A 144,179-nucleotide genomic window follows, 5' to 3' on the forward strand; every position below is an offset into this window, starting at 1 on the left:
CCACATTAAAAGTGATCAGTAACTGTTTCCCAGTAGGTCTGGAGGTGGATGAGGCAAAAAGAGGCAGTTTTGCGTCGGCTCCCAAAACGGCCATTTCCTTGACCCCGGGGTCAGCGTTTTTGGCCAATCCCCCCTCCTCCACTGTTTTGGCTGCCACTTGTTTTCTGGCCGACTTACCACATTAAAAGTGATCAGTAACTGTTTCCCAGCAGGTCTGGAGGTGGATGAGGCAAAAAAGAGGCAGTTTTGCGTCGGCTCCCAAAACGGCCATTTCCTTGCATTTTTGGCCAATCCCCCCTCCTCCACTGTTTTGGCTGCCACTTGTTTTCTGGCCGACTTACCACATTAAAAGTGATCAGTAACTGTTTCCCAGCAGGTCTGGAGGTGGATGAGGCAAAAAAGAGGCAGTTTTGCGTCGGCTCCCAAACGGCCATTTCCTTGACCCCGGGGTCAGCGTTTTTGGCCAATCCCCCCTCCTCCACTGTTTTGGCTGCCACTTGTTTTCTGGCCGACTTACCACATTAAAAGTGATCAGTAACTGTTTCCCCAGCAGGTCTGGAGGTGGATGAGGCAAAAAAGAGGCAGTTTTGCGTCGGCTCCCAAAACGGCCATTTCCTTGACCCCGGGGTCAGCGTTTTTGGCCAATCCCCCCTCCTCCACTGTTTTGGCTGCCACTTGTTTTCTGGCCGAATTACCACATTAAAAGTGATCAGTAACTGTTTCCCAGCAGGTCTGGAGGTGGATGAGGCAAAAAAGAGGCAGTTTTGCGTCGGCTCCCAAAACGGCCATTTCCCTTGCTTTTTTGGCCAATCCCCCCTCCTCCACTGTTTTGGCTGCCACTTGTTTTCTGGCCGACTTACCACATTAAAAGTGATCAGTAACTGTTTCCCAGCAGGTCTGGAGGTGGATGAGGCAAAAAAGAGGCAGTTTTGCGTCGGCTCCCAAACGGCCATTTCCTTGACCGGGGTCAGCGTTTTTGGCCAATCCCCCCTCCTCCACTGTTTTGGCTGCCACTTGTTTTGTGGCCGACTTACCACATTAAAAGTGATCAGTAACTGTTTCCCAGCAGGTCTGGAGGTGGATGAGGCAAAAAAGAGGCAGTTTTGCGTCGGCTCCCAAAACGGCCATTTCCTTGACCCCGGGGTCAGCGTTTTTGGCCAATCCCCCCTCCTCCACTGTTTTGGCTGCCACTTGTTTTCTGGCCGACTTACCACATTAAAAGTGATCAGTAACTGTTTCCCAGCAGGTCTGGAGGTGGATGAGGCAAAAAAGAGGCAGTTTTGCGTCGGCTCCCAAAACGGCCATTTCCTTGACCCCGGGGTCAGCGTTTTTGGCCAATCCCCCCTCCTCCACTGTTTTGGCTGCCACTTGTTTTCTGGCCGACTTACCACATTAAAAGTGATCAGTAACTGTTTCCCAGCAGGTCTGGAGGTGGATGAGGCAAAAAAGAGGCAGTTTTGCGTCGGCTCCCAAAACGGCCATTTCCTTGACCCCGGGGTCAGCGTTTTTGGCCAATCCCCCCTCCTCCACTGTTTTGGCTGCCACTTGTTTTGTGGCCGACTTACCACATTAAAAGTGATCAGTAACTGTTTCCCAGCAGGTCTGGAGGTGGATGAGGCAAAAAAGAGGCAGTTTTGCGTCGACTCCCAAAACGGCCATTTCCTTGACCCCGGGGTCAGCGTTTTTGGCCAATCCCCCCTCCTCCACTGTTTTGGCTGCCACTTGTTTTCTGGCCGACTTACCACATTAAAAGTGATCAGTAACTGTTTCCCAGCAGGTCTGGAAGTGGATGAGGCAAAAAAGAGGCAGTTTTGCGTCGGCTCCCAAAACGGCCATTTCCTTGACCCCGGGGTCAGCGTTTTTGGCCAATCCCCCCTCCTCCACTGTTTTGGCTGCCACTTGTTTTCTGGCCGACTTACCACATTAAAAGTGATCAGTAACTGTTTCCCAGCAGGTCTGGAGGTGGATGAGGCAAAAAAGAGGCAGTTTTGCGTCGGCTCCCAAAACGGCCATTTCCTTGACCCCGGGGTCAGCGTTTTTGGCCAATCCCCCCTCCTCCACTGTTTTGGCTGCCACTTGTTTTCTGGCCGACTTACCACATTAAAAGTGATCAGTAACTGTTTCCCAGCAGGTCTGGAGGTGGATGAGGCAAAAAAGAGGCAGTTTTGCGTCGGCTCCCAAAACGGCCATTTCCTTGACCCCGGGGTCAGCGTTTTTGGCCAATCCCCCCTCCTCCACTGTTTTGGCTGCCACTTGTTTTCTGGCCGACTTACCACATTAAAAGTGATCAGTAACTGTTTCCCAGCAGGTCTGGAGGTGGATGAGGCAAAAAAGAGGCAGTTTTGCGTCGGCTCCCAAAACGGCCATTTCCTTGACCCCGGGGTCAGCGTTTTTGGCCAATCCCCCCTCCTCCACTGTTTTGGCTGCCACTTGTTTTCTGGCCGACTTACCACATTAAAAGTGATCAGTAACTGTTTCCCAGCAGGTCTGGAGGTGGATGAGGCAAAAAAGAGGCAGTTTTGCGTCGGCTCCAAAAACGGCCATTTCCTTGACCCCGGGGTCAGCGTTTTTGGCCAATCCCCCCTCCTCCACTGTTTTGTCTGCCACTTGTTTTGTGGCCGACTTACCACATTAAAAGTGATCAGTAACTGTTTCCCAGCAGGTCTGGAGGTGGATGAGGCAAAAAAGAGGCAGTTTTGCGTCGGCTCCCAAAACGGCCATTTCCTTGACCCCGGGATCAGCGTTTTTGGCCAATCCCCCCTCCTCCACTGTTTTGGCTGCCACTTGTTTTCTGGCCGACTTACCACATTAAAAGTGATCAGTAACTGTTTCCCAGCAGGTCTGGAGGTGGATGAGGCAAAAAAGAGGCAGTTTTGCGTCGGCTCCCAAAACGGCCATTTCCTTGACCCCGGGGTCAGCGTTTTTGGCCAATCCCCCCTCCTCCACTGTTTTGGCTGCCACTTGTTTTGTGGCCGACTTACCACATTAAAAGTGATCAGTAACTGTTTCCCAGCAGGTCTGGAGGTGGATGAGGCAAAAAAGAGGCAGTTTTGCGTCGGCTCCCAAAACGGCCATTTCCTTGACCCCGGGGTCAGCGTTTTTGGCCAATCCCCCCTCCTCCACTGTTTTGGCTGCCACTTGTTTTCTGGCCGACTTACCACATTAAAAGTGATCAGTAACTGTTTCCCAGCAGGTCTGGAAGTGGATGAGGCAAAAAAGAGGCAGTTTTGCGTCGGCTCCCAAAACGGCCATTTCCTTGACCCCGGGGTCAGCGTTTTTGGCCAATCCCCCCTCCTCCACTGTTTTGGCTGCCACTTGTTTTGTGGCCGACTTACCACATTAAAAGTGATCAGTAACTGTTTCCCAGCAGGTCTGGAGGTGGATGAGGCAAAAAAGAGGCAGTTTTGCGTCGGCTCCCAAAACGGCCATTTCCTTGCATTTTTGGCCAATCCCCCCTCCTCCACTGTTTTGGCTGCCACTTGTTTTCTGGCCGACTTACCACATTAAAAGTGATCAGTAACTGTTTCCCAGCAGGTCTGGAGGTGGATGAGGCAAAAAAGAGGCAGTTTTGCGTCGGCTCCCAAAACGGCCATTTCCTTGACCGGGGTCAGCGTTTTTGGCCAATCCCCCCTCCTCCACTGTTTTGGCTGCCACTTGTTTTGTGGCCGACTTACCACATTAAAAGTGATCAGTAACTGTTTCCCAGCAGGTCTGGAGGTGGATGAGGCAAAAAAGAGGCAGTTTTGCGTCGGCTCCCAAAACGGCCATTTCCTTGACCCCGGGGTCAGCGTTTTTGGCCAATCCCCCCTCCTCCACTGTTTTGGCTGCCACTTGTTTTGTGGCCGACTTACCACATTAAAAGTGATCAGTAACTGTTTCCCAGCAGGTCTGGAGGTGGATGAGGCAAAAAAGAGGCAGTTTTGCGTCGGCTCCCAAAACGGCCATTTCCTTGACCCCGGGGTCAGCGTTTTTGGCCAATCCCCCCTCCTCCACTGTTTTGGCTGCCACTTGTTTTCTGGCCGACTTACCACATTAAAAGTGATCAGTAACTGTTTCCCAGCAGGTCTGGAGGTGGATGAGGCAAAAAAGAGGCAGTTTTGCGTCGGCTCCCAAAACGGCCATTTCCTTGCATTTTTGGCCAATCCCCCCTCCTCCACTGTTTTGGCTGCCACTTGTTTTGTGGCCGACTTACCACATTAAAAGTGATCAGTAACTGTTTCCCAGCAGGTTTGGAGGTGGATGAGGCAAAAAAGAGGCAGTTTTGCGTCGGCTCCCAAAACGGCCATTTCCTTGCATTTTTGGCCAATCCCCCCTCCTCCACTGTTTTGGCTGCCACTTGTTTTCTGGCCGACTTACCACATTAAAAGTGATCAGTAACTGTTTCCCAGTAGGTCTGGAGGTGGATGAGGCAAAAAAGAGGCAGTTTTGCGTCGGCTCCCAAAACGGCCATTTCCTTGACCCCGGGGTCAGCGTTTTTGGCCAATCCCCCCTCCTCCACTGTTTTGGCTGCCACTTGTTTTCTGGCCGACTTACCACATTAAAAGTGATCAGTAACTGTTTCCCAGCAGGTCTGGAGGTGGATGAGGCAAAAAAGTGGCAGTTTTGCGTCGGCTCCCAAAACGGCCATTTCCTTGCATTTTTGGCCAATCCCCCCTCCTCCACTGTTTTGGCTGCCACTTGTTTTCTGGCCGACTTACCACATTAAAAGTGATCAGTAACTGTTTCCCAGCAGGTCTGGAGGTGGATGAGGCAAAAAAGAGGCAGTTTTGCGTCGGCTCCCAAAACGGCCATTTCCTTGACCCCGGGGTCAGCGTTTTTGGCCAATCCCCCCTCCTCCACTGTTTTGGCTGCCACTTGTTTTCTGGCCGACTTACCACATTAAAAGTGATCAGTAACTGTTTCCCAGCAGGTCTGGAGGTGGATGAGGCAAAAAAGAGGCAGTTTTGCGTCGGCTCCCAAAACGGCCATTTCCTTGACCCCGGGGTCAGCGTTTTTGGCCAATCCCCCCTCCTCCACTGTTTTGGCTGCCACTTGTTTTCTGGCCGACTTACCACATTAAAAGTGATCAGTAACTGTTTCCCAGCAGGTCTGGAGGTGGATGAGGCAAAAAAGAGGCAGTTTTGCGTCGGCTCCCAAAACGGCCATTTCCTTGCATTTTTGGCCAATCCCCCCTCCTCCACTGTTTTGGCTGCCACTTGTTTTCTGGCCGACTTACCACATTAAAAGTGATCAGTAACTGTTTCCCAGCAGGTCTGGAGGTGGATGAGGCAAAAAAGAGGCAGTTTTGCGTCGGCTCCCAAAACGGCCATTTCCTTGACCCCGGGGTCAGCGTTTTTGGCCAATCCCCCCTCCTCCACTGTTTTGGCTGCCACTTGTTTTGTGGCCGACTTACCACATTAAAAGTGATCAGTAACTGTTTCCCAGCAGGTCTGGAGGTGGATGAGGCAAAAAAGAGGCAGTTTTGCGTCGACTCCCAAAACGGCCATTTCCTTGACCCCCGGGGTCAGCGTTTTTGGCCAATCCCCCCTCCTCCACTGTTTTGGCTGCCACTTGTTTTCTGGCCGACTTACCACATTAAAAGTGATCAGTAACTGTTTCCCAGCAGGTCTGGAAGTGGATGAGGCAAAAAAGAGGCAGTTTTGCGTCGGCTCCCCAAAACGGCCCATTTCCTTGACCCCGGGGTCAGCGTTTTTGGCCAATCCCCCCTCCTCCACTGTTTTGGCTGCCACTTGTTTTCTGGCCGACTTACCACATTAAAAGTGATCAGTAACTGTTTCCCAGCAGGTCTGGAGGTGGATGAGGCAAAAAGAGGCAGTTTTGCGTCGGCTCCCAAAACGGCCATTTCCTTGACCCCGGGGTCAGCGTTTTTTGGCCAATCCCCCCTCCTCCACTGTTTTGGCTGCCACTTGTTTTCTGGCCGACTTACCACATTAAAAGTGATCAGTAACTGTTTCCCAGCAGGTCTGGAGGTGGATGAGGCAAAAAAGAGGCAGTTTTGCGTCGGCTCTCCAAAACGGCCATTTCCTTGACCCCGGGGTCAGCGTTTTTGGCCAATCCCCCCTCCTCCACTGTTTTGGCTGCACTTGTTTTCTGGCCGACTTACCACATTAAAAGTGATCAGTAACTGTTTCCCAGCAGGTCTGGAGGTGGATGAGGCAAAAAAGAGGCAGTTTTGCGTCGGCTCCCAAAACGGCCATTTCCTTGACCCCGGGGTCAGCGTTTTTGGCCAATCCCCCCTCCTCCACTGTTTTGGCTGCCACTTGTTTTCGTGGCCGACTTACCACATTAAAAGTGATCAGTAACTGTTTCCCAGCAGGTCTGGAGGTGGATGAGGCAAAAAAGAGGCAGTTTTGCGTCGACTCCCAAAACGGCCATTTCCTTGACCCCGGGGTCAGCGTTTTTGGCCAATCCCCCCTCCTCCACTGTTTTGGCTGCCACTTGTTTTCTGGCCGACTTACCACATTAAAAGTGATCAGTAACTGTTTCCCAGCAGGTCTGGAAGTGGATGAGGCAAAAAAGAGGCAGTTTTGCGTCGGCTCCCAAAACGGCCATTTCCTTGACCCCGGGGTCAGCGTTTTTGGCCAATCCCCCCTCCTCCACTGTTTTGGCTGCCACTTGTTTTCTGGCCGACTTACCACATTAAAAGTGATCAGTAACTGTTTCCCAGCAGGTCTGGAGGTGGATGAGGCAAAAAAGAGGCAGTTTTGCGTCGGCTCCCAAAACGGCCATTTCCTTGACCCCGGGGTCAGCGTTTTTGGCCAATCCCCCCTCCTCCACTGTTTTGGCTGCCACTTGTTTTCTGGCCGACTTACCACATTAAAAGTGATCAGTAACTGTTTCCCAGCAGGTCTGGAGGTGGATGAGGCAAAAAAGAGGCAGTTTTGCGTCGGCTCCCAAAACGGCCATTTCCTTGACCCCGGGGTCAGCGTTTTTGGCCAATCCCCCCTCCTCCACTGTTTTGGCTGCCACTTGTTTCTGGCCGACTTACCACATTAAAAGTGATCAGTAACTGTTTCCCAGCAGGTCTGGAGGTGGATGAGGCAAAAAAGAGGCAGTTTTGCGTCGGCTCCCAAAACGGCCATTTCCTTGACCCCCGGGTCGTCAGCGTTTTTGGCCAATCCCCCCTCCTCCACTGTTTTGGCTGCCACTTGTTTTCTGGCCGACTTACCACATTAAAAGTGATCAGTAACTGTTTCCCAGCAGGTCTGGAGGTGGATGAGGCAAAAAAGAGGCAGTTTTGCGTCGGCTCCAAAAACGGCCATTTCCTTGACCCCGGGGTCAGCGTTTTTGGCCAATCCCCCCTCCTCCACTGTTTTGTCTGCCACTTGTTTTGTGGCCGACTTACCACATTAAAAGTGATCAGTAACTGTTTCCCAGCAGGTCTGGAGGTGGATGAGGCAAAAAAGAGGCAGTTTTGCGTCGGCTCCCAAAACGGCCATTTCCTTGACCCCGGGATCAGCGTTTTTTGGCCAATCCCCCCTCCTCCACTGTTTTGGCTGCCACTTGTTTCTGGCCGACTTACCACATTAAAAGTGATCAGTAACTGTTTCCCAGCAGGTCTGGAGGTGGATGAGGCAAAAAAGAGGCAGTTTTGCGTCGGCTCCCAAAACGGCCATTTCCTTGACCCCGGGGTCAGCGTTTTTGGCCAATCCCCCCTCCTCCACTGTTTTGGGCTGCCACTTGTTTTGTGGCCGACTTACCACATTAAAAGTGATCAGTAACTGTTTCCCAGCAGGGTCTGGAGGTGGATGAGGCAAAAAAGAGGCAGTTTTGCGTCGGCTCCCAAAACGGCCATTTCCTTGACCCCGGGGGTCAGCGTTTTTGGCCAATCCCCCCTCCTCCACTGTTTTGGCTGCCACTTGTTTTCTGGCCGACTTACCACATTAAAAGTGATCAGTAACTGTTTCCCAGCAGGTCTGGAAGTGGATGAGGCAAAAAAGAGGCAGTTTTGCGTCGGCTCCCAAAACGGCCATTTCCTTGACCCCGGGGTCAGCGTTTTTGGCCAATCCCCCCTCCTCCACTGTTTTGGCTGCCACTTGTTTTGTGGCCGACTTACCACATTAAAAGTGATCAGTAACTGTTTCCCAGCAGGTCTGGAGGTGGATGAGGCAAAAAAGAGGCAGTTTTGCGTCGGCTCCCAAAACGGCCATTTCCTTGCATTTTTGGCCAATCCCCCCTCCTCCACTGTTTTGGCTGCCACTTGTTTTCTGGCCGACTTACCACATTAAAAGTGATCAGTAACTGTTTCCCAGCAGGTCTGGAGGTGGATGAGGCAAAAAAGAGGCAGTTTTGCGTCGGCTCCCAAAACGGCCATTTCCTTGACCGGGGTCAGCGTTTTTGGCCAATCCCCCCTCCTCCACTGTTTTGGCTGCCACTTGTTTTGTGGCCGACTTACCACATTAAAAGTGATCAGTAACTGTTTCCCAGCAGGTCTGGAGGTGGATGAGGCAAAAAAGAGGCAGTTTTGCGTCGGCTCCCAAAACGGCCATTTCCTTGACCCCGGGGTCAGCGTTTTTGGCCAATCCCCCCTCCTCCACTGTTTTGGCTGCCACTTGTTTTGTGGCCGACTTACCACATTAAAAGTGATCAGTAACTGTTTCCCAGCAGGTCTGGAGGTGGATGAGGCAAAAAAGAGGCAGTTTTGCGTCGGCTCCCAAAACGGCCATTTCCTTGACCCCGGGGTCAGCGTTTTTGGCCAATCCCCCCTCCTCCACTGTTTTGGCTGCCACTTGTTTTCTGGCCGACTTACCACATTAAAAGTGATCAGTAACTGTTTCCCAGCAGGTCTGGAGGTGGATGAGGCAAAAAAGAGGCAGTTTTGCGTCGGCTCCCAAAACGGCCATTTCCTTGCATTTTTGGCCAATCCCCCCTCCTCCACTGTTTTGGCTGCCACTTGTTTTGTGGCCGACTTACCACATTAAAAGTGATCAGTAACTGTTTCCCAGCAGGTCTGGAGGTGGATGAGGCAAAAAAGAGGGCAGTTTTGCGTCGGCTCCCAAAACGGCCATTTCCTTGCATTTTTGGCCAATCCCCCCTCCTCCACTGTTTTGGCTGCCACTTGTTTTCTGGCCGACTTACCACATTAAAAGTGATCAGTAACTGTTTCCCAGTAGGTCTGGAGGTGGATGAGGCAAAAAAGAGGCAGTTTTGCGTCGGCTCCCAAAACGGCCATTTCCTTGACCCCGGGGTCAGCGTTTTTGGCCAATCCCCCCTCCTCCACTGTTTTGGCTGCCACTTGTTTTCTGGCCGACTTACCACATTAAAAGTGATCAGTAACTGTTTCCCAGCAGGTCTGGAGGTGGATGAGGCAAAAAAGTGGCAGTTTTGCGTCGGCTCCCAAAACGGCCATTTCCTTGCATTTTTGGCCAATCCCCCCTCCTCCACTGTTTTGGCTGCCACTTGTTTTCTGGCCGACTTACCACATTAAAAGTGATCAGTAACTGTTTCCCAGCAGGTCTGGAGGTGGATGAGGCAAAAAAGAGGCAGTTTTGCGTCGGCTCCCAAAACGGCCATTTCCTTGACCCCGGGGTCAGCGTTTTTGGCCAATCCCCCCTCCTCCACTGTTTTGGCTGCCACTTGTTTTCTGGCCGACTTACCACATTAAAAGTGATCAGTAACTGTTTCCCAGCAGGTCTGGAGGTGGATGAGGCAAAAAAGAGGCAGTTTTGCGTCGGCTCCCAAAACGGCCATTTCCTTGACCCCGGGGTCAGCGTTTTTGGCCAATCCCCCCTCCTCCACTGTTTTGGCTGCCACTTGTTTTCTGGCCGACTTACCACATTAAAAGTGATCAGTAACTGTTTCCCAGCAGGTCTGGAGGTGGATGAGGCAAAAAAGAGGCAGTTTTGCGTCGGCTCCCAAAACGGCCATTTCCTTGCATTTTTGGCCAATCCCCCCTCCTCCACTGTTTTGGCTGCCACTTGTTTTCTGGCCGACTTACCACATTAAAAGTGATCAGTAACTGTTTCCCAGCAGGTCTGGAGGTGGATGAGGCAAAAAAGAGGCAGTTTTGCGTCGGCTCCCAAAACGGCCATTTCCTTGCATTTTTGGCCAATCCCCCCTCCTCCACTGTTTTGGCTGCCACTTGTTTTCTGGCCGACTTACCACATTAAAAGTGATCAGTAACTGTTTCCCAGCAGGTCTGGAGGTGGATGAGGCAAAAAAGAGGCAGTTTTGCGTCGGCTCCCAAAACGGCCATTTCCTTGACCCCGGGGTCAGCGTTTTTGGCCAATCCCCCCTCCTCCACTGTTTTGGCTGCCACTTGTTTTCTGGCCGACTTACCACATTAAAAGTGATCAGTAACTGTTTCCCAGCAGGTCTGGAGGTGGATGAGGCAAAAAAGAGGCAGTTTTGCGTCGGCTCCCAAAACGGCCATTTCCTTGCATTTTTGGCCAATCCCCCCTCCTCCACTGTTTTGGCTGCCACTTGTTTTCTGGCCGACTTACCACATTAAAAGTGATCAGTAACTGTTTCCCAGTAGGTCTGGAGGTGGATGAGGCAAAAAAGAGGCAGTTTTGCGTCGGCTCCCAAAACGGCCATTTCCTTGACCCCGGGGTCAGCGTTTTTGGCCAATCCCCCCTCCTCCACTGTTTTGGCTGCCACTTGTTTTCTGGCCGACTTACCACATTAAAAGTGATCAGTAACTGTTTCCCAGCAGGTCTGGAGGTGGATGAGGCAAAAAAGTGGCAGTTTTGCGTCGGCTCCCAAAACGGCCATTTCCTTGCATTTTTGGCCAATCCCCCCTCCTCCACTGTTTTGGCTGCCACTTGTTTTCTGGCCGACTTACCACATTAAAAGTGATCAGTAACTGTTTCCCAGCAGGTCTGGAGGTGGATGAGGCAAAAAAGAGGCAGTTTTGCGTCGGCTCCCAAAACGGCCATTTCCTTGACCCCGGGGTCAGCGTTTTTGGCCAATCCCCCCTCCTCCACTGTTTTGGCTGCCACTTGTTTTCTGGCCGACTTACCACATTAAAAGTGATCAGTAACTGTTTCCCAGCAGGTCTGGAGGTGGATGAGGCAAAAAAGAGGCAGTTTTGCGTCGGCTCCCAAAACGGCCATTTCCTTGACCCCGGGGTCAGCGTTTTTGGCCAATCCCCCCTCCTCCACTGTTTTGGCTGCCACTTGTTTTCTGGCCGACTTACCACATTAAAAGTGATCAGTAACTGTTTCCCAGCAGGTCTGGAGGTGGATGAGGCAAAAAAGAGGCAGTTTTGCGTCGGCTCCCAAAACGGCCATTTCCTTGCATTTTTGGCCAATCCCCCCTCCTCCACTGTTTTGGCTGCCACTTGTTTTCTGGCCGACTTACCACATTAAAAGTGATCAGTAACTGTTTCCCAGCAGGTCTGGAGGTGGATGAGGCAAAAAAGAGGCAGTTTTGCGTCGGCTCCCAAAACGGCCATTTCCTTGCATTTTTGGCCAATCCCCCCTCCTCCACTGTTTTGGCTGCCACTTGTTTTCTGGCCGACTTACCACATTAAAAGTGATCAGTAACTGTTTCCCAGCAGGTCTGGAGGTGGATGAGGCAAAAAAGAGGCAGTTTTGCGTCGGCTCCCAAAACGGCCATTTCCTTGACCCCGGGGTCAGCGTTTTTGGCCAATCCCCCCTCCTCCACTGTTTTGGCTGCCACTTGTTTTCTGGCCGACTTACCACATTAAAAGTGATCAGTAACTGTTTCCCAGCAGGTCTGGAGGTGGATGAGGCAAAAAAGAGGCAGTTTTGCGTCGGCTCCCAAAACGGCCATTTCCTTGACCCCGGGGTCAGCGTTTTTGGCCAATCCCCCCTCCTCCACTGTTTTGGCTGCCACTTGTTTTCTGGCCGACTTACCACATTAAAAGTGATCAGTAACTGTTTCCCAGCAGGTCTGGAGGTGGATGAGGCAAAAAAGAGGCAGTTTTGCGTCGGCTCCCAAAACGGCCATTTCCTTGACCCCGGGGTCAGCGTTTTTGGCCAATCCCCCCTCCTCCACTGTTTTGGCTGCCACTTGTTTTCTGGCCGACTTACCACATTAAAAGTGATCAGTAACTGTTTCCCAGCAGGTCTGGAGGTGGATGAGGCAAAAAAGAGGCAGTTTTGCGTCGGCTCCCAAAACGGCCATTTCCTTGACCCCGGGGTCAGCGTTTTTGGCCAATCCCCCCTCCTCCACTGTTTTGGCTGCCACTTGTTTTGTGGCCGACTTACCACATTAAAAGTGATCAGTAACTGTTTCCCAGCAGGTCTGGAGGTGGATGAGGCAAAAAAGAGGCAGTTTTGCGTCGGCTCCCAAAACGGCCATTTCCTTGCATTTTTGGCCAATCCCCCCTCCTCCACTGTTTTGGCTGCCACTTGTTTTCTGGCCGACTTACCACATTAAAAGTGATCAGTAACTGTTTCCCAGCAGGTCTGGAGGTGGATGAGGCAAAAAAGAGGCAGTTTTGCGTCGGCTCCCAAAACGGCCATTTCCTTGCATTTTTGGCCAATCCCCCCTCCTCCACTGTTTTGGCTGCCACTTGTTTTCTGGCCGACTTACCACATTAAAAGTGATCAGTAACTGTTTCCCAGCAGGTCTGGAGGTGGATGAGGCAAAAAAGAGGCAGTTTTGCGTCGGCTCCCAAAACGGCCATTTCCTTGACCCCGGGGTCAGCGTTTTTGGCCAATCCCCCCTCCTCCACTGTTTTGTCTGCCACTTGTTTTGTGGCCGACTTACCACATTAAAAGTGATCAGTAACTGTTTCCCAGCAGGTCTGGAGGTGGATGAGGCAAAAAAGAGGCAGTTTTGCGTCGGCTCCCAAAACGGCCATTTCCTTGACCCCGGGGTCAGCGTTTTTGGCCAATCCCCCCTCTTCCACTGTTTTGGCTGCCACTTGTTTTCTGGCCGACTTACCACATTAAAAGTGATCAGTAACTGTTTCCCAGCAGGTCTGGAGGTGGATGAGGCAAAAAAGAGGCAGTTTTGCGTCGGCTCCCAAAACGGCCATTTCCTTGACCCCGGGGTCAGCGTTTTTGGCCAATCCCCCCTCCTCCACTGTTTTGGCTGCCACTTGTTTTCTGGCCGACTTACCACATTAAAAGTGATCAGTAACTGTTTCCCAGCAGGTCTGGAGGTGGATGAGGCAAAAAAGAGGCAGTTTTGCGTCGGCTCCCAAAACGGCCATTTCCTTGCATTTTTGGCCAATCCCCCCTCCTCCACTGTTTTGGCTGCCACTTGTTTTCTGGCCGACTTACCACATTAAAAGTGATCAGTAACTGTTTCCCAGCAGGTCTGGAGGTGGATGAGGCAAAAAAGAGGCAGTTTTGCGTCGGCTCCCAAAACGGCCATTTCCTTGCATTTTTGGCCAATCCCCCCTCCTCCACTGTTTTGGCTGCCACTTGTTTTGTGGCCGACTTACCACATTAAAAGTGATCAGTAACTGTTTCCCAGCAGGTCTGGAGGTGGATGAGGCAAAAAAGAGGCAGTTTTGCGTCGGCTCCCAAAACGGCCATTTCCTTGACCCCGGGGTCAGCGTTTTTGGCCAATCCCCCCTCCTCCACTGTTTTGGCTGCCACTTGTTTTCTGGCCGACTTACCACATTAAAAGTGATCAGTAACTGTTTCCCAGCAGGTCTGGAGGTGGATGAGGCAAAAAAGAGGCAGTTTTGCGTCGGCTCCCAAAACGGCCATTTCCTTGACCCCGGGGTCAGCGTTTTTGGCCAATCCCCCCTCCTCCACTGTTTTGTCTGCCACTTGTTTTGTGGCCGACTTACCACATTAAAAGTGATCAGTAACTGTTTCCCAGCAGGTCTGGAGGTGGATGAGGCAAAAAAGAGGCAGTTTTGCGTCGGCTCCCAAAACGGCCATTTCCTTGACCCCGGGGTCAGCGTTTTTGGCCAATCCCCCCTCCTCCACTGTTTTGGCTGCCACTTGTTTTGTGGCCGACTTACCACATTAAAAGTGATCAGTAACTGTTTCCCAGCAGGTCTGGAGGTGGATGAGGCAAAAAAGAGGCAGTTTTGCGTCGGCTCCCAAAACGGCCATTTCCTTGACCCCGGGGTCAGCGTTTTTGGCCAATCCCCCCTCCTCCACTGTTTTGGCTGCCACTTGTTTTCTGGCCGACTTACCACATTAAAAGTGATCAGTAACTGTTTCCCAGCAGGTCTGGAGGTGGATGAGGCAAAAAAGAGGCAGTTTTGCGTCGGCTCCCAAAACGGCCATTTCCTTGACCCCGGGGTCAGCGTTTTTGGCCAATCCCCCCTCCTCCACTGTTTTGGCTGCCACTTGTTTTCTGGCCGACTTACCACATTAAAAGTGATCAGTAACTGTTTCCCAGCAGGTCTGGAGGTGGATGAGGCAAAAAAGAGGCAGTTTTGCGTCGGCTCCCAAAACGGCCATTTCCTTGCATTTTTGGCCAATCCCCCCTCCTCCACTGTTTTGGCTGCCACTTGTTTTCTGGCCGACTTACCACATTAAAAGTGATCAGTAACTGTTTCCCAGTAGGTCTGGAGGTGGATGAGGCAAAAAAGAGGCAGTTTTGCGTCGGCTCCCAAAACGGCCATTTCCTTGACCCCGGGGTCAGCGTTTTTGGCCAATCCCCCCTCCTCCACTGTTTTGGCTGCCACTTGTTTTCTGGCCGACTTACCACATTAAAAGTGATCAGTAACTGTTTCCCAGCAGGTCTGGAGGTGGATGAGGCAAAAAAGAGGCAGTTTTGCGTCGGCTCCCAAAACGGCCATTTCCTTGCATTTTTGGCCAATCCCCCCTCCTCCACTGTTTTGGCTGCCACTTGTTTTCTGGCCGACTTACCACATTAAAAGTGATCAGTAACTGTTTCCCAGCAGGTCTGGAGGTGGATGAGGCAAAAAAGAGGCAGTTTTGCGTCGGCTCCCAAAACGGCCATTTCCTTGACCCCGGGGTCAGCGTTTTTGGCCAATCCCCCCTCCTCCACTGTTTTGGCTGCCACTTGTTTTCTGGCCGACTTACCACATTAAAAGTGATCAGTAACTGTTTCCCAGCAGGTCTGGAGGTGGATGAGGCAAAAAAGAGGCAGTTTTGCGTCGGCTCCCAAAACGGCCATTTCCTTGACCCCGGGGTCAGCGTTTTTGGCCAATCCCCCCTCCTCCACTGTTTTGGCTGCCACTTGTTTTCTGGCCGAATTACCACATTAAAAGTGATCAGTAACTGTTTCCCAGCAGGTCTGGAGGTGGATGAGGCAAAAAAGAGGCAGTTTTGCGTCGGTTCCCAAAACGGCCATTTCCTTGCATTTTTGGCCAATCCCCCCTCCTCCACTGTTTTGGCTGCCACTTGTTTTCTGGCCGACTTACCACATTAAAAGTGATCAGTAACTGTTTCCCAGCAGGTCTGGAGGTGGATGAGGCAAAAAAGAGGCAGTTTTGCGTCGGCTCCCAAAACGGCCATTTCCTTGACCCCGGGGTCAGCGTTTTTGGCCAATCCCCCCTCCTCCACTGTTTTGGCTGCCACTTGTTTTCTGGCCGACTTACCACATTAAAAGTGATCAGTAACTGTTTCCCAGCAGGTCTGGAGGTGGATGAGGCAAAAAAGAGGCAGTTTTGCGTCGGCTCCCAAAACGGCCATTTCCTTGACCCCGGGGTCAGCGTTTTTGGCCAATCCCCCCTCCTCCACTGTTTTGGCTGCCACTTGTTTTGTGGCCGACTTACCACATTAAAAGTGATCAGTAACTGTTTCCCAGCAGGTCTGGAGGTGGATGAGGCAAAAAAGAGGCAGTTTTGCGTCGACTCCCAAAACGGCCATTTCCTTGACCCCGGGGTCAGCGTTTTTGGCCAATCCCCCCTCCTCCACTGTTTTGGCTGCCACTTGTTTTCTGGCCGACTTACCACATTAAAAGTGATCAGTAACTGTTTCCCAGCAGGTCTGGAAGTGGATGAGGCAAAAAAGAGGCAGTTTTGCGTCGGCTCCCAAAACGGCCATTTCCTTGACCCCGGGGTCAGCGTTTTTGGCCAATCCCCCCTCCTCCACTGTTTTGGCTGCCACTTGTTTTGTGGCCGACTTACCACATTAAAAGTGATCAGTAACTGTTTCCCAGCAGGTCTGGAGGTGGATGAGGCAAAAAAGAGGCAGTTTTGCGTCGGCTCCCAAAACGGCCATTTCCTTGACCCCGGGGTCAGCGTTTTTGGCCAATCCCCCCTCCTCCACTGATTTGGCTGCCACTTGTTTTCTGGCCGACTTACCACATTAAAAGTGATCAGTAACTGTTTCCCAGCAGGTCTGGAGGTGGATGAGGCAAAAAAGAGGCAGTTTTGCGTCGGCTCCCAAAACGGCCATTTCCTTGACCCCGGGGTCAGCGTTTTTGGCCAATCCCCCCTCCTCCACTGTTTTGGCTGCCACTTGTTTTCTGGCCGACTTACCACATTAAAAGTGATCAGTAACTGTTTCCCAGCAGGTCTGGAGGTGGATGAGGCAAAAAAGAGGCAGTTTTGCGTCGGCTCCCAAAACGGCCATTTCCTTGACCCCGGGGTCAGCGTTTTTGGCCAATCCCCCCTCCTCCACTGTTTTGGCTGCCACTTGTTTTGTGGCCGACTTACCACATTAAAAGTGATCAGTAACTGTTTCCCAGCAGGTCTGGAGGTGGATGAGGCAAAAAAGAGGCAGTTTTGCGTCGGCTCCCAAAACGGCCATTTCCTTGACCCCGGGGTCAGCGTTTTTGGCCAATCCCCCCTCCTCCACTGTTTTGGCTGCCACTTGTTTTGTGGCCGACTTACCACATTAAAAGTGATCAGTAACTGTTTCCCAGCAGGTCTGGAGGTGGATGAGGCAAAAAAGAGGCAGTTTTGCGTCGGCTCCCAAAACGGCCATTTCCTTGACCCCGGGGTCAGCGTTTTTGGCCAATCCCCCCTCCTCCACTGTTTTGTCTGCCACTTGTTTTGTGGCCGACTTACCACATTAAAAGTGATCAGTAACTGTTTCCCAGCAGGTCTGGAGGTGGATGAGGCAAAAAAGAGGCAGTTTTGCGTCGGCTCCCAAAACGGCCATTTCCTTGACCCCGGGATCAGCGTTTTTGGCCAATCCCCCCTCCTCCACTGTTTTGGCTGCCACTTGTTTTCTGGCCGACTTACCACATTAAAAGTGATCAGTAACTGTTTCCCAGCAGGTCTGGAGGTGGATGAGGCAAAAAAGAGGCAGTTTTGCGTCGGCTCCCAAAACGGCCATTTCCTTGACCCCGGGGTCAGCGTTTTTGGCCAATCCCCCCTCCTCCACTGTTTTGGCTGCCACTTGTTTTGTGGCCGACTTACCACATTAAAAGTGATCAGTAACTGTTTCCCAGCAGGTCTGGAGGTGGATGAGGCAAAAAAGAGGCAGTTTTGCGTCGGCTCCCAAAACGGCCATTTCCTTGACCCCGGGGTCAGCGTTTTTGGCCAATCCCCCCTCCTCCACTGTTTTGGCTGCCACTTGTTTTCTGGCCGACTTACCACATTAAAAGTGATCAGTAACTGTTTCCCAGCAGGTCTGGAAGTGGATGAGGCAAAAAAGAGGCAGTTTTGCGTCGGCTCCCAAAACGGCCATTTCCTTGACCCCGGGGTCAGCGTTTTTGGCCAATCCCCCCTCCTCCACTGTTTTGGCTGCCACTTGTTTTGTGGCCGACTTACCACATTAAAAGTGATCAGTAACTGTTTCCCAGCAGGTCTGGAGGTGGATGAGGCAAAAAAGAGGCAGTTTTGCGTCGGCTCCCAAAACGGCCATTTCCTTGCATTTTTGGCCAATCCCCCCTCCTCCACTGTTTTGGCTGCCACTTGTTTTCTGGCCGACTTACCACATTAAAAGTGATCAGTAACTGTTTCCCAGCAGGTCTGGAGGTGGATGAGGCAAAAAAGAGGCAGTTTTGCGTCGGCTCCCAAAACGGCCATTTCCTTGCATTTTTGGCCAATCCCCCCTCCTCCACTGTTTTGGCTGCCACTTGTTTTGTGGCCGACTTACCACATTAAAAGTGATCAGTAACTGTTTCCCAGCAGGTCTGGAGGTGGATGAGGCAAAAAAGAGGCAGTTTTGCGTCGGCTCCCAAAACGGCCATTTCCTTGACCCCGGGGTCAGCGTTTTTGGCCAATCCCCCCTCCTCCACTGTTTTGGCTGCCACTTGTTTTCTGGCCGACTTACCACATTAAAAGTGATCAGTAACTGTTTCCCAGCAGGTCTGGAGGTGGATGAGGCAAAAAAGAGGCAGTTTTGCGTCGGCTCCCAAAACGGCCATTTCCTTGCATTTTTGGCCAATCCCCCCTCCTCCACTGTTTTGGCTGCCACTTGTTTTCTGGCCGACTTACCACATTAAAAGTGATCAGTAACTGTTTCCCAGCAGGTCTGGAGGTGGATGAGGCAAAAAAGAGGCAGTTTTGCGTCGGCTCCCAAAACGGCCATTTCCTTGCATTTTTGGCCAATCCCCCCTCCTCCACTGTTTTGGCTGCCACTTGTTTTCTGGCCGACTTACCACATTAAAAGTGATCAGTAACTGTTTCCCAGCAGGTCTGGAGGTGGATGAGGCAAAAAAGAGGCAGTTTTGCGTCGGCTCCCAAAACGGCCATTTCCTTGACCCCGGGGTCAGCGTTTTTGGCCAATCCCCCCTCCTCCACTGTTTTGGCTGCCACTTGTTTTCTGGCCGACTTACCACATTAAAAGTGATCAGTAACTGTTTCCCAGCAGGTCTGGAGGTGGATGAGGCAAAAAAGAGGCAGTTTTGCGTCGGCTCCCAAAACGGCCATTTCCTTGCATTTTTGGCCAATCCCCCCTCCTCCACTGTTTTGGCTGCCACTTGTTTTCTGGCCGACTTACCACATTAAAAGTGATCAGTAACTGTTTCCCAGCAGGTCTGGAGGTGGATGAGGCAAAAAAGAGGCAGTTTTGCGTCGGCTCCCAAAACGGCCATTTCCTTGACCCCGGGGTCAGCGTTTTTGGCCAATCCCCCCTCCTCCACTGTTTTGGCTGCCACTTGTTTTCTGGCCGACTTACCACATTAAAAGTGATCAGTAACTGTTTCCCAGCAGGTCTGGAGGTGGATGAGGCAAAAAAGAGGCAGTTTTGCGTCGGCTCCCAAAACGGCCATTTCCTTGACCCCGGGGTCAGCGTTTTTGGCCAATCCCCCCTCCTCCACTGTTTTGTCTGCCACTTGTTTTGTGGCCGACTTACCACATTAAAAGTGATCAGTAACTGTTTCCCAGCAGGTCTGGAGGTGGATGAGGCAAAAAAGAGGCAGTTTTGCGTCTGCTCCCAAAACGGCCATTTCCTTGACCCCGGGGTCAGCGTTTTTGGCCAATCCCCCCTCCTCCACTGTTTTGGCTGCCACTTGTTTTCTGGCCGACTTACCACATTAAAAGTGATCAGTAACTGTTTCCCAGCAGGTCTGGAGGTGGATGAGGCAAAAAAGAGGCAGTTTTGCGTCGGCTCCCAAAACGGCCATTTCCTTGACCCCGGGGTCAGCGTTTTTGGCCAATCCCCCCTCCTCCACTGTTTTGGCTGCCACTTGTTTTGTGGCCGACTTACCACATTAAAAGTGATCAGTAACTGTTTCCCAGCAGGTCTGGAGGTGGATGAGGCAAAAAAGAGGCAGTTTTGCGTCGGCTCCCAAAACGGCCATTTCCTTGACCCCGGGATCAGCGTTTTTGGCCAATCCCCCCTCCTCCACTGTTTTGGCTGCCACTTGTTTTCTGGCCGACTTACCACATTAAAAGTGATCAGTAACTGTTTCCCAGCAGGTCTGGAGGTGGATGAGGCAAAAAAGAGGCAGTTTTGCGTCGGCTCCCAAAACGGCCATTTCCTTGACCCCGGGGTCAGCGTTTTTGGCCAATCCCCCCTCCTCCACTGTTTTGGCTGCCACTTGTTTTGTGGCCGACTTACCACATTAAAAGTGATCAGTAACTGTTTCCCAGCAGGTCTGGAGGTGGATGAGGCAAAAAAGAGGCAGTTTTGCGTCGGCTCCCAAAACGGCCATTTCCTTGACCCCGGGGTCAGCGTTTTTGGCCAATCCCCCCTCCTCCACTGTTTTGGCTGCCACTTGTTTTCTGGCCGACTTACCACATTAAAAGTGATCAGTAACTGTTTCCCAGCAGGTCTGGAAGTGGATGAGGCAAAAAAGAGGCAGTTTTGCGTCGGCTCCCAAAACGGCCATTTCCTTGACCCCGGGGTCAGCGTTTTTGGCCAATCCCCCCTCCTCCACTGTTTTGGCTGCCACTTGTTTTGTGGCCGACTTACCACATTAAAAGTGATCAGTAACTGTTTCCCAGCAGGTCTGGAGGTGGATGAGGCAAAAAAGAGGCAGTTTTGCGTCGGCTCCCAAAACGGCCATTTCCTTGCATTTTTGGCCAATCCCCCCTCCTCCACTGTTTTGGCTGCCACTTGTTTTCTGGCCGACTTACCACATTAAAAGTGATCAGTAACTGTTTCCCAGCAGGTCTGGAGGTGGATGAGGCAAAAAAGAGGCAGTTTTGCGTCGGCTCCCAAAACGGCCATTTCCTTGACCGGGGTCAGCGTTTTTGGCCAATCCCCCCTCCTCCACTGTTTTGGCTGCCACTTGTTTTGTGGCCGACTTACCACATTAAAAGTGATCAGTAACTGTTTCCCAGCAGGTCTGGAGGTGGATGAGGCAAAAAAGAGGCAGTTTTGCGTCGGCTCCCAAAACGGCCATTTCCTTGACCCCGGGGTCAGCGTTTTTGGCCAATCCCCCCTCCTCCACTGTTTTGGCTGCCACTTGTTTTCTGGCCGACTTACCACATTAAAAGTGATCAGTAACTGTTTCCCAGCAGGTCTGGAGGTGGATGAGGCAAAAAAGAGGCAGTTTTGCGTCGGCTCCCAAAACGGCCATTTCCTTGACCCCGGGGTCAGCGTTTTTGGCCAATCCCCCCTCCTCCACTGTTTTGGCTGCCACTTGTTTTCTGGCCGACTTACCACATTAAAAGTGATCAGTAACTGTTTCCCAGCAGGTCTGGAGGTGGATGAGGCAAAAAAGAGGCAGTTTTGCGTCGGCTCCCAAAACGGCCATTTCCTTGACCCCGGGGTCAGCGTTTTTGGCCAATCCCCCCTCCTCCACTGTTTTGGCTGCCACTTGTTTTGTGGCCGACTTACCACATTAAAAGTGATCAGTAACTGTTTCCCAGCAGGTCTGGAGGTGGATGAGGCAAAAAAGAGGCAGTTTTGCGTCGGCTCCCAAAACGGCCATTTCCTTGACCCCGGGGTCAGCGTTTTTGGCCAATCCCCCCTCCTCCACTGTTTTGGCTGCCACTTGTTTTCTGGCCGACTTACCACATTAAAAGTGATCAGTAACTGTTTCCCAGCAGGTCTGGAGGTGGATGAGGCAAAAAAGAGGCAGTTTTGCGTCGGCTCCCAAAACGGCCATTTCCTTGACCCCGGGGTCAGCGTTTTTGGCCAATCCCCCCTCCTCCACTGTTTTGGCTGCCACTTGTTTTCTGGCCGACTTACCACATTAAAAGTGATCAGTAACTGTTTCCCAGCAGGTCTGGAGGTGGATGAGGCAAAAAAGAGGCAGTTTTGCGTCGGCTCCCAAAACGGCCATTTCCTTGACCCCGGGGTCAGCGTTTTTGGCCAATCCCCCCTCCTCCACTGTTTTGGCTGCCACTTGTTTTCTGGCCGACTTACCACATTAAAAGTGATCAGTAACTGTTTCCCAGCAGGTCTGGAGGTGGATGAGGCAAAAAAGAGGCAGTTTTGCGTCGGCTCCCAAAACGGCCATTTCCTTGCATTTTTGGCCAATCCCCCCTCCTCCACTGTTTTGGCTGCCACTTGTTTTCTGGCCGACTTACCACATTAAAAGTGATCAGTAACTGTTTCCCAGCAGGTCTGGAGGTGGATGAGGCAAAAAAGAGGCAGTTTTGCGTCGGCTCCCAAAACGGCCATTTCCTTGACCCCGGGGTCAGCGTTTTTGGCCAATCCCCCCTCCTCCACTGTTTTGGCTGCCACTTGTTTTCTGGCCGACTTACCACATTAAAAGTGATCAGTAACTGTTTCCCAGCAGGTCTGGAGGTGGATGAGGCAAAAAAGAGGCAGTTTTGCGTCGGCTCCCAAAACGGCCATTTCCTTGCATTTTTGGCCAATCCCCCCTCCTCCACTGTTTTGGCTGCCACTTGTTTTGTGGCCGACTTACCACATTAAAAGTGATCAGTAACTGTTTCCCAGCAGGTCTGGAGGTGGATGAGGCAAAAAAGAGGCAGTTTTGCGTCGGCTCCCAAAACGGCCATTTCCTTGACCCCGGGGTCAGCGTTTTTGGCCAATCCCCCCTCCTCCACTGTTTTGGCTGCCACTTGTTTTCTGGCCGACTTACCACATTAAAAGTGATCAGTAACTGTTTCCCAGCAGGTCTGGAGGTGGATGAGGCAAAAAAGAGGCAGTTTTGCGTCGGCTCCCAAAACGGCCATTTCCTTGACCCCGGGGTCAGCGTTTTTGGCCAATCCCCCCTCCTCCACTGTTTTGGCTGCCACTTGTTTTCTGGCCGACTTACCACATTAAAAGTGATCAGTAACTGTTTCCCAGCAGGTCTGGAGGTGGATGAGGCAAAAAAGAGGCAGTTTTGCGTCGGCTCCCAAAACGGCCATTTCCTTGACCCCGGGGTCAGCGTTTTTGGCCAATCCCCCCTCCTCCACTGTTTTGTCTGCCACTTGTTTTGTGGCCGACTTACCACATTAAAAGTGATCAGTAACTGTTTCCCAGCAGGTCTGGAGGTGGATGAGGCAAAAAAGAGGCAGTTTTGCGTCGGCTCCCAAAACGGCCATTTCCTTGCATTTTTGGCCAATCCCCCCTCCTCCACTGTTTTGGCTGCCACTTGTTTTGTGGCCGACTTACCACATTAAAAGTGATCAGTAACTGTTTCCCAGCAGGTCTGGAGGTGGATGAGGCAAAAAAGAGGCAGTTTTGCGTCGGCTCCCAAAACGGCCATTTCCTTGACCCCGGGGTCAGCGTTTTTGGCCAATCCCCCCTCCTCCACTGTTTTGGCTGCCACTTGTTTTCTGGCCGACTTACCACATTAAAAGTGATAAGTAACAGTATCAGTAAATCAGTAGCAAACAGCTGTAAGCCAAAACAGTGGAGGAGGGGGGATTTGAAAAAAAGCTTTACCGCGGGGTCAAGGAAATTTCCGTTTTTGGAGCCGACACCAAACTGCCTCCTTTTGGTCTGATCCGCCTCCAAACCCGTTGGAAAACAGGTATTGATCACTTTTAATGTGGTAAATCGGCCAGCAAACAGCTGTCAGCCAAAACAGCGGAGGAGGGGGGATTTGAAAAAAAGCTTGACCGCGGGGTCAAGGAAATTTCCGTTTTTGGAGCTGACACCAAACTGCCTCTCTTTGGTCTGATTCGCTTCCAAACCCATTGGAAAACAGGTATTGATCACTTTTAATGTGGTAAATCGGCCAGCAAACAGCTGTCAGCCAAAACAGTGGAGGAGGGGGGATTTGAAAAAAACTTTGACCGCGGGGTCAAGGAAATTTCCGTTTTTGGAGCCGACACCAAACTGCCTCTTTTTGGTCTGATCCGCCTCCAAACCCGTTGGAAAACAGGTATTGATCACTTTTAATCATCTAGGCTGAGAATATGTTACTGATTGTACTATTTTCATATTGTATTAAAATGAATGGCTTAAATTTGTTACAATCCAATACAATCATATTTCTGTCACAGGTCATATTTAATTTCTGCATATATCTACAACACAACAATCCTTTATGGTGTCTGCATGTTTGGTTGTGCAAAACAATGTCATCCACTATTATTGATGTTACAGTAGTCAAATGATTAGCCAGTGAAGGGCTCCTTTGTCACTGTGCTGTGTCATTATAGGAAAGGTCACAGCCTGCATGTGCTTTTTGGAGGGTTTGTGTGCTAAGGGCCTGTGTCCCATTACCATCGCCCCTTTTTGTATTTGTATCTATGTGTCTGGTGGATGCTTGCTGTCATATTTTGTATGTATAGATGTAAGCTAGGTAGCTGACTTAAGACTTCGTTAACCCTTTAGGCGCCTGAGTTTTTTCAAGAAAATATACAATTTTGATATCAAGATTTCAAAAGGCTATAACTTGAAAGTAGTTTGAGATAAAGGTATACTGTCAATGAGAAAATTGTTCAGTATGACTCAAAGTCTGTGATAGGAGTGAAATTATTCATCTAATTTGCATATTATGACATCACAAGGTGGCCGACATATTGGAAAATGTTCAATTTTGATATCAAGGTTTCAAAAGGCTATAACTTTAAAGTGGTTTGAGATAAAGGCATACTGTAAATGTGAAATATCTTTAGTATGAAACGAAATTTGGGATAGGCTCCAGAATTCATCATTCAGAGAAAGAGAGATGAAATCAATGGGCTCAGAATTTGTCAGATCGTCTCCACAATAACCAACAGGCTCATCAAAATTTCGGATCCACTTTTGATACTCTTCCTCTTCTCTCAAGAACTGCCAGCCATCATCATCATTATCATCGCCGCCGTGATTTACGGTGCGGCAAAGAACGCCACCTCTGCCGCTATTAGCGGTGTTTTTTCCCGCGGCTTCTCCCGCGTCTGCCACGACAACCGCGGTTGTTTTCATCCCCGCTACATTCACCCATATTTGCAGTGTTATGAGCCCCCCTGCCACCTCGACCACGTCCCCTGCTTGACGATCGCAGAATGCTTCTACCCCGGCCACGCCGAGGTGAAGCATCCGCTATACCATGTGCTGATTGTGGACTATGGCGCGCGGACTCGCCGTCACTACTAATGTCAGTTTCTGCTTCACTAGACAACTGCATGTCTTCCTCCTCGGAATCGGAGTCAGCCAGTACCTGACGAAGTACTTAGTTGATGGTAAACCGACCTCTCGCCATCGTGAGTGAAAAAACACTCTTTCTCTCTGCTCTGCTCTCGCTACGCTCTGCACTACTACTTCTGCTTCACCGCCGCGTCTCTGCGCCGGAGGGTGTTTTACAAACTCTTTTTACTGTAAAACTTTGAATAGAACCACGCCCACAAATGCTGCTCAGATTACAGGCACACATGTCTGCCATGTCCTGGTGAAAAGTAGTAACAACATTCGGCACCACATTTATAGATACAGCCTGTTTTATTCAGCAATGTTGCTTGTCGCAATTTTGCGACTTTGGCGCTTAGAGGGTTAACACAGTTGACTACATTGCTGACAACATGATTACAGTGTGTAAGGTGACAAAAACACAACACTGTTGTGCTTTGACAAGTTGTAATGTTCAATTTGGCTATCAGAAATAATAATTATCAAAGATAATTAATAATTATTAAAATAAATGAACTTTGAATAAAGTCCACCTCGATTGGGGCACCACCTCGAAAAACGAGGAAAAGACAGCCGTTTTAACTGATTTAGTCTCATAAAAATACTAAACTATCAATTTGGAATTATGTTTTATAATTAATTTAATAATTACTACCAAAATTACCACATTGATAGCTAGCTGAAGGATTTTGGAGTTCTTGACAGTGTAGAGGTTGGCAGTGTTCACCCTTGTACAACATTAAAGGAGACAGCAGGTATTAAAACATTTATTAAAACAGAGCAGAGAACAGACATCTGCTGTTACAGAAACAAAATCAATCAAACAATCTAACTAAGTCTCTATGACTAACTAACTAACTATGTGTGTGTGTGTGTGTGTGTGTGTGTGTGTGTGTGTGTGTGTGTGTGTGTGTGTGTGTGTGTGTGTGTGTGTGTGTGTGTGTGTGTGTGTGTGTGATAAGGCTGAGGAATGTGAGATGGCTCCCACAAAGGTGGGGGAGAGAGACCAAATGGTGATGGCCAGACCCCCTGGGGTGTGGGGCAAAGGAGACAAAGGAAGCTAAGTGCTGTTAGCTTAGCTTTGTCCCTCAGTGGCCTGTTGCAGACTGTGTGTGTGAGGGTATAGATAAAGGCACCAGGTTAAGAAAGGATGGTTAGTAGACTTTGTGTCTGTGTGAACAAACTAACATCAACTAAACTTAATGGCTGCACAGTAATCTACAACACATCACAATAATCAAACTCAATGAACATTAAAGCAAGTCAATACATTAACAGGGGTAAACCATGTATGCAGTAATGCTATGCTAATTATGCCCAGTTAGAGTTTGTTACCAGTCCTTAAAGGGGAGAAGGAGTGTCCTTGAAGGTGCTGCTTTCTCAGCCTGTTGCTGGAGGAAAGGTGTGGTTCTTGTCCGTTGCTGTGTGGTTGCAGGCTGGAGGAATCCGGTCGCTCCTTTGTTCCTGTTAGTTAGCAGCTCTGTGCTAACTTGCTGGTGTGCTCTTGTTGTTGGTTATCAGCTGGCAGACTCTGGGTCGTGCCTGCTGGCGCTGATCTGCTTACTTCAGGCAGGACCTTGTGTCGCTACCATGAAGGAGGTGGCTGTTCTGGTACAGACCACACTGAGGCAGAGCTTCTCTCCTCTTCAGGAGAGGTGAGGAGAGCTGGTCTCTCCTCTGCAGGAGGAGAGGGAGCAGGAAAGAGAGTGGTCTCTCCACTTCAGGAGAGACATCAGAAAGAGAGAGTTCAGTGGGGTTGAACTGGTTTTCTTGGGCTGAGGTCGTAAAATCATGTGTCCCCTCCGGCCAATGGCGACTGTGGAGCTGGGTGCGGGGTGATTTCACACCTATCTGTGAAACTGGGGGCATTGGGGAAAGGAGCCCAATAGTTCCACACAGAAAAGAAACATGCGGTCTTCACCATGTGCTGTTCACCGTATAGTGAAGCCCAACAACACTCACCAGCAACATTCAGTGTCTTGCTGACCCATTCCTATAACGGACTTTTCTGTCTCTGTTGTGATAGTTTGTCTGAAATATGGTAAAGCTCTGGATAGATGGGTACCGGCAAGAAAGCTTTTGCTCCATTTTCTTGGTGACGAGTCATGCAGCTCTCGCTGCATCTGATATATGATTGGCTGCCTGACAAGGAGTAACCGTGACCTGCGCCTACCTGAGAATTTAAGAGACTTTCAACTAGAAGCGCTCAGCCACACAAATCAGTCAAAGCAATCTGAAAAAAGACACTTTTGTTGCATACTGTTGTCCACCCAAACTATTTTGTGTCCTCTTTTTTGCCGTAATTTTTGTTGACAATATTGTGACCATTTATGTTGTCACTACAATTTTGTCATAAATTAAAAGTTCTTCAAAGAAACTAAAAAAAAAAAAAAGGCCAAAAAGTTCTTCGGAGCTGAGAGGAACTGCAGAGCTGGGAGATAATGATCGATGGGTTTGTCACTGTGGGTGACTCCTTTCCAATTGGCATTTGATTTATTGTTAAAAACTATTGATTATATTAGCTGTTAAGTCTTACACAGCTGAATTTTCCTTGTTTAATCATATGAATAAAACATGTGAAATTACAGCTGTATTTGTTACATTTGTGTGCAAGTGAATAATTCAGTCGTCATAAAATCCCCACCAGCAATGTCATGATTAAATAAAGTATTAATTCTAACTGAGCTAGTCTTTTCATAATGCAGTGGTGTGTATTTGTCAAAGACTGGAGTCACTATGGGGATTTTCAGTAGCCAATAAAATCGAGTTTGTGACAAAGTAAGAAGAAATACAATAAATGTCAACAGCCTTGATGTCAGTTTTGCGCCGAAACAATCTGTGTCAAGTTACTGATGACACAAAACTTGTGTCTGCTTTGACAAGAAGCTTAGTTTTTAAGCAAAATGACATATAGCTTTTTCTGCGGATTATTCAATCTTTTTTTTTTTCGAATTCTTTTATCCATGGCTTAAGTAGTAATTCTGCATTTCCATTTGTTTTTTTTCTGGTCCACAAAATGAGTTTCTTCATTTTGAAAATTACAGAACGACAAGCTGATCAGGACCAGGCCAACCACAACACAGCTATTTGTCTTCCATCTTTTGTGTACATCAGCAACAGGTGTTGCGTGCATGCATCCAATTCAATAAAAGAGACTGATTAAAAAAATCTCTAAATGTCAGTCAGAACATGGGCATCTTTTCTTTGTTGCTTATGATTAGTACTGTACAAGCTTGTAATGGGTCTGAAGCCTTAGTCTGAACACACTGTGATAATCAAAGAAATCAAGAAAGAGTTTAAACGAAGAAGAAACAGAAAAAGAGCTGCAGGCAAGCTCAAACTTCCACCTTGGGAAAGTTTAAATGATTAAAAACCTCACAGTATAACCGGCTCCACCATCCTGCTGCTCATTATACTTCGTGTCCTACTATTGGACCTCATCATTTTCTGTAATTGCCCCCATTGGCCGTACTCCTATCTGGCCTATTTTGTCCCATTCTGCTGAGAAATTAAAGCATTCCTCTAGCGACCCTGACCTGTCCCAGGCCTTGTCGTTTGACTGACAGCCCATTAGCGGACCATTGATTGGTTGAATCTTGGAATGTGTGAGCCAACCTAATTAGGGCTGAGTCCCTCCTCTCTGAATGTCAATTGAGACCCTTGGAGGTAACAAAACTGCAGGCAAACGAGGCATTTCTAATCATCCAGAAGGAAACTTGTTTTTGCTCAAGAAGATCAGTTTACAGTACAGAGCCTAAAAAACAACAAGTTATGTGTGTATGGACACAGATGCTCTACACACAATCTCGGAGAATGTTAAGTACAGTACAATATAATATGTACATATTAATCATAATCATTAATCAGTCATCTCCAAACATGCAACTACAAAGATACATACTCACTTGGGTACTGAGTGTATGTTCCTTTTAAGTACATATATTCAACAAAAAATTGCCAGAGGCCCTGATTAACACCTCACCTCATCACCTGCACAAGCCAATAATGTCTCTTAGGGAGGTGATTGAGCGGACACACACACACACACTACCACACACTTGAGCATGCATTTGTATGGATATACTCAAACGTTTTACATAAAAAAACCACAATTTTTCTGTCTCCTTTCTCATACAAACACAGATGCCCGTTTGGATGTGTGTAAGTGTGCTTTACTGTGCTTAAACACACACTTTCATGCTAAGACACTCACTGGTTTACTGAGATTGAATACAAGCGTGCTTGTTTTTCTAGGAACTGGTTTTGCCTACAGCACGTCTGAAGACTATTTGGGCTAATCAATGCAGCTCTCCTCCGCACACGGTCCTTGACGGACTCTACTACTATCCAGCCATTAGTCATCTTGCCTTCTCTTTTCCATTTATGCAACAACAACAACATATTCCTCTCAAATTTTACCTTGACAGTTTGAGTTTTAATGGGTTTGTGAATTCAATCATGAAATCGAAGCCACTTGTGTGGTCACACGAGTGCCCAAGAAGGTTGTTTTTTTTTACTGCAGACAAGATGCTAATGAGATGTGTTGTTGATGATGCTTTTGTTATGAAAAATTGGGGCCAGTGTAGATGACAGGATTTCAGGGTGGCCTCACTTTAGAGTGATATTTATATGGTTGTAATAAAAAATCCTTTAAGGATAAAAAAAAATTATCAACCTACCGTACATTTCCACTTTATATTTCTAGTATTGAGTCTTCATTTCTGCTGTGGAACTCCTTTGTGCTGCAGCTCTTTGTATTGTTTTGTTCCTGTGGTTCCAAGGTCTTTTTAAGGACGCCAACTTAACTTGATTTTCTGATCCACCGGCAACACAGGAAAAGAACAGAGAACTGATCAGGAAGCACCCTGGTCAGTGCACACATACAAGTGTTATACAATTCTAAATGTTCATTAAATGTTGACACCCTATTTAGAAAATACATCAATACTAAAATGCACATTCTCACATTCAGTGTTCAGAGCTTTCTGTGTGAAATAATTTAATACTTAAGAGCGTTTCTTTGTTAATAGAAAAGAGTTTTAGTGTCCCATGGTCCAAGAATGTCTTTCAAAAGCCTGTCTATCCTGCCAGTGTAACAAAAACAACAAATTAAGCAAATTCAATTGAACAGGAGACATTAAAGCTATTTGGTATCTATCTTAATCACACTGCCACCTGGCGCCCCACTTTATCTGTATCATCCAAGTTAGATATGATTATACCATGTTTCACTCAAATTGTTCTTTATTGCGACCCTCGATTTGGTGCAAAGCCCTACTTGAACTAAAATTGCACAAGCAAGTGATAACTTGTCATGTTGTGGGGGCAAATGTTTGTGTACGCAGTCACATTATGGGGACCCAACATCCATGTAAGGACAAAAACCTGTTACGTTCTATGGAAAAAGACTTGGTAAGAGTTCAAGTAAATCTCACAGGAACTAATGTAATTACTAACAAAACCAGAAAAAAAGATGAAAAAGTAAAAAGACTGAAAGGGTTGGCGTCTTGTTAGCGTCTCAGTGATCGCTAAAGTTATTGCTATTCTTCCTGAGGGGAACATTAATATCTACATTAAAGCAACAACCTCTATACCAACATGTCACTAGAGGGAAAAGGCAGCAAAATCATTAGGAAACATCATCTTGGAACAATGAATGCTTGTACAAGTTTTTGTGCTGATCCATGTAGAAGATGTTAAGATATTTTACTCGACAGCTGAAAACTTTGACTTGCTGGTGGCGCTAGAGGTACACTCAAAAAATAACAAATTTAGAAAAATCAACATAAATATGTGTAAGTGTGTTTAAATATTTCTGTGTTTTTACCAGAAATCCACAACCTGTTGTCACCTGAGTGCTGCATGAGTGACTGTTGGCACAAAATGGAACATACACACATACACACATACACACACATACACACACACACACACACACACACACACACACACACACACACACACACACACACACACACACACACACACACACACACAAGGTGTGACACACACATGTATTTTATCATGTATAGTGCACATGTACACTAACTGACTCACACATACAGTACACACACACACACACACAAGGTGTGACACGTATTTTATCATGTATAGTGCACATGTACACTAACTGACACACACGTACAAACCCACTTGTAAAACACACTCACACACTCACACATAAAGACACACATACACATGCTTGGTGCTGCTGTTGCCTCCAGATAAGTCTCTCTCCAAAGACCAGTGTCTTTGTACATTAGGGAGAGCAGAGGGTGAAAGGAACTGAGAGGAATGAAGTCGTGTTGTTAATTTGTTTCGACTCTAAAGGCTCAGCGCATGCCAACACCAAATCTTCCCTAAACATTCCTACTTCCTCTCACCTGTGTACCTTCTCCTGCTTCCTACAACCCTTTCCAGCTTTGCTCCAGTTAATCATTTGTCTTTATTCTTTTCTTTCCTTCCATCCCCTCTGTTTTTCCTCTTCTTTCTCCATTTTGCTCCTTGTTAGTGAGCATTGTGCTAAAAGGTGATATTAGTGCTTTTAGCATTGTGCCAGGAATACTAACTCACAGCTCCCTGGCATTTCAACAGCCTCTGTGCTACCTGGGTTTGTACTGCCAGATTACTTAGGATTAGATTTACATGCACACACACACACAGGCACACATGAAAGAACACAGACTATTCGCCCTCACAGAGGAGCACTCACCCTTACTCAAATTGGCAGTTGTTGTTGGCTCACCCCTCAGCTGAACCACAATGTTCTCCAGCAGTCTTTAACCAGTGTAATTACAGTTTTGGTTCAGGAATGAATCATTGATGTGCCTTAATGGTGCGGGTTGTATGTTTGGGGGCAAATAGCAAATTTGCTGTCTGCCTCAAAGAGACACAAAATATGAAAGGAGAGGTGATGGAGAGAAAGGAAAAGATCAGAGGAAAATGGGATGAAGGCAGGATGAAATGGGTGGAGCTGGGTAGGATACAGGAAGGAAGCGGATGAAAAGAGGATGTTTGCACATTCGAAATGCAAAGACAGAGGGCAGGCAGAAGGAGGTGGGGAAAAAAAAAACAGAGGGCAGGAGGTGACGCGTGGATAGGAGGAGGGATCTCACACTGTGAAAGAGAGACACGGCCCCCGCTAAGCAAAGATGAAGGGCTACTTTAATTGGGTTTCTGATGCCTGCCTAATCCTATTCTAAATATTAATCCCTTACAATGTACATAATCAGAACAAATACACCCATGGGCACAAAGCTGTTAAGAGGAAACAGTAATACAGATAAAGTGTGCGTGTGGGATACCTGTACACAACCTTTGGGGACAAACTAAGGACATGTCCCAGACAACGCTCTCCCTGTGCAATGATTAGGTGCCAAGGGGTGTTTGCGATCTCACTTGAGACCCTTAATAAGCGTCCTCCTCCTGGAATGCATTCGTACAATCATTCTGTTCTTGCATGCAGTTTGATATCCATGCAAGACAGCAACAAGTGGAAACAAGTCACCTTGGCCAAAAATCAAATCAAATTTGGGTGTACCTTTCTTCCAGCTCTGTTTATTGCCATTTAATATCTATTCCCAGTGCTCCCAATGCTTCAATTCGTCACGCTACCACTTACCACCCTCTAGAGTTGTGTCTATACTTAACAATGCATATAATTTATTTCACAGTTAATTCTTTTTACCCTCATAGTGGATTTGATTTGGTCTGCTTTCTCTACACTGTAAGCTATGTTCTATGTCTCCTTCGGGTGATTTTTATTAATATTTTTAGAGGGTTATGCACATTTTAGTGTCAGTGCCGGAGATACCTCCCCCTCCCTCCCTGAGGAACATTATCTATTTACTGAGGGAAAATACAAGATGTTTGAGTGCAGTTTCAGTGTATAGTGTTTAAAGTACATAAATCAGACCAGCTACGGGGGTAATGTTTTGGTATAGTATTATCATTTTTTTTATTAACTGTGTTATACTGACACTGCTTACTACTTACTCTAACCAGCTGGTCGGGACGACAAGTGATCAACAACTGCACCAGTTTAAAATCAGTTGATTTAAATAGGCTACATTAATGATACTAAGTGTTAAAATAACAAATAATATTTCAATTCCTCCACTAATCATATATTTTAAAGTCAGATCTGTGACTAAATTATGGATCTTTTCTCACTAATCTTGTTTTTTATCGCATTCAAATTTGTAGTAAGCAGTTAGGTTTTCCACTTAGCAAAGAAGCCAGCAGCCTAATCAGAGCATGAGTTGATTTCTTGCTCTTCAATGGAAACATGATATAATGATTAGAAGGACCGGCCTGTTTGTCGCTTTTATTCATGCTACACATCAGCAATAATCAGACGACAGAGAAAAACGGAGGTGTGAAATGTCCCGCAGGGCATTTTGCTCTGAAACACTGGGAGGTCTCCTTCTTACAGTATGTGTCTGCCTGTCAAAACAAGCAAATCCTTTGGAACCGGGAAAAATCATTCAGATTGGTTACAAATGGCACCTCAGCATGTAGGCAACACGTTACCTTCTTAGGATTTGTTGGGCACAGGCTCCATTAGCCTACATGTGGGTGGGTATCTTCCTTCATCTTAAGCTATGGGTTTGTTGTTAGTATTTTACTAAATGTGTTCTATTAGCCAGACAGTACTCAGGATAATGTACAATCATCCTTTGTCAGTGTTAGTGGCATTCAGTCAAAATAATAATATCTACAAATCTGAGCCCCCTTATTTTCTGGATGTGACATCAAATAATTTAATAGGTTTATATAATAATATAATGTGACCCAAAATATGTCTTCAAGGCAAGAAGAAAATCTGTTCTGTTAGCACTGGATTATGGGTATTTTCTGGTCTTTGTGGATAAAATTGGGCTTCTTTGTTACAGAAAACTGCATCTGCAGCCTGGACACTTTTTGCACATTTTCCATAAGGCACCTTTTGTTGAACTTGTCATAACCCAAACATCTTGACATTCTGCAACGTGAACAGAGAGAGATGCATTTGGAAATGCTTAGTTTGTACTCGGTCCTACCCATCCTCAACAGGTACCCGAGGGAGAGTGTGTGAGGAACCATGCAAGTTTAATGCTGCTGGTTTCTGCAGCAGAACAAAACCGACAGTGTTGGTTTTCATCTCTCTCTTTGTGGAGCAAGTGGAGCATGAGGAGAAGGAGGACAGGTAAGAAAACACATTTTGGCCAACTTTATCAGATTTGTCTGTAAACCGCGTCAGTATCACACCAGGTCACCCAGCAGGCTGTGAAATGACTTGTTGATCCCGGGAAATGTGTGTGTGCAGGCGACGGAGAGAGGCAGTGATACCTCTATCTGCAAGCACGTCAGAGAAACCTTTTCATGTCAGACCTCGCACTGAAATGGCCCTGCGGCGTCACCCCATGTCAAAGCCGCAGAGAGTCAGACTGAAAGAAAAGCAGGGGAAGAGAAACAGAAGGAGATAGACATTTGTAGCATCAGAGGTGTCTGACAAACAAGGAATTATCAGGAAAAAGCAGACTCACACACCACTGCTCAGATTTCACTTGGGTGACAAAGAGATTTACTGAATGTTCTGCTCTAACGATGGCAAATTAGATCAGGGGAAAGAGGAGTGGGTGCAGAATGAATGGAGGGGGGGACTGAGTGCTGTCCCTTGCATGAAGCCAAATTAACATGCACAGTAGATCTCTTTTATGGCGTTGGCGCTGTCCGTGGTGCTGAAAAGATGTGGTTACACAACGGATAATGTTCTACTTGGACGGCAAGAACGGAAGAAGGAATAAATCTAAGAGGAAAATTGAGATTTCAGCAAGCTATTAGCTTTGTGTTGGCCAACCTGGCAGGGACATCGCGGTCAGAACTGCAAAGGTGCTTAAAAGTGGCCTATTACGTCACAAAACAAATGGGCACCATTTATAACACGATTCAATTTCAGAAAAGCATCCAATTATCTCTCTCGAAAAAGATCGATCATTTTGAAACTCGGCAGTTCAATACTTCATATGCCCCCCCCCCCCCCCCCCCTCTCTTTCTGTGTGTGTGTTTTAAGAAAGATTTTTTTAAAGTTTTTTTTCGGAAAAGTATTGAGGAAAGTGTGTTTATCCTCCACTAAAATGCAAAAATGCCACGTCATGAAACCGTAAACTCTGATCCAGAAAGAGCAAAGTAATTTGATTGTCTTACTATGAGACGCGTAAAATAATTACAAGGAAACGTCTTCTATTGCTTGTAGTTTCAATTCTGAATGAAAACATTAAGTGCAAATTCTCTCTGGGACCCGAAGAAGCGGAAGGAAATGTTACCCGACGAATTCCCATTAAAATTCAACAAGAGGCAGGCTCCGTGAGAGGTTAGATTATTGGCCGGCAGGCGCATGGACACACACACACACACACACACACTCTCTCTCTCTCTCTCTCACTCGCACACACACACACACACACACACACACACTTCACAGCTGGTGTGCCTTCCTCCAGCAGAGACTGACAGAAGCGGGGCGACCGCTTTAAGCTGCGAGCGCTCATCTCTCCTTTCCTCCACCAGCGCGTCTTTTTACTGTTGACATAAAAACTTTGAAGAGGTGAGAGGCGAGACGTCAAAACGCCGACAAATCACCGTCGACAGCCGCGCATCAACAAAGAAAAAAAAAAAAAAAAAAGGAGGGAAAGAAAAGAGTCATCAAGTCCGAGAAAAGCGGTGGAGCCGGGAGAAAGAGGGAGCTATGCCATCTCCCGCTAAGCAGAGCCCAGTCCTCCTCTGTTGTGTGTCGGAGCTGCAGCATGGTGTCTCTCTCTGGACTCTGGACCTACTGCCTCGCCCCCGGGAGACCTCATCTCCTCTTCCTCTCTGCCAGACCGCTCCTGCTGCTTCTTTTACTAACCGTCTTCACCTCCCCGGAGCCCTGCTTCCCGCACCCACAGCCTTGCCACATCCTCGCCCGGATAGGACACACCGTGCGCCTCGGCGCGCTCTTGCCGACCCGCCAGCCGGCACGGATACAAAACGCGCTCAACCGCGCCCTGGCTAGCCTCCGGCATCAGAGCGGTGGGACAGACTCCTCCACGACAACCCCCCAAACCCCCCCTCTGCTGCCCTACAACCTGAGCCTGGAGATGGTGGCTCGATCGCCCGCGGGTGGGGACCCGGAGTCGTTGTCCCGTAGCGCCTGCCAGGACCTGGTGGTCAGGGGGGTGTCCGCGGCGCTTGCCTTCCCACGCTCCAGGGAGGAGCTGATCCAGGTGGAGTTCCTCTCGTCTTTCCTGGAAATCCCCTTCATCTCCATCCTGGAGGACACAGAACCTCTTGTGACTAAGGTAATGGTTGCATAGTGTGTGTGTGTGTGTGTGTGTGTGTGTGTGTGTGTGTGTGTGTGTGTCTCTGCTTCAGTGTGCTGTTCACCTGTGGCAGTCATCTTAAAAGGATCCGAATAACACCAAACACGGAAGGCTTGTTTGGGTGTATTTCATTGTTTTTATGCTTTCCACACATTTCACTCCAGCCTGTGGGGAGGATTTTGATGTCTGAGCAGGTACAAAACTCTTCTCACATGCAGATTTTAAGCCTGGCTAAAGGCAATGGAATAGCGTAAGGAAAGGTAGTTGTAACCGGGATAGTAAGGGCAATTATTCTTCATCTGAATAATCTGAATCTTAAGAATGACAAGAATGATAGCATTAGAAAAACAAATATAATATGCATAATTGGAATTGTAGATTTAAAGACCATTTAGTGTGTCATTCTTAAATTGCACCATTAAATGTCTTCTTCCAGCAAAGTCTGAGGTTCAGATTGATCTTAGCTGAGCTTTGCTTTTGCACCTGCAGGCCCTTCACATGCATGTTTAATATCTGGTAGCTCTGCTTTGGTATTGGACTGAACCCTCAAGCCCTCCAGCAGCAAGGGTTTAAAATGAAATGCTTTTTTTCTTTAAGCTGTCTTCTTTTTCTGTGTGTGTGTGTGTGTGTGTGTGTGCTATCAGAGTCTGACTCCTTAAGAGAGAGCGTGTGTGTGTAGATGTGTGTGTCTGACTGAATTGGTGTGTGTGGGCATGTATGATGGAAGACTGCTGTGTTTTGGCACCTTTCAGAATGAATCATTCAAACACTTGAGATGGATGCTGTGGAGAGGTGTGGTTCTACAGCTCATGTTATTTGTGTGTGATCACATCTTTGTTTATGTGTGTGTAGTTTGATGTGTACAGATTTGCAGGTAGGCAGTACACGTGTGTGTGTGTACGTTTGTGTGTCATGTTAGTATTCCCAGCAGCAGTCGAGCTGCTTGCCAGTCAGTCAATCCAGCTCCACTCATATCCGCCGCTATCCAACTGAGCAGCCAACTGCATCTCTCTGTCACACACACATTTGAGTACACACACTCTTGCATGGGGGCAACCAGGACACCATGCACGTAGCATAAAGAGGACTTTAAACTTTCACACAGGTTCAGCTGAGACAGACACGCACACACACACACACATGCTGAACTAAGAGGCGACATTTAGGAGAGACAGGAGGGAGAGAAACAGGGAGGAGTGGAGGGAAATATCTATAGTTTAAGTCTGAAATCAGTGTCCTGTCACGTCTCTTTGTCAACAACGAATTGCTTATTTGATTCCAATAAAGCCCGCATGAATGAGAAGTCACACCACTTGACGAATGTGTTGGCAATACGAGGAGATAAGCAGGGAGGAAGAGAGGGAGAGGGGAGAAATGAGAGGAGGAAGAGAAGACAGGGTGGGCCGCGAAGGAGGAGAGAGGTTTTTTTTTTTTTTTTTTTTTTAGCTGTGGGAGGCCTTTCAGTTCTACAGAACTGTGCCAAGCAGTCAGTGGGCAAAAGAGAAGCAACCGTCACTCTGTTTCTCTGTGTCTCTGTGTCTCTCAATCTCAGCCTTTCAGTATTTTTAGCAACAATGTCAAGAAGCATTCTGTATAGACGGACGCTTGTTTCGGTTAGCTTTTATGTTTATGCTGCGCGAAAGTGCTTCAGCAATATTAAATTCATGAAATTGTTTTTCTCTGTGTCAGGCTGGTCTTTCTTGTTGCATATGAGGTGTTGTGTTCCAGGGATCTGGCAGCTGCAACGTCTGTTTGTTGGTGAGCACTCAAAGGCAAAATAGGGTAGCTATGATGTGGAGTAATAGCTAAGAGATAAGTAAAGGGTTAGGGACAGAATTAATAGACAGATATTCACAGTTGTCCCAGTAGTGAGCAGAGAGCGTGTCCAAGGAGGAGTGACCTTTAGGAGAATAATGTGCAAAATCAGCGATTTAGAACCAAAATGTAATAAAATATAATAGGAATAAGAAACTTATATAGAATCTGGCGTAACACGAATGGTCCCTTTCTGTTTGTTTAACAGTTTATGATGTTACGTGGTTAAGCTGCATGGTGGTGTAACAAGAACTCAATTAGTGAACTAATTGATCGACTTAAAATTACTGGGGAAAAAAACTTGGAAACTAAAATGGCAAACTGCCATTTTTGAAGCGTTTTGAACACAACTTTTTGTGAGAGGCATTTTTGTGACACACAGTTAACAATCGATCAGCTAAAAAACACCCAATTGCTTTATCGTTAGCTGCAGCCCTAAAACAGTATTGTTTTCGGTACATGGCCAGTGAAGGATTGTAATGCATTCTCTCTCTGTAACACCCCAGGGTGCACCTTCATGGACACAGAGAAATAAAATCAAAGGAGGCTGGTAGGAGGAGGGACGGGTTCTTAAACACACACAGAGAGGGCAGTGACGAGTGGGCTGGGTCAACAGGGAGGCAAATTGTTACCCTGCACAAACAGGGAATCATACACTGGTTTCTCTGCTGATAGCAAAATACACAAACAGAAAATGTAATTCTAATTAAAAATGCTATTTACATTTTAGCATCGGGGGAAGGAGTACTCCTGAGAGGGGGAAGGAGGGCTGAAGAAATGCAGAGACAAAACAAATGCCTCTGCCAAAAAAAATTGCCGGATCCGTCACAGATTGATCCAAAAAGAGGAGGATTTTTTGTTTGTTTTTGGAAGAAGAGCCTTCTCCCTTGAGTTTTTGAAATTGTGGAGATGTTGCTGCAGGGTATTGGGAATAGAGCCCACGTTTTTCTGGTGAACAGATTCCTTCTCTGGACATCAGAGAGAGGTAGATAGACACACACACACACACACATGGAAAGAAAGAGACACTCTTGTACATGCAGGAGGACACACTTGCTGTGCTTCCTACCAAATGTCAAGCAAATTTTACACAAACTCTTTAAGTACCACAAAAAAATAAAAGGTTGCTTTCTGAGTGCGTTTTCATCACAAGGTAAACAGCCTTCTTCAAGGTCAAAGAACAAGTCCATGAGAAAAATTTCTTTCAACACTTTACATTTACATTTGGCATGGTGTGATTTTTCTTCGCTGTCGCCTCATTTAATATTTAAGGTTTTGTGCAGCATTTGTGCAGCATGTGACATTTCTTGGAGGTTGAGATGATAGACATCTTCCAGGCTACCTTTCGGTTCACCCAACACCGGCCCTGAAAGGTTGTCATCATTATGTACTTGACGAGTGCATTTCTTTTAATCATCGCAAGTTCTGTATTGTCAAAGTATTCCTGTGTTGCAATCCTGGGAAAATTTCAGCACCAGCGAAGACACAAAAGGACACAGACAGACAGACAGACAGAGAGAGAGAGAGAGAGGCAGACAGAGACGGAGGTCGGCTGTCCGTCTGTGTTCCCCTCTCTCTGCTTAGTCAGACAGAGCTGTGGGAGTTGGTGATGCGTCTCAGCAAGGAAGTGCTTATTCCTCCCAACCTACTTAAGCTAATTAGAACCACTGTGTGACCCCTAACTGTAAATCTCTGCCGTCCATCTATGGCAGAGAGGATGCGAGGAGAGGGGAGAAGAAAGGCAGAGGGAACAGAGGGAGGGAAGGCAAAGGAAATGGGCTTCTAATTCCCATCTGGGCCGTAATGGGCATTTGGGCAGGTGATTTGTTCATCAGTAGCTTTTCGTGGAATGAGGATATTTGATGGTTTAAGTGAGAAAAATCCCAAAATAACCTTAATTAACCCAAGACAAATGAAAGGTGTTGGTGTATGGTCGGTATGTTGGGCTGTGTTGGTAATAGCAGCATAGTAATTATAGAATAAAACAATTTCATTGCACAACTGGCAACAGATTTAATTGAAAAAGAACATCTTTGAGATCTCAGTCCATTTTTAATGCGGCCGGCCTTTTTAAAGCGCGGCCTTACCAAACAATTCCAGATTCGCTGATAATATCACAGAAATTATTTTGTGGATCATGATTTCTATTCCGGAAATGTATTAGCAGGGAGAGCTGAAGGAAATGGTTTTGCTGATTCCTGAATGTGATTAGGTAAGAGGGGTGGTATGGTGTGAATTCATTATTTGTCATTCTTCACAGTTGAGGCTGTGTTCCTGCAGCTCAGTTACTGTCACTTTACCCCCAGCTGTACTTAATATTACTAAAATACACCCTGAAATTCCTCCATAAAGCACCATGTACATGACTATATTTCTCAGTCTACTTCTGATTACTATTCATATTTTTTTTCTCTTTGTAGTTCAGCTAGCCTGTTATAATATTCCCTTCAAAAGAAAAGCGCATTTTGTTCATATTTCAGAGAGTCTAGCTTCTACCTGCCATGTTTTTTTAAACCACATCTTGATCATATAAATGCACAAGCAGAAAAACAAAGAAATATTTGCTTGGATACTGTTGCTCCAATCCCTTGCACTGAATCACAGCATTAGTTGAATGTCTGAACTGCAAATGTTTATGTGATTGTCATTATCCCTTCCCCTCAAATATAATCACCACAAAACACACTCAAATACAGTCATGTGGTGTATTATTCGTGAAGTTTTTATTGTTTATGATTCGGAAAAACCTTTATTGTTCTGGTGGGGAACGTCTTTTCCCTCTGCAATCTATCCATCCTGCACTCTTTCATTAAGTCACTCCTTTTTTTAATGACATACCTCATTCTGCTTAGTAAAATGAAGATTAGTACAGTAAAAAACCCAATTTGCGACTTTGAATGAAATTACATTTTAATCCAGGGACCCTGCTGAATAAGACGCATTGTGGCTCTGAGCTAGCCCTGCTCTCAGAGGACACACACGCTGCACACGCGCACGCACATCCATGCCCACACGTATGCAGAAAGGCACATGCACACACCCCACACAAATGCATACCTGCATATATGTGATTCACACACACACATGCATAGACACATGCATACACACATACAGTGTCTGTTCTGTGCTCACTAAAGGTTATTAAGCCTAATGAGGCTTTACAAGGCCATGCTGCCTTTACTGTTTTCTTTGAGATGATGGGGGGGATTTGTGCCCCGACCACAGTGGAATAAAGGAGTGGAAAGAGAAGGGACAACACTTGTGTCGAGCCAGAGCCGCAGGCAAACTGACAGTTTGAGACAAGCAGGCCACTTAATGCAAACAGCTCAAAGCTTTTTCTTTATTACTGTTATGATGACAGTTCAGCGCTGTCTTGACTGAGCCAGATTAATTGAGCGGAGCAGAAATAGCAGAGTATGTATTACCAAAAGGACTGTGGGACTGTTGGAGCTGGCATTTGAGTTAGTGTACTAATGTTTGGTTTGTGTTTGGCTGGTGTTGTTGCCTCTGGTGAAACAAATGTCTCCAGTAACTCCACACCAGTACTATATTTCTCTATAGAGCCAAAAAAAGCAGTGATGGATGGAGGCAGAATCGAAAGGAAGGACTGCATGAATGGGGGAGAGAGGGACTTGTGTTTGTCATTATAGAGAGTTAATAGAGGGATTGAGGGAGGTATGTAGGGATCAATGACTGAGGGATCAAGGAAGAAAGAAGGAATGAGTTGGTAGGGAATGCTGAAAGCAGGGATAAAGGAGGAAAAGGGGAATAGGATGTTATGGAAGGAGATATAGAAAAAAGGGAGGAATCTTATAGTCGGGAATAAGGTATCAACGGAGGACTGAGAGATATTATCTGCAGAATGGGGGAAGGAGGGATAGAGAAAGGAAGGGTGAATTACAGACAGAAGTAAAGCATGATGGAAGAAGTGGATGAGGAAGGAAAAGAGAACTGAGAAAAATTGGGAGGGAGGGAGAGAGATAAACCGAGGAAACCAGTGGTGTGACAGAGAAGAGGGAAATGGCATCCAAGACACAACAGAGGAATTGAGTGGTAGATAACAAGGAAACAAGGAATTAATTAATAGAAAACAAGGGAAGGAGGGAGAAAGGGAGAAGTAAGACAGGAGTGAAGGAAACCAGGGATCAAGGCAGGAAAGGAAAAAGTTGGACAAAGTGGGGAATGAGCGAAGTGGGTTCAGATACTAAGGACACAGAGTGAGGGAAGGATGGATCTGGGGAACGAGGGAAGACGGTTTAGGAATAAGTGAATGATTTAGGTAAAAATTAGGAAAATCAGGTGGGAAAGGACCTAAGAAGAAAAAAGGAAATCGGGTAGTAGGGACTAAGAGGAAGACAAATCAAGAATGAAACAGAGGAATTCAGCAGGACAAAATAAGAACGGAGTAATCAAGGAAGAAAGGGAGGAAGGTGAAAAAGGTTAAGAATGTGAAAGAGAAACGGGGGATCCGATAATAGAATCATATAGAGGGGAAGGAGGGCACTAGGAAGAAATAAATGGAGCAGCCACTGAGCATAGGAAGGAAGAAACCGCAGGACGAATTAGATAGAGAATGAGTGAAGTGATGATGAAATAAGAAAGGAGAAATCAGGTGGAGAACAAGGGAGGGGAGGGTCAAGGAAGGAAGAAAGTTACAAATTGGGTGTGGAATAGGTAAAGAAGGGATCAACAGAAGAAGGGATGGACTTAAAGTTGCAGGAATGGAGGAGGAGATGATGGAGGGGTGGGAGGGGGGTGAGGGTATTGAAGGAGTGCAGGGAAGGATGACAGGAGACTTGGGCCTTGTGCTTTCTCTTCCGTTGCACAGTTTGTGGAGGCAGTTTTATCTAAACTGTGCCGGTTCATTAGAGGATTAGTGAGTGATAACTTCGAGCTATCTGTGATTGAAAAACACCCTCACACCTACATGTGCACACCCAGACAGATAAGTGAGTGCGCAGACACACACACACACACACACACAAACACATTCTGTCTCTTTGAACACACTGTGCACATATAGATTATACTCATGCAAACCTATTCAAAACGCACACAGATAAAGACAAAAAAAAAAGACATGTTGACACATACTTTCAAACTTTCACATCCTTCTAAAGGTACTTCCATCTTTCCCTTCCACAGAACTACTGGTGTTGGCTGTGCAACGGTTGTTTGTGCATGTGTGCACACACATGGGAATTTGTGTTATTGTGTTACAGTAGGTGGGAACTGAGGCAGAACACCAGAAATCTAGGCCAGGTGGCCTTCAGTGATAAGACTTGGACTTGGAGAAAACACACACATAGGGCCCTATAGAAGCTCCCATAGGTCACAGGTGAAAGACGAGCAGACGGGAGAGGCAGACATGAGGCAAGACAGGTGAGAGAAGGTGAGAGAGACATGTGCTGATGTGAGATTAAACAGATGCTGACAGATGGCTGCGGGACGCGGTTGAGCAAGTGCCAAAGTGACAGGTGAGCCAAACACCCGCGGGTGAACGTGAAAAAGTAGGGTAAATGTCCAGAGAAGGGGAAGACAAAATTAAAGTAGCAAATGATGAAGAGTAGGCAAGAGAAAGAAACACAGAGCAAAACGGGCTTAGACAAACACAGTGAGTGACTCAGACCGGTTGAGGGGGGAAAACAAAAGATTAAAAAGCTGGGGAATAGACAGCAAAATAAGAGAGCACGCTAGTAAGAGATAAAAGAAAGAAAAAGGGGACCAGGAGGTGACAGAGAAAATGTGACGGAGCAAAAAGCTGTCAGAGATGAAGTTATTTGAGAGGCGGGTGAGGTGCAGACAGTGGATTGAAAGATGGTAGACCCCAAGGTAACTTCTGTGTTCCTTCAGGGATATTTATGTTGGGAGTTGGCAAGAAAACAGGGATGATTTAAAACCCATCTGGATGGGCTTCAACACCACCTGCCTACTGAGGAAAAAGCTGTCTGTAAGGAGACACAACAGTGCACCGGTGACAATCACGTACACACACATCGTTACATCGTTTACATCAGTTACATGTGTAGAAACGCAGCCATTTCGCCCATTTGGTTCTACTCCAGCTCGTTTAAATTATCATCTTTCTGCTGCATTGCTGGCTTTTAGGATAATTCAAGGGCCACCATACCTACAGACCAGAACCACAAGTTCCGTTCAAAATCTTCAATTCAGTCCAACTTAGCATGTGTTTTGAGTGAAAATGGCTGTAGCACAATCCTGGTAAAGCTTCACCAAGGAAGAAACCAGGTGTCTACTGATGTCTGTGGATCACAGACGTCAAATACTAAATATGATCATTTTGTTTGAAGTCAAGTCTTCACTTTTTGTGCAAGGGAGCATCAACTGTAATTATAGGCCTGACACGGCTATTGTGCTGTTCTTTCCTTTTTGAAAAGGGATGAAGCCATTTTTTGATATTTCTGCGGCAACAATGTCTTAGCCTTGAGCTTCTAGGTGGGCGTTTCAAATGGCTTCAGTGGAGAGCCGGCTATGTTAGGAGACACACTGTCAACTTCCAAAGAGTGCTGCTGACTGATGACTTATTGTGTTGCCTCCGATCATTAGGCAAGGCTTTTTGTATCCTGAACAACAACATATTGTTTAATCTGTCTGTCTCTTTGCAGCAGGAGTTCCACACTGTTGAAATTTGAGACAACCGAGCTCCTCCAAAACTGCCTGTCTACTGAAATATTGATAAAGATGAATATTGATAGTGCAACTTGAAAAAAGTTAATATTGATGAATTATTTCTATTAACTATTATGAACTATTATTATTCTTCATCTTGCTTTAATTTGGGAGATAATGATGCTCTAGTTTTTGGAACTACAGTTCTAGTGGTGCTTTGGGAGATCTAAACAGGAAGTGTCATGTTGGCATGGAGTAAGTTAGTTTGCTGTGGGCTACAAATGAAGCCCTGTTTCTTAAATCTATATTTGTTTACAATTTAGCAAACTGGCGCCATTGAAAGTATGTTGAACATGCTATTTGTAGTTCTGGTTTACAATATACCCACAGTATAGAAGTACAGACAACTATCACTGGATTACTTTGATCCTTTTTGACTTTTAAGTAATGATAATTTTAATCATTCAGTAAGTCATGAGCTTTGTTTATTTTTACACAAGTAAAAACAAAGAGCTTAAATATACTTTTTTTTAATAGCAAAAATTACATTTTATTTCAACTCCACTGTGTTAACTTGTCTGAGTACTTTCTGTCCCCTAAAACTGGGGATTAAATGTACAAAGACGCTACAATACCCACTGTGTTTATCTGATGTAGTTGGATACACTCGAAAATTAAAGCTGAAAGCGAGCACTTTAATTTCACTGTTCCATTTCAAAACCAATGCGCTGCAGTACGGAGCCAACACCACAAAAATATTACCGCCTGCTCTCTGACTTTACTGAAACCCTTCACGCGCTTCCCCACACTGCACAATGCAGGAACACATTTCTCCTGTAAGCACATCTATAATCTCCTGTAACCGTCATATTCTACATAGATATATTGCTTTAGATCCAATCATACACACACACTCTCTCGTACCGCTACACAAAAACACAGTTAAATACACACTTACACACACTCAGACATGACAGTCACAGCTCTACCCCATACACGCATGGATACGCACGCTCAGTCAGATCGTATCCAGAAGTATCCATCATACATACTAGCAGTTGTCATTTGGTGGGAAATCTTGTTTGAGTTCTCCCTCTCTCTCTCTTTCTCTATTGACCTCTGTGTTCGAGCCGCCTCCATAAAGCAGAGCAGAGCAGAACGACAGATAAATCCGGACTGATATCCCAGGCTGGCTGCCGGTGCAGGGGAAACATCAAGACTATCTCATATTCATATGCACAACATCTAACACATAAACACTGTTTATGGGCCAGAAGGAGACGTGCAGACATAGCACAACAGATAGAGAGGAGCTGCGAGATACATGGTTTGCACGGAAAAAGAGATTTGAAAAGGAGAGTATTGGAGGCGATGGATGGGCGAATGAGCCAAGAAGACAATGAATGACAGTTTAAGGGTGGGGTGACACAAAAAGAAAAGAAGAGAGAAATAAAGGGTAAAAAAAAAAGTGTGATAGGGAGAAGAGAAACAGGATGTGATCAATTTTCCTTCCTCATTGTCCTTCAAACTGAGGACAGACCGTCCTCCAGATAGCGCTAAAGCAGCGTCCCTGTCGCACTTATCTCATGCCAAGTCACGCAACAGAGCGGAGCAATATTTCACTCTAATTCAGGTCAGTAGCATGCGTATATCTTGCATCTATTCCCCATTCATTGTGCCTTTTTTAAAAGGAGAACTGAAGAACATCGTAAAATTACAACTATTTATAACACTTTTGGAGATTTATTCTACAACTAAGATCTAGACCATTGGAAAGAAGACACATCCATTCAGATAAAATGACAAACGGTGTGGTACTTTCCTGGCTGAATGCCAACCGGCCTGGGCTGTGTCCTCATTGAACTACCAAACTTAAATTCTTAGTTGGGTTCTTGTGTTGTTGATACAAGACTGGATGCGAAACATGAATGTTGTGTTTATGGTGTGAAAATGCTGTTCCAGCAGGAAACCGTGCACAGCTGAGCAGAATCAATAAGTGCAGAAGTACCTGCGACGAGGAAAACAGAGTGAAGATATTTTTAATTGAGGAAAAGGGAATGGACAAGCATGCTTATGAGCAGCAGAGCGGACAAACATGAGGGCACGTTAGCTTGAGTTTTTGCTGAAGGTAGGCTGTTTATTTTTTTCCCAGTCATGACACACCGTCAGAGTGAACTGGATCTGAGGCATTCGGGTGGAATGGTTTGGTAGAAAGATCCTTTTCAGGCAGGACAGCTGGGCAAAATGGTTGGATGGAGATATCTTTTTCCGGCCACTCGCTGGTAAAGACTGCTGAGAGAGAGGTTTGTCAGTTGTAAAATTGTACTCGACCAGAGATATCTCAATTTCGGTTGAGGCTCCACAGAGGAGTGGATTAAAATCTACTTCAAAGATGGAGTTCCTTATTTAGAATGGTTTCCATACAGCAAGTGATGATGTACCAGACATTAGTACCGCAGAAAGAAACTGCTGCACTCACGTCTAACCCATGCTGCTTAGGGAGAAACACTTTATGTTGCCTTTTTTTCACCCAGCTGTCTATATCAAGAAAATGCATTTTCTGCAACGCAGTGTCTAAAAATATTTTTACCAGCCTTTTACATGCTGAGCTATGTTAGGAAAGTATAAAACCAAAGTTTTTCAGCCTTCAACTAAAGCCTTTTTGCACTTCTTGGATGTAGAGAAATGTCCTTTTGAAGAGAATAGACACCCCTGTCTATGCCCTAAAGGAAATATCATTAGCAAATGATGAATATAAATCAATCAATAGCTTAAATTTGCCAAAATACTTAAATCATTATGAAACAGCGTTGTTGTGCCAAGGTTATGTAATTCATTATAAGTGTATTACTTTGGGACAAGCTAGCTTCAATGATGAGTACTCATCCCACAGTTCTTCTGCTGGCAACGAAAACAAAAAAATAGGATACATTTTCCATGAAAGATTATGCATGAAAATTGTAATTACATGTTTTGAGTGTTTGTCGCACTTTTGCTCCAACTAAATAAGTAGTTGGGTTTTATATATAAGTCAACTGGGAGACACAGGCTTCCTCTCATCATACCACTGGTATTATATTTAGGCAGAAACACAACAAAGCTAATGAATCAGCAAAATAATTATGGTTTTGGGCATTCCAGCTGCAGTCACTCTTAGACTTTCTTTTTAACAGTGCTAATCCTCTCTAACTGTGTTACAGTTAGAGAGGATTCATTGGCAGTGTTGTCAGCTCTGGTTCAATGGTGTGCCCTAATAGACCAAGACATGCCCAGTCTGTCCATTCCAGCTCTCTGTCCACTGTGTGTCAGTCTCAATCAGACCGTCATGACTACAGCAGTGCTGCGCTACAGGTCGACTGCCAAGGCTTTCCCAGCAGTGCCAGTGCTCTGCCAGTGTTACTGTTCGGGTGTCTTTTGTCATAATGTTGGACATGAAAAATGTTTTGTGTGTTTTAGAAGTGTGTGTATATGTGGTAAATGCTCTTGTGTGCCTTGGTCCTGTGTTCCATTTTTTTGTACGAGATTGGGTTGGATCCGGTTCCAAGTTGGTGAAAAACTTTGATGAAGCGCCGAGTGGAATGAACTTTATACCACATCTGGCAAAACTTGCATTGCATACAACATTTTGTCAATTTTTAGTTTTAATGGCTGCATGAATTTTTGCACATGGGGTGGCACAACAAAGCTGCCTATTTTCAAGCTGCCAACCAGCAAACACTGAGCAGCATTAGCATTCATCTGCAGTCATGTTTCTGGTCACCTGATGAATAAAATTCTAATATTCAGTCAGTTAGGTCAGTTTTGAACTCCTGAGAGAAATATGTGTCTCTTTAGCTGCTCTAGTAGAGTCTTCCTATGTTCACCAGCCAGTTAATGGTGTTGAGGGACATTGAAGGCTTAAGTGATATTTCTTTGTGGGATTTTCACTGAGTGACACCTTTCACAGTAAACTGACCTATTGTTGATAAAAATGGAGTGCAGCTATGTTATTTCTGACCAGAGGTGTCAAAAGTGCACACATTCCTCTTTCAAGTAGAAGTCCACACACTTGTGTAAAGAAAGACTCCAGTAAAAGGAGAAGTACTGGTTCAGCTTCTTTACTCAAGTGAAAAAGAAAAAGTACACACAAAGGAAAATCTTGGATAAAGTATAAAAGTAAAGCACACATTTCTTACGTGTCTCTTAAATAAGACCACAGACGGGAAATGTCTTGCTGGTTTAAATCTGCTCCGCTGGCAATGTTGGCTGGTACACTTTCATCCATGTCGCTACTAGTTCTCTCTCCATGGACGTCACATTCACTAGAGGTTTTTTCTCAGCAACTGAGTCTCCCTGTCTTGTCTGTTTTGTCTTGTTAGGTCTGTCATGCGTGATATGCATCACTGGATACACCAGGGGATTGTATTTTTTATGTGTTACTTTCTCATCCATTTAGGTTGAAATTGGTTTTGATGTTGGGAAGGTGTGCAATGATTGAAAACAATATTTTCCCTCAAATGCATTAAAACTAAAGTAACAAGCCGTTTAACTTTAAACTTAGTTGAGATTGTTGAAAACTAAACCTAAATGAATTTTGTAAGGGATTCATAGGCATTCACATTTAATACTCCAGTTCAGTTCTGGATTCAGATATGATGAAATGCTGTTGGACCTTGTCGCTCTGTGTGTTAACAAACAGGATGGCTTTATGTGTGAGTGTATATAGGCCATACAGTATAAGGAGTGCTGGTCCGTTGTAACTCCTGGGTGCCACTTAAAGGATGAGATATTGATTGCCGCACAAACAGCTTATTTTCCTGCTTTGCGTAAATCAGTTTGTGATCGACGGGTCCCGGACATGGAACTGTCCATGCCATTCAGGCAGCTTGCAGGTTAACCTTGCTTTCAAATCAGCATCAGCTGTTTCTGCGGGAGCATTTATTAGCAGTGGATATTTTCCAAACCTAATAATATTGCTGGTTGTCTCTGTATAGCATGCCTGAGATTGCACAAGCCCAAATGATTAGTTTTGCAGCGGCACAAATCGCTTGGAGGTAGATTGTCAGAGAAGAGAGCAGGAGGTCCTCGGGAGGAAAGCATTCAGTCCTCCGGCTATTTAATTATGAGGGCGGCAGACCCCTGGGTGCATGGCTTCATTCTCCCACAACAGTGGCTCACTAACAAACTCTGTTGAGTGCCTTTGATTGATCTGAAGCCATTTGATGTGGCCGTGAAAAGACAAAGGCAGTGACAGAAGGAGGGAGGAGGGGAGAGACGAGGGCAGGTAGGAGGGGAGGGGAGGAATGGAGAAGCAGGAGGAATGGAGGGAAGAAAGATGGAGGGAGAAAGAAGAGGACGGGCAGTGGGATGTCAGCAGGGAGAGAAGCGTGGAGACAGGGAGAGGGAATGAGGGATGAGGGAGAGCAAGGCGTAGATGGATGGCTGGAGGGATGGGCAGTGAGAGGGGTGGGGATGCTGGTGTCTGTCCTGGCACAGCATTTTTCTGCACACACAACATCCACACAACTATAAACAGACCCTGGAGGTGCATTGGGCTGAGCACGCGCACGCATAGAAACATTTACACACGAGCCCACAGTGAAACACACGTTTTATAGTGTTATTAGAGCTTCCACAGTATCAGGGGAGCAGAGATGTGGATGTATTTGCATAAGTGGGTATTATGCTCTGAGCCAGTGGACAGTATCGATGGCTAAAGTAGATAAGATGAAGCTTTCAATCTCTCTCTACTCTGTTACCACACACAAACTCTCCATTTATGGCTTTACTCTCTTTACACTCTTTTTTCCCCCCCTCCTCTCTTTCACTCTAGACAGATTCCCCTTCTCCTCCTGCTTCCTACTCCGTCTCCCTACAAACACTCTCACCAGCCAAACACATTCATCCTGTAAATTTGTTGTGCAGCTAACATTTTCCGCTCCCTCCAACTTCTCCCCTTATCTGCTTTACTTAACTCCCAGTGTGAGAACTTTTTCAATTATCCCTTCCTCTACCTCTGAGGGTTAGGGGCGAAGGCACTGTTTTGGCAGGATAAAGAGTCCGCAGAGGAGAGGGGGAGAGTGGAAAAAGAGGAGGATGGAGGGGAGGGAGGGAGGGATGGGAAGTTGAGGGAGAGATTCCGCAGTGACTCCGTTCCAACAAGTCATCTTTCATTTTTATGACTTCAATCAAGTGTCCTTGAAGCCTACATATACTCAGATCATGCACTCTTATTCAGATTGGAAGGCTGGAATACCTCTAAGTATAATACCTGCGCAGCCCATTGTGGGCACAGATTTTAATGACTGTCGCTCTAATACTGTCATTTTTTTAGCAAACAATGTTCTATCCCTGCTCTGCTTTGGCACAAATACAAAAATGAACATCTCTCTCTCTCTCTCTCTCTCTCTCTCTCTCTCTCTCTCTCTCTCTCTCTGTCACCCTTTATTCTCCACCTCTCTCTTTCTTCCACTCTCACACACATACAGTCTCTTTCTTTTTCTTGGCAGGACACCACTGCAGTTTGTCACACACTGTGCAATATGGTAGAGATTGGAATCACTAAAAGAGTATTTCTATTTCTCTCTGTTTCTCTCTCTGTCTCTCTCTCTCACTCTCTCTCTTTCTGTGTGTGTGAGGGCCAGAGAGAGAGAGAGAGAGAGAGTGTGTGTAAACTTGCTGAGGAAGTAACCTTGCCCAGAGAACTCTCGCTTCAGAAAGTCAACTGTCACCTTTATATGTGTTCCAGGACAGTTACAGAGTTATAGGAGTGTGTAATTCCATCTGTCGGAGTCTACCTCACTGGGATGCACTCTGTGTGTGTGTGGTGTGTGTGTGTGTGTGAGCTCATCCAAGAGCGCACACAGCAGGGCTGCCTCCTGTTCCCTCAGCCATTCCGATTCCTTGTCCCATTTCCATCCTTCTTTTTCCTATTAAGATTTCTCTTCTCCCATCTCTGTTTCTCCATCTCTCTCGCTTGTTCCTCTCCATTTCCTTATAACTTTCTCTTCTTCTCCTCTCTCCACCACCACATCTTGGTCTATGCATACACCATTTTCATTTTCCATATTTGTTTATACAGTACCACCTCTCTCCCTCTTATCGCTTTCCTTCCCTACTCATTTCCCACCTGCATGGGATTGCTGTTCAGAGCCATCGAGCCCAGAGCTTGTAATACCCTGACCAGAGTTATTTAGCCGCGCTATGACAGGTAGGGAAATGAAATCACCACTTGGCTGTGTGCGTGTTTTTCTTTTCGTTCCCCTTTACTGTTTCTCCTTCCCATTTATGAGACCTGCTGCAGGGCTATTTTTAGTCGGCTGCCACCTTCTCGCTGGCTTGTAAAACCCGACCACCAGACGTCCACTTAGGCAGAAATTCTCTATCATGATTGCGGGATTGATGAATGATATTGTTAGCTGCAGTTTTTGCATGGAAAAAAAACACTCTCCCTCACTTTCTCTCTCTCTCTCTCTCTCTCTCTCTCTCTCTCTCTCTCTCTCTCTCCCTCCCCTGTATGGTTGATCAATTTTTATAACTACTTTGGAGAGGGACTCAATCAAAGCAGACTCTCCGCTTTGAGCTGATAACTGACAGATGATAAATTGATCAGTTCACTCACATGCATGTTACATTGCTGTGCATGTTTTTAATCATGCTCGCAGCTTGGCTCCAAGGATTGCAATATCCATCTGTCTGCTCATGGCTACTTTGGTCCAGACCAAAATATCTCAACAAATATTGGATGGATTGCCATGCCAATTTTGTATTTTTGACTGAAATATCTTCAAAATTATTGCATGCATTGCAGTTATATTTGATACAAGCATTCGTGTCACCTTCAGGATGTGATTCCCTGAATTTTCTTCTAGTGACAGCATCATGTCAACATTTTAATTTGTCTAGACGTTTGGTATTTAGCCATATAAAACTAATTACATTCCCATCAGCCACAGCTGTACTCTGTATTTAGTCCTAATTAGCAAATGTTAACATATTTGCATGCTAAATGGAGATGGAAAACATGGTAAACTTTGTCCGTGTGAAACATCACCATGCTAGCAGTGTCATTTTTAGCATGTTAGCGTGCCGATGTTACCTCTGGGCTCAATGTGGCTGTACACTCTTATACTGTTGATTAGAAAAGAGAATCCATCGTTTGTTCATAACGCTAAGTGAAACAAGTAAAACTACATACAGGTGGACATAGGACATACTAAAGAACATTTTCAATTATGAGATGTTAAGATTTATATCAACCACAAAGTTAACATACAATCAGAAATTTGCAACATTTTTTTAAAATATCATCTGTGGTCATGCAGGTCTGGAGAAACTCCGGAGAGGTGCTTTTGTGGGTGCAGCCAAAGGACTGTTATGCTTTTGCTTCCTTTGCCGATCCTTCATTCTCATGTCATGCACACAGTTTGTATCCATAAGTGGGAAGTTGGTCACCCTACCACTCTAACAGAAAATGGTGGATTATGCTCCCTGTACCTCTCCTTTAACTCCATGTTTTGTGCCCAAACAGAAAATGGACCAGTGGTTCCGATTCCTGAGTTCTCACATTTCATTCAAAACATTTCACACTCTCTGAAAGGATCCCCTACCAGTCCAAGTCCCACAAAACTCCTGTGTGTGGATCGATTATTGCATGCTTTCGTAAAGAAGCGGGTGTCGTAGCCTAGAGATCAGAGAAGCAGGTTCGGATGTGATGGTTGCTGCTGAGAAAATGTGGGACAAGTACAGTATAAGGTGATTTTTAAGCAAATTGGTGGAGACTGGTAGGGTGCTGCTGTGGAAGTGCCTAACTCTGAATGTGAAGTAGGGTAGATATGACAAAGCTCATGCATGGTTCTTGATTCCTTGGAAAAGAAAATTACATGAGAAAAAGACACTCTCCAAAATTGCTTTTTTTTGTGAACAAAAATATTCCTGCTTTTCTGTAAGTCAGAAAAGCTGGTACCCTGTAGAACCCTTTTTTTCTTGTGAGCACATCATTTCCATCTGCAAATTTTTTTTCCAAGCTCAGGGGCCCAGCTGAGGTGACAGATTGGTCCCAAGGAAAGGACAGGCTGCCTGATGTTCAAGAATGGAAGACGTGTGAAGTTCTGATCCGTAAATGTCATTTTATCTCTTGGCTATCTTTCAAAAAATTCATTCTTTCTTCATCTCTCTTAAGAGAGCACACACACTGTCTCATATTCTCTCTCTCTCCCTCATCTGTCAGATGCTTAATCTGATATTAAATGTACTCCCAAATGCTACACTACCCTTCAGAGCCCCCCTCTACCTCTGGGACACATGCATACCTGCCAATGACACCCGCCCCCCTCTCTCTTTTCCTGCTACCGCTTTCATCCTTTCTTAAATACAGGGACACACCTGCCAAAGACATTGATTTTTTTCCCCACCTTCTCTTTCGCTAACTCTCTCTCTCTCTCACACACACACACACACACACACACACACATACATATACCCTAGACCTGCCAATGCCACTAAGAGCCTTTTCCCTTTGAGCAGCCTCCCTACAAATGTCAGGTGAGGTACTGGGGGGTGAAGGAAGAGGAAGGAAGTATGCTGGGGGTGGATGGGGATTGAGAGAGAGATGCATACATCAGACACGAGGAGGATTTCACTTTTGCGTGAAATCACGTTATCAGACGGGCACAGGGTATGCCAGCCAGGAGAAGGAAGCAGGAGGAGGGGGGATTGAGAGACAGCAGGGGAAAAAAAATTCTAGACACTGTAGGCTTTCATATCCTGGCCACGGAATATAATACATATTGAAAAGCGTAGATTTTACATTGATGAATTATTACTAGGAAGGCTCACATTCTGTGCCCAGGACTGTTTAAGTTGTTCATTTGGATGTGGATGTGGTCCGGCCAACAGGATTGGGTGTCAATTTCATGGTTACTTTGTCTTGTACACCAACCTAAGCTTCAAAGAAATGTCTTAGATAGAAAGAGGAGCGTATAATCGTTAACATAATATGCGCTCACACATGCTCATGCATATTATATACAGTGTTGGCATAATCTCCCCTTCTGTGACGTGGATGCATGCTCGAAAGTGCTCACACTTTTATTGTATGGCCATCATATTAGACACAGCATTTCATGTGTGCTTGAATCACACACATGTACAATATGGGTAGCACAGACAGAATATGTATTTAAAAAGAAATATGTACATGTGGCTTTCACACACAATGTCAAACACTCATATTCTGCTATGTGCTATTTATTATTTTGTGATTTATCATTTTGTATGGGTAATGTTAATTATTCATTGCATCTGGCAGCCCACAAATATCATCCCAGGAGATTAATATAAAATGTATCTGTCCCACTTCCTTGCCCACATGCACATGTGCCCATAGTGTACCTGACGCAGAGCAAGAAGCCTATTTACTATGCAGGAGAACCTCTGACAAGACCGAAGACCTAAAGTTGAGTTAATTAAACATTAAGCATTAATCAAAATGAGATCGTTAATCTCGACACGATTATCTGTGATATTTTGTAAATTATGTGTTCCTCCGCAGGCATACTGAGTAGAAGGGGACACACACTCGAGCATTCACACAGGCTGACAGACATATACACACAGTGAAGAGAATTTGTATAGCCCAGTGTGTGTGTGTGTCTGTCTGTCTGTGTGTGTGTGTGTGTGTGTGTGGGCCGATAAGCCAGCGCTCATTGCTCTTTGATGCCCTTTACATGTTTCAATCAACATCAATCAACACTTAGAATGCGGCTCTTCATATTAATTGAGACTGAAAAATGCAGCTGCAGAAGGAGGGAGAGGGAGGGAGCACATTCACAGATCAGTGGATATTGCTTTCCATTCAGTAACATAATAGGGTCAAATGTCATTGTAGACCACAGTAACTTTGCTGACCTACGCACACCACACACACATACACACACAAATCCTACAGACCCACAGCTGCTCCCTCTAATTGAAAGATCACACATTACGGAGGTGTTTGCCAACTAAGGAAATTAAGTTTGGCTCCTAAAAGTCCTAGTACTTAGGAAGATCTGACTCATGCAATCTTTTTTATGAATCTAAATTGGAGGTGACTTTGTAGAGTTTTAAACCCTGAGCTGGCATTTATAGAAAGATTATTGCGGTTTCTTTTCCCTTTTTCTTTTTCTGCTCTTCAGCTTTGAGAAGCAGAGCCGTAGTTATCACCGGGTTTTGTCAAGAGAGTGACTAGGTCTGTGGCTCAGAGGCGAGTCTGGGCCTTATCACTGGCTGACTTTGTTTCTGGATATGTCTGTTGCCTCTTAGCCTATGCACTCGAACAGAAACACACACACCCTTCCACATAGTGTTGACACCCTCTCATACACCCAAGCAAACATCGAAGACCTGTGTTTTGTCATACATGCATGGACACCCTGGCACGTTGTCTCACACACAGTCATGCATGCCTACATTTAATGCAGAAGTTACAATCTAATCCCTTTATTTTTCTCTGAGCTGACAATAGTTGCTTCGCTCTAAATGGGCCACCCTTGCGCCTTTGTTGATGATAACACCAAGTTATTTTCCACCACTATGAGCTGCTCCAATTACACCCCCTGGCTACAGCAATAATGGCAGATAAGTGATTAGGACCTAGTGCAGAGATTTACCCCATTTATTTGATGCAGCAATTAATACTGAAACTGAGGTAACAGAGCCAGATTAGTGACTTATTTTTTGTGTAGCTCAGAGGGAAAAGACCAAATGGCCAACAATGGTATAGTGATTGCATTTGTACATAAATGGGGGGGTCTTAAAGTCCTCTTGGCTTAGAATCATGTGGATTCTGCCAAACATTCTCTTCTGTGTTTTCTACGACTCTGCATCCAACACAACTCAGCCAAAAGCCAAAATAGCGTCTTATTAAGGAGGAACTGCAGTCATGTCACCGAGATCCACTTCAGTTCGAAACTATACTTGTTTGCTACATTACATTATATCTACATTATACATTTACTACATGACAGCAGTCATAAAGTAGCTTGAGGCCTTTTTTTTTCCTTGAGGTGCTCCATGTGCCTCTGTTTTTAAAGCCTTATTAAGTTGATACTATGCACACATGGTGCATATTTCTAAACAAATGTGTGCATATATAAATTACCAAAACTGACAAACAGCAAATCAACCAGGTGCTGGGTAGTGTTCTCAGTGTTTATTTTCTCAGGCTTAAGGCAAAATATAATGAAGCTGGTTGAATAATCTGCCAGACATTTGCCTTAAAAAAATTTTTTACAAATCACTGTTTTAAAAAGCGTACACCACCATGCTTAAGGTTTGGTTAGGGAAAGATCACAGTTTGGTTAAAATGACTAGTTGGTTAGAGTTCATGAAACTTTCTGTACTTTTATGAATGGTGCTTTGTGGACTTCTATTTGACCTCTATTAGCACTGTGAGACAGTCTTGAGTGGGTCCCCATATTGTTTCATGCACACGCAAGAGGGCGCTCATGGGGACATGGGTGACGTTATACACAGTCCTATCAATGGTTTCACACTATGTCACTGATCGACAGGTGGCAGTGATGCACCAAAATGTTTTGCAGTGCACCAACCAAAGGGAAGAAGAAGACTGTAAGCAAGGAAACAGATATAAACTGAGCAGTTTTTAAAATGTTAATTCAACATGTTTGTTTGTCACAATGCAATTTGGTTTGTAACACTGAATGTAAGGTAATGACGTTTATTTGTTCACATGAAAACTCTACTTGGATCAGAGGTCTTGTCACTTTAATGTAAACATCTTTGTTTTTGGGAATTCGCTGAAATAACACATGCTGTTGTTTTTGTTGGGAGGACAGTCTGTGTGCCATGTGCTGTGTACCTGTGGATGTAAACAGGCCCAGAGCTAATTTTTACCCAAAGGCCCCCTAGTGGGTTAATTAGGTCTGTCTATCATATGTGCATTTGTTACCAGGTGCCAATGAACAGGGTTTGATATAATAACAGGTCAAAATTAAACAGGGAATATTGAAGTATTCCTTTGTGCTTCCGCCTACCGTGAGCTTTGTGTCTTTGATGCTGGCGTTATGAATAGCAATGAAACAATAGTACATTATCGTCTTGTATTTAAATCTACCCATGCGCCTTTTCAAGGTTGCATAAAGGTGGCATCTGAAGAGAGAGGCTGGTGCGAACAATTAGTCCTCTGTATGGAGGATGTGTCATCAAAATGGCTAATGGCATATTTACAAGGAAAACGGGGCTCAGGGGCTATGTTAAGTGCAAAGTTCTTGTAATATTACTTGCAATTTTTTTAATCTGTATCATCCCCCCAGAGTATGTTAAGTACACCACTTGAGCCCTGAAAAAAATCCTTGTTTATTTAATGGATTCCTTAAGTGAGCAGGGCAACAGTGTATTATCCTGTTGAATACATCAGTTACTTTCACCATTTATGCATTTAGATGGTGCACAAATCTGGTGTGGCTTACTGTAAAATCTGAAAATGAGCAGGTAGGGATTTACTGTTTGCTCCTGACAGGAAGGAGAGTAAAACTGTGCCCATATAACAGTGGTTGCAAAAACATGAATTTATAAACTCTGGTTATCTGATAATATCTGTAACCATTGGGGCATTCTCCCTACTTTTTTACTACAGCAACAGGAAGCATAATGCTTGTTTCCTAACAAAATCTCAAGGTTTACAATAGCATTCTGAATGCAGGTGAGCCTTACTCTACGGAGGCTTGACCCTGAGATCGACATAAGCAGTGAGTGAACTCTACTCCTCCCTCTGTTCGGATGAATAATCAAGCAACCTGCAAAAATACGACTGTTTATGATTACCCAAGGAAAAGAAACAGAAAAAAAACCATCCTGAGAGATATTTACTGCATTTTGAAATCTGCATTTGACAGCTGCACTGCTGCTGGTGTTTATGTTTTGTTGTTTAGGCTCTGATGAAAAACATAGTGTGAGGGTTGCATAATCATAGTGCAGCAGCTCGTGGGGAAAACAGCTGGCAGTCAAGGTCACTTGTCTGAATCCCACAATATGTTGGTGTGAATGTATGTAAATGATTGAACACTTTCCTGACCCTTATAAATGTCCATTCTACTGTCCTTGAGCAAGGCACCTACTCCTGTCAAGGTTAGAGGGATGTGCTTGTGCTGTGCAGCTCTCTGAATATAGCTGTGTGTAAATGTGTACGTGTCAAAGAACATGCTCAGCAAAACATCTCAGGATAGATAAAGGTTTAAATATAGATATTACCGTGGTAGCTGCTAAAGAAAAATGTCTACATTTATCTTGAATTAGTGCTACAGCAGCCAATGTGGTAAGTAATACTTGCTTGAAAGTTATTCATTTGAGAAACATTAGCCCAGTTTATTCGCAGTTTACTGGCAGACTGAGCTAATGACAAGCCAGATGCACAAAATTTATGTGCGCCTGTGCCTTATGTTTGCCCATGTGTCTGGTTGGGAAAGCCAGTAAAGGAGAGCCTAGTCTTAAAGGGAAACCTGAGCCTTTTCACAGTTTTGGCAGTTGCTGCTAGTGGTAATCATAGAATTATTAGTTAATTGCAGAGATTTAAGAACATTGAAAGAAATTTGAGGGGGAGTTAAACATAGTCAGTTAGACGTTCATACAGGTTTAAACAAAGTAGCAGGTTAGCCCAAACGTGTTTGGGAGAGAATACAAAGGTAAATTCTTACCAAAAGTGACCACACTATCCTCAAACAGTTTGCAACTTCAAGGGTTTACTTTGACCCAATACACTTGATATTGCTATGTAGTCACATAGTTTACCATTGCATTGACGGATTATTACAGACATCATGTTCCCAGATAACGGCAATGTCTCTTGCAAGCACAATTATTTCTTAACTAGTCCAAAATGATGAAACTGAACTGGCATTTTCCAGTCGCAGGGCATTCATTGCAGTCACACTGCTTGCATCCGTTTCTATCTGCATCTGTATCCATGTCCATGTCCCCAGTTTTCTAATACAGAGCTCATGTCCTTTGAAATTACTTTCCCTGAGCCATTTTCTCGAGCCTTTCTCTGAAAACTAAAGTTGACGCAGAGAACAAATCAAAAATCTCAAAGCGGTTCCCCTGAGGGTGGGCGGAGTATTGGGGTACCGTTCGGGTACAGCAGCACACCGCAAGGACATTTTCTGATGGATTTCATTTCCTTATAAATTCTATACATTCATCAAACAAGCTACACTGTTTACTTTGAAAAAATGTATTCAGAATGACTCATGTTTATGATAATACTAATCTAAAATGTGCCTCATGTTGATGCGTAGTAGGCGTCTTTTTTTTTTTTTTTTTCAAAATGGTTGATATGGGATGGAATGAAACTCATCATTTCCACATATTCTGCAGCAGCTACTTCTGTAGGTTCAGCATTGCATATTTGATCATCTAGCTCCAGAAGCAGGCTGAGACCAAACAACATGGCATCTGTGCCCCAAATCAGCTCACCCCAAATGGCCCCTCAATCGACTGGAACTCATAGTCACATTGGAGAGATACTTCCTGCTGCTTGTCATACATATTACCCCAGATTCCGATTGGAGTCTAATAGTCTTTTTGTTCACTTCTTCTGTCTGTCGCGTCTGCTCCCAAATTTTTCCCTCTTCTCTAATTAGCCCCTTTATGCTCACTCTTGTACTTGAAATCGTTCGCTCTCTTCCGTGCATATTCATCTCCTTAGCCTCTCTCCCTCCGTCTCTCCGTCATCTCTCTCTTATAGAGATGGATGAAAGGGGATATCAGGGAGTCTGGGTGGAGAGCTAAGCTGATAGGCTGAATCAAGGCAGGTCATTTACTCACCGCAAGCCCATCCATCCTGGAACCCACACATACCCCCTCTGTCACACACATACACACACACACCTTTGACTCAACACACACTCTTGCACAAACACACTGGCACTAAATGACTTCCATCTCTCTAGGTGTATTATTTCACTCCTGGGAAGTCTGGTCTGAGTTTCAGTATTCAACACGACCAGAACAAAGGGATCTTTTCCATTAGGAAGTTGTTTGGTCACACATCTGGCACACACACTCGGCAAGTTAAGCACTCACAGAAATGCACACACACCCAAAGACTAAGAAATATCACACATATTCAGACACGCACTTGGCGCCTAAAGCTCTAGACACCTCATTACTGGCATGGCGTGCTTTCACCGCTGGGGTGTTGTGAATAAATGTGTTCCCCCTGAAGTCTAGCTGTTTGTGGCTATGCTCCCCATGGGCAGACTTTTAATGACATCATGCCACTCTGCATTTATACTTGGGGAATTGTTGGTATCATTCTCCCAGTAACTAAATAATGTTGCCGTCTCATTGGTCCAGCTGCCTGCTGGTCGAATTACAACCCAGCAAGAAGCTATTTTTTACCCTGACAGCCTTTGCGGCAGGCCCAGAATACCCAAAACAGCTTATTTTACCCCCAACATGATGGCATGATTATTCCAAATGCTTGACGCCATCTCCAGCAGGTTAGCAAGTCAGCGAGAGAGGAAGATAAAACTGGGCTGCGAGAAGGGAGAGAGAGTTATGATCTAGAAAATTGTGGTGATGGAAAACCAGTAGAAGGTGATCACGAAAGAACAGGCACAAGTTGCCGCTCCATCGTTCAGTATGCGTTATTGACAGGTGTGCAACGTAATCAGAATACGGCATGTATGTGCTACTGTAGCACGGATGGATGAGTCAGGGGAGAAAATGCGATTACACTAGCAATCATAACTCAGATTAGCCTTCCGCTGTACCTCTCTCCACTGTTCAACACAGGAATCAATCACCATCACATTCAGTACGCCGCCTCATATCACACACAGGGCCGCACCAAAAGGACAAATATTATTCTCTCCGGCAGAGAAAACAACATTGTCTATAGAGCAAGGACAACAATCGCTCTCTTTAATAAATAACGGCAGCTATTATGATCATAAATAGTGAGGGGGCCAGAGGCTGTTTGTAGGGGGGAGGATGATACATGAATCCATTCAGCATATTTCTGCTATGGGCTTGTATCTCTGCAACTGAGGGGATCAAAAGAGCTACTGACAAAAGAGGAGCCGATGCAGCGTGCTGAGATGACAGCCTTCACCAATGCTAGCAGTGCACTCAGCACTAACGCTGGCTGACTAGAGACCTGACTAACCAGTCCAGAACAGCACATTCAGTACCCCTGCTGTTTCCTCTATCTGATTATTATTGATGACATCAGGACATCCGCAGGCCCGCAGAGTCTCATTAAATCAGAAGTCATCTGATAATGAAAGTGAACACTCTGCACTGGATTACTTCATTTACCAAACACTACAGACTAGAAGGGAGGAATTTGCATACTTTGATATGCACTTGCATTTTATTAATTCCCTTTGGATTGCCATTTGATTGAACTGTGTGACTTGAAATCATGTTGCAAAAACTTCTTCTTGGGTAATGTACAAAGCCCAAAGCACTTGTGATCAGTCTGTCTGAATATGTGTGTCGTAATATGTGAGTGCGTGTGTTTGTGTGTGCAGGAGTAACAATCATTTTGGTTTTCTCACTTCTCCAGTAGCCTGCAATGCTCCAGGGGGAAAATGCTGGTGTGCTCTGTGTCTTGATCATTCAAATTAATTTGATGCCATGCTGAGAACAATATTCCATTAAATGGTTTGTAAATCACAGACATTCACACACATATACACAGACACAATCACGCACATAGCACACAAATTCTCTTGCAGACAGCCGTGGACAGAAGTACACTGTATACGTGTACACATGTGCATATTTTTACACAAACACATCCACCCTCCCGCGGTTTGCTTGACGCCGATGTACAAAACGAGTGAATCCCATTTTCTCTCAGCCTTTTTTTTTGCCATTCAGAATGATCCCCATAAACTCAAAGCCTGGAGGAAAAGAGGAGACATGGCCCGTCAAGACTTTTATAGCTTTTCCCACAATCGCTCAGGACTACAATGGTGTTTTTATGATGTTACTGTATAACCTCCCTCTCCCAACCCGCCACACCACCACGGAAACTAACAAGGTCCTTATGTTTAATGGACTCAGCACAGTCATACCTCCAGCAGTCACCAAATTGTCACTGCTACAAGCAGCCTAAGCAATGAGTAACTATTTTCCTCTAATCAAACCTAATGCGAAGTGTGCTTTACACTTTTTGCCTGCTGTTTCATCTCGCTCCCCCATGGGCAACAATCTCCTGCGTGCTTTTCCGCTTCATCACTGTATGGGAGATGGTGGGCGGAATTGGATCTAGTCAAGGTATTTGCATATGTAATTTAGCAGTGACAATCAGAGAGACATGGCTCCATCTCCATCAACTGTTAGCTGTGAAACAAGATTTAGCCCCTCTTTCAATCTGCGGCCAGTCCTGTGGTGGCGCCTAATAGTGTGTATCTTACTGCTTATCACTCTGTTTCTCTCAGCCAACAGGCTGTTATGCTTAGATAACCATAGTCATTTGCTGTGTTAAGTGGCTGATTGCTTCATAGTTGTGCTTTTTGCGCATGTGTGAGTGTGTGGCATACTTTCATGCATGTGCAAGCACGTAAATGTAATTTGCCACCCCAGCCTGTGTGTCTATTGCAGTTTGGAGCTTGTGTGCTCATTTGCGCGTGCACCCGTGCCGCACGTGTGTGTAACAGCACCAGCCTCTTTCCCCCACCAAGCTCAGCTTCACTACCCAGCAGCACGACTGAGTAAGATTAAAGTCACCCATATTACACTTAGTGCCAGGAGACGTGAGGAAATTAGTAGAAAATTAAACAATGCTATTTGCATACAATTACACAACAGTACAGCAAACAGCTCGCTTAGCCAGCGTCTGGTCACCTAAAGAGCGCTGCTCAGCGTTGCTTCATTAACTATGTAAACAACTTTGCTGGCCTTATTCAATCTCAGCTGTTTATTTGGATTGTGAGACAAAGTCAGAAAAAATTACACACATTCAACAATTTCTTTATTTATTATGTATGAGCTAATACAAGCATATAATGCTAGGAGCTCCAGTTTTACTCCATTAATAGGAAACCAGTTCTGCACTGCAGGCTGGATCCAATTGCTTAGGTTGGATTTAGATTATTTCACATTCGGATGTGATCCCGCATCTGCTGTGACATTTCAGTCTGACATTCAGGTTACGAAACGCTCAGGTTTCATCTCAGGTGTTTGAAATGTAAGACTTGCACCCTGCTGAGAAAATCTTTCTCTGTCTTGCTCAAGACACAAGCACACAACCATCTCTGTCTCTCTTGCTCCTTTCCAGCTACACACACAAATTCAGATGCAAACCATCACCTTTTACCTCTTTTCACAAATACGGATATTAAACCACCTATCAATTTCTCTTCCATCTCTCATCTCAAACATATATTCACATTCGCGCACCGATCTCACCAATCTCCCTATATTTGTCTCTTCGCTCCCTTCATCCTCCCTACATACAGCCAGCTCACCTGGTGACAGTGCTGGTGAAATATGAATGTGTTCACTGAAGTGTTGTTGTTTGGAGTGCAGCCCTGACCATGAGCTTTGTTTCTGGGCTGAATAGGAAGCTAAGCAGCCATTCAGAGGCTCAGGCAGGGGACCACGCTGTTGGATGTAACAGCGAGGACAATTCAAAGCAGGCCCTCGCTCTCTCCACCGGCGCTTTGCTCGATGCAAATGATTCATGAGTGCAATGTTAAGCCTGACCGGGGCTATAGTGTGCTTTCACAATATGTCAAGCTGCAGTAAGTTAAAGAGATCCCTAGCCCGAAGCTGTGGAGGGAAGGACAAGAGGAGATACCAGTTTTTCAGAGCTTCGGCTTACATCTTTGGCCTCCTTAACCTCCCTCAACCACCAAAATCCTCCAAGACACACATGCTCCCAGGTCCCACCTCCTTGCTTTTGACTCCAACTTGCTTTTAACAAGCTCTGAAACTGCAGGTGTTACTGTTCCTTCTGAGCCCTCCTTTTTTTCCCCCCGTTTTGGCACCTTGCATTCAGTTGCACGCCTTCGAAGTGTTGATACTTTTCTTATGGAGGCCTAAATAAGGAATGAGCTTAGTAACTGGGAGCTGCTCCCTCCTGTTCTGATTCAACGCACTCCTGTCGGTTTGCTTACTCCACATTGCCCAAAGATCTCTCCGGGTTTATGCTCAAGTATTCACACCACGGTGTGTTTGTACTGTATCTGTGTGTTCTTGCACGGGTGCCTGTGTGTGCTTGTTTGTTTGTGCTATTGCATGTGTGCTTGTCCTCGGTCTGTGTGTGGGGGTTTCGGTGCATGTATTTGTGCAGTTGCAATGTATTTGAAGACCTGAAAATCTTGAGGCCAGTGCGTCACACAGCACAATTTGTTTAGTAGAGGCAGTTCAGTTCAAGGCCCCTAATTTGCAGATGTGTAGAAAGGGGTATGGATTTTGCATTTTATACCGGAATAATGCTGACATTCCTTTTAGCTGGGCTTATCTTGGATCCCTAGTTCAGAGTCTTTGTAACCTTGTGCTTGCGGATGGAGCTTTTACCTGAGAATAGAAAAAAGATAAGAGTATACAGTATGAACAAAAATACACGTGCACACACACGCATTGGAGGTCTTTACAGGTTGAAAATGTGTAGCTGCTTAGAGAAGACATCAATTACATTCCTAACCAAGCCTGAAAAAGACCTGTGTACTTTAGAAAAACATCAACCTGGGTCTGGATTGACCTGAGCAGTAGAGCTGGACTCACACAGCACCATGGCTGACAGGATCAAGCCTGTTTGTGTTAAGCTGTTCCCTGAACACTGCACACATAGACATGCTTCTGTGAAACTGCCAATACTCTGCAAACTTTCCAGTTCCAGACCATGCAGCCACCTTTTATCTTGTCTAGACTGTGACATCATAAAAAAAAAAAAAAAAACGCCTGCATTCCTCTAGAGATCAAAAGTCTACTCAGGTTCCCTAAGGTTTGCTGAAAAAAAAAAAAAAGACATTTTAAATTCAAATGTCCGATAACTGCAACAACAGAGTTGGCCCCGACCCAAGGCAAAAGCAATGGACGGCCAAAACAAACACAAATTCATGCAGACAGCCCCAGTGGACTTGAGGATCTGTCGTAAGCATTCACGCAGTTATCCAGACATACACGCATACATTACACACATACGTTGTATCTGGTGTGTCACAGGGATAAACACTGATTCTGCCAGCTTGTTTTTAAGACGTGCCGGATTAAGCTGAAGCGATGACTGGCAGGGATTTCATTGTTCTTGATACACTGAAATACTATAAGATGCTACATGTGGGATTTTGTCATTGTTTGATCGAAGATCATTTCAGTCTGTTTTGAGGATGAGTGGCAAACAGCTTTTTATTAGTGCTCATAAACAATGGGCACTAATAAAGAATTAATAACACATGAAGTGTGTGCATGCGCATAAAAGGAAAAGGTATTGGGGCTTACCATGAGCTTTCCATCAGCGGCCAGCTTAAGAAGTGACCCGCTGAACGTCCAGCGCAAAAGGCGTTCAGTCAGTTTTGTTGGTCAATGGGCCACAAGAAACAATCTAAAAATAATCAGCTTAAAGAGGCATTTGGATAAAAAACAACCCTGCAATTGGCTTCATTAATGGGAGCGTGTTTCTGAAGGTGAGACAATGAAATAAGATCTGGAAGTCCAGTTTGAGTAACAGATGAATGTGTTTGAAGTCTAAATGCCCAAACATGGGACAGCAGTTTATAATATTATGTGGCAGAATTTTACCACATTGGTTTATCTTTCAGTGTGAGGTAAATAGTATAATTACTCTGTTCAGTCGCCCAAAGTAATCTACTAGCCATGTATGCTGTCCAACAGAAGTTGAGTTGAGTTAAACTTTTTTTGACTGAAAACACTGCCTTTTGTGTTAGCACCCATACTGCAACGTGTCCTGAGGCGGATAGATTTCTACATTCAGTGTTGTTGTCTGTCTTAACATGGCCAAGCAGTTCTCAAAAATACACAAGTAAGCAAACAAGTGTGAAGTGTGGGCTCTCAAGCAGCAGCTCACCAAAGCTCCATGCTGTAACACTATGCAACCCTCAGAGTTTCCATAGAGACGAAAAACTATATAGCAAGGTGAGGTTTAATTACATTAAGATACAATTAATGGCCACGTTTTGTTTTTTTGTGCGCTGCCCAGGGCAATCCGAAAAGGCTTTGCACACAGTGTGCAGGATGCTTTTGCGATAGCTGCGGCTGAGGACTGACTGTATTTCGAGGATGTTTTGTGCTGATTTTCTTTATATACACTTATCTCGTGTGCATGAAATCATTAAAACATGCATGAAATAACATTTTGTGCACAGTGTAGTAACACATGGCCTCAATATATATATTTTTTCTCTCTATGGCCGCTCCAGGGTTAATATGAGCCTAATGCTAAACCTAATACAGCCAACTGATCTTTTGGTTGAATCCACACCAAGCTGTAGGTTTATGTTGACCACTTCTTAGTGATCTTTCTTATTTGATGCTGCTTTGTGCTATTGTTGGTGAAAAATGACTTTGAACAAAACTTTTGTAGAAGGTAGTGAACATCACATCTCGACCTATAAGCACAGCAGAAAATGCTCTCTTTGGAGTTATTGCTCTAATATATCACTGAAATTAATTGTGCCAAAACGCTCAAATGCAGGCATGAAGCGACCGCAGTTGTAATAGGCAATAACTCCAGTGATGGGCTTTTTTTAAGTTTCACTGGGTCCACTTTGGTGCTTGCCACGTTTGATTGCCCACAGAATTTTTGAATAAGTCCTTCCTCCTCTAAGCACGACAGCACAGCGCTTCCCAATGTTATGGCCTGGAACTCTCCATGAAAAGTTTCATATCACCATATCTCTTCGGAATCACATCACGCATCCCACATCTGCCTCCTCCATTCACTCTAATTTGCCTTCTCTCCTAACAGCAGCAACTACAAATACAACCTCTACAATGCTCTGGTTGGCTCTTATTATGATTCTCACGTACTCGCTCTTGAAGTAATTCTACTGTTGTGCTCACTGTGAGTCACTCTGGATAAGAGCACTGGCTAAATGCCTCAAACGTAAATGAAATTGTCAAAGAATCTCTCAAAAAGTCAAGCAAATTAGAAGTCAGCCATAATTGTCAAGCCAAGAGAAATGATAAAATGATGTTGGTACAAAACAGCTGACGTGGCTGTGGGATGTACCACAGATGAGCATTATTACAATTAATTTGACACTTAGTGAATGCAGCTTGAACACCAGTGAGAGAATCTTACTTAATATATCAGAGCGTAATTTACAGCTTTTTGTCCATGCTGCACACTCATCTGCTGTTTAGTCTTGTCACAATGTCCCATTTTTGCAGCTTTTGCAGTTTTATATGTACTTTATTAGCATCATTATTTATTAGCATCATAACCTGACCATATATTAACATTTAGCCGTACATTAATATTTAAAGGCACAGATTAATCTTACGCGGACAAAGTCCTATGAGAGCAGATATAGATTTCCATACAAGTATCAAAAGCTGCCTTGAGGCTCTGTTTTGATATTCTGTCATCATATTTTTGGGCCTTTGACAAAATATGCATCTTGTTAGTTTCATTCCTGGCAGTAACATGTTGAGTAATTCTCACACCTGTAGTACACACCACATTCCTATCTCTGTTCCTTTGTGCCACCCGCTGGCGTCTTGCCAGCGGCCCCCTCCCACCCATCGCCGCCACCTCCGCCATCTTCCTGGCCCCCTGTTGAGTTCAAACGAAGAGACCTACCTTCAGATGTCCCCTCACACACACTCCTAGCCTCTCTCAGGGGAATAAATACATAGACTGCATTAATTCATCCATTTATTTGCAGACTTCTGTCATTTTTTTTTTTATTTAGTCTCTCATGGGACTTAAGGACTTTCAGCAGAGGGTCGCTCTGTTTACTTTGTACTCCCGGGTGGGATATTTCCATTTGAATGAATGCATGCGTTTCTCAGTTGGGTTAGATATTTCATCTTAAGACACACTTGTGGGTGAGTGTATTCCACACAGTATGCACCTGCATGGATTTACAATATATCTACAAATTTAATTAAGTACTGTGTGCGTGTATTTTTTGGTGTTTGTGTGTGTGTGTGCATATGCACCTCTGCATATGTTATAAAGATGGTGAAAATGTATATGAATTTATGCCAGAGGGTGTTTATGAGCATAGTGTGCATACCTATCATCTCAGCTCAGGGAGGTGGTGCACATCTTAAGTCATGTTAGGCTAAGCTTTGGGCTCTCTATACAAAAGCAGTCTCCCCCCTCAACCTTGCCTGGAGCACTGATAGGATGAAAAATGGAGAGAAGCCCCGAAGGAAGGAGGGGGAAGGTCCATCTGTGAGATGCATTCAAGGACAACAGTGTTATCCATTTTGGAACAGTATGAAACAAGCCAGTGTTTTCAGTGGGGTTTGGAAATGCAGGCTTCGGGATGAACTGTGGATGCTACTGTTGTCTTGCCAAGCCAACTGTGATGTTGCAGATTAGATGCGAATCATTGACTCCTTGTTTGTATCAGCGCAACTCTTCTCAGTCAGAGTGAGAGATAATGAACAAATGTGACTGATTGTTTCTGATCAGTGTTGTCGTGAATTACTGCAGCAACAGGGATTGTTTTGCAGTACTGGTGCTCGTAAAAGCTGCGATTAATGTGAGTTATTCAGCCCTGAGGTGTTTGGGGTTGACTTTATCTATTAATCTCTGTTTTGATCTTGTTTTTCTCTCATTTCTTCTCCCCCTTGCTCCTCTGTCGTTTTACTTTTATATTTTCTCCCTAACCATCTCACTTCTCTTGTGTGTCTTTCTTTTTGCTTTTCGTTCAACCAATCCAACTTCTCCTTCCTGTCCTCTCTGATAGAACCGATTCCACCTGCAGATGTCAGCCCGTGTGCCTCCGTCGACCCTGGGCAGCCTGCTGCTGGCGGTCTTGCAGGGGAAAGACGGGGACAGGGACAGAGGAAGCCGTGGGGAAGGCAGCTGGGGAGGAGCAGCTGTGATCTGCCCAGGATGGGAGGAAGGGGGTGATGGGTTGCTATCTCACCTGCAGACGCACAGCGGCTCTACCTGGCATTTGTGGGACATCATCAACCTGACCCGAATCTCCGGGACCGGGGAGAAAAGAGGAGAGGCCAGTGAGGAGAGGAAGGAGGATCAGAGGGAAGAGGAGGCTTTGAAGATTCTCTCCACCCGTTTCCTTCGCTCCCCCTCTCCAATCTCCTCTGTTCTCCTCCTGGGCTCTGACCCCGAGTGTCTCTCCTCAGTCCTGCGGGCCGCTCAGCGTCTCGCTCCATCACTACCCGCACTGCAGTGGATCATGGGATATCCCTTGTCTCCAGATTCGCTCCACACTCTAGGAGGTCCTCTGGGGCTGTTGGCCTACGGGGAGGTCGGCCGCAAGCCAATCAGCTTCTACATCCGGGATGCTTTGCAGCTGATCGGCCGTGCGGTCACTGCGGCGACCATGGTGAGACCGGACTTGGCGCTGATTCAGAACATGGTGAATTGTTACGACAAACCAAACCGACATGAGCTGCCCTCTTCAGGACAATATCTGGCCAGGTAGATGCACACATGTACTGTATATGCACTCTAATTAAAAGGGACAGCTCACCCAAATTACAAAGACACAGGTTTGCATTTACCTCTAGCAGTGTGTAGCTATACAGATACTTTTAGCTCAAAGTGATATATAGTTTGAGGTGATATATCCTTGGTGTTTGGTTTATTTGTGTAATTATTTGGGGAAAGTGTTCTACAGGGGACGTGAAATTTGGTCCCATTTGACAATATTAGCAATTGCTTAGCCTAATCTCACATTGGGTGACTTTGTTTATTTCTCCATGTCATAATTTGTAACACAGAGTGAAGTACAGGGTGCTGGTGATGAGGACAAGACTTCAAACTTACTGTATAATTTTTTTGACAGTCTGGTCACTCGCCTCATCTGGACCAGTGAAAGAGAGAAGAGAGAAAAGAAAGAGAGAAAGTGAACATTAGCTAAACCCCTCTTGTTGGTATATTGTAGTATATTGAACACAACACTAGACAAGTGTAGTGCAGATTTTAATCAAAATATCAAAAGATTAGCAAGAGATAACGTGAGTGTATATGTGTTTTCATTCACTACCGCAAATAGGATTTGGTACATCAAGATAAGCAGTCCAATGTAGTATGCAGTAAGATGAAGTTGGTCAAATCTCAATTGATGGAAAACAAAATGCAGAAAACATGATGGAAATGTAGCATTTATGTTTGGATCATGTATTTTTGAGAAGGGCAAGGGTCTCCTTGTTGCTCCACACAGATCTGACGTTTTCATCTGACAGTATTTTTGCATCTCTCCGGTGGAGCGGAAGCTTTAGTTGTCACATGCTTTAGGCACATCATGATTTGTTTGCTTCATCTGTTTCCATTGCACTGGTAAAGATTTGGTCAAGAAAACTTCAGCTGAGTGCACGATAGAGAAACTTGAAAACATTTAATGTGTTGCTTTAAGTGACCTAGGATTTGTAGTGGTCTGGTCATGACTGGACGTCAAAATAGTCTACATAACCCCTATAGCCAGTTTTTTTTGTGTGTGGTAGTTTCTTGTAACGACTGCCGTTCATATAAGACAAGGTCCTAAAAGTGTACACGTTTACATCACCAAATGATATATGGAAGACACTGACAAGCTGCAATTAAATTGCTCTGGTGACACCACTAAATGTCTGTAAGCTCGTTAGGTTTCTGACTGACACTTTGGCATTTTTGTGAGGAGTTGCTGGCTCCACTTGTTGTACTATACGCTCCGGTTGCTGCCCTTGTCTGTCCTCTGCACCGTGGGGGTGGTGCCTTCTGAATTGTGCTGTCATTCTGGTGGTGGGGAGGAGGTCTTTATGGCATACAGATTCAAAGACTGACATGAGAGGGTTTTTCTTTTTCTCTTCGCTGTTGCTCCTGCTACAGTCCCTGCAGCTTTAAAAGGGTCTCTGACAGCTTTCACGGGCTCTGTCAAGGTGCGCCCTGTGATAACGCACACACACACACAGACGCAGAAAAAGAGCATTTTGAAATACATATTTAAGTGTAAACGATTTCACTTAAAGCAGAAAAAACTAAATCCTCAGGTTTGTACAACAGGACTCGCATACATTACAATACCTCTTAAGCCATATGTGGCTGATGCTGAGTGAGGCACCGAGGCCCCTTGCCATAAACTCACTCCAGAGTCCGCTCTGCCGGTTGACATGGATATTTTTGAAATGGTGCAATGGATAAAACAGCATGTATCCAACTTCTGTGGTCATGTGGTACTTGTGAGGAGAGGATTTGTAGTTTGAGCTTGGCCCACAGCAAATATTGAACGCACATGGTGCCTGCCAGCTGAGAGCGATCATCAACGACACCCACATAATCACAGGCAGGATTCTCACAGTGTTCCCTTCTTTTCAGCAGTTTAGTTGAGCACTGGGATGTACATAGCCAGAGGCTTAAACAAGCGGAGTGGGAAGAGGGTTACAAAGCAATAATATTGGACATTCATTATTGCAGTTAAAACAAGTTTGTTTATTTAATGTGATTGAACTGCTAACTTTTAGCCATGCTAGCAGTGCAGCTTTAGGGATAGCGTGTCTGTCTGTTTGATGGTCCATCACTTTGTTTCAGACTGAAATATTTCAAGGACTTTTGGACAGATTGATTTTAAATTTTATAAAGATATGTCCCCAGAGGATGAAGTCTATTATTTAGTAACTATTTAGTAGTCGCTTTAGTTCTACCATGGAGGCATTTTTTTTTCTTTTAATTTTTCCTTTTTTCAAGTGAAATATCGCGACAACTACATTCTGGATTTACCAAATACCTGCAAATGAATGGCATTCCCATTGGCCTTAATTGTACTTTATGCTTTATGCTAATTAGTGAATCTTAGAATGCTAATATGAGAATGAGAATGGTAGCTACTAAGCATCAGCATTGTTGGCTTATTAGAGTGCTGATGTTAGCAGAACACCACAATGCCCAAGCACAGTACAGCCGTATAGATCTGAGACTGTGGCTGCACACTCTTGGTCATGCTATACTTTGAACAATAAAGAAAACTTTAAGTACTGATTTTAAACTGACTGAAACTTGGGACACCAGGGAAAGTCACAATCTATGGAGGGCCAATTTAGCCATAATCTAGTCTATCACAATAGACTATTCATGATAGAGTCCTCTACAATATAGTGTCAGTGACCTTTGTTCCTGTGAGAGACTGATAATAGAGGTTGTTCTATCACACTATTCAAACCGGTCCAGTCCCATGCCCTCCAGTGTACTCCCTGATTCTTATCCCTCCACTGCAACACCCAGACATGCCATTGCTCTGGAGAGCCCTGAGAAAGCTGGAGGAAGTGAGAGACTTCCACATGGAAAAGGCAATTAACAGCTCAATGCCCAAGGGACAGAGCAAGTAAGGCAAGGAGGGAGAGAGGATGTCTGGAGATATAAGCAACAGAGGAAGGTATGAGTACAAGAGCAAAAACTTCACAATATTGCTGTTTCTGATTCGAAGCAGGAGAGCAATGAGCATAGCAGAAAGAGAGGAGAAATGTGAGAAACTAGCCACTTTTGATGTAGTTCTCCCGAATGTCCAGAGTCAAAAACTCCCTGGATGCTTATTCACAAAAATACATTATAGAAGAAGGAAAAAGTAGTCAAAGACAAACGGATAGATGAAAGACAGTGGAAGTAGGAAATGGCTAAAGGAAAATAGGAATGGAAGAAGAAACTGGTGTGGGAAAAGGATGTGAGGGAGGAGGAAAAGGGACGGAAATTGATAGAGGGTTGTTGTTATCAGAGTGAGATCTGCCAGTCAGAGCCATCTCACTCGACACAGCTGCCACACTGATTTCATCTCCCCTGGAGAGATTAAAAACACTGAAACAAGCAAGCCTCATATCATCTGAGACAGCCAAAGACAGAGGGAGTAAACTTTCCTCCAAACTAAAGGAGATGGAATGATAACAGAGTGAGACGCATGCCTGGAACTCTCTTATAGAGTCATCATTTACCGGCTACTCTGCTGACATTTATTTTTTGAGTGTGTAAACCGGGTCAGGTGTTAGTGAGAGGAAGCCATCCCTCTCTGACACTACTGGCTGACTTATCAACCTGCTTTGACAACCACAGTCATTCTTTAAATGCAACCTCTGGCCCGGAGCAACACAACAAACCGCAGAACCCATAACTAAAAGGTGACACTGCTTGAAAGTGTGCCGTACCTTTCACACCCCGGCTCTTATCTCTGTATTATCTCGCACTCCGGTTTCACGTTTTTATCTCTGGGCATGAATCCAAAAATGTCACAAACTGCGGAAAAGCAGGCTTCACACTTCTGTGCTCAGACGAGCAATGTAAAGTGAAGCCTATGTTTAATTTTTTTTGTGGCCAGCCGCAGCCACTTCAGTATAGTATATGAGTCTAGAGTGGGTTGGCTTGATGAATCTGCTGTCTATGGGATATGATGATTCAGCCGGGCTATTACCATGAGTGATTTCAGCTCAAGGCAAGGCTAGCACTTCCGCTTTATGGTCACAGAGACAGAGGGAGCTGCTGATGAGGAAACATAAGTTAACGTGGAATGGGGTGGGTATGACTTTCAAATCAGAGACATTTTCAATCAGATTCTTGAGAATTATGGCACACGAAATGGATTTATAAATTGATATTGTGCTGCTGAAGTAAATCACAGTGTGAAGAAAGAAAGCTACGAACAAAAGCACAAGCAGAATACACAAAGCCTTACACTGATGCCCGTTGTATCAGTCTCTGTGCGCTTTTATTCCAGGTTAGGCTTGGAGGTGAGGTTAATGACCCTCATGATCATTGTAGTCTCTTCATTTTACTTCACAGGTCTCGTATTTAAAAGAGAGTGTTCTCTAGCAGTGGACATATTCTCTCGCTCATCTATTCAACACATAACTTTGAGATACGAGATGGAGAAAAAGAAAAGAGATCATAAAGCAAAGAACAAGAGGGAGAAGCTATTTTTCTGTTCTGAGAAAGGGCTACAGCTTTACCAACCTTTTCCATTAACAGGAAGGAAAACTTGCCATTTCCAGTCTTGACCCAGACATAATCAGCAGTTCCTGCACGGTTCAACACCCATACCGAATGCAGTGATCCCTGCATACTTTAACATTTATACAACCACCCCTACGATTTTCAATGACCTCATGACAGTCTCAGACTAATCAAGACATGATCTAACAGTGCTTGTGTGATTTCACATTGAGATATCTCCTGACGATGTTCACATGATCAAATGCTAAGACTTGAGCTAACAATCCCTGCGTGGTTCAAGAGGCCAGGGCAGGTTTATGTGCGAATGGGGATTGCTCTTTCTAATGTATTCCTCCGTAAAGACCAATGTGGGGCCACCAGGCGAGTGAGACGAATAGCAATGACTGTCTGTATGGACTGGCAGATAGGAGGAGACCCTCACTGCACTGCATTAACTTTTAATTATGACTTTCTGGGAGATGCAATTACCCATCTGAGACTAGACTTGCAAAAGCTCTGCAACTGGACCGTGCCCAGCTGCACCGTCATTTGTAACTTTGTAGCTTTTTCAGTTTTTCTGTTTTTTCAATTCTTCTTTTTTTTAATCTGGCTGCTATAGAAATGATTGCAAGCTACATTTCGAAACTGCAATAACCCAGCATTGATCATGTATTTTGTCCTCTCTTTTTTTTTTTGTTTCTCTCACTTATTGTCTGCTTGTGTCTCTCTGTCCCTTGAGGTTTCTCTCCAATACTTCCTTCACCGGGGCTACAGGCCTGATCCAGGTGGATCCTGGCCTCTCTCGGGTCCTCTCCTCCCAGCTGTTTCACGTGTGGAGCCTGAAGAGGGGTGCTCTTGGCCAGCCGGCTTGGGTGACTGTAGGCCAGTGGACTCGAGGCAAGCTGGAGTTAGAAGGGGGGATCCTGGGATTGGTGGGAGGCTTCAGGAGCAATCAGGGCCAAGGTCTTGGAGCTGGGGTGAGGGGAGGGGATGGACAGGGGGACAGCAACATTGGAGGACGCTGGAGGCCGGGACTTTCCGTTGAGGGACACCGCCTGACGGTGGTGACATTAGTGGAGCACCCATTTGTCTTCACACGGGAGGTGGATGAGGATGGACTGTGTCCAGCTGGGCAGCTCTGTCTGGACCCCAAAACCAACAGATCCGACATAATCCAGGGCCTCTTCAACCAGCTACACAACCCAAATACTACAGCTCCAGAATGGGAGGGCATTGGTGAGTTCTGCTTTGGTATTTGTTTTATGAATGCTGTAGTGATTAGATATTTGTATGCTGTTGAACTCCTTTAGTACACTTTTACTCCGGCTTAAACTTTAACTCTAAGCATGTCTTAAGTAAACACTTACATCTCTTGGTTTAAATCTCATTGCTGTGTTACTGGCCACATCGCTGCTGGTCCTCAGCAGTGAAGTTGATGTTAAAAGTAAAATCAATAAGAGATCATGGCTGGTCAGTCCAGTTCAAAAATATACCTGGTGCAGTGTCAAGGGCTGAGCTCTGCAGCTACATCTCTGTTTCATGAGTGAAGACGATTGAAGGCGCTTAAATCAATAACATTAAGACTACTGATCCATAAAATGCCAGGTACAATATTTCTGACTGCGGAGACTATTGACCAACTATAAAAACAGCTTAGTGTATAGCAGTTAAATATAAGTCATCTGACCTTCCTTTGACTCAAATCTGCACATGACAAATGGAAGACATCTAATAGAAAGTGGCATTTGTATTGCAGTTGATGCAGGAATTGAGGAAAGTGATTTCCCTTTAATATACGGTAATTATTAAATGTCTAATAAAATTACATATTGTACTTGGGAAGAACCAGTGCAGAGACTTGTGCCAAGTTTCAAGAGCAATTGGCATACTGCTGAGTTTTGATGTGATTGAGTTTGCAAAAAAGGTGCAAAAATGTAAATGGCAGAAAGTAAAAATTTATGTTACAGTGTGTCCTCCTTGCCAACTCTTCTTTTTTTGCTATAGATAGTTCAAGGGTTGTTACATTTTTCCTCCTCAGGTTTAATATGACTAAATGTATTCCTAGCTTGGGCGCAGGGGCCTTTAAAAACACTCAAGCACAAGTGTCCTGTGGACAAAGTCCCAGAAGTGCGTCCCCTGCGCTTCCAAAGCATGCATATGAATATCTGAATGGTTACATTTTACATCATGATCACTTCTTTCCTATCAGACCTACCGGAGGACCTGAGGAAGTGCTGCTACGGGTACTGCATTGACTTGTTGGAGAAACTGGCAGAGGACATGGGTTTCACCTTCGACCTTTATATTGTCGGAGACGGGAAATATGGAGCAATGAGCGGGACAGGACGCTGGACGGGGCTGGTCGGTGACCTGCTGAGTGGAACCGCTGACATGGCTGTCACTTCTTTCTCCATCAACTCTGCCAGGAGTAGAGTCATCGATTTCACCTCACCCTTCTACTCCACCAGCCTTGGCATTCTGGTACAATTGCTTGAAGTTATTATTAGTTTGTTGGAGTTTTGAGTTTGTATTATAATGATCGTAGGAGACACGGGGGCATATCCTAAAAATATGCTGCATTTTGAGTCATTGGCAGCATTGCAAATCTTCACTGATAACTGTGATTTGCCAAGCTCCTTCCCTCTCTCCCTCTCTCTCTGGCTGACACGATATCAGTATGATATGGTCTGCAAATACTTAATTTCACCCTCATGCTCCACTCACCCGTTTTTCTGGTGAGGAACAGGACATCATTAGTTGTGAATAATTAGTTTACTGAGTTTTCAGTGGACATATAATTATGAAAGTTCAAAATGAACAGCAGTTTAAAATGTGTATAATGAGTCTGAGAGGCATTTTGAGAAGTAGTCTTAGCAGAGTCATCAAACATGCTGCAGTTATTCTTTGATTTGTTAACATCTCCCTCTGTGGCTGACAAACTGCAGTGCATACTATAATCTGACAATACTGTTCCATTTGAAAATGCAAACTCCATTTTTTGGAAAAGCGATTTCTTGCTGTTACAGAATGATGAATAGCACAAAATAAAAACACTGTGTGCTTAAAGAAATTATAATCATAATTATGCCTAGGAGTGTTTAAGAGAAGTTCACAGACAAGATCCTACAAACTGGAGGTTGAACTATAATAAAAATTTTGCACAAAATGCAGTACATGTAACTAACTGCAGAAAAAAATCAACCACATCATGTATTGCCTTTATTCAATAGAGACACTGAGAGGCAGACAGGAAATGGGGGAGGAAGAGGGGTACAACATGTGCTGTGACCACAAGGCTACCAAGACGCCCCTAATTTTAAAAAAAAATTTTTTACCTAACAGGTTCGTAGCCGGGACACTGCAGCCCCCATTGGAGCCTTCATGTGGCCTCTCCACTGGTCCATGTGGGTGGGTATTTTTGTCACGCTGCATCTCACCGCCCTCTTCCTCACCTTGTACGAGTGGAACAGCCCTTTCGGCATGACACCTCATGGCAGGAACAGGCTTCGTGTGTTCTCCTACTCGTCCGCCCTCAATCTCTGCTACGCCATACTGTTTGGACGGACTGTCGCCACCAAGGTAAAGTCGCTCTCCGCTGTGTGATAAATAGGCATCATGCAGGGTGGGGCAGGGAATAGAAATGGCAGAGAAAGGGATGAGGGGGGGTATGCGTTTAAACGGTGAGCGCAAGTCAAAAGAAGAAGTTAGAGGGGGAAGAGGTATGGAGAAAGATGATAGAGATGGCAAGAGAGGGAAAAAGATGGATAGTGGAGAGGTTAAGAAGGTAGGCAGTGATGAAGTGGAGAGGTACAGGGAGGATAATGCGCATACAGGGAGGGAGAGGGGAAAGGGTAAGTGGACCGACAGAGATTGAAGGAGTTATGGAGAGGATGATGGGGATGGATGAAGGTGGAAAAAGAGGAGGGGGGGGCAGATGTTAACTCCCCAAAGTGGTCAGACATTAAGTTGAGATCAAGAAAGCAGGAGGAAGAGGGCTGAGAGGGGGTGGAAAGGTGAGAGAGCAAATCTGGAAATGGACTTCAAAAAGACAGTAGAAGGCAGGTTGACAGACAGATGGTGAGACAGGGTTGAAAGGTTAAGTGGGTAGGCAGAGATGAGAAAAGCAACACAATGAGGGTGACATGGAGGTGAGCAGACAGAGGATGATGTTAAGGGGAGGGGGCCAGCGGGTGGGCAAAGTTGGGATGCCAAATGACGAAGTTTAGTACAAGAGAGAACTGCGTGAGACAAGTGATCGCCAAAGACAAATGGGAATCAAATCCTCAGACTTAGGCAAATCTGTCCATTAAAGGTACGAAGCAAGATGAAAAACAATCTCTTTTCCTTCGAAGAGAAAAAAAAAACAACGTATTTTTCTGGTATAAATGCATAAATAAATTAAATGTACCTTTGCAGTAACAGCATTCTCCAGAAACCTGCCAGATTTGACTGATTGTGTCACACCCACAGTCACACTGCCGCACATACCAATGTCAATGAAAAACTGTCCTCTGTGTTCTTTGTTTTTTTTTTTAAACAGCAACATAGTGCGCCAAAATCCATCATTGTGATAAGTTATGCTTTCTTTTCAAATTTCTATGCAGCACATTGAAATGAATATCTGTAAAATAATTTGCTTAAATTATTCCTGTCTATCCTATTGCTCTTAGTAAGTATGCACCCCATTGTAATAGTTCTTTAAATGCACAATCTTACTCTGAGCCTAAAGGAAGCAATGCAAATGACTTGGTTGGAATGGGCGCAAGTGATTAGAGAGACCTTCCCATAATTGAAAGGTCGCAGGTTTGATCCTTGCAACTGGCAATGTGTCAATTAACAGGTTGTGTCATTAGCAGCATTGTGTCCTGTTAAAATGTCTTTGAGCAACACTCTGAACCTCTGTGTGCTGGGTCAGAGCAAAGAGTCATGTTTATTTAGGCTATGGGGAAGACAGTGGGCACTAAATTGATTTCTAAACTAGTAATGATCACTTATTTCCCTGGAGTCACCTTTATTTTGAAGTTCAGGTTTTTCTTGCACAATTTTAAAAGTCTTAAAAACTAGTAAGTTAGTTCTTTACATAACCATAAACATAAGAGCAAAAATGTGGAGTGTTTCTCTAAAAATGGTCAAACAAAGGGCCTAGCATTCTCGACTCAAATGTTTAGAGTATACTGGCTGCCAACTCAAAAATCAAAAATTAGCAAATGAAGTCGCCAGCACTTGTAAATAAGGATTTCAAACGCCTACGTTTCAGCCCTAGGCTTTCCGCAGTGTTCTTTATGCTGCAGTGCATCATTATAAGTGTTACATACTTATTTGCAAGTGGTAACAACTTGATTTGATAATTCTCTAAAAATGCTGCAATCGTTATCATGTCTGGTTACTTGTTTGGTGCCTATTGTGCAGTTGTAACCAGGCATTACTTCCGAGACCAAGGAACACATCATTAATGGTCCCTAAAATTGTGTCACATTCGCCAAGTGCATTAGTTAGTCCTCAAAAGCCTTTTCTATTGTAACATTGAGTGAAAATGATAACTGTACGTTTTAAATGTAAGTCAAACAGCGTCATCTTACATTTTTTGTAAAAACATGAACAGTGCTGGATGCTGACTTTTTGCCTGCGACATGCAGCTTGAGTGTAACTATTAAACCATGATATCATGCACAGAATGAAGCCACCAAGTGCACAATTAAGACCTATTTGCCCCTGTTCAAATGGACAGCTTGTCAGCACAATGTGAAATGAAACACCAAAACACATACATGGCAGCACTAAAGGCACCTTTATCATTATACGTTCAACTAAGCACCATAATGCAAAAAGGAATATTTTAGTTGACATTTCATTCCCAAAGCACAATAGGGTTTGTGCTTACAGTGTGCATTTCTTCCTCCCTTTCTCCAATTTTAATTCACCCACTAATTATGCTAAGAGTTCAAAACATTCCAAACACCGTCTTAATAATGGGTTACAACCCTGTTTGTATAATTAAGATCTCATTAATCTCAAGCTTTTAAAACACTTGAAATTCATCTCTTTTCTTCTGTTAAGTGGATTTTAATTGGTGAAATAAATAAATCATCAGTGTTCAGGTGAATTCATTCCCCTAGGCAGGCAATTTCATGGAAGGATATTTCTCACAAACAGTCACACTTTGTCAGATTTTCTCTTCTTCATTAGCTATTCTTCTGGTCTGTTTTGATTACTTTGATTACCTTCAGTCGTGGGTGAGATCGTGATTTTTTCAGGAGGAGGAGAATGAGAGAGAGAGGATGAGGTTGAGAGCCTCAGGGATGCTCTGCGTGGCAACACCTGAAAGTACCTTTCATCACGTATTTTGCATCTTTAATCGTTTTGACCCTTGCCCTTATTTTTCAGGTATACATTTTTTACCACCTCACTTCCCTCCATGTTAGTTATCAGTCGGCTTCATTTTTGTCTTCAAAGTCTGACATTTTTCAGTTTTGAGCTTAGATATTTTTAGATTCACTCATCATCAAGATCTGCTATTTTTTCTCTTTTTTGATCTGTTTAATTATTTTCATGTACTAATAAGCAGACAAAAACAAAAGCAAACCCATGCAAAACAAAATATCTCCTGGGATACATCTCCACTCTGCAGACTCCTAAATGCTGGACCGGGCGCTTCCTGATGAACCTTTGGGCCATCTTTTGCTTACTGGTGCTGTCCAGCTACACTGCCAACCTAGCTGCAGTCATGGTCGGGGAGAAGACCTTCGAGCAGGTCTCAGGAATTCATGACGACAAGGTTAGACTGCATACAAGGACGCAAACTTGCAAGTGCATGTCGGCAACCCCCACACACACACGTGCAGCTACATGTACACACAAGCTAATCTTACACAAGGACAGGCTAATGAGTAAAGAGAGGAATTATTTGTGAAGGATTATCACTTTCCATATCGCTAAACCCTGTTGGGAGTTCAGGGCTAGAATGAATTTGGTATGAACCCTGTCATGATACACCCCCTCCCCCCACTTTATCACTTCTACCATCATCACCACCCATGTCTTCCTGTGTCACTTCCTCAGCTGCACCATCCCTCGCTGGGCTTCCGTTTTGGGACAGTGAGGGAGAGCAGCGCTGAGGATTACATGAAGAAGAGCTTCCCAGAGATGCACGACTACATGAGACGCTTCAACCAGCCCACCACCCCGGAAGGCGTGCACATGTTGAAGTAAGACACAAACACATTCACGCAGTATATGCAGTATGTATATTTGTAAAAAAAAACCAAAAATACACCTAATTTACACCCAAATGCAATCCAGATCTAAACAATCCAGTCACGTTCACATCTGTTATCTATGGTTGTCAGTTCTGTGCACTTATTGTCCGTGCACACTGTGCATAACAATTCTATACACTGACAACAAGAGCAAACATGGCAGATTTACAACCATCACAGGTTATTCTGATACAGAACTTTCTATAAATTCAGCAAAATTATCCCTTAAAACAGAATTCACATGAGCTGTTTCTCTAACGTCCTACATACACATTTGGAATCGAAATAAAACGTGTCGTGCAATCAATTCAAATTTTAGATGCTCTGATTTCCAGCTTAGAAAGGCTCTTTTTAAGCTGTGTACTTACTGACTTTTCTATCTGAAAATCAATGCAATATCTCAAGGTAGCTCTGTCTAAGTAGTGTGTTTGGGTTGATTTACTCTTTGATTTTTTTTCTCCACCTGCTGTGATGTTGTGTCTAACCCATCGGTGGATGTTTTCTTGTTATAGTGTACATGTTGTTTGCTTTTGCATTTGATAGAGATGTGATCAAATACTCCTCACTTTGTGAGCTGCATATATTTACACCCTGCTTTAGCAGGAGCTTTGACTTATCCAGAGACGCTACATTTAAGCGCAAGGTGTAAGTGTAGTGAAAGCCTATGAATTACATAAATTTATCAGCAAATTCCTCCTCATTTGAGGCAAAATACTTTTGTTCATTAGCAGTGTTGAATGTAGAGATGACTGAGGGTCAGGGACAAATTAATGAATTGATGAATAGAAGCATCGGGTGTCAGATGGGGATTATGAGCAGATGAAAGCAGGAAGGCTAGTTTATTTATGTAACATATTCTATTCACAAAGGCAGTTTAAAGTATTTTAGACAATGCATTAAAGCACTGAATAAAAGATACACAAGACATTAGAACAAACCTAAGGTAGAGGAACAGTTTTAATAGAAATTAAAAATATAAAGACAGAGAAATGTAGTTCAAAATGACCGTGAAGAAACTAAAGTTTTCTCACCTGGTTTTTGAAGGTATTTCAAGTTGAGGCAAGTCTCATATTGTGAGAATGATTAACAGACTGCTGGCAGACGATCTGAAAGAAAAGTGTTGTGTTTAGGAACCCAGGGCATAGAGATTTGGGGTGGTTAATTTTAGTATGTTTGCATGCGCACAACTATTCCTGTTGTGTTTTATGTCAGCATTATCCCAGTTTTGATCATATTCAGGATATGATGTGTACTTAGAACCTGTAACCTGATTTCTCAGCTACCCATATTCTTGATTATAACATTAGTCAGGTTGCTGATTGCATGCATTGGTGAATACATGTTCTTAACCCCACATCTGAGTTACCTCAGCTGTTGAGGATGAACCCACTTTGGTTTCTGGCTGCCTGAACCCTGCTGCCTTTAATGGTTTGCTGGATTTATGACAAGAGCAGCAATATATTTATCCTTCACATTACTGGTGTCAGACTACATATCTCAAGTTGAGGAGGAGTGATCAGAAACGTTGATAAGGTGTTTACATGCCACGCTGTCCTGGTTTCTATCTTCATCAGCTAGCATATCTGGTAGTGTGGTAGTGGAAGTACACACAAGTAGCTTAATTATGTGGTTAAGTACAGTACCTGAGGAACTTTAAGTTACACTCTGCCACTAAAATATAGATATGTCAGTATGACAAAAATCTGTTTATCTTGGCTTAACCAAGCACAGATGTGCAGACATACTGTAAGCAAACACACTCACAGCTATAACTACATGCACTTCTGAGACACAATGCCTGCTCCATAGAACACCAGCAGAGATGCTGAGATAGTGCATGTGCTGACTTTGTGATAATAGTGGTAAGATACAAAGCGCTTGTTCAGAGAAAGAGGATGAGAACGGGGGAAGATGAAGGTGCAGTTTGTTTGCACGCGAGGCAAAGCAGAAGTGGAAGTCACAGCAGTGCAGGGAACCAGAGTGAGGCAATAAAATACTGTGTTGGCAGAACTACTGACCCCAATACTGCAATCAAATCTTAGAGGAAAAAAAGCCCTCTCCTGGAGAGACAGAGCACCGGGAGCTACACATGCAGCTGCACATGAACACAAATGTATAGGCTTGGAGGAAATAATGCAAGCACATGGCTACACACAGGCTTACAACCTAGTATAGTCGTACCTGCACACTTTCATGCCTACACACACGCACGTTCATGCACACACCACTCTCAATCTGAGGCCAGACACTGGTTAACTTCCGACCCTCTTTTGTCCCAGAAGAAGACTCTATCCTCTCTCTTCTCCCTGTGTCTTCTATTTGACAAGTCTAGGCAGAGAAAAACAGAGTTTTCTGCTTTGCCAGCACTGCAAAGACTTTGTAAAGTCAACCTTTTGTTTCGCGGTAAACACCCTGAATAACAAGAAGTTTCAGGTAATTTGATCAGCCTGGTCTATTTTTTCCATTAGACTGTATGCGCGTGCACGCGTGTGCTTTCCAATACATGAATTTACGCTTGTTTATCTGTCTGACATTCAAATTAGGTGTACATGTGTAAGTGTGTGTGCGCAAATATGTTTGTGTAATTGCGAGCTAGTGCATTCATTTGGATGTGTGAGTGTGTGTCAAAAAATGTGCACCTTTTCTTCTTTATTAATGTGTTTGTGTGTAGGTATATTATTCAAATCCAGCGTGTTGCGCTTCGTATCCTGAAACTTATCTCCTGCCAGCTCTGGTCAGCGGCTGAGGCTGCACACATAGGAACACTATAATTAGGGGTCAATTAGGGTCAATTGGATCGATATTGCCAGAGTAGGAGAGTCTTTGGCAGTGCGTTTAATGCCTTATCAGTCTGCCACAGAGGCTGTTGGTTTAGGTAATGATGTATGTGTTTACACAGTATATTAGAATGCAGTTAATCTCATCCTCTGTATAAATGACAAAGTGGGATGAAGCCCCTAAATAAGGGGCTCTTGCACAGGTCTGGGTAATGTGAGAAAGTTTGGGAAGTGGATCAGATTTTCAAAGTGTTTGAGGTTAGCTGTCTTCAATCAATGCTTCAATGCTTCTCTCTTCTCTCTCTTGTGTGTGTGTGCGTGTGTGTGTGTGTGTGTGTGTTGGTGGTGAAGGACAGATCCTCCTGCCCTGGATGCGTTCATCATGGACAAAGCCCTGTTGGACTTTGAGGTCTCTATCGACGCAGAGTGCAAACTGCTCACTGTGGGGAAGCCTTTCGCCATTGAAGGTGCACACTCATACTCACACACACACAGAGACACACTTTTATCACTTGTGAGGACATTTTATTGCCTCAGTCTTTCTCTGGTGGTATTTTTAAAAAGCATCTTGAAACTGATTTGGTTTCTTTGGTGCTTTATTGATTTTGTAATATTATTGTTTGCAGTTGTTACAGTTTGCGTCCTTGTTTTTATATACTGACAAGAGACTGACAAGAGCCTGTCTCTTTATGTCCTCTGTAAAATATTTCGTAACAGCCTTTTGAAATGTGCTATATGAATCAAAAGAATGTTGCAAAATGCTTAACAGAGGGGACACTCTTTTGAAACACTCTTTCTCTTTAAGTATCTTGAAATAAATTGACCTTGTGGGGACCTGCTTTTTGTCCCCTGACGGCAGCAGCAATGGGACTTTATGAAAAGAGTCCCCTTAATGTGATTAACTATTCACACATACACACAAGAGAACAGTGTCTCACGTGCATATACAATCACAGGACAAATACTTGTAGAAATACTTGTACATGTATGACATATACTGCATAAGACAACAAGGTCCCTCTTATTGCAACACAGATGAACATGCACACACAGGTGTGATATACACCTTAAAGCATGCACACATGAACCCACACACACACACAAACCCATACACACTTATATAAAGCATATAATGTGCACATGCTTTCAGGAAGGGATAAAATACTGTAGTTGACTACATGACTGACAGAATAGCACAGTGATCCACTGGATGAACTTATAATGCTGCAGGCTAAAAGTACTCAGCCATCTATTATTAACAACAATGCTCAGTCAGAACACTTTGGACTTAACGCTTACAGGTTGAACTCGCTGCAACACAGTCATGAGGCATATAGTCAAATCCACTCCCAGTCAAAAAACCAACTAATGATCCACACAGGGGGTTGTTATATTCAAGTTCTTGAATGTTGCTGCTGCTGCACATGTACTGTATGTGTGTGACAGCAGTGATGGTTGAGTGCATCATAGTGCGTTTAATGTGTGTGTGTTCTGGTGAAGGAAATTGCTTTCCTTTCAGACTTACAGAGGGAGGACATTTCTCGAAATACTGCCTTTTTTTTTTTAACCTGAAAACCACCATATGAACTATTGCAAACAAGGAAAAAAGAAAAGCCACAAAATAGATCCAAGAAGCCTGTGAAAAACATTTTACACTGCTGTCATGTTTAACAAAGTTGAATTTTCCACTGTTGCCTTCGTCTATACCTATAACTTATATATATATAAAGTACATTATCAAAAGTCTGTCCTGTTGAAGAAGTTTTTAAATAATCCTAAAATATTTATGCCAGCTATAGTGGAACATGCCAACCTAAATGTACTGGGTAAATTTACAATGTCTGGCAAGCACTGACATGAAATCCTAAACTTACAAGGCAAACATAACTGTAACTCACATCATTACTTTGTTTGTCAATATGTCAGCAAGTCAATAAGGTCTAATTTCATGTTTTGAGGTATGGATACTTTCACTTCAAGACTAATTCTCAATGTATCAAATTGTTAATGAGAACAAGGAACAAATCATATTTTTGATAGTGTAAGTAATTGGTTTGTACAACTACTAAAGCTAGATGTGCATTTTCATGATGAATTATTGCAACGATAACAGTAGTTATAGTACTAGAATACTATAGAATCATTCCACTTCATCTGAGCAGTGGGACTTTTTTGCCGTACAAGAGTAAAACATAGCACTTTTAGAAATAAAGGCTCCTGACGACCTGTCAAAAGAAATCATGTCCTAGCTCTAATAAAAGTCCGGTGCTCCCTCTCATAAAGGTAAATAAAGGCTCCCGCCAATAGCCAAGTTTTACTATATTCTAATCCCATGTCATCTGCACATATACGCCTCCTGAAGGTGACTTTCAAATTAAATTTGCAGGCAGAACACATTTATTGGATATATAAAGCATTTAACCTCTAACCCAAGTATAGCTCATTCCCGAGAAGATTTTTACAGGTATAGAATTAGTGTGCGCGCTCATGTCTGCCACTGACATACATTTACAGTATTTGAATGCACATTACGCGTGTGGGTGAATTTGTTTCAGGCTTTTCTTCTTTGCTCTCATCTCTTAGACAGGCACACACAGATACAGAGACAGTAAATAGATACTAGTAAGGGTGCCGCATGGGACCAAACACTTACTTTGATACCATTTCTCCGTCAATCAAAGTATAGCCTCAGAAAGACCCCACTCCCACATTCCCTGCTCACTCTACAACTCATGTTCACTGGAGATTATTACACTGCTTTCTTCACTGCATAAGACAAAATGAGCCAAGAGACATTGCTGTACCATTACTCATGACTGTGAGGATGAGAAAAGCAGGTCTCATCAGTATGTGGAGGGGGTCAGTTTGACTACTGCTTGGTTCTTTGTCTACATGAAAAGGCGGGCGAAGTATCCACACTGCCTTTGGTAGCTACTCACCCCCACAGCCTGCGTGAGGAAGAATGGGACTGGAGTGAATAACTCAATAAGTCTGAACGGTAGAGGAAGAAAGAGCAGGAAATGGACCAGACAGGCAGTGTGAGAGAGAAAAAACACTGGGAGGGAAGAGAAGAGATGTGGGAGAAGACAGGGAAGACGGCATATGAGATGAGAAAAATAGTGGCGGAAAGAACAACAAAGGTAAAGAAAGGGAGGACCAGTTGGGGGGGGGGAGTTGAGAGAGGTGGGAGTTGAGCACAAGAAGGAGATAGAGGGCTTTCATTTGCCCACTGCCAGTTTGCGCCTTTCTGCACAGCGAGTGATAAAAGAGCCAGCCAACAGAGTCCCCTAATCAAGACAAACCTTCACCCCAAGCAGATGGAATGAGGGAGGGGGAGAAAAGACCGAGAGAGAAAAGATGGAGAGAAAAAAAGAGAGGAATTGTTATTTGGTCCATATGAGGATGCAGGCAGGATTTATAGAGCGGTTTGTGGTCAGGAGATACAGAGAGGCAGAGGAATTGGGACTGTGGAGTCGCTGCAGGCAAGGTGCTCTGCTGAAATCTTCAGGCTACTTAAGTGGAGAGAGAGATGCGGGGGTGTCGCTGTGCGTCTGTTTTCACTGAGTGCTGTTGGGAGATGTTTACGACAGCCTAGACACACCCCATTAATAATATTGCCACTGAACATGCAGCCACGCGCTGCTTGTTTGTATGTGTGTGTGTACGTGTGTATCCCTGTGTGCGTAAGCGGTCTACACAAGCTCAGTCAAGCAGGACGGAGCGCATCTGAAGATCAAAATGAGGCTGGCAGAAGATTTTGTTGCCAGGGTGAGACTGTTGTTGGTCGAGCAGCTCACGTCTGGCACGAGTGACACACAGACGCCTTTGTCTGCTCGTGCTCTGAGTGTGTGTGTGGAAATGAGGACGGAAGTGTTTAATTCCAAAGTAAGATAGCCTCCATTTTAGAAATAATGCTTTTCAAAATACGCTTTTTTTGTTAAGCAACTAATCATTAAAGCAAAAATGTGAAACATTGCATTGTTTCTAGCTCCAGTTTACCAACTGTGGGGATTTGGTGCATTTTTCTGCCTTGGGAGTAGTAAACTATATATCTTTTTGTTTTGGATCATTGTATATGAACATGTCACTTTAGGCTTTAGGAAATTATGATTAGTATTTTCACTATTTTCTTGCATTTTAGACCACGTGATTAATTGAGAAAATAATCAGGAGATGAAATGAAAACATAATTGTTAGTAGCAGCCCTAAACTTGTGGCTGTTCCTCATCCATAACACTGTATAAACAGTAAGCTACTGATAACTACAACAACCAATTACGTCTGAGCAGAAGTCCAGCCGACCAAACAGCCAACAGCTCAGTAACTCGTAACTGTTCTTACTGTAATTAAACAGAGAAAGAAATGCACGGACTTGAACTGATGCATAAAGTTTGAAGTACATGTAGTTTGAAGTACATCTGCTTCAAAGAAGTTTAAACATTTGCACATTTGAACTGAACATTCAATCTCAACTCAACCTCCGGCACACAGGAAATTACATCTTTTACATTTCCAGCAGCAATTAATGGAGGGCCAAAGCAATGCTGCATAAAGAAATTCAAACTTTAGTCCAAGAAATCTAATAAAAATACATTATAATACTTGCCACACTGTTTTAATATGAAATTATCTTTTTTTCTATAGCTCAAAAAGACAAAAGAAAGCAATGCTCATGAGCAAGGATGTCATAAAGCAAAGCAAAGTAGAATTACAAAGATTAGAACTTAACTCACTTGCTTACATTCTTGATCTCTGTTTTCATAATAAGGTAGTAGATTTTTTACAAGCCTTTTTTAAGTGTCTTAGAATAAAACTTGACGTGCTCGGGTGTGTCGGAGAGTGAGTAGGTGTGTGGGGGATTTGAGTGACAGCTTTGGGACTTGAGGCTTGTGATGGAATATGCGGATGTCTGGGGGAAAAAAATCAAAACAAATGACAAGTGGCTGCCCACTTATATTCCGCTATTTGACTGAGCGGCGTTGTAAAGAAATGTGGATGGAGATAGGCTGATGACAGAAAAATGCTGTCTGTCTGTTAGAAAAAAAAGAAAGAGTAGGAAGACGCACGGAGACAAAGCAATGGACTCGGGAGAGGAGCCGAAAGATAACAGCAAGAATGGAGTGAAGCAGAAATTGAACAAAACTGAAGGGATGACAGCGATAAGGAGCGGACTTACAGAGGAAAAGACTTGCAGCAACGGTGGGAGAGAAATGACCTCGGACAGGCAACGAGAGGGGATGAAAGGGAGAGGTGAGGGGAGAGGAGAGAAGGAAGACGGGAAGAAAATGAAGAGGGAAGGGGAGGTAAAGGAGAGTGGGAGCAAAGGGAGGAAAGCTTAGACAGTCTTTGTCATGTAGGAAGCAGAGTGTGACAGTTACGTGAACCTTAGCTATTGTCTGTTTCTGCCCGCAACCCCCATCAGGCTCACACACCACGACAGCCGGCACACACTCATAAACACACAAACAGCTGCCAGGCCTGAGTCAGTCACACAAACTCAAAAAACGCTGTTGGCATAACTGTGTCTTTGACTGCGGTACAGATGAAATGAAACAAACATCCCCAGGAGGTCTTGTGTAGCAATAAATCTCCAAGAGGGTCTTTTGATTCTAAGCTGAGGGACAGATTTCTCTCATTTCGTACCTGCAGAAATGTGGGCTGTAATGCAAAACAGATGCAAAGTCTGGGCAGAGCAGCGTTTCTCTCTAGCTTTCAAGTTGTGTAATCATACGCGGATGTGCCGCTTTTGAAATTAAAGCAATGAACAGTAGTAAGAAAAGTACTTAAATCTGTTACTTAATTAAATTACTTAATTATAGTCATGTAATTGTATTGCTGTAACTACTGTATGTTTTATTGGTGTGTCTGGTCTCATTACTCTGCGTACTGCTGGTGTTTTACTTTTAACAAGAGGGAAATAACAAGGCAGCCTATCAAGTGATTATGAAACAATTTCTTCAAATCAAGCACAAATTAATATTTAATGCACAATGGTTTGGGTTTGCTTTACTTACTGCATAACTAAGATCTCTTTGAAGCCAGGGATGGAGCCCTATCAGACCTGCCACTGTTCATATGTGTGACAGTGGCAGGTTTGAACAGTGCTGAACTGTTTTGCATGTAACCCTTCGCTCTGCAAAATAATCCACAAGCTGCCAGCTACCTGCGTAAATGGTGCAATGTTTCCCTCTGATATGTGAATGAAAGTCTCACAACACTTTGCATTCACATATAGCGCTTAATAACATCAACTCAAAGCCAGTTGTGGAATATAAATGTAACCAAGTACAGTATTTCAGTGGGAAATGTTTTAGTTTTTACTTTACATAGTCAACATATATATATTCAACAAAAATCAACAGTTCAACAAAGGAACAACATCAACAGAAGTACACATGAAGAACAACAAAAAACATCTACAAAAGAGCTCTACTATCAAGCTCCCATTCAAACGGACTGAAACTGGCTCTTGTTTGGCCTTTGTTTAAAAAATGGGTCTCATATCTGTAACTGGAGGGGATAAGTGTGAAGTGAGCATGAAGTGGATGGTGTGCGTCATAGACTACGATAAGGGTCTGGTGATGAGGTCAAGATGAGAAGGAGGGGATCCAATTATTTTTGATGCTGTGTGGGAGATTTTTCTGCAATCTGGAAGTGTGGTGGCACAACAGATCCCATAGCTGGAGAGGGATGGATAGGTAAATAGTTTATTTGTCCTCAAGGAGGAAATTCTTTTCCAAAGTAGGTGCATACATAGCACAAACAAGAAACAGAATTAGATAGAATTATACAAGATACAGGATTTACAGGAACATTTAATTACAGGGGTCACACAAGAGTGACACAGACATGGATTGATACCCTTGATTTTAATTTATCTGCACATGTTTAGTCTATACCTGCATCCAGAGGCAGAGTGGGTAAAATGCTGGTAGAGTGGATGGTCTGGGTCATGTGTGATTGTGAGTGCTTTGCAGATCAGGGATGAGGTGAAACAGATGAGTTGGGGGTGAGAATATCAATGAGTTTTCTGGCTAAATAAGTTATCTTTAAGAGTTTGTTCTTATCTGTGACTGTAAAGATATGGGGAAAAACAACTAAGCCAGTAATGCTACGGTACGGAAGAAGAAGAAGATGATGGGGTTGGACAGCTTATATATAGCCGTGAGCCTCTGTTTACAAAACTTTCAGGGTCCCCTGAAACTTGCTTGAAGAATGGAAATGTAGTAGCCTAACATGATAAAAGATAGCCACAAATAACATTCATCGAGGGTGACTAATGTCTAATGGTGAGTAATTTAAGGAAACGGTCTTCAAAAAATATTGTATGAATTAAAAATATACATGACGGAGTATCCCCTAAGTTTTGAGTAATCTCTCATAACACATGGTGATGCTGGACCGACTCCGCCCACAGGGTTTTCATTTTCACAGAGGTAATTCATCGCCACAGGGCAACCACAGCCACATGAGTGCATAACCCAGGGGAACCTAACTGCCTGTAAGTAGCACAGTCAGGTAAAACATGAACATATTTGCACCCTATCTACTGAAGGGAGTTGAGGGGGTTGAGTCAGGCTTGATGCCACTCCAACCCCGGATCAGACTTCTTGTTGTCAGCCTAAAACTGGTCCGACCTGACAGATGTGGGGTGCTGGGAATGGGAATGAGCGTCAGGCACGACAATTTGTCATTTTATCTTGTGAGATGTTTCACAGTGGAAGACAAGTATAGAACAACTCTAAGTCTAGGACACCTCATGAGGCTCTGACAGAAAGACTACTGGCTTGACAGCGTCTACGGTACGCTCTGACGCATCAGATGCTTTAGATGTTGACACTGATCCAAAGTCTGTCTCTGGCCTTGGGATGCATTAAACCATTTTTTTTCTCTACCGAGACCGATTCTAATACCTCAACTCAAGGTACGGATCAGATACCAGTGCTCTCTTTTTTTTCTCCAAGCTTTAAAAATGTGTAAACTTCACTGCATGGGACTGTTTTGAATATCCTTTTACGAGAGGTAACACAAGGCCAGGGATTGTTGCAGCACTAAAAACTGAGGTGACAGCCTGCTGTGACTAAGTAGCTGTAACTGATTGTGAAAACACTGAATTCTTATAATGACATTGACAAATAAACAGTTGAGTGGGACTGTATTTAATTGAATCCACTCTGACAAGTCACCATCTGGAAATTGTAAATGTCCTCTAGTCAAATCCTGGCATTAGATTTGCCTAGTATTTTGTAGTAAGAATGGATAGCAAGGAAAGTGATAAAGGGAGGAACAGAACAACCCAATAATAAAATCTGATCCACTACAGGATGTGTTCTGTCACACAAGCGTCATCTCCTCCAGCTTTTGTGATTTTGTCATTTGTTTCTATCCACAAATGCCAGAAAATGTATTTGCACTGTATATGCACGACCTGTTAGAAAAGGGTATTGATTCTGATTCCAGCTGGAATCTGTAAACCCATAAATAATTTTTCCAGAGGGTATCTACCCTTTGGCTAACTGCAACCGGCAAACCATGGTTACCTAACAGCAAGTTAGACACCAGTCTCCATTCCCCACCTCAGGCATGGCTGTAGCTCTCAGATTCCGAACACATGTATTTACATCTGCGTGTGTCTCCTCTTTCAGGCTACGGCATAGGCCTGCCCCAGGGCTCTCCCCTAACCCGTAACGTGTCAGAGTTCGTGAGTCGGTACAAGTCTGACGGCTTCATGGACATGCTACATGACAAATGGTATAAGGTTGTGCCCTGCGGGAAGCGAGTCTTTGCAGTCACTGAGGTAAGTCATTGGCGGGAGAGTGTGTTCATGTATTGTGTACGTGCATGGTGTGTAAAGCGAAGCCCTCTGTAGCTGTACTCCTATAAATGAGTCTCCCTTTGGGACATGGACTGGATTGCCTGCCAGCAAAGCACACACACACTGACAGTCACACTCACATACACACAGAGCGACACAGAGACAAACACACACACACAATCAGATAAACTCAGGACTACTTACCGACCTTAACCAGAGTTACAGACACGTACTGTCTGAGTGTCTGTACTTATTTGTGTCTTGCGTTTGCTACAGTACTCTCGGTTCTTGCCCTCCCTTTTCTTTCCTTGCTCTTTTTTTAAAGAACTCGGAATCTCTAGACAGAGCGCACTGTCTGCATCTCTATCTCTTGTTTGTGAATAGAGAGGCAATTCTACTCCCTTTGGCCATCCGTTTCAAATCCCACTTCATAGCTGAATCATATTATAGCAACAAACGCAATTACACAGTCATAGGTTTCTCCAGTGAAATGAAAACCTTAACTTCACCCTGCATCAGGAAGTTATTACTGTTCATCCCGCTTGAAGCCTTGAGAGTGGCCTACGCTCAAACAATGAGGGCGTTAGTGCGATCTTGCCCTCTGGATGGGGAGCAAAAGGAGGTCAGTGCTGTCGCTGATGAATTTGTCGAGTCAGCATGGGGCTAATTGCCATCAGAAGCAGTGCAGAAATGAGCTGGGTGAAGGAAACATGATTAGAGAGCAATGGAAAACCTCGCCACTGTCTCTTCCGCTTCCTCCAGGCCCATGAAAGCCTCATAAGAGATAGGCATTATGTCAGGGGGAGTGTGGGCGAACTAAATGGGAACAAACTGCACTTCAATTAACCATCGTCTCTCTTTACCATATCCTTGCTAACTGCTATTTCTTTCTTTTACTCTCAGTTGTGCTTCCCCTTCAGCTCTTTATGGTTGTTCTGTCACCGTCTTGCCTCTCCACATCCTTTTCTTTCCAAAAATGTCTTTTACGCTGTTGCCCTCTCCTCTTTATTTCTATTCTTATGGGCTTACACAGCCAAACTAGATATACAACAGCAGAATATCAATTACTTATTCACAAAAACTGGCCTAAATACTAATTATGTAAACAGAAAATCATCCATCTCTGTATTTTCCTCTCTGTCAGCTTAAGTCTTGACTAATCTGTGTCACTCCCCCAACTTCTTTCTCTCTTCCTGTCATCGCCCCCTCAGACTCTGCAGATGGGGATCCAGCATTTTTCAGGCCTGTTCGTGCTGCTGTGCATGGGGGTGGGTGGAGCCTTGCTGACCTTGGCAGGTGAACACACCTTTTATCACCTGGTCATTCCTCGCCTCCGGCGCACCCACACACTGCAGTACTGGCTGCACACCAGCCAGGTGAGTAAAGACATGCTGTATGTGTCGTGGCATGCATGCATGGATGGATGCACGCTCTCTCACACACACACACACACGCAAAGTCCCTCGTGCAATCAAACACACACACAGAAAAGATGCACAACGACCAGCTGTAACCTTCACTTCACTTATATGTGCGTGTGCACATGCAAAGACACACACACGTGAGAACATTTACACACTCACATGCTGCTGTTGGTGAGATGTCCTGACCCCCTGGAGTTAACTCTTGTTTTGCAGGTAACTTACGCCCTCTACTGTTGAAAACTCACAATGGCAATCAAACATAAGACTAATATCTTCCTTAAAACTGAATCATATCATATTTTATAAAACAGCTTTCATTTAATTACTTTTAGGCTAAATGTGTTAATTAATGCTAATTAAGTACTTTGTGAATTCACTAATGAATGCTTTAATTGCACGCTATGAATTGACCTGAATATTTCAAATGAATTAGATAATTAAGTAAAAAGTTATTAAAGAGTTCCCATTAATTGGTTCATGACCACACAATATACATTTGTGCCTTTGTTTGTTTAGCTTTTTCTAGCGTGAGGCACAATTAATACATGTCTTGTACAAATCAGATACAGTACCATTCTGATTCCTGTCATTTTTACATTATGTAAAATCATTTTGAAATGTTTTATTTAAGATGCAATTCAAATCAGCTATTTTGTAAAGAAAAGGATACAAAGAAAAGGAGTAAATGGGATCTGTAGAAGTTCTTCTGCCATTGGGCTGTTAGAGAATTAATGTGTTTACAGCAACTTACACCAAAGGAACCGCAAATTGGGGATTTAAAGGTCGTATTTTGTTTTTTTATGAAACTCTAGCCATTACCAAATGAGCTGCCTGTGGCGATATTGTTGAGTGAATAATGCAACTAGCAGTGTGAATATCAAGACTGCTCACATTTGTTTGCCGCATCCTTCTAAAAGGGCAACCACTCCCAGGCAGCCTCTAGCGTTCATCACAAAACCAGCTCAGCTATCTGAGAGGAGACATCTGAGTTAGTCCTTCAAGAAAATGTATATCTGGAGTGAAAGTCTCCCTTTCCCACAGACGTATATATATATGTAGAGCAGGAAACATGAAAGCCTAGTCACAACGTATAACTTAAAAGGCTGGTTTGGAGATATGTTTTCAGCATAACCAAAGCACTTGAATACCTAAATCAAAAAGGGCTTAAGCAACTGATACCTTAACCCCTCTCAAAATTTTTAAGTAGAAGAACTTTTTCTCACTGAATTACAATCATTTGATTAAATTATTCAAGCATAATTTGTGAAGAATAGTTGTGATACTTTGTACAGTTGTTAAGAATAATGGCACTTAGAAATTCAGATGTATTCTCTCCCAATATATTTCTCTGCTGATGAATCGATAAAACAACTTGAATTGCTAATCGGTAGTTCTCATACGTTTCTTTCTTTTCTTCTTTACTTGCAGAAAATTCACCGGGCCCTTCACACCACTTATGAGGACGTTGGAAAGGAGCTGACCGGCGCCGACGAAAAGTAATGAAGTCACTAACTGACTTGTGCATCCATGCACTTAACTTTCACCTCAGCCTCCATTAGAAACAGCTAGAATTTCAAGTGTACCTTTGTTCAGAACTATTACATTTAGACAAGTTTCACTGCTTGTTGCTAGAGTTTTCTAGAGTCAGCAGTCATCTTATTATTGGCAGTGCAAAAATCCTAATTCTATTTTCAAGAAATGACCTCAAATTTATCAAAATTTTGACATTTTGGAAAACACTTATTTGCTTTCTGTCTGTAATTCAGATGAGAAACTACTCTCATGTCTGTACGGTAAATATGAAGCTACAGCCTCATCAACTATGGGAGATCTTAAAAAGACAGCAACTGACATGCACATGATTTAAGGCAGACAGTATTGCTTACTCTGCATTTAATCTATTCATAATCTTTTTATATTCTAAACAAGACCAAGACCAACCTATATATACAGTATATATTTTGTGTATGTATACTGCTGTACAGCATATCTCACTGGATATATGCCCTTTGCTGTGATCTTCCTCTCTTTCACTAGCCCCTCCTCTTGTATCTCAGAGAACTGCACTCTACACAGGAAGCAGCATCATCCACCTCCCCCATCTCCTCCCACATCCCTCAATGCTTCCATTACAGCTGGAGACACCAGCAACTCCTCACCATCCCATGAGCCCAAGGAGAAACGTGTGCACTTTGACCTGGAAACCCTTCACAGCTATCGCCTGCGCACACACACCGCCTCGGTGCGCGGCAGGCCCGGGATGGTTGGCCGTCCCGGGCTCGGCCTAGGAGGGCTGGGGCTGGGCAGCCTGGGGGGCTTTGCCACCCCTCAGCAGATTAGCCTCCATGCCAATGGGGGCCCCGTTTCTACACTGGCCTCCACAGGCTTGGTGCTCTCTCCCCTGGGAAGCAGGGCCGGGCAGACCAGCATGTGGGAGGGGGAGCTCCAAGATCTGCAGGGGAAGATCGAAACGTTCCGTACCCAGCTGAGAGAGGCTCTAGCCAGGAGAGCAGAGATCCAGAGCAGCCTGGAGAGAGAGAGGAGCGGACTTGTGCGCAGGGATACCAGTCTGGAAAGGGAAAGGGACAGACAGAGGATACAAACTATTAACACAGACAGAAGTAGCTCCACGCAGTCCAAACCCCCTGAGAGAGACAGGACCAGCCAACTCCAAACCCTGAATAATCAGCAAACAGGGAGGGCTAACCAACTGGGCGGTCCTGGGACTCTGGAGCACGGGAGAAGCAGTCAATTAAACACAGTTAACAGTTTGGACAGAGGGAGAGCCAACCAATTACGTTCTGTTAATGCTTTGACGGGACAAAGGACTGTCCATTCACGCACTTCCACCAGTTTGGAGCGAAGTCGCGTCAACCAACCAGGTGCTGGAAGCATAACTGTCCAATCACGGAACACTTCTAGCCTGGATAGACAGAAGGCTAACCAATCAATCGTTCTGAACACTTTGGAGAGGACAAAAGCCAACCAATCAAGTGTAAGCAGTGGGACTTGAATGTCTTTATGAAGCTCCTGATGTGTAGGATTGCAAAGGGAATGGTGTAGTTGGTGCTTGCATAGCCGTGGGAAGACTGACTTTGTTGGAATGGGTTAAGTTAATGCTGAAAAATTACAGTATATGTTAACTCACATCATTACTTACTGCAACCTAATATTTTTCACTCTCAGAATTATTTCCACACTCGCTTAAAATTACAACTAAACACCTTTAACCTTTAAGAGCTAGTAAAATGTCTTCATTATTCATGAAATCATAAATAAGCAATGTAATCTCGTGGAATGAAAGCCAATATCATTTCAGTTAAATCTCTGCTTTCACAAGAAGCAGATCAGGCAACGCGGCAACGCTCAAATCACAGTGCTTATTGAGGAGACATCAACCACAGCAGTCTGACAAACACAAGCCTATCAGCTAAATGAAAGTACGGCCTGTTAAACTAGCTGAAGAGGCCGACAAGCACATAGAGACATCGGCAACAAGAGCACAGAAAAGAAGTCTAACTTAGCCCAATGTGAAAAAAGCTATTTGAAAATGCACATGCAACATCCGTGTTAACCAAGTGCCAACGGCAGGAGATAGAGATGCAAAAAATTCTATATTTTAAGCAATTGAAGTAATAATTTCCCAAAAATGTGAATGATAAAGAAAGGGAGAAAAAGTGGTACAGCCCTTAATCAATGTACCAACAGATGTTATGAAATTACCAAAAGCGTTTTGTGTGTTGATACCTTGTACCCTTGTGTGTGTTGTCCCACCCTCGTTACGACACTAAACCGCTGTTTCAAAAACCCATTTTTGGATATTTTTATAGCAAACCCCCGCCCTCGTAAAATGTGTGAAAACTAAATGGTGTCTTGCAAACTGAGCCATCTACAAACAGACGCTTTGAGGTGTTATTTTCCTCTGTGATTTGATGGCTTCATTTAAAAAAAAAGGCAGGAACATTTTTACATGAATGGAAAAAGGTTTGTTATACTGCCTGTGGTGATGATGGATTCAGTCCAGCTGGACCCAAATACACACCACCAGCCCATTTTATACCTGCTAGGTTCAGTTTAGTCAAGGCACAATGTCACTGAAATTGTTTTGTCCACATTGTTACCTTGTGTCACTGTTGTTATGGGCAAAACATAGGTCAGGAAATGCCTTTTCATTTAAAGGGCAACACCAGCGGTGCACCTAATGCTAACAAGCCGTGAGGAGTATTTCTCATCCTGTGAAAACAGTCGTAAAAGGTCTTCTGTGGCTGGCTGAGAAAATAACACCTTATAACAAAAAATAATTTGGCGACTACAGAACCCTTTTCTTTAACATAAAAGGCAGATAAGTAAAGTTGGGTCAATCCTAGTCCATATCAATTTGAACAAGTATGATATGAAGATGCTCTCGGGTAATATAGAGCTGCATGGATGTTTAGGGTTCGAACCCACAGCGGCCTTCCTGTGTGGGGTTTGCATGTTCTGTCCGGCTTCCTATCACAGTCCAAAGACGTGCAGATTAATTGGTGACTCTAAATTGCCCGTAGGTGTGAATGTGAGCATGAATGGTCAATCCCTCTCTGTCAGACTGTGATTGACTGGAGACTGACACTCTTGCCCAATGTCAGCTGTGACTGGCTCCAGCCTCCTTGTGGCTGATGTATAGAATATTGATGGATAACAACAGACACTGGATAATGTAGAATCTACAATTTTGGGAGTTTAATCCATATTACAAACGTAAAGTCAGGTTATGTCCGTTCTTTTATTTATCTCTTCTGAATCCCCAACCTTTCTGGAAATTCAATACTAAGTCACTGGGGGTGGGGGGGTGGGGGTGACCTTTCACATTACTTGCAGGACTACCTTAATATTTAACGTGTCCGTCACTAGCTTGGGTCAGAGGTGTGTATTTGTGCCGCCTCGTTTCCGTTTTCCAAAGTGCTCTAGTTGATGTCTAGTGGCATCATTTCAGGTTACATCATCTTCAGACTGTTATTAATTAAGTCCAACACCGTGTTTATATGGAGCCATTCAAAACAACAGAGCAAAATAACAATCTCAAAGCAATTTCACAGTGCAGTTAATTATCTGATCAAACAAATCCCCAAACAGCCCAAAACAGTTGCATGCCTGCTTGGTTTGTGGCACAACAGCCAATTTGGAATTAATTTGTTCACCATATTCATTACTGGGGGAACTTGTCATGACTCTGTATTGTGACTGTATTTCACACGATTTCACACAGCAAGGACGACTACAGTTAACTCGCTCCCTACAGATCTGAGGGTGCTCCCTGAAGTGAGACCTCATGTTGCTTTGTTTTTGCCGTTGTTTTCGATGTACATTTTTATGCTTTTTGCTAAAGCAAAGTGGAGAAAGTTCATGCCTCATGCTAATAATCTGGTATGATGAGAGAGAGGGCTCTTAGGAGGCTGGCTATATATAAATATATATATATTCAGTTATTCAGTCAACCACTAGAGGGAGCTGCACCCCTGCTTCCTGCGGCTATGGACAATGGAGAGTTTATGGATTGAGGTTTTATTCCAGCAAAAACCACTGAAATGAATACATTTATGTAACTGACTTATGAAGAGACATGGAAGCTGCATTTTGTTCTGTTGTTCTCATGCAGCGAAAGAGGACCTGGGGAAGAAGGCCTTTATGAAATCACTCCTGCACTATACAATGAATTGTCACCAAACACTATTGTGATAGTCAATCTTGAGTGAGTTTTGCATCACTTTAAACAGGTGTTGTGAGTTTCACTGGCCCACAGGTGTAAGAATCACCCACTGATATTACTGAAACAGAACTTTAGGCTTTTATGATGGTACTGATGTACATTTAAACATTTCGAACTTTGCTGTGGTGTGAAGTGGTTGTGTTCACATGCCATGGTGTCTATGAGGAAAAAATATATATTTTAGATCTATAATGAGAAAGAGCTTGTGGTACTGGATATTTAAACAAATACTTTTAAATTTACCCCTTATAAAAATTGTATCAGCATATTATTGAATTTTATCATTATGACCATTCTCATGTTTTGAAATAAACATTTCTATACTTATTCACTTGCATAATATCATATTTGGAGAATAAACTTATTTTTCAAGAGGACAGTCGAAAGAAATGACATCACTGACCGCCTTTCATAATTCAAGTTTAATAAACTGTAAGTGAACACAATGAATTTAGCACTGTGTGTATATCGTAAATTAAATGTTGTTTCAAAGATGACGCATATATTTTTAGATATAATTTGTAATTGAACAGCTAAAAAAGCATGAAAATATGGTAACATGAGACAAATAGACCACAATACATTAATATAGTTAGTTTACAGCTCAGTACACACTGTTCACAGTAAAACTGAAATTATTTAGGTCCATATTCTTAGGGAATAGCATGAGAAAGTGTGACAATTTTTTCAATATTGTCATATATTTTATTTTATTTGGTGTTGCTTTCTTGTTCATGTTTATGTCAAACTTATATTTTAAGATGGATTTTCCTTTGGTCGTGCCTCCTTACAGCTATTTTACCTGTTAAGTTATCGCTGATCAAGTATAAAACTGTGACAATGTGCTCCTTCTGTGTTTAGCACCAATAAGGAAAGAGCTGCATTTTAAGATTGTTTGGGGCACAACCATTGTAGCATGTCTGGTATCAGGAGAGTATTGCAAGAATGCTGGTTGTGTCACACCACTTGACACTCCAGAAAAACCCGTACTGAATAACTAGCGTATGAGCAGTTTGTTGTTTACAAGCTCAAGAGCCTGTTTAACGCAGCTTTAGAAGGGAAAAGTCTGCTCCACAGATTTGCATTCGTGTGCATCATGTTGTACGATAAAGGTGTAGCATTACCTCTAATGAGGTAAATGAGAAGCTGTAGCAGTTCTAACGCTAAGTCAGCTTTAAAGATATGTGACTTTCTCTTGAAATTTTAAGTAAAAAGAAATACAGATGTGAACAAATTAGGATTATACAGTCACATTCTACTGCACAGTGAAATGTAAGATACAGTACAGACTACAACACAGAATACATCAGCTGTATTAGGCTGGTCTGTCTTAAATGAATAAATCTACACCCACTATATCAAAGTGTTAGAGATCAACTGCTTAAGTGCTTCACACTTAAGCAGTTGATCTCTGTGGGACTTGTGAATGAGTATGATGTTTATCTAGTCAGAAAACTGTCCACTTTACAAAAGTAATCCCTACTATCATCTACTATAGACACAAGTCCAGCCAAAGTAAAGTGAGGAGGGAATCAGATGTGCCGCTGCTCCATTTTGGCACAAAGCCAAAAGCTTCTCTAAGAAATGTGTGGTTCCCAAGGCTGCATAGAAGGCTTACACACTGCTCCTTCTGGGGGTGTAATGGTATTGTTTAACTTGTCGTGTAATGACAGCTCTCAGCCACGCAGAGGCACTTAAACCTGTCCCTGGGCACATGAATGTGGAGTGGAGATACCTGCAGAGAATGTGAGAGTCAGTGTGACGGAGACATGCACTCATTTCCAATCATTTTATCTGAAAGAGGCAATTTTGGATGCGATGTATTACCTGAGTGTGTGTGTCTGCCCCGCTCGTGTATGTTTGCTCGTCAGTCACACTTCAGTCACCCCGGGAAGCGATGGCCTAGATAACATGGCAGAGCACATTTCATATGTATTGATTTATAGTCTTGTATATCATATTACAGGGGGAATGTTTTCTTAACCACATAATCACAGTAACATTAATACTCTTTTAGAATACACTTCACTATCCAACCCTGAAAACTGAGCGTTTATGTGAAACCCGATACATGCAAGTGAAGGGAGAATTGAAATTGATAAGACAAAATATTCTTCACTACAGATGAGTGCTAACAGTGTGTGGGATGTTTGAAGAGGATGAGAGAGAGAGAGAGACACAGAGAAATGGGAATAGCATGCTGATGATTTAGTGCTGGTGCATCGACCAGACTGTATAAAGTGAAGATAATCGCATGGTGATAAAGCCAATCAATCACATGTTCTCTGCACTCGCACATGGTTGGATTCTCCTTGTAATAAAAAAAAACAATGGGCTCTCTGTCAGGTGTCGGGGTGCACTGAATGGGTTGTAAAAAAAGAAAATCAATCAAAATCCAATTGCCGAATTGTGTGGCTTTTCGTAGATCGTAGATCTTTTCGTAGAACGTGTCCACGTGCAGAGATCAACGTAACCTTTCACCTAACACACATGTGAAGTGTGTGCTTGCTACAGTGCCTCAGCCTGGAAATGTGCATTCAGAATATCAGTATGTAGTATTTGTGTCCCTGCATGAATGCAAGCCCCTTACATTAGCCATGCAAACATGCACATGGGTATCTGCATGGAGATGGCTGGCCTTTTGCTCAGACAAAGTAATTGGGTCACATGTGTGAATAGCAGTCAAGAAGAATTTTAATCAAACTTAAGAATCCCCAATGTACATCCCCCCCCAGGCAATCAATTATCATCCATGTGGGGTTAATAGTAAAAAGTGCTCAAATTCTGTATTACAGAAAATACAATTGAGGTGAATTCTGTATCTCAGATGTGCTGTAATTGTGATCAGATTCACCATGCTGAGGTGTACGAGTAGCCTGTGGGAAGCAGAAATGATTGTTCATCCACCTCCACCTCACATGTCTCTCTGTCTCCCTCTCTATAGTGCTTTGTCTAGTAGGTAAATAGGAGCCAGGCACTGTGAGTGATGAGTTTATTAGCCCCTGCCAGCTGTGACCAACCCTTGGGTATTATTGGCGGGGTGGAGGTCTGTGTGTGTGTGTGTGTGTGTATGTGTGTGTGTGTGTGATATAGTTGGGATGGGGGCTCTGGGCAGGGATTCAGGAGGGGTGCTGCGGGGGGCACAGGGGAGGGAGTAAGAGACGAGGGACTACCCCATGAGAACCAGAGAAACCCCCTGGCAACCGGAGATGGGATCAACACTAAAAGGGGCGCCCCATTCATCTAGCTGAGAAGCAGAGCCAAATGATGGAGACTGAGGGAGAGGAGAGGGAGGGTGGTGCTCCTGTGTGCAAATATCTGAATGAGTGTAAAAGCACTGGAGGCTGGTCAGCAGGTGACTTCCTCCTGCTCCAAACCCTCTCAAGTTGGTCCACTCACATATTTACATACAGGATGCAAGTGTCCTTGAATGTGTCACAACACTCACTTATGGCAATGATTGGCCTGAGTGTGACAGAATGCAGAGAGGAGATATAGTGTGGGAGCTGAATGGATGTTTAAGGTCAGCTTTAAGCCCCATTAAGAATTAATAACAGTGGGAGGAAAAGACATAGATCTGTTCCACAGAACATCTTCTGCAACCAGAAAAGTGCTCGTGTACAAACACGCCACGAGCACCACGCACGCACGCACGCGTGCGCGTAAAACCGACTCTGGGATGTTAATTGCCGCAATGTCATTCATGATGAGTTAGTGAAACGCAGACGTGTCTGTGAATGTAATTCTCACTGTGAATGTGGGGCTATTAAACGGTGCGTGCGCGCGTGTCCTCGAGCTCCGCACCGGATCCTCCAGGGGAATCCAAATGCACCACAGTGGTCAGACGTCTGCCACACCCTTCTGGGGTAAACAAAGGCAGAGACATCTGAGCCATCAGCCCTGGAAAGATGGAGGAATTAAGGGTCAAACAAACGAATCTAATGGTGTTTACAGAAGCGAGAGGCGTATCTGATGGAGAGTTTAATATTATAATTACAGTGAAATTGTCTTTTTCTTATAGATGAGAGGTTATCTCCAAATCCGCCCCCTCGTTTTTACGCACACATGCGCAGGCCGCCCTTAGTCCACACATACACACACACACACACACTCCAAAATCTCCCCCTTTGTCTCGGTCGCCTTACGGTGGTAGCCCCGAAACAGGAATTCAGCAAGGAAAGGGAGAGAAGTGTGTATGTGTGGACCAGACTGTCTCCTCCCCCCATCGTAAGCGCACACACACTACACTCTCTCTCCTCCCCCGTACCCCCCCCCCCCCCCCCCCCCTCCCTCCCCACCAACTCCTCCTCCTCCCCTCCTCAGCATGCTCGGCCCCCATGCCTTTGTGTGTATGTGTGTGTGCGCGCTGTGAAGCTGACTGCGTACCCGAAAACCGTGTGACGAATGCCTTGCATTAAAAATAACCCCCTTTTTTTTTTGGGATTTTTCAAATTTCTCCGTGATATGTATTCTGTGGGAAATAGGAAAACCTGCAGGTGCAAGTAAAAGGGTGGAACCGGGTGGACGCACGTGAATCTCTCACTTGTCCAAAGCCAGGAAATAAGAAAGGAGAGGAACGCGTTACCAGCAAGTGCCGCAAATTGGACTTTCCACCATCAGCAACCCTCCTCTCTCCTCTCTCCCTCTCTCTCTCTCTCTCGCCATCCCTGCTCCTCCTCTGTAGGTCTCCCCACTTTACTCCCATCCAGCCTCATTCTCACAGTCTCCTTCAGTGAGCCCAGAATAGCCTCACACCGGAGCGCTCTCTTAAAAATTACAGTGGGGGGATTTTGGATTCGGGGGTGACTCGTGAGACGCCGGAGATGGATTAAAGGGACTGTGCACCGCAAAACTGGAGCAGCACGCACGACCACGCCGAGGGGGAAGGGGGCGACGAGACTCGGTGAATTCACGGAGCCCCCGGGACAGAGGTGAGTGCTCGGGCTGTCCGGTGGTATTGTGGCTCTCTCCTCTGCATGCATCCTCCAGCAAACCGCCGCTCCTCAGCACATGGTTTTCACGTTTCCATAATTGATGATCTCACGCAATCTGCTGATTTTCTGCATGTGGTAGAGTAACAGCTATGTTATCAATAGCCTATACAGCAGTATGCTGCTTTATTGCGGCTCTTTTTGGTGTACTGGCTGCCAATAGGTGTAACCTCCAATAAGTGATTGCACTGAGAAAACTGCAATTAAAGCAGGATGCTCAGAAAACATGCTTTTCTTCCAGGAAAGATGCAGCCATCATTACCAATTTTCATCCATCTTATTTAAACGATATTGTTAGGGATAATGCAGCCCAAATAGTGGTTGAATTGTTTTTTCTCCATTATAGATGTATGTGAGCTAAGTTGTGTAAAGCCTCCTCCACATTAAGTGGAGCATATGGCCCTTTATGCCTCTCTGGCTCTTTCTGGGCCCTGCAGTGGACATGGCTTTGCAGCATCACTATAACTTTCTTGATGGATGGATGAGTGCATGCTGAATGGAAAATTGATAAACTGTACTGTTACATTTTGTGTGCACCTCCTTAATTCATTTTCAAGTTCATGTTTGTGAGCCATGGGTCGTAAACACAGCAGCAGCTTCAGACTGTGCATTCTGATTTTAATGCTTAGTCAATGGCCTTCTGGGAGACACCATGGATCCATGGCAGTACTATACTATGCTGCACTAAATGCAATGCAGACATTTCTGCTTAGACTGAAGCAGGCAGATGTGGAATATTTTCTCACTGCAAATAATTGTGTGTTTTTTGTTCTAATCGGACAAATTCAAATTCATGGTAATGTTATGAAAATAGGGCTCTCATTTTTCCTTGGGCATGATTAGATAAAAACTATGGCCACAGAGAGAATACATTCTTAAGAATGTACTAACAAAAATGGCACCATGACAAACAAATTTTGTGAACAGCTAAACCGAAGATTGTTTTCAATCTAAAGACACACACAAGATAAATGTATGTTTGATTTTTTTCCCTCCTCTCCTTTAAATAATTTCATAGCCCCTAAAGTTCAAACATTTTACTACATTGTACCATTCTACAGCTGCAGCTAAAAATAATTTTCAAAACTGATTAATATGCCAGTGGCTTTCTCAATTAATCACTCATTTGGTTGTTGTTTCAATGTCATAAATATTGAAAAACATAGATTACAATTTGACCAGCAGTCCAAAACCCAAAGATATAAAGTTCATTATCATTTAATAGAAAGAAACACAGCGAACCCACACATTTGAGAACCTGAAACTTGGTACTTTAGCTCACGTAAGACACGTAATATTGTGTTTTCCTCAGATGAGTCACCCATTTGTATATTGTAGATTAGATTCAACTTTGCTGTCACTGCACAGAGTGCAAGTACAGAGGCAATGAAATGCAGTTTAGCATCTAAAGTGGAAAAGTGCAGAGAAATGTATGGAAGAAACAGTAAGGGGTAGGTATGAATGTGCTAAGACGTAGATGTAGATGTACAGTATGAACAAAAATATGTACAGTGCAGGTGTAAGTATGCATATGCACAATATAGACAGTGGTGTAAATTTACGTCAGTGTGTGAAAGAATATATACTGCAGCTAAGCGTATGTATAGTAGTGTGTCAGCAGTAAGTAGGTAGGAACCAGAATTGAGGCTGCACTTATATATAGCCCACATCTATGCTGTAAATATATATGTGTATAATTCTATATCATACCAGCATAATCTCTAGTCAGTGATGCTACTCAACAACACTTTACAAAAAACGCATTGGACTACACTGCTCTGTGCATACCATACTACACTACTAGTCTGTACTGGTGTGTGTGCCTAACACTCGGCCACCCCCCCCCCACTCATGTGTTGGTGGTCACTGAATCTTGTATCTTCTTGGCTGTCTGACAGACTGAGTGTGTCGACCGCAAGCTGTATAACTCACCTCACTCACACGCACACATACAGACAGACAGGCGAGATGTGCACATAGGGGTTAGTCCATACACCCATGCAAACACGACAAAGACGTTTGAGAGGACAAACATACAGCGGCTCTACACACATTTTGCAGACACATACACACACACACACATGACATGCCCCGGAGGACAAATGCTGGTGCGACAGATAAACGAGACGCTTTCTTCAGTAAAGAGGCTCATTCTGCGTGTGTGTGATGTGTGTTGGGGTGAGGTTTAAGTGCTGACTGGAGTAGGTCACTGAGACCAAGCGGCTGGGAGAGTGAGACCCAGGACCCAGCATCTTCCTAAGCTGCTTTCAGCTACACTGGAATCCGTCCATCCCAATATCCACCCTGTTTCTGATCCTCACCCGCCACCAACCCCCTCTCCCACCGCCAGCATTACCAGACATACACATCTACCAGACGTACGCAAACTTGAGCTACACTTCGTTTTTTTTTTTTTTTTATCATTCTTCTCCTCTATGTCTTTGATCTCCACTTATCTTGTTCCCAGTTCTCTCCCATTCTCCTCTCGTCTCGTCTCCTCTCTCGTCTTTTCCTCTCTCCTCCTCTCCTTTCCTCTGCTCTTCATTTCTAGCGGTCATGGAAATTAGACTGTGGAAGTCTTTGATTCACAGTGCCTTACACTGCCTCAGGGTCAGACCCTCTTATCTTGGAGAGAAAGAGAGAAACAGACAGAAACGGAGGAAGACGGATGGAGGTAAAAAGAAGGGGGAGAGGTAGAAAGAGTGAGGTGTGAAGACTGAAGGACAGAAGGGAAGGTGTAGGAAGCAGAGATGGGGATTTGAAGACAGATACGCTGCAAAAAGGGTTATGGCAAGAAACAGAGAGGGAGTGCCAGTGAAGGAGAAACAAGCAAAGCTAAACAAAATCAGAGCGAAAGACAATAAAATGGAGAGGCAGAAGATGACAGAGGCAGAAAGAGGTAAAGATGCTTAGATAGCATTCAGCCAATATGTGTTTCTTGAAGGAAATTATTTTTAGATTGAAGCCTCAGATCAGCTGATTTTGTGCTTTATTCAGTCTGCCTTGAATTGGCCACTTTGTGTGCCAAAAAGGGAAACCACAAGTAGAAAATGGGATTTGCACCGATATGAGTTCAAACTCTCCACTGAAAGCCATTTCAGATAGTGTAATTCACTTAAGTTGGGTCAGCAGGTTTGTGGCACAAGGTGCAGCGGGTTTCATTGCATGTTTTATAGAGTGACACACCCGAGGCTTTTTAGCTAAACCAGATCCTCACAGTCATTGTATTGGCAAGTGTGCAATTTATATTAAAAGTCAATACAGACCATGGAAACGGAGATATCAGCATAGCCGTGAATGTCAGTAGAAAAAGAGTAAAATATAAGGAACTGGGGGTAATAGAGTGGAAGCAAATGTTAGAAAAGTTGGTAAAATTGATGCGTGTTGGTACGAAGGGACTGGGATTGATGAAGGCGATTGAGAACATGATAAGTGAAATGGGACACGAAGAGATGGGAGAGGTAAAGAGGGCAAGACTGAGTGAACAAGAAGGAGGGGAATAGGTACAGGACAGAGATGCAGAGATAGAAAGACAGGCAGAAATGGGGAGAAGTAGTGAGCTGTAGGGAGCGCTGTGAATATTTAACTCTGTTTAGTTTTCCATATGGGCCCTTGGCTCTCATTTCTCTCTGAGGCCTTCTGATCGCCCGCAGGTCACTGGTCTGCATGTGTGTGTGTGTCAGTTGGTGAGGAAGATGAATTTAGTGTTTAACAACCATTTGGAAATTAATAGCTTCCTTTTGAATTTGATTTTTTTTTTCTTTCTCTGTTTGTAGATTTCACCATGAATTTTCAACATACAGCATCTTAATAACCTCCGGCTCACTGCATGTACATTTACATACAGTGTAGTTATCAAATTCGCATGTGCAGATTTATTGGCCTAATCGCTGAATGTGTATGGATGTGCAAAGACTAATAATACCCTCATTACCAAACACTTTTGCTCAAATTTGCTCAGAATATATTTTAATACTAATACAAGGTCTCATTCTTCAAACTCATGCATTTAAATTCGTGTGAAATAACACCTTTAAGCCTTAACCAGCCTTTGAAATCTTTTTGAATCTATGTTTGATTCATCAGATAAGTCCAGGCCTGGCAGACGTTTGAACATCTTTTTGATGCATTCAGGAAATATTGATGGTGGAAATCCATGAAAGTGCTCTGAAACCCCACTCTGACAACTCTTCACAATCTGTTATCCCAACAGGCTGTGACTGGTCCCACCCCAAGATGACGTCCCCTAAAAACAAAGCCAAGAAGAAACCGCCCAAAGACAGCATGACGCTGCTGCCATGCTTTTATTTTGTCGAGGTATGTGTAGATAGGTTGGGTTTATTGATGAATCATCTTTTTTATATACCAATGCTTGGTCAATATGACTCACCAATCAATCACTAGCTGAGTCATTCTTTCTGCTGTATACAGTGAGCTTTTTATGTTGATTGCATCTGGAAGTATTGGACCTCTACTGAGGGCAATAGTTTGATGTTCACAAGCAAATGTTATGGTGTCATCACTTGTTTCCTTTCCCTTGTGTCTATGTGAAGGTGTGTATTAGTTGTTGTGATAAAACTTTGGATGAATCTCCTCTCTCCAGAGGAATATTAAAGGCTAGTCACTCTTGACTTTCTCCTTGTCCTTGTGCATGTGGCGGGCATTTCTCTGTGTCTGTGTGTGTGTGTGTGTGTGTGTGTGTGTGTGTGTGTGCACATGCCTGCCTAGCTCCCCATCGTCCTGTCCTCCTTGGTGTCCCTGTACTTCCTGGAGCTGACAGATGTGTTGTCCCCGGCAATGGTGGGCTTCCGCTGCCATGACCGTGACCTCTCCATGCCTTACGTGGAGACGGGCGATGAACTCATCCCTCTGTTGATGCTGCTGAGTTTGGCCTTTGCTGGTCCTGCAGCATCTGTAAGTCCATCACACACACGCACACACACACACACACACACACACACACACACACACACACACGCACACACTTTGCTGGTAGGGATAAAAGGGTGTTACCTGCATGAAGGTGAGTTTGAGGAATACTTACAGTTTTAGGGAATGTTATAAATGGCAGCTCCATTTTTTCTTTGCATGCAGCTTTAAGGTGTGTGAATGGTGATGTTCAACTTGTTCAATTCATGGGTTGAGGAAGCAAGTGCTAAATTCTCTCAAAAGTAGATGAATATGTGCAAAGATGAATCGTTGATCCAGTGGATTTTTACAGGGTTATTTATTATACTCAGATTTTCCTGTGAACAAAGATTACATCAATGTCCTGTTTAAATGTGCGCACGGCAACAGCATAGCCATTTAGTATCTGCGTAAACACAGTAATTCCAGCATGTGTGCTGTTCATGGTCTTGTGTGTAATTGTGAAAAGATTAGTCCAGACATATATCACTAAGGTAATGGATACAAAATTTTGAAAAATCAGCAATTGTTATGATCAACTTAACATGTTAGGAATAACTTGCAAATGACAAATGGTGTAGTAGAAAAATTTTGTTTTTTCAGAAATTTTGAGTAATTTTGGTCGGATGATGAATTTAAGTTTCAGTATTACTCCTTTTAGCTCTGTTTTGGTCTCCACCAACCATCAAGAAAATAACTTGATCTTGGCGTTCAACTTTTTCCACTAGCTCCAGCTGGTGCTGGGCAGGTAGCATACAATTGGTTTCCCCTGAAAACAGATGCCGCTGCAGGAAACAGGGCTGATCAGAGCAGAATTTGCAGTCAGTACCACTTTGTTCAGCAATAAGCTGAACAAAGCTAGTTGAGTTGTTGAGTAGGGTAATAATTCCCTCTGGGTTTGTCACTGATCAACATTTGATCCGTTGTTCATGTAAAAATGTTGACTAGCGAAGCTTTACAATAACTAAATCTTCCCACAGTGGAGTCACAACGATAAAATCTTATCACAGAGGATCAGTGATCTAATATGTGTCTTGGAGTTTGGGGGGTTTGTGAGATCTGCACACATACATCACACAGAAACGCTTGTGTAAACGCATGGCTCACGCAAATATGCAAGCGTTCAGCTTCTTGAACACTCACAAAGGACGTTCAATCTCTGCTCAGAAATGCATAATCAATGGACGCATTGATAAATACACACCTGACATTCCAATACACACCATCAGACACGCCATCGGCCCCCGAATCAATACACACACACTCTCACACAGACACACGCACTGCTAATCCATCAGCAGCATGGGAAAGAGCACACTTCTCCAACACTCATCTATCACTCTGATTGGAAGTGATCACTATTCAATAGCATCCTGCCTCCATTCTCGATCCGTAGTTCTCTCTCACTGTAGTTCACCATCACAGAAATGGATATTTGACACTAATAGCGCTTTTACCCTTTTTTTCTTCTCTTTTTTGTCTCTTTCTTTTGGTTCTTTTTTGTGTGTTTTCTATGTTGTTTATGAAATTCGTAGAATACCTTTTACCTACTTTTCTCTCTCTGTCTCTAGATTATGATGGGGGAGGGCCTCATGTACTGTATGCAGTCCAAACTGAAGACGTGTCCCAAGTCGGAGAGCAGCATCAATGCTGGAGGCTGCAGCTTCAACTCCTTCCTACGCAGAACCGTGCGCTTCGTCGGTACATCCCACTACCAATCCTTTTGGGGTTTTTTTGGGGGAGTTTTTTGGAATTAAGGTCACATTCTAATCCGCAGCATCTAATGATTAATGAATAGGTTTCAGGGTATGCTCAAGAAAACTTTGGCTGGATACGTGGCTGTTGCTATGGATGTGTCAATAGTTGTGGTGTAGGTTTCCTCAGGGGCCATCTTTTAGAGGGTATCATTAACCACATGGTTTGTCAAACAGGATGTTGGTGATGCAGACGCCTTTAATCACATGATCCAAAACAAACCCCACAATGAAGTGAATTCTGATGTATTTATTTAAGTAAATTGGTAACTGCATAAGTGGGACAGTGTTAACTGTTAATTATGCTTATGGCCTTTGAACAGAGGACTAATCCTGCAAAGTCAGGTTATGGAAGATTATCATGTCCCCAGATCTATTTTACATTTGGTCATAGGTTACCAACAGCGTTAACATTGTAAAAAAAACTGTCTGCAGTCAGTAGTTAGGAACAAAATGTTGTTGTTTTTAAGATAGAAATCAGTCAGTTTTGGCTCAGACACTTATTGGCTGAGCCCCCAACTCGATTCGACTTTTTAGAGTACGGAAACAAGCTAATTACATGCATTAAATGAAGAGTGACTTAAAATGAAACAGGCATGATATAATGCTCCACGGGAAATATCTTGAGGCAGACTTTGAGCTTTGAAGTGAAAAAGAGGAATTAATTCACCTTGCCAAACTTACTGTCTGCGGAAAAGCTTCATAACGTAACAAACTGAAAGCTTGTGGTGTTACTTCAGGTTGCTGGAGCAAATTCAGCGTTGTTTCCCGACTGCAGGTGTTCATAAATGAACTGCTCAGTGTGATGAAATCACCTTGGGCTTTTAGTTCATTTACCAAGGCTGCCTCACCGGCTCTCTCTGTCCTGCCTATCTGTCCCTCAGGTGTTCATGTGTTCGGTCTCCTGGCAACAGCCCTGGTGACAGATGTCATCCAGTTAGCTACTGGTTACCACGCCCCTTTCTTCCTCACCGTCTGTCAGCCCAATTACACGGCGCCGGGAGTGTCATGTGACAACAATGCCTACATCACACGTGACATCTGCATGGGGAAAGACCAGTATGCCATCATGTCAGCAAGGTGAGTCGTGCTCATACGTCCATCTGCCTGAATTAAAATGTTTTATCCACGTATACAAAACATTAAAATAACATGAAGACAAGCAGGTGTAGTGCATTCACTACAAGAAATCAGTTTGGTTGCAGTAGGGCCTTACTCATATGCTTCTCAGCACTCTAATTCTTTTATGCCATCTAATAAGAATAGAGCAGTGGTCGGTAACTTGGCTTACTAGTTGATGTTCAGAATCATTTAGCAGCATACCGCATATTATATACATGCCTGCAGTTGTGGCTCTGCTCATTAAAAAATCTGCTTTATCAGAAAATTCTACTGAAGACATTGTGTTACGATGATAAAGGGATTTACAGTAGTTGCACAGTATACCGTATTATTGTGTGAATGCAAACTAAGGCGTGGAGTCATCAAAATTAATTTGCATTTGAAGAGGATTACAGGAGATTAAAGTAGCTAAGGAGTGACATTGTTGTTGTTACAGTTGGAATTTTAAAATAGTGCAAGATTTTCTTTATTAATGATATGCTGCTTAGTAGTTTGTTACAATGCCCTTACAAATTCTCATTGTGCCCAGCTGGATCATCTCATTTGCAGGTGCTGTGGCTAAGTCTGGGTTCAGAACGTACTTTTTAACATCCCAGTGTGCAGCAGACAGGCATAGGTCAGACAATCAAGCTACGGCATATGGGTATTAGACAGGCATAGTAAGTGCATACAGACAGAGAAAAGATTACAGCTAAATATAGCTGATATAGGGATAATCCCAGCTATACAAAAGCACAAATATTTGTACTTCCATGCTTGTGGGGACCCATATTGACATAATGCATTGGCTAGCTCCTAACCCTAACCTTAAAGGAATAGACGTTTTTGAAAATAGCCTCATTCGCTGTCTGGCTTTCTGAGTTAGATGAGATGATTAATACCAGTACAGCAGATGAGAGTGGTATCAATATTCTCATCTAACTCTCAGCAAGAAAGCAAATAAGCGTCTTTCCCATATTGTAACTACTAAATGTCTAACCCCAAAAATGAGCATAACGTAAACTAAACGTAATTCTAGCCTGAAGCCTGAAGTTTTGATCCTTAAAAAAGTACTTTGAAAAAGTCAGAATCAGCTAAAATATACTCTCTTTTTCCCAATGTCCTCATTCTCAAGGTTGAAAACTCAAATTGGTCTTCAAGTAGAGGGACCAGCACACTCCCCTAACCAGCACACACACAGATTTAGCACTGACAAAGTGGGAGAAGATAAATACAGCATTGCAAGAGACACACTCTCACCCAAAGAATGCCTTATTAAGGCAAATCAAATGAGATTTAATGATACAGTTTTCTAAACTCTAAATAAAAGACTTTCACTGGAACTGATTTGCGCTCCTCTAATGTTACCACGAATGCCCCGTGGTATTCTGTTTGTGTTTGTTAACGCTCACACACAAGGACGGGCTCTCGGTTAGACAAACACAGGTTTTAATGTCAAATATTATCCTGACATCACAAGTAACACAAACAACCACGACAGCTCCACTCAGAGGCAATAAACACTCTCTGAATTTTTTGTGAAAGTATAAATCTTTCTCTTCTTCACGCTTTCACACACCTAACTCTCCCCCTTTCTTCCCTCAGGAAAACATTTCCGTCCCAGCATGCAACGCTCTCTGGCTTCGCTGCTGTCTATATCTCCGTAAGCACTCCCGTGTCTCACTTGCCCTCTGTGCATGTGTACCTTGAGTATGATGTATTTGCATCATATACTGTATGGCTGCATGTGTTTACTGGGTATATCTCTGTCTCAGTGTAACATTGAAGTAATAACTAGTTTACCCTGTTTTTTTAAATTTTTTTATATATATATCTTTGTAAAAACCTTGGTGATACATTCATATTTCTGCAGCATCTTTGCATCACATTACTTTATCCATTTTCTTGAGTTTGTACAGATGACAATGATTCCTCATCTGTTCAATTATCTGTGTTCATGATAACTATCCAGATGCTCCTGTACTTATTCTTAACAAACATTGCTCTAGGCAACATAAGATTCCTTCATATTGCAGGGCTTTAAGCTGGAATGAAATCACTGTCACGTCATAAATAAGTTACATTTGCATTGTAGAGATATTTCCGGATCTCAGATCACAGTACCCTCAGGCCAAAGAGCCATCCAAATCTCATATTAAAGAAAATAACTGGAACTGCCCTCCATGGTTAGATTTCAGCGTTCACTGTTACATCTTTGTGTATATTGGCTCGCTTTCTGCCACTCTGCCGTCCGATGCTGACGGCAGCAGTATGTGAACTGTACAGCAAAGTAGCACTGTCATTTTTCCATGAGGTACCACCCTCCTACACGCACACACACACAAACACACACGTCCACCAATGGCTATTATGAGCTACTGGCCATATCACTGCTGCCTCACTGAGCCCAGAGTGTGCTCATTAAAGCTCACCAGACAGATTTCTGATGAGAGAGAAAAGACAGGAGAGGAAAGCAGCTGTTTTGGTTGCTAGAGTTACAACATGTTGTCTAATATCTATAAAAGTACAGAAGCAGCCAAAAAAACAGGTGTCACATCATTTTACTTCAGTAGTGTTTCTAGTTTTCAATCACAAACAACCTTTGTGGACAGTTACAATGAGGTGAAATGATTTCACTTGTTTTCCACTCTACCTCCTCTTCAAACTGTTTTTGTTTAGAAATTTGCTGAATCAAGACGGGCAAAGCATGTAACCTCACAGAAATTTCAATTGCATTGAAAATAAATGAAATGTCACCCCGCTGACAGATGTCTCCCCCCCCCCCTCTTGCTTCGAGAAAAGGAGGATTTTTTATGCCCCATACTAGATGGACAAGCTTGTTAAAATGGATATTTTTGCAAAGCCTGCTTTTCTGTCGCTCAGCTGTCCTCCGCTTTATGGAATCGAAATATAGTCTGCCTGCAGAGAATTTGAATGTGGCTGTAAATATAACCTCCCTCCCTGCTCTCCTCTACTCTGTTTTACTGTCGAAGAATATTTATCTTAATCATCAGTTAAACCCATACGCAGCTGAGAATTACTTTCTTAAAATAGCACTAACAATCAATATTGTCACTTTTTCAATATAATGCCACTCAAAGATAATTATTCAAGCGAGTGTTAGTTGTGACACTGGAAGCGAAAGAAATGAAGTGCTTCCACAGGAATAATTGAGCTTTTTGGGAAATTCGATGATTCCTTTTTTTTTGCTAGGACAGCAAGGACACAGTGAGCTTAGCTTAGCAAAAAGACTGGATGATGTAGCGCGTTATTATGCCTTTTAATGACATCTGCACCAAAGTCTTGATATGTCTGGCTGTGTGCCTCTCTTTCTCTCCACAGATGTATTTCAATGCCAGCATCAACAGCACAACCAAGCTGCTGAAGCCATTGCTGGTGTTCGCTTTCTGCATGGCGGCAGGCCTCGCCGGGCTGACGCAGATCACTCAGCACCGCAGTCACCCAATAGACGTCTATGTGGGATACCTCATAGGAGCCGGCATTGGAGTCTACCTGGTTAGTTTAACAAAATGCCCTCACGGTGTGAATGACAAGCATAGCAAAAGAGTCATCAGACAAATTTAAAGGAAGATATATTCTAAGGGGTTAATTGTTTTGCTGGTGTCAAAATAATTCCCCCTTTTATGATTTTGTAACTTGCTGAAAGACATTAAAAATGACTTGAAATGGATTTACAATTTCAGGATTTAGTTGGTAAAAGAAGTGCCAGCATATGTTTGCATGTATTTAGGGATTTTTCCCCAGGCAGTAGCTAAAAGTCAGCATGCAGCGTGGGAATGACCGAATACACATAAATAGATTTTTTTAATCAAATGGTTTATTTGTTTTGCTGTGACTGAATTGTCCCATTGTGTTATTCTAACAGTATCACGGCACGCGCTCACAAATGCTTCTTTTTCTCATCACCTCTCCGTGTGGCTTCCATACTCGTCTCTCCAAGCAGTCTTTTTTTTGGCAGGCTCTATATATAGCTTTTTCTATTATGGAAGAAAGGGAGAAAGAATGAATAATCCGATAAGAACTCTCTGGAACAATTTCACACTTCGTTTTAAGAAAACTTGTCGTTCCCATTTTCCACGCCTCCCCCCTCCTCTCACTCTCTTTCTTTCTCGTCTTTCACTCTTTAAGAGGGGGAGCGTTTCCTCCTGTCATTAAAGGATGAATTCTGAGAGAGGGGGGAGGGAGTGATTCATGCTGACCTCAGACTAAACAGAAGGAAGAAGGAGAGATGCCTATTCATGCACTTGTTCTTTGCTATTAAGAATATAATTTTCTTCCCTCCCAAAGATTAAAGAAAATAAGTTTTCACGCTTCACTCTTTATTTAACATGCTGGCTACTTCTATCTCCTCATTTATTTCTCCTCCTCCACCACCCCCCTCCCTGTATCCCTCTGTCTTCTGTCAGGCTGTGTATGCAGTGGGAAACTTCAAAGCATCAGAAGAAGATGCTCACTCTTTACAAAGACTTACCCCAGCTCAGCAGAAGGACAGCCTGAGGGTGCTGAGTCAGCGGAGTCATGACTCCCTGTACAGGAAGACTCCAAGGGTGTCTGAGAGCAGAGAGGAGCTGGGGGCAGGGCTGGGGTCTGGGGCCCGCAGTAAGGTGAGGAGGGAGAAGGCGTCCCTGGCCTCCCTGAAACGAGCAAGTGCTGATGTGGAGCTCCTGGCAACCCGGGGTCCCATGGGCAAGGAAACCATGGTAACCTTCAGCAACACGCTGCCCAGAGTCGCAAACGGCAACAGCCCCATCTCGCCCTCAGATGAGCCCGCTACCACGCAGCGTCACATGACCTTCCACGTGCCCTTTGACCCCCAGAGGTCCCGGCAGCTGGTGTCAGAGTGGAAGCAGCGCTCACTGGAGCTCCGCAGCCAGAGCTCACGAGACGAGGAGGAGGGACTGGACAAGAGAGATGAAGGAGATGAGGGAGGAGCAGCAGGAGAGGGAGCAGACCAAGAGATGCCTTCCTCTCTTTATCCCACAGTGCAGGCCAACAAGGGCATCGCCACACCAACTGGAGTCAGGATGGTAGTGGCACCCCCACTCGTTCACATCCCCGAAGAGGCCAGCCGGCCACCACCTGTCTCCCCGAAGAGTGCCAAGACCCGCGCCAAGTGGCTGTCACTGACTGAGGGAGGGGTGAAGGAACCAGGACCAGGGCCCATTGCGGTGTCGACTCCCCGTGTTCCCAACACGCAGCCCAACCAGCCGCCCAGCCAGCAAAGAGTCACCCAGGTGAGGAAGAAATTAGAAAAGGATTGCCTGCAAATCATGGTAACTCCATTATTTTGAGCAGTCATATTTCATTCTTTTATTTCAAGTGGCATTCAGCCAGCTCTGAAAAATATCGTTTAGACAGAAGAAAGATTTAATAGCTGCCAAACGCTGTGTGTGCTACACACCTATGATTTATTTTGTTTGTAGAATCAAAACGGAACAGCTTGGGTGGAAGTAATTTCAATGATTAGTTTCCAATATAAAATATTCCCACAAGAGTTCAAATAGTAATTATACTTGGAGTAAATCTTAAATATCTGTTAGGGATAATGAATATATTACTATTACCCTTTACAATGTTTACCGCAATAAAAGTCCTTGGATAATAGGTTTATTGTGGTACAGAGCAATCTTGTAATACAAATTGGTGATTTTCATATTAGCTGCTTTTCTTGGGATTGAAAGTTTTTTCTTGACCTTAGAAACAGCAGTTGGCAATCTGCTGACCATATGATCCGTTCAGTGGCTGCGGTGGAGCTTTCAGTCGTATCACATGATCTTCCTCAACAGATGGAGTTACCCAGTTGTAATTGATGTTTTAAATATTTCAATTTCCACTCCTCAGAGCTTGAGAGTGAAAGTTCTTTGTTTCCCTTGGGAGGAGCAGCTGACAAAGTAATATCACCAACAAGGTCCATGTGGTAGCTAATCTGGAGCAGCTATTTGAGAGATTTTCCTCTGTCCTTCAGGTGATAGCCATGTCTAAGCAGCAGGGTCACGGACCCATCACTTCCTCCACTAAGACATCAGAAGGTGGCTCCTCCTCCGGTGGCGGGTCCAACTGCTCCGAGTCGCCCTATTACCGGATCCCATCTGACAGAGACAGCTGCACTGGGAGCAATCCAGGGAGCATCGCCGGAAGCGGGAGCATCGTCACAATTGACGCTCATGCCCCTCACCACCCAGTGGTACGTGTTTCGGCCAGTAATGGGAAGCCATGGGAGTGGAGAAACACCATCAGCGGTAACATGATGTCCGCCGATACATCAGTGGACAAACACCGTGCATCACTGCAGCGACAGGACAATGTTAGTCACTACCGGGATTACCGGACACTCCCAGTTAAAAGTGACTCACTGGGCTCCTCTTCAGCCAGCGGCAGCGCCGAAGGAGGAGCAGAGCTGCCTCCTCCACCTCTCCCCATCTCCTCCTCCCCTTTGCCTCCCCCTCCTCATATGCTGTCATCCCCTCTGCCGCCACCACCACCTCACACTTCTTCTTCCCCCTTGCCTCCCCCTCCACACTCAAGCTCCTCTCCAATGCCTCCTCCTCTTCCAAATCCTGCCTCTTCTCACATGCCTCCCCCTCCTCAGCTGTCCTCCCACATGTCCCCACCACCGCTCCCGTCGTCTTCTCAAATGCCTCCACCTCCCCACCCATCTTCCTCTCAAATGGCCCCACCTCTTCACCCATCTTCCTCCCAAATGCCCCCACCTCCTCACCCATCTGTCTCCCAAATGCCCCCACTGCCTCACCCATCTGCCTGTCACATGCCCCCACCTCCACATATATCCACTTCTCCCTTGCCACCTCCTCCTCACCCCTCATCCTCCATGCATCTATCTCCTCACCCGTCCTGCTCCAGCATGCTTCCCCCTCCTCCCCATCCTGACTTACTGATGGACAGCCACAGCCAGGCGCTGTCCCGCTCCTCCACCCTGCCGCGTCGGCCCTCCGTCTCTGCCCGCAGCCACGCCGAGCAGGAACACTACTACAAGGCCATGCAGAATGAGAGGATGTTATAGTAAAGGAGGAAAACGACAGACATCATTGTCATACCAATGATTGTACTTCAGAAGACTCGGCTGAAAGAGTAGGTTGTGGCAGGTGAATAGAAATGTATGACTTTTGAAAAATGACAAAAAGGCTTAGAGACCTTGAATCCAGAACATCAGCTTCAGTCTAAATGCTGGAAATGAAGAGGCAGCAGGGATGGAGGACCATGGGGAGGTCTGGCAGCTCACACACACTCAGCAGGGGATCTGGTTTTTTCCCTGCTCACTTGTTCTGCCCACAGCGCTGGCTGACTGGGAAAAGAACAGACAAGGGAAGAAAGGGGAGTCAAAGAGGGCAGGATGAAGAATTAAAAACCATCACTCCCCTCAAGTTTCAGCACGCACATCCTCCGAATTTCTTTAAGACACATTCAAAGGAGGAATGGAAGAGGCTGCAGCTGAAAGAGATATCACAATGAACGGTCTGGGATTTGCTAAATCAAGCTTCCCTTGAGAGGGGGGATAAGACTGAGAAAACAAAACAACTACAGGCAATACTAGCTCTCCTAAAACTAGCACAGCTGTTTTAGGTTGCCAACCATTACACACAGAGAATTAGCTGTTTCAACCAGCTGAAAAACTCGTGCTTCAAAACATCCAAAAGCTATGAATAAAGAAAAGAATGCAGTAATGTTAAGTTTAACCACAGGTTCAAGAGTATTAGCCACAACCCACAGAGCATTAGAGACTTTTTACCCCTCAGAGTAAACAAACCAAATAAGGAATTTTACGTTTAATGCCAAGAAAATCTGTCAGTATCCACCAGAGAAGTGAGAAGGAGGAGAAAGGATGGGTATAAGGAGGATCACACAGTTGGGTACACCCGTACAGACGTCACTGAATGGATTGCTCTTGTAAACATGAGAGACGACAGAATGGAAAGAGAATTTTTCCTAAAGTAAAAAGGGTGGCTGGGCCGCACAGCACAGCAAGCCAGGCAGCCAGTCTGTCTTTGCTGTGTGCAAAACCTGCTACGGAGCCCAAGGCAGCACTAAGGAGATTAACGTTTGTTTATCAAACCATGCTAGCACACTCTTCCCTCTGTAGCCCTTTGCATTTGGCCCTCTGGCAAAACACAGTGGTGGCGGGTATGTTGATGGTAAGCTGCCTAGCCAGTAACATCACCACCAACATGTACTTTGGCTCTGCAGGTGCTGGTTGGACGCACCCAACTGGCTGGTGTTCCTGGAAGTCTTGTATGTTGATACCTGTTAGTATTTCAAAGGGGTTGTTACCACTTTTCTAATTATGCATACTTTATAAGGAAGTCACAATTAACGGTCTGGGATTGGTGCTTTATTAATGGTCATTTTTCGTGCTTTATGTCTCAGTAAGACATTCTTGCGGGCAACTTTTGGGTTGTCAGGAAAATCTCCCATTGGTGTGCATGTGTTTTCATTTAGCTATTCTATTTTTCAGGAAGAGCCCTCCATGAAGGGTCAATAATTTTTACAATATTAAAACTCCAGATTTACAATCTTTTATGCGTCCATCCATCTATCCATCACCTATATTGCTCATCCTTCGCAGAGTCACAAGAGATCCTTATTTAAGTATGCCGTATTAGAAAGTGATACCAAGATTTTTTGGACAAAACTGTCTCAACTGACTCAAGCCCACATGCTCGCTTGTTCCGGACCTTTTGACCAGCATCACGCAGTCCTCATCTGCAGATGCTGTTTGCTCAATTGTCATGGACAAACTATGGACAAACTGTATCTGCTGGTAAGGACCATTTGCAATTAAAAAGTTCAGAACAAGGGAATAAGTACACCTCAAGTCTAGATTGATCTGCAAAATGCTGTTTCAGAGGTCAACAATGAGCTGTCCACCTGAGGGTTTGCATTTAGTTTATGGCATTTTAATATGAAACAATTAATGATTAATCATAGCAATAATCTAACTAATGAAAATAATCAGTAGTCGCAGCCCTTATAAATACATTTTGAATCAACATCTACAAGTTGAGAGGAATTGTGCGTTCTTCCTGCTCACCCCTGGCTCTCGAGTGTATTTATACTATGTTGTATAAAGTCGTTATCTGGTACCTATCGTTTCATACATCCAAGTTTTTTCTCACTATCAGAAGATAATCCGTCCGATGAAAAGTGCTTTACTTTTGAGTAAAGATGCAAACTCCACAAACACAGACGAAAAAGTAGGTTTCCACCCGTGCACCACAACATCTGAAGGGTATATGAACTGATTTTGTAAAGATGTGCCAGGAAGGAGCGAGTTAAATGGAACAAGTTGTATTTTGTAGTGGAGCTCCTCAGACAAGGAGCTGGTAGATAATGTTGCTCGTCGGTTTGTGCTGCATGTGTGTACGAGTGTGTTTTTTTTAACTTCTGTGCTTCAAGTCTGCGGCATTACCTTTGACAGACAGACATGCTGCATTTTTCAGTGCTGGTGATTATCGTACTACTTTCCCCCATTTTGACTGTAAAAATACTTGATATTACCTAATATTATTAATACTAATATTATTCCACAGTCCTCTTTTATGGGCTAATGTTTTCTATCTGTGGTGATGTGTAACATTAATAATCTGATTGAATAAAAAATGAACTTCTTATTTGAGATTTCATCTTGTGTTACTTGACTGCACAGTGGCAGGTGTATATAGTTCAGCTCAAAATAGAAAGAGGGTCAATGTCAGTGCAGCTTTTACCACGCCTCTAATGAAAAGGATCCTCTCTATTGATTCTTGGGTTATGAGTACTTTCTTGCTCATTCATACTGTGCACTCACACATAGACAGACACGCTAACACAAAGACAAATACACACAGCCAGACGGATACAGCACACACGCATTTGCAATGCAACATTTGCTCCTTTCCTGTGGGCTAGTGTCAGGTTTCCATAATGAATTCTGCTAGAATGTTGGTCAATCCCAGATGACCTGCAAGGATCCAGCAAGACTTGGCTGAGGTGTGTGTGCGTGCGTGCGTGTGTGTGTGTGTATGTGCCTCTTTTGATAAAAATTATAGCATGATTCACGGGCATTAATGTGGATGATTATGCAGATATGACATAGTGTGCATATGGAAGTAATACATAGTCCAGGTGTACTGAGGGTATGTGTCCATTCAGATGTGTCTCTGCTTTGTGCATTTATTTATCTGTATGCATGTGTGAGTGTTTGTTTCGGCATGTATGCATATGTGTGTGTGTGTGTGTGTGTGTGTGTGTGTGTGTGTGTGTGTGTGTGTGTGTGTGTGTGTGTGTGTGTGTGTGTGTGTGTGTGTGTGTGTGTGTGTGTCCGGTGCTTCGGAGCATTAAGCTGTGTGATGAGGCCGTACAGGCAGTGGGGGTGCAGATGGTGTACTGAGGCCTGAGGACAGTCAGCCTGTCCATGACTCACGCTCAGCAAGCCAGCAGCTCTCTCTCTCATTCTCTCTCTCTTACTTTCTCCCTCTCCCCTTGGTGGCCCAGAAAGCACAACACAACAAGTTTGTACGTGTGTGTGACTGCGGGGGGCAACAAAAAATTGTGGACTGAGCTGTCTGTATGCATCTCTATTTTTGTCACCGTGTGCCTATGCATGTGCTTATATCTTTGTGTGTGACAGTGAGAGCGGCTGTCCAGGGGAAGCTGCTGACATTCTTTTCAGGACTGATTTACCACTGCAGAACAGCACAAAAGCCTTTTGTCTGCAGCTTCACTTTTATCTTACTTGCTTTGTCACTGTCATTCTACCTACTGCCATCTCATCTGGTTCCTTGTGAACCTTTACATATGGAGGAACGGGATTTGGAGCTTTGAAGCTTATATCCTGATTTTCCTGCTGCTCTCAGTTTCTTGAATGACAGATTAGGATCCCACAGGGTCAAAGGGATCATTTTACTTCCAGTCCAAGCAATGTATGGGGTAATTGTTCTTAAAAATCAAATATTGATCCCTTTTTAGCATGGAAAGACTGTCATATCCAAAACATTCCCTTCTGGTTAGGACCTACAAGGACTGGCTATACTGACAATGAATCCCACCTCTGTTAGTTATTCTTTATCAGAGTTCACTGCTGAAATGGTTGAAGGACCCCTGTTTAACAGCCCTCTTCAACAGCTTCACCAATTATGAAAAGGAAACGAAAGTGATGGTTTCATATTCCCGTGGCGTAACGGTTGTTAAATTTTTCAGCGTGGGACTCACAGTAAATTACATTTAGTCTCACAAGGGCTTATTAAACCGTGTTAGAAATCCTGTCATTTGTCGACCCACCAGACACAGACCTTGCAGCAAGCTCTTTTGGATCCCAAATGATAACCAGCCCTAATGTGCCAGTCAGCCGTCTACCACCACAGCTGGGGGCTAAGACTGACATTTCTAAGTGGCTGGCTTCACTGAGTCAGTCGTTGTATTTCCAAAGCTTGTTTCTACCTAGGGGTTCAAGACAAAGTACTTTTTTAGAACCTGTTTCATGAGTTTTTTATGTGACCCAACAAAATCATGACTGAGTACTTGCAGAAGTAGCAGGTAATGCAACACAACATCATCAGCCATAAAATTTGCCAACATTTTTATGGTGGGAGGAATTATTTCCCCCCATAGATATGGCTGTGGAGTTGAGAATATATGCTGGCTTGCCTGCTCTTTCACCCGCAGGCTATAGAGGGTGATGAATGTCGTACCAGGCTACCAGTTACACTCTTTCTACCCAGCTGGGAGCCTGACATTTTTATAGGGTTGCCCTCACCTCACAACTGCTGCTTCACAGGAGCTTGATTTTCAACCACACAGACTCTTTAGATAAGCCTGACATGGACCATTTTTTATTTCCCACCTGAACTCACAGCCTACATAGCAAGTATTTAAAAAAAAAAAAAAAAACATGAAGAGACTATAGCAATGCTTGCTGCTCCGCTAAGCTATACTTTAGCATAGGTTTGCTTGACCTAAATGCCGCTAACATGCTCACATGGCATGTTCAGTATCTTATTTCGGCATGTTAGCATGAAAGCATTTGCTAATTAGCACTAAACATAAAGACAAAAAGTACAGCTAAGGCTGATGGGAATATCAGTAGCTTTGCCTTCTATGATTATTTGGTCATAGTATTGGACAAATTAAATTTTTGACCTAATAATGGCGAGAGATGCAAAGTTAGGGATGGCCAAAGCATCAGCAAACTCATCCAAAAGGGGGCGTGAATATCAGCATTAAATATTTAGGCAATCCATCTTCCATCCATCTTTGTAAAAGTTGAGATATTTTTCTCAGGGTCAAAGTAGTGGCCAACAGACCAACAGTTGCCATCAGTAGAGCCACACCGCTAGCATGGCTGAAAATTCATGGAACTCATCCATGATAGTGTAAAAAGAATATATGTATGTATAAAAATTCATGTTTGACAATCTGTAAATAAGACTGCCTCTAAAAATTCCTCAAAAGTTGACTTTGCAAGGATGCAAGGCTTTTATGTGACAGCTTAAAGATACACTCTACCAAGCAGAGAAAGTATGCACGTCTTTCGGTCCTCCTCTCTCTGCTTCTCCAATTATACTTGATGTGTCTGCTTCGCTGTCGCCCCATGCTTTCCTCTGAGGCTTTAGGCGATAAAGATGGAAATGGAAACAACAGACTCCTGTACCCCCTTACCCCACATGCATGGGTGCACGCAGAAACACATAAGCACACTTATACATTCCCATGAACACACTCACTAAAACCTAGATGTAGAGATTTATCCCTTAAAACAAACATCCTTCGAGAGATTGACACATAAAAACATAAAAAAATCATATACATAAATACAGTAAACACTCTCACCTACTTCTCCATCCCTGCTATTTGCCTACATGTAGAGGCGGAGGGGGGGGGGGGGGCAGCGCAGCGTATTTGAGCATGAGTGGACTGATGTGGTTGTTGCCTTATATGCATGAGTAAGACTTTACAGTACATGGCTTCAATACCCCACAGGCATAGCAATGGGTAGTAACACACTGACACAGTTATCAGACCAGACTAAATGGGTCTGGGACTATGTGTGTGTGTGTGTACATGTGTGTAAGATAACCTTGGTATATGGTCTTAATTTATGTGTGACCCTTTCATGCACTTGTTTGGAGCCCTCTATACTATCCTTTATGTCTGTTCTCCTTCACTGCCCTCTCACATCCGAACCTCCAATGTGGATGTAAGAAATCAGGTAAGAGTGTGTCTGCATGTACGTATATGTCTTCATGCATGTGGTGTCTGTCCATGTAGCTGTAACGATTGCATATGTCACATGAACAACCCGGGCCCTCTGTGCTCTCTTACCTCTGCTCCCGTGCATCTTCTCAAATTCACAAATATCTTTCCTGCCAGGAAAAACTGTCAGATGTGTCACAGTTTTCTATGGAAGCTCTTGGCAGAGGATCACGCACTCTTGCAACAGTCTGACCCAGTTTCAATCCTCACATTACCACCGTTAAGATGCTGAGGGATATTATGCATTATACACAAAAAACACAAACATTTAGCTATCTCTGCATCACTGCACATCACTACGCAGTCACCATGTCACAGTTGAATAGTACGCTTTATCAAATTTTTTATTTTTTATTTTTATTTTACCTTTATTTAACCAGGAAGTCCCATTGAGATCAGAAATCTCTTTTACAAGCGAGACCTGGCCAAGGTAGCAGCCATACAAAATCAAAACCCAGATACATGACACACAAATAGAAAATAAACAATAAAATAATAAAACAGATTGACACCCAAGTGCACACATGCGCATGTATTGCAGCTGGGATAAGTGTTTCACCAGTTCAAATAATCCAGTATGAAATTTAAAAAAGACAGTCCCATCCTTAATCCAGTCTAAATCGGTCCGTCTGGGAACACCAATTTAATGAGTAAATTAGAGCGCTGCAGCACTACACTCATCTGTACTCATGCCTGTGATCCGTCCCATTTCGTATCAGCTGCAAGCAGGGGAGCAGAGACAAAGACTGCATCTAAATGTGTCTGACTAGGTCTAATTGTATCTGCCTGTTTCTAAGTACTTGCAAACCTGGTAGACATCCTATATCTCGTCACTATGGTGTACGTGTTTATGAGTTTAAAGACCTGAATATCAATATACTTAGACTGATAGACAGGGATCAGCTACAGGATACAGAGAGGCAAGGAAGGAATGAGAGAATGAATGAAGAACAGAAGGAGGGAGCCAAACAATAAAAGAGGGATGAAGCAAGGGTGGTAGAGAGAGGGAGAGAGGCCAGACAAAAGAAAGAAAGGATGGAAGATGGATAGAAGAAACAAATTAAAAATTGAACAACTGAAGTGTGATGCGAGAAAGGAATAAAAGGAATGGAGACTTGATAGAGGGAGGGAAGGATAATAGTTGTGATAATAGAAGGAATCAAGGGTTAAGGGAAACATGGAGGCATCTGGGAGGAAATTGAGGAAAAGGGGAAGCTAGGAAGTAATGAACAAACAAGCAAATGAATAGCAAATAAAAGAATAAAGAGGAAAATATACGAACAGGGAGCCAAACAGGAGGAAGGAAGGCACAAGGAGGAAAGAAATGAATGAATGTCATAGAATTAAGCAGGTATCAAGGATGGGATGAGAAGAGAAAGGAGAAAATAGGAGGCAAAAATAAGGGACGGAATGAAAGTACCTTGCAAGAGAGAGAATGCAATAGACAAGGATGGGTGTACATTGGGAATGAAGGTGGAAAAGGTAAAATGGTGAAGAGAGGAACTGATCAAAAGAGAAATGTGGAGGTAAAACAGACAGAAACAAAAGAGAGGGATAACAGTTGAGAAACAAGGCAGCAAGGAAACAAAAACAGAGAAATGAGAAGATGAATGGGGGAGAGAGAAGCTCCTTGTCAACTTGCAAGTGACTTTATGGATTATAAACAGAAATAAAAGAGCTGTCAGTCCACTGTGACTCCCAGTTGAGCCTATGAATGGATCACTGGCTTCACCCTGATACTCGCTGACCTGCATAACAGCAGCCAATTAACACATTGCCACATCTGATGCCAACTTGATCCAGCATCAAAGGGGGGCAGGGGGGTTACAGTGACTGTGTGTGCGAGAGAAAGACACAGATATTCAGACGTAAAGAAGAAAATAAGCTCCAATGCCATTTGTCAAACATGAGTGTGTGTGTGGGTGTGGGTGATGCAATGACCGGACAGCGACAGTAGGTGTGTAACTAACGATGGAGCTTTATAATGAGGCCAGCACATCCGTTCACACTCACACATTTCCATTGCATGACCCTCATTATTCCCTGGTGGATTTTACAGCAGCAGACTGATGTGCATTTGTGTGCATATTCAAAGGGACGGCCAGATTAGGAGAACGGTAAAAACTGAGTCAGACGCAGACCAAATGCTCATCTTTCATTATTCATGTCTGGTTTGGTGGCAGTATTCTGCTGCCGTGGAGAGAAGTACAAAGAGTAGTAGAAAGTGAGACTGGAAGAAGGAGAGAAGAGAGAAGGAATGACAAAATGAACAATGAGGAAAAGGCAAATTAGACAGCAGGATGGGTACAAGGGTGAGAGAGAAATGTTATCTTTTCATGTAGTTCAGTGAAACCGCTCATTACAAACCACAGCAACAGAAAAAGTACAAAAATTCTCCCACACACACCCACGTACACAGCAGTGTATAACTGAGGAGAATGCAGAACAATCTACTGTAGTCCACAGGCACAGTTGACATTTTTAAACACCGAAAGACAGAGACTGAGGCAGGTAGACATAGAAAGCAAAAAGCAGCAGCCTAAAGAGAAGTGAAACATTTTGGCATTTTTCTGGCCCAGTGCACTGAGGGTATTCCGGGATGGAGGAAACTCTTTATACTCCTTCTCCCCCAGGCCTCAATCTGCCTTTCAGCTCCCTCCCTCAATACTTTAGTCTCTCCCTCTCTCTTATCCATTCACTTTCTCAACACCTCCCTCCCCTGCTGTGGATTTGCACCCGCCTCCTCCCAATTCCACTCAGTTATTTTCATTTTGGGTAATTTTTATTCCGCCGATGTTTATTCATGACCGAGGTTCTGAGAGAGAGATAAGAAGCCAAGTGCTGAGCTGGCCCCGAGGGCTGTAAGGGCTCCAAGTCAGTCTGCAAACACACAAACAAACACACAAAAACCACCTTCTGCACACATGTTGACACGAAGATACATACATATATGCTAACCCCCCCAAACACACACACACACACACACAAATGCACACCCTTTTTAGTTTCTCATCACATACAAATTTAGACATTTTATCCATGAAATGCCATTATTGTTATCAGATTGAGACTGAGTCAGCTGCCTCCCTTCAATGTTTCTGTTTGACAAGAAGAAAATCTTTTTTTCTCTCTTTTTTTTTTTTTGAGATGTCAGCACCAAAACATGCCTGACCCTCATCTGTCATCATTGTTTATCATGAAGCCATGACAGTCATACACATACACCACAAGGGAGGCTGTGTTTCTTTTCCAAACGCCCCCTCCTACGTGCAGTTGTATTTGTATGTTGCCTTCTTGGTGCTTCTGTGTTTGTTAGTGTGCGTGCCTGCGTTTAAACAGATTTGCAGTTTAAATGGCCAGAGGGAGGGAGAGGAACGAGAGACGTGATTTGCAGAAAGTGAGCAAGAGACACAGAGAAAATGAGGCTCTCAGAGTGGGTTAAAACCCTCCTTATTCTCCCTCACGGCTCCCAAAGCTGCTCAACCACTTTCCCGTTTAAACACCTTTCTTCTAACTCACCAGATGATACGCAACAATCTGATCCGTTTCTGAGTCTCTCCTCTGCACCTTTTCAACCTTTCCAAAAATTCAGAGAGGCCAAGGACCAAATCTGAGCTTGTGTTTGCTGTAAAATAACACCTGAACTGAGTTCAGTTCAATTTGTTTTTTTTAGTGTCTAGACACTGAAATGAGGTTGTTGCAGTTATATGTAATCTGGATGCCTAAAAAAAGGTCTCGTTCAATCATAATTAGTCTAAATGTCTTTTTACTTGCAAAACATTTAATCATTGCTTATTGGGAGTTGACAATCTTACTTTGAAAATGAGCTTCTTATTGAGAGAAATGGGAACCACATGAACACAGACTTGTCTGTTTTAGTTATTTAGGTTAGTTAGGTAGTTAATTCACTTGAAAGATTTCTGTATCTGTGTGTGTGTGTGTGTGTGTGTGTGTGTGTGTGTGTGTGTGTGTGTGTGTGTGTGTGTGTGTGTGTGTGTGTGTTACCAATCAGAATTTAGCAACAGTGATGATGACACATCTGTGATTGAACCACTATCAAAGAGAACTAACGAAGCAGAATAGCTGAGTTTTTGAGCATTAAACTCTTGATAAATAAGACCAGACAACTTTTCAAACTTTAAGAGTGCTTATTTACTAGCCTTAGATATTTAATGTTATGCAGATATTCTTAAGATTTAAGCCAACATCTTTACAGGCTTTAAGTGATCACTGCCTCACAGGAAAAAAGTGCCTAAGACACTACATGAGATTTAGATTTACTTTTGCAGCGCATGAATACATTTGCAATTTTCACATAAACAAACCTGCTGCATAAACTGGATGAAATAAATAACATGGCAGAAAACCATATAATGAATGTTACAAAGACACATCTGTGACATAATGTTAGTTCAGATGTCTAATGCAGGAAGTCAGTGATAGGCTTAACACCCATCACTCTGATTTTTACAATGTCTTGGTCTAACGATCACTATCTATCATCACAGATGAACAGGCAGATGTGGAGGATTCTCACACAGGAAACCTGGAATGACTAGTGAACATATCTGGAACAGGAGCGCCACCTGCTGGATGAAGAGAGCTGGTGCGATATATTTTGCTCGATCTGAGGATGCAGATGTGAGTGAATCATGTAGGTAGGACACCAACAGGCCACTACAACATAGTTTCAATGTAGATTTTTATCCTTGCTGTAATTAATTTTGCGTGATTGTAGCAAAAAAATCTCAGCTCAAAATGCTTCAGGCTGCAAAACCACTGAGCCTCAGAGCCTGACATTATTTATGTAACAATAAAAACACATCTTGAGGAGTCTTTAACATTCAGCCTTCTCGCCACTAGATGGAGAAATTGCGCATAAAAAAACCCAGAAAGAATGGTCCTTTTCTCCTCTGGTAGGAGAACTGGATTTGATCCCAATTTTAGGCTGCACGTACGCCGCTCCTCTGCAGCCCTGAAGCAGACAGCCTGGTTCCTTGGACGTCATATGATAAGGCTGGAAGAGAGCCAGCAGGGCCCCCGTTTGGAGAGGAGGACCCATATCTCAGTCAACGCGCGCAGCCTGGGCCCCCTTTATCTCTGCAAGGCAGGGAGGCGTATCCTTCCCCCCCTCTCCCACTCCCCTTTACATACCACTCTGACTCTCTCTCCCTCTCTCAGCCTGTGCATTAACCAGACTACAACCTGCTTCAGACGACGCCCCGCAGCCCACGAGATTTCTGCCGTGCGCCTTTTTCGCTCGAGAGGAAACCATCGGGGTCCTATTATTGTCGGGCTGTGCGCTCGGGCTGCCCGCGGCATCACCTCAGCGATAGCAGAAGGGGTGCCAGCCAGAAGAAGAGGAAGAAGGGGAGGAGGAGGAAGAGGAGGAGGAGAGGAAGGGGTGTTGAGCGTATTCCGAATTGACGCTCAGAAATAAACAAGGAGACACCCTTTTTGGAAGACGTCTGTGGCGGGAAGCGACAGGGATCCGCAACTGAGTAAGTCGTGATTTACAGTGTGACCGTGTTTTCCCCGCGGCTGACCTGCTTTTGGTGATTTGTCCAGCGGCTGGTTGTGCAGCGGCGCAATATTTAAGCTTCCAGCCCGGCAGCATCCTCTGCCTCGGACTGGAGAGAAATGACAGAGCCGGACGGAGGGATGGAGACACGGAGAAAAACAAACCAAAAAAAAAAAAAACATCCCAGAGAAATATTGGCGTTAAATGTGCGTACTGGTGAGATTCCGCACTGTAAACACGATGCGTTGCGTTAATGTGAGGTTACAACAAGTCATCACAAGAGGCGCAGCATCCTTCAAGGGACATGCATGTACATTTAAGATAACAAGCTCACAATAAACTCTGGTTTGGAGGGGAAGAATCGCTGCATGATTATGTCATGTCAACATCCTGTATTAGATGCCCACAGGCCTGCTTGGCTGTACTGTACTACCAAGCCATGATACAGCCACACCGACAGGTGTAACGGGACGACATGTTTACGCGAATGCCTTTGATGGTCCATCATGTAATATCGATCTGCTTTGCGAGGAGAGTGTTTCAGGATGTCTGCTTTTTTTTTTTTTTTTTTTTTTTTTTGCCTCGACGGTGAATTTGCAGTGGCGCCAGCCGTGCGTGGCCCTCACTGCATGGGTGACAGATGCTGGCTGGTTGCAGGCTGTGGAGGAGAGCAGAGCAGAGTAACAGGAGATTCTATGGTGTGTTGTGATGTGAGCAGTCTGCTCCAACATGGCGCGCCTGAGCTGAAAACCTTGGCCATTACATACTCCTGTCTGGAATTTACACTGTGCAGTGGACCAGGCAGTTGGGTTTAGGATAGCAGAGAATGGGACTGTGCATCCTTAGCTGCCTGAGGTTTAGTTCAAATACATTACAGCTCAGGTGATGGAGCCTGGCTCCTCTGTCCTCATCATGTAGGCTCATGTGTGGGTTCACCTTCTGTGCATAGTCCTGTGTGAATAGAACAACATCAATAGGACCAACTCCTACATTTTTTTTTGCTCGTTTTTCATTATTACGTTTGATCACAGCGGGTATAGGCACAACCAGACAATGTGTGTTTTTGTTTGGTCTCGCGTCCATTGTTTGTCTCCTGGGTTTCTGGCCTGCGAACCTACGTGACTGTTGTCCCCAAGTTCATGATGATAGCACAGAGGCTAGAAAACACAACACACCCATCGCATTTCTAAGAGAATTTATGTGAGTCCCTGAAGTACAGACAGGACATCAACTCTTTGTTTTAATTATCTGAATAACTACAGCGACAACCTGTTTGATTCCTGGAAAAGCTGGGGAAATGAATAAGCACAGTGGAAGTGATGGACTCTCTGTGAAAGTTTCTTCTGTGGTGACTTTAAGCCAGACGTCTCGTCCATTTGTCCTGTCAGCCCAGGTGTAAATATGAGTTTTGAAAAGGAAGCTCAAGTGACTTGATTTCAAGTCCTAATGGTATGTTTTTGCGCAGTCAAGACTGATGTGATGTGTATCGATTAGACAGTAAAGTGGTCCGTACTGGCAAAATCTAGCATGAAAGTAGGCTCATATTTCTAAACAAGAGCCATTAAACAACACACTCTATCATGCCTTCATTCTCAGGAAACATAGCCAATCACAGTGCTTTGATTTCCTAAGATTGTATACATTAGTCCTCGTGTAATCATTAGACCACCAATGATTACATGTTGCACTAGTACCAATTAGAAAAAGCAGAACTACAGTCTCAGCAGCATGTGTCTGCTCACTGTTTGTTGTCTGTTCTGTCATTTTATTGTATGAGCGAGACATGTTAAGTCCACGTTAGGCCTCAGCCTGGCAGCGTGTGAGCTGAGGGTCTGTATCCGGTCGGCTGCTCTGTGTTGTGTCAGCGACTCGCAGTAGAGCTGACAGCACTTGTCTTGTCCACCCAATCGTCATGCGGCGTTATGGCTCTGGACAGCCACATTTCTCTTTGTGAGTTTTTGTGCGCTTATACGTCTTTGTGTGTTCGCAAATGTGCAGCCTCGTGTGAGCATTTTAGTCTGTCTTTGTATGCATGTAGGACAAAAAAAGATGGATTGTGTGTATTTCTGTGCGCTGGTGACTCTCCTGGCCTGGCAGTCTGGTTACTGGGTTGGATCTGCTGTCACCAGTTAGATCCTAATCTTGGACTATCAATGAAAAATTAGGTGAAATGTGAATGAGTGACACTTTTTTTTTTACTACAAGCTATCTGTAGTCAAAATGCCCCGGTTGCTCATAGAGAAGTCCACAGTGAGCTGGACTGGGAGAAAGTGCTGTGGTGACTGTTGCCAAAAAGAGCGCAGTCACTAACTGCCCTGATAAACACAGCTTAAATAGGCGAAGGACGTCCAAGGGACATTACAAATGTAGCCCACACATCATTCAAGTGGCTATAATTAATGTGTTTATGCTGAGAATGGATCACATTACTCTGTGAAAGGAATCGCTCGTAGTGACAAACCCCACAGTGGATTAACACCCAACGTCTGATTTCCCCCTCAGGTCTACAGAGCATTTTAGTGTTTTTCAGCCTGTTGTTTTGGTTTTGCCACAACTTTACTGTTATGATTCAGTCTCACTGCTCCTAATAACACCCACTGGAAAAAGTGACTAGCTGGCGAACATGGTGGAGCAAGACATCCACCTATCCATCCATTATCTATACCGCTTATCCGTCAGGGTCGCGGGGGAGCTGGAGCCAATCCCAGCTGACTTCAGGCGAGAGGCGGGGTGCACCCTGGACTGGTGGAGCAAGAGAGTTAAGACAGTTAATGCAGTTTTAATGAAAATGCTAAGGGGTTTAAGGAAACTTCTACTTTAAAAGTTACACCAAAGTGTGCACTATTTTATTTACTTACATAGCACTGCTACTGCATGATTGCAATTTCCTAGCATTTCAGTGACGGAACTGTTTGGTACAATATCATTAGCAGAGGAGAGCAGGCCTCTCACTGGTTTATGTCCTGCCCGTGAGCGAGTAGCCCCACAGTGATGGATATTGCTAATTACCCTCACTGACCTCACTGTCATTAAGGAATCATTTATGCAGTGGTTATAAAATCAGTCGAGGAAAATGAATGACATGCAATACAGAAGCCTTACGCTGCTGAAAGATGGTATTGTAGAGTGAAAGAGGAAGTGGAAGTGAAAGCTTGCTCAGCAAGTGATAAGGAGTAACATCTGGGCAGATAGTAGAGATGTGAGATATTATTTGATAATGTGATGCGATCCACCTTTCCCTTTCTGTCTCCAAGTTTCTTTGCTCTTTTTTATTCATCTCTGCCTCCTCTTTTCCTCCTGGATAGTCACTTTTTCTTTCTGATTATCTCTCATTACAGCCCCCCCCTCCTTGCTGCTTTGTCATGACAGATGAGGCAAGAGAGGATTTGTTTTTTTCACTCTCTTCCCAGCAGATAGACTGTCTTCTTCTGTCATTTTTAGCCACTAAGTAATTTTAATCTCAGAGGGAAATGTGCTCAGCAGTACAGCTTATGTGTGTGTGTGTGTGTGTGTGTGTGTGTGTGTCATGCACCCCTCCAGAAACACGCGCACACCCACATCCTCATATGATGATCACCAGTGTTGTTGCAAAGATAATATCAAAAGCACTATTGATAAGCGGCAGAGAGGGATCATCCATCTTTCTGCACTGTAGATAACGTGAATCTAACACCGCACATACACACACACACACATTCACATCTTTAAGGGGACAGACGAGAATATTAAGTCTTGTCCCAATAATTTTTTTTACGTGTCTCCAAAAAGATAGGACAGAGTGATATTAGTCAGACATGGTTTGTATAAACAATCGCTGAGACCTCTTGAGAGCCTTAAGTGAGGATTGGGATCTTGCCATAAGGGAAGGCACCCATTTGGCCTAATGGTTCCTGTGTTAACGTAGAGAGGATGCTCCAATAATGCAAGTCCATAGGCTTCCTCTATCCGGATATATAGAGTTTGCTGATTGACCAGAGAGGTTACCAAGACACAGGAGACAGTCCACTATAGAAATTGACTGTAAACATAAAAGCAATGCTGTTAGCAGGTCAAGGTGATGCTAATGCTGGTGCATTGTTTTAGATAAGGTCAATAATTTAAACCAACAAACTATTCACTCATCCTAATTCATTTCCCTTAACCCTTTGAAATAGCTTGAAGAGGCAGAGACAAAAAAAATGTTTATAGCATTTCTGTGCAGGAATTTTTGTAATCTAGCATCTAACAATCATGTGAGACATCCCTAATGCACCACACATGGAATGGGACATTATGCATTCACCCGAGATTTCATACATTCAGATTTAGGCATGTGAGAACTCTCCCACAAAGGACACATTGTAAAAATGTTGTTGCTCTAGCGGAGCTGTTTCATGGCAAGCAATAGAAGAGAGATTGACCCTATTTCTAGGGCACCCGGATTCAACTCCTCAAGTCAAGATTCCCAGGTGTAGAACTGCTGTTTTGTTGCCAAACTAAATGACAACCAGAAGTGTAAAGGACCCCAAAGGTCCCGTATTCTGCTCATTTTCGCACTTGTATTTGGAAGTCTTCCTAGAATAGGTTTACAGGGTTTAATGTTCAAAAACAATTTTTTTCTCATAGCAGACATGGATTCCAGTCACTTTCTGGACTTTATGTGCTTTGCTCGTAAAGTCTTCATGTTACCAGAAGCTGGCGTTAGTCAGGGAAAAACAATGGTGGACAGTGAGGTGGAATCAAGAGGTCTTCAAGTGGGCAGAGACAGTCAACCTGCTGAAAGTGGAGCAGGAGGAAAAGAGAGAGGGTCGTCTTTTCTCAGAGTTAGAGGGTCTCTAGGCACACAAGGGACACATTTTTATGCATTTTGCACAATATGTGGCCTTTAAGATGAAGTTAGGATGACTCCATGCTTCAGTGCTTTGAGCAGAGCTGTTGCACTCTCACCCAAATTTGTATTTTCTCATCTTTCATCTGTGACTTCAAAGATGCTGTGTCCATATTTTCCCATGGTTTACAAGCTGAACCTGTGTTCTGACCTCCATGTGGTGGCTGTATTCAAAACACAGGAATCAATAAAGTGCCACACGAGCTGTAGACTCAGCATCATGCACTGTCTGGATATATAGAAATTAGCAAGCATTAGCAAGACCACGACTGAACAGATTTGCAGTGTAATGGTTTGTCGTTGTGGAAGTAATGAAGGTTGAGTGCGGTCAAGTGAAGAAATACGGATATGAGGCGAGTCGAAGAGAGGGAATACTGATAGAGAAGATAAGTGGTGGGGAAGTCCCCTCGGCTCAGGGTTTTCCAGGAGACTTGGAAGAGGCAGATCAAGAAAAAGGGTGAGAGCAGGGACAGATGTTTTCAGTCACACTCACAATCACACAGCGATTGCTCAGGTGTGCAGAGGTGAGAATGTAGGCTGCATCTGAGCTTTCCTCTCAAGCTCTCTTTTTTTCATTCTTTACACAATGTCACTTTTGTGCGTGTACAAATGAGATCAGCATTGCGAATGCCTCCAAGGGAAGAATGTGAAACTGTGTGCTGTCATCCCCACCTTTGAGCGGAGCAGCTAGGGATACCTTCAGATCCTTCAGAGTGGAGAGAGAAAGTAACCATCATAACCCTCACTCCTCCCTGACCTCCTCGTCCCATCCCACATGTCAAAGTCCATGTGTTGCCTCTCATTTTTCTCCTCAGTGTGGATGTTGTGTAGTATTCCACTCTCCTCTGTACTGACAGAGCTGTTAGTTATGGGTGACCTCTCGGGGGGGAAAGGGGTTTTACCCTCTGACCCCTGGAACACTAACATGTGACCTCAGCGGACTTCCTCCAGTTTTTATTGGCACCATGATGTTTATGTTTGGCAGAATTTGTGTTGTGCCTCAGATAGAAGGATGTAGAGCTGCAAGTGTGGTGGGCTGAGTGTGTGTGTGTGTGTGTGTGTGTGTGTGTGTGTGTGTGTGTGTGTGTGTGTGTGTGTGTGTGTGTGTGTGTGTGTGTGTGTGTGTGTGTGTGTCTGTGGCCGGGGCAGAAAGACAGGGAGGAGCATTGTTGTCCCTGTGTTCTTTTGGCCTGAAGGAAGGAAGCCGTGGAAGTGGGGAGTAGAGAGTAGGAGAAAGAAGTGCCACTCCAACACAGCGAGTGTGAAGGGGATTTGAGATTAGTTTCCTCTTCCAGACTCTCATAGTTTTCTAATGCAGGGCCAAGGTCATTAAGCTCAAGAGTCATTTCACAGTCATCATTCTTTCTGAAGAGGAAACCTTTTTGTGCCAGACAGTGGTATTTTGTGTGTATGTATTAGTGTGTGTCACATTTGATTCATCCAAGAATAGAATATGTTGTCAACATATGGGATTTAAAGAGTAAATAATAGGTCATTTAACCCTAGAACACTAACCTAACAGTTAGTAGGACCGTCACTAATGTCGAGTATATTTTACCTGATATAATATACCTGATAAAAAAATACAAGTAAAACAATACATGGCAAATTGAAGTACTCTTCTTTCCCCTATACAACGTCTCATAAAACAAAAAAAAAGGTATCATGGGGGGACCCTATAAAAAGGCTCCAAAATGAGTGAAAAATTAGGGAATCTTTAATGAAAAATTCCTTAAAAAAATAAATAATGAAACACAATGAAAATCATCAATCAACCACAATCGTGTGAAAATCACCCGACGGTTAATTGGTCCTTAAGTTAGCCAATATTTTCTCACGTTTCCGCCTCTGGCAGGAGTTCGTTTTTGTGTGTGTTCTGGGGAGTTTCATTATGGCAGCGCAATATCAGTTAAAAGGTTCTTGCTGTTATGAATTAACACCCGAGTGAATGCAAGGGCTCTATAGAAAAATGGAAAGGCTGTTGTAATGTGCATGATTTGTTGAGTGACATGGTGTATTAGAATGATTCTCTCAGTGCCTTTCATTTTTCCCTTTGGCTCCCTGTCTCCTCTGCTTGATGACATAACTGTTACTCTGACTGGAAGATATTGCCTCTCGAATATCTCTAACAAGCTTCCATGTATTTTTCCTAGTTTTTGGATGACAATGGAGGTCATTGGTACAGAAAAATGTAAACTATATCAGGCTTTAACTACAAAGACAAGGCCTGTCAGTAGGATCAATTTGTTGTTAGTTGGGTTCTTATCCTTTAAAACAGTTGAGTTCAATAACTCTCCTCCTGAGAAATCTTGTGGTTTTGTTCCTTTTTTCAAAATTTTATCAATATTTTTTTTCCCTGTAAAACCAAGGGACGTCCCACGTGGCTGCTGTAGGTGTTACGTAAGTTGCATTGTGCAATGAAGTGTTTACTATCTAATGAAGCACAGATGCTATAAAAGCAAGCTTTCTAAACAAGCTGTGCATCTGAGCGTGGGAGGCAGGATCACAGTCTGTATGTTGCTGTGTCCAAATCCAGGTTGTAGTGGGATTTAAGATTGTCATAATGGTGATTTTGTAGCTTAGATAGTTAATATAATGTTTCTTAACCCAAGTGTCAGGACATAGTATTGCAATTGGCTGTAACAAACTTTACAAAAACTTGCTTTTTAAAAGTTTTAAAAGTCGTGTTTTTGTCACAGCAAGGGCTATAAGTTTGTACAATGACAGGTGCAAGTATGATGCTATCATCAACCACAACCAGCGATTGAGTCATAGGAACAGCTGTATTTTATTTGGGTTTAGTGCATCCAGCCAATTCAGTGGAAGAACATCCATCTCCTCTCACCTTGGAAAGGGGAGTTTTAAATCCAGGTTGGGTTTTAGATCAACACGATATCCCTAAACAAAGATGCTCAGCAGGATTATTATTCATTTAGCTCCGTTGGCATTAAGGTAATCACTTTCAGGGCATCTCAGTGCAGATAGAGTGTGTGTAAAGTGACTGCTGGTGCCAGAGGACCATGAGCACAATGCTATTAGAAGAGGATGCTGGTGGTGTATGCAGGCAGTTAATGTATTCCTGGAAATGCTACAGCAGCAGTGCACTCATTGGGGAATAGGGCCAGTCATTAGTCCATTTGCCTGATTTCTTCTGCCATGCACCTGCCTTGACATATTGACAAAAACTAGTTTTAGTTTGTTGTTTTCTTGTAAGGCTGCCGGCTGAGACCACTTCCTCTGTCAGTCACGTCTGACTGATAATGTCGATCTATCTATTAGGCTATATTTATCTGTCTCAATATGTTTCTGGTGGCTTGTCTGAGAGCGACTGCCAGCCTCCATGGATGTCTTCCTTTCTCAGCCATAAATGTAATTACTCCTCTAACCGTGCCGGTCTATCTGCCTGCTCTCCTTTCTCCCGGTTTGTCCATAATTTATGAGAGAGGCAGCAGGACACAGGCCCACGATGTTCTAACACGGTGGACATATTTTTTCCAGTACATCTTAACAATTCATTACAGCTGTAGCCTAGAGGTTAGGGAAGCAGGGCCAGCACTCAAATTTAGGCTGGAATTGAGCAAGCATGGAAAATCTGAGCACTTAACCCCTCATTTGGTGCAATGGACATCTCCTGTTAACTTTAGCACAAACTGGATAGTCATGATCACAACTCACAGAGCCACATGACAGATCTTCCACAGGTTGATTGTTTTCACCAACCTTGTTTTAGGTGAACGCACGAGTATCAAACCTCCGTAGCACCAAAACCCAGCATTGGTTAGATTCGTAAGTCTTGCAGACTTATTTTTTGAACAGATATTTCCTTATTTGAATCATACTTTTGATTCAACAAAGTATGTATTTTTACTTGAAATGTTACGTAATTTATGACACTTTTCTGTGTTGCGTAAACACACAAATAAACCTTGTGCAACCTGATAATCTGATGTCATATTAGCTATATGTTCTATGTTAATTTAATACAGAATTCAGCCTTTTCAGCCAAATTATGTGGCTATAAATTTCTGTTGAATTGAGTGACCATCTGATGTCCATGTGACACATTTATTTTGTGTCAGGTGCACATAACTCTCATGTTGCTCCTCTGGAGCATTTTGTCCGCACGCCGTTGCCAATTAACTTTTGAGTAAAGTTGGGATTTAGGTTGTACACTTGTTTTTGACTCTGGGGAAAGATGTCCTGCATTTTTCACAACGGATGTATTCAACAGAGGTAATTAACATTAATAGAGAAACATGTGACTGGATCTGTCTGAGCCTCCAGTGTCCGTGCAGTTTCCGCCTGTCATGGCCATGCTGTCGGTGTGTTCTGCTTCGTCTCTGCTGATGCTCACAGTGACCTCTCCCAGGTCAGGATGGTCAGCCAGCGCTTCCAGGCCTCCTTCACACCAGTGATGAACTGATCCAGATGAATCCCCTGATGCTCTGTCAGCAAACTGTCCTGCTTCCACTGTAACCTGAGGGCTGGAAAGGAAAGGACATGTAGGGAGACAATAAGTTAGAATATAGCAGTGCACAGCATTATCAATGCATGAATTAAGGTCTTAACAACAAAATATACTTTGGAATTTGGAGCTTTATTTTATTATTAATTAATGAATTTGGCAGTGCTCACTTGCCTTATTTAGTGAGATTATTATCTCCAAATGTTTTTTCCCTCTTTGTCTGTGCTTTGAATGTGTCTAAACAGTAGAATATGTGTGTATTTATGTGTGTAGTTAAGGGTTGATCAGATGATTGTGGGTTTTCACTTTTTCTCCAAAGGGTGTCCATGTGATGGGGATGTGGCTTGTTGGGAGAACAGAGAGCAGTGTGGTGTTTGAATATATGTGTGTAGACCTGCAGGGAAGCCAGAAATGGGTGCATAAACCCTGGATGATACAGAGTGTCCTTCCATGAGACACACATGAGGTTTCTGTGAGACTTACAGCTCACAGTGATTGGACAGAAGCTTCTTTATATTTTGATAGGAGCCAGTGTTATTGCACTGCACGCCCTTGTGTGGGAAATGCCCACAGTTCAAGCCTTGTGAGTGCATAGTTAGAAAATGATGCAATCCAATTCAAACCAGTGACAGTGGGTGTCCTGGCTTCTCATCAGGAAGAGGAGTGACACGATCAAACAGTTTTAACACATTTTACTGGCACTTGAGAGGGATGAGTGGGGAGTGATGTAGAGTTGTTGTGTCATAGCTGTTTTGTAAGTGAGTTTGGACCAGTGCAGAGAAATGAGGATCCCATATGTGTGGTGATGCGCTTTCAATCTGGCCTGGAAAAGGCTGCTAAGATGTTGTGGCCACTTTATGTGCTTTACACACCACCTTCACAAAAATAGCAACCTGAGACCCCTGTCAGAGTCAGAGGGGTCCTCATTCCAACACACTGTAACGAAGTTTTTGCTATTATGGCGAGATAATTATGGCTATGTAAAGATGTCGTTTTATATTGAGACTGGGAGGCAGTGAATCATGAATCATTCATTTAATCGTTCAGTTAACTTTATGTAGTGGCCAAGACAATTTCAGCCGTCCTTGAAAGTATCATACACGATGTGGTGTCATACATAATGACTTTCCTCGTACATAAATTCAAATAGAGATATTAAACCACTAATTATCCAGTTGTCGTAAATGTAAATGAGGGGTATCGTAATTAGGACTGCAGCTAACCAACCATTATCTTTGTTTTTGTTTTTGTCAAGTAATCAATTAATCGTTTGGTATATAAAATGTAGATTCCCAGAGTCCAAGGTGTCCTCTTCATATGTCTCGTTTTGTCCGACCAGAACTCAAGGATATTCTCTTTACAATTATAGAAAATAAAGAAAGGTGGAAAATTTCAAAAGCAAACAATTCAAAAGAAGAAAAAAAATTGAATTTCATTTGTTTGAAATGTACTTAGAAACAGACAATTTGCTATCGATCAAGTAATGAATTAATCAACTGATTGTTTCAGCTCCAATCTTAGTTTTTAATCTTAAAAACTGATTTAGTTTTAAGAAAAAAGAGTCTGCACACTTGTTCAGACGCACTTGCATCACAGTATCATGCACCATATGACACTTATAGTGTATCATTAGTCATTTTTGAGGAAGACTGAAACTGTGATTGCTTTGTCCTGTTTCAGTCGAACAGTCGCAGTCCTTCTATTCTTGCTTGAGCTCTGCTTCCGTCCATCCTCCATCCTGGAGCTCTGGTCTGGAAACTATTAGAGCAGGAATCTCCAGCAGTGCCCTGCTAGCACATTAGCATGCCTTCCCTTACTCTCCTTGACAGGAAGGAGACACTGAATTAGTATCAACAGACAGATATTTAACCGTAGTCAATGGGAACCCGTTGGAAGGTAAATGACTGGAGAGTGAAGGCTACGGCCCCGATGTGTCACGTCTGATGTTGGTGGTCATGTGTGGTTTTAATTATTTCTTTATGTATATCACTCTATTTTTCCCTCAATCTGTCTCTCTTGTTTTTTACAGGATGGCTGAGGTGTCACAAGAGGAAAGACTCCAGGCCATTGCTGTAAGTTATTTCATTAGACACACACATATATTTACACTCTTTTCTGTTCTTGCTCACACACAAAGTGCACATCAGGGCACACTGATAGCAGGAGAAACAACAAATCATTGCTGCTTGTCAGGATCTGACCGCCTGTCTTAATGACTCAACCATTTAGATACCCATCTCCTTCACCCATTAGAGGACATTGAAGGCTAATGCAGTAGCTACAGATCACTGCCATTTTCTGTCTGTGTTTCTGTGTCTCAGTGTCTCGCTTCCTTTTATTTTCTCCACGCTTTATCGTCCCTCTTTATCTATTAAGAGTCTCTTTGTCTACACACAATATCTAGGTTTTTTGCCCAATATAATTATGCATATTGTAATTTAAATGTAAACATTTGCAGATTTAATCTGAACATGTTGGAACATCAAACCTTTAATTTATCTGTCAACAGAAATGGCCTTTGTAAAAGATGCTTAATGTAGCATACTGCTTAACAGTATTACTAAGTGCTACTTACATTATCAACATTAGGATGGCAACACCAACTTTCTCAAAAAAGTAGTAGTATGTGTTCAATTTCTCATCATTATTTCAAACATTTTCCTGAAACTGACCTCAAGATTCTTTTATTTGTCATTTTACAACATCAGGTTGCACAACAAAATGAAACTTGTTGTTCCTTCA

General features: G+C 43.9%; 3 protein-coding genes across 3 annotated transcripts in view; all 3 read left to right on the forward strand.

Annotated features, from left to right (window-relative positions):
* Positions 1-35,494: 35,494 nt before the first annotated feature.
* grin3ba (glutamate receptor, ionotropic, N-methyl-D-aspartate 3Ba) lies at positions 35,495-97,831 on the forward strand. Its single transcript, XM_070842527.1, has 12 exons — positions 35,495-36,028; positions 69,376-70,076; positions 75,286-75,782; positions 76,756-77,027; positions 77,889-78,125; positions 81,175-81,321; positions 81,606-81,751; positions 84,931-85,046; positions 93,225-93,376; positions 94,606-94,770; positions 96,247-96,314; positions 96,856-97,831. The coding sequence occupies exons 1-12, from the start codon at positions 35,495-35,497 to the stop codon at positions 97,829-97,831; spliced, it is 4,011 nt and encodes a 1,336-aa protein (XP_070698628.1).
* An 11,960-nt stretch (positions 97,832-109,791) lies between these two features.
* Positions 109,792-120,360, forward strand: LOC139212326 (phospholipid phosphatase-related protein type 3-like). The gene is made up of 8 exons (XM_070842852.1): positions 109,792-109,872; positions 110,284-110,469; positions 112,035-112,164; positions 113,102-113,297; positions 114,924-114,981; positions 116,661-116,834; positions 117,746-118,573; positions 119,305-120,360. Exons 1-8 carry the CDS (start codon positions 109,792-109,794, stop codon positions 120,358-120,360), a joined length of 2,709 nt encoding a protein of 902 aa, XP_070698953.1.
* Positions 120,361-131,893: 11,533 nt separating this feature from the next.
* Positions 131,894-144,179, forward strand: part of palm1b (paralemmin 1b) — a 20,685-nt gene continuing 8,399 nt past the window's right edge. Inside the window, exons 1-2 of the mRNA XM_070843022.1 lie at positions 131,894-132,085; positions 143,467-143,509. Coding sequence (XP_070699123.1) covers positions 143,468-143,509 — 42 coding nt within the window. The 5' untranslated portion in view covers positions 131,894-132,085; position 143,467. The remainder of the gene's footprint in view (positions 132,086-143,466; positions 143,510-144,179) is intronic.

This window comes from Pempheris klunzingeri, chromosome 13 (assembly GCF_042242105.1).
Source record: "Pempheris klunzingeri isolate RE-2024b chromosome 13, fPemKlu1.hap1, whole genome shotgun sequence".
Classification (NCBI taxonomy): Eukaryota; Metazoa; Chordata; class Actinopteri; order Acropomatiformes; family Pempheridae; genus Pempheris; species Pempheris klunzingeri.

What these genes read in the sequence shown, in the direction of transcription:
- grin3ba (XM_070842527.1), top strand. Translation starts at nt 35,495, where the DNA reads ATGGTGTCTCTCTCTGGACTCTGGACCTACTGCCTCGCCCCCGGGAGA. An exon ending in TCAGGACAATATCTGGCCAG is followed by an intron (nt 70,077 to 75,285) that starts GTAGATGCACAC and finishes CTGTCCCTTGAG; the next exon opens with GTTTCTCTCCAATACTTCCT. An exon ending in CTGACCGGCGCCGACGAAAA is followed by an intron (nt 96,315 to 96,855) that starts GTAATGAAGTCA and finishes CTCTTTCACTAG; the next exon opens with CCCCTCCTCTTGTATCTCAG.
- LOC139212326 (XM_070842852.1), top strand. Translation starts at nt 109,792, where the DNA reads ATGACGTCCCCTAAAAACAAAGCCAAGAAGAAACCGCCCAAAGACAGC. An exon ending in CATGCTTTTATTTTGTCGAG is followed by an intron (nt 109,873 to 110,283) that starts GTATGTGTAGAT and finishes ATGCCTGCCTAG; the next exon opens with CTCCCCATCGTCCTGTCCTC. An exon ending in TCGCTGCTGTCTATATCTCC is followed by an intron (nt 114,982 to 116,660) that starts GTAAGCACTCCC and finishes TTCTCTCCACAG; the next exon opens with ATGTATTTCAATGCCAGCAT.